Source organism: Theobroma cacao, chromosome 4, assembly GCF_053813885.1.
Source record: "Theobroma cacao isolate CCN51 chromosome 4, ASM5381388v1, whole genome shotgun sequence".
Taxonomy (NCBI): Eukaryota; Viridiplantae; Streptophyta; class Magnoliopsida; order Malvales; family Malvaceae; genus Theobroma; species Theobroma cacao.
The window spans coordinates 1,920,126-2,064,304 of record NC_142642.1 but is presented as its reverse complement, the minus strand read 5'-3'; the positions used below and the strand labels follow the sequence as shown (position 1 = coordinate 2,064,304).

The 144,179-nt window shown below is 34.5% G+C and overlaps 9 protein-coding genes, 1 non-coding gene and 2 pseudogenes across 12 annotated transcripts; 3 read left to right on the top strand and 9 right to left on the bottom strand.

The window, feature by feature from the left end:
- Positions 1 to 5,979: 5,979 nt before the first annotated feature.
- On the bottom strand, positions 5,980 to 8,328 carry LOC108661537 (disease resistance protein RGA2-like; annotated as a pseudogene).
- A 28,485-nt stretch (positions 8,329 to 36,813) lies between these two features.
- LOC108661685 (UPF0481 protein At3g47200-like) lies at positions 36,814 to 38,170 on the bottom strand. Its single transcript, XM_018119337.2, has one exon. It carries the CDS (start codon positions 38,168 to 38,170, stop codon positions 36,836 to 36,838), a length of 1,335 nt encoding a protein of 444 aa, XP_017974826.1. The 3' UTR covers positions 36,814 to 36,835.
- A 20,209-nt stretch (positions 38,171 to 58,379) lies between these two features.
- On the bottom strand, positions 58,380 to 71,585 carry LOC148763053 (MDIS1-interacting receptor like kinase 2-like; annotated as a pseudogene).
- Positions 71,586 to 85,716: 14,131 nt separating this feature from the next.
- LOC148763052 (small nucleolar RNA snoR8a) lies at positions 85,717 to 85,809 on the bottom strand. The gene has a single exon (XR_016026086.1). It is a non-coding gene; the product is annotated as a small nucleolar RNA snoR8a (small nucleolar RNA).
- Positions 85,810 to 90,281: 4,472 nt separating this feature from the next.
- Positions 90,282 to 91,941, bottom strand: LOC18600964 (UPF0481 protein At3g47200-like). Its single transcript, XM_018118811.2, has 2 exons — positions 91,773 to 91,941; positions 90,282 to 91,692 (listed from the first exon to the last, which is right to left on the bottom strand). Exon 2 carries the CDS (start codon positions 91,655 to 91,657, stop codon positions 90,353 to 90,355), a length of 1,305 nt encoding a protein of 434 aa, XP_017974300.1. The 5' UTR covers positions 91,658 to 91,692; positions 91,773 to 91,941; the 3' UTR covers positions 90,282 to 90,352.
- Positions 91,942 to 94,220: 2,279 nt separating this feature from the next.
- Positions 94,221 to 96,186, top strand: LOC18600963 (P-loop containing nucleoside triphosphate hydrolases superfamily protein). Its single transcript, XM_007031748.3, has 4 exons — positions 94,221 to 94,630; positions 94,953 to 95,093; positions 95,311 to 95,472; positions 95,767 to 96,186. The coding sequence occupies exons 1-4, from the start codon at positions 94,280 to 94,282 to the stop codon at positions 95,917 to 95,919; spliced, it is 807 nt and encodes a 268-aa protein (XP_007031810.2). The 5' UTR covers positions 94,221 to 94,279; the 3' UTR covers positions 95,920 to 96,186.
- Positions 96,187 to 96,714: 528 nt separating this feature from the next.
- LOC18600962 (EEIG1/EHBP1 protein amino-terminal domain protein) lies at positions 96,715 to 103,143 on the bottom strand. 2 transcript variants are annotated; one of them, XM_088805904.1, is made up of 9 exons: positions 102,944 to 103,143; positions 101,419 to 102,191; positions 99,882 to 101,110; positions 99,117 to 99,411; positions 98,766 to 98,969; positions 98,199 to 98,372; positions 97,686 to 97,880; positions 97,475 to 97,588; positions 96,715 to 97,244 (listed from the first exon to the last, which is right to left on the bottom strand). In XM_088805904.1, the coding sequence occupies exons 2-9, from the start codon at positions 102,121 to 102,123 to the stop codon at positions 96,909 to 96,911; spliced, it is 3,252 nt and encodes a 1,083-aa protein (XP_088662030.1). In that variant the 5' UTR covers positions 102,124 to 102,191; positions 102,944 to 103,143; the 3' UTR covers positions 96,715 to 96,908. The 2 variants fall into 2 exon arrangements, with proteins under 2 accessions (XP_088662030.1, XP_007031806.2); XM_007031744.3 differs by having other exon boundaries at positions 98,766 to 98,990; positions 102,944 to 103,142.
- A 1,956-nt stretch (positions 103,144 to 105,099) lies between these two features.
- Positions 105,100 to 110,558, bottom strand: LOC18600961 (Leucine-rich repeat protein kinase family protein). The gene is made up of 8 exons (XM_018119499.2): positions 109,937 to 110,558; positions 108,457 to 109,856; positions 108,122 to 108,255; positions 107,389 to 107,632; positions 106,625 to 106,836; positions 106,510 to 106,535; positions 105,717 to 105,828; positions 105,100 to 105,516 (listed from the first exon to the last, which is right to left on the bottom strand). Exons 2-8 carry the CDS (start codon positions 109,799 to 109,801, stop codon positions 105,295 to 105,297), a joined length of 2,295 nt encoding a protein of 764 aa, XP_017974988.1. The 5' UTR covers positions 109,802 to 109,856; positions 109,937 to 110,558; the 3' UTR covers positions 105,100 to 105,294.
- Positions 110,559 to 114,306: 3,748 nt separating this feature from the next.
- LOC148763051 (uncharacterized) lies at positions 114,307 to 117,294 on the top strand. The gene is made up of 5 exons (XM_088805373.1): positions 114,307 to 115,429; positions 115,529 to 115,725; positions 115,792 to 115,850; positions 115,977 to 116,028; positions 116,626 to 117,294. The coding sequence occupies exons 1-5, from the start codon at positions 114,307 to 114,309 to the stop codon at positions 117,292 to 117,294; spliced, it is 2,100 nt and encodes a 699-aa protein (XP_088661499.1).
- Positions 117,295 to 119,380: 2,086 nt separating this feature from the next.
- On the bottom strand, positions 119,381 to 122,510 carry LOC18600959 (3-dehydrosphinganine reductase TSC10A-like). Its single transcript, XM_007031738.3, has 4 exons — positions 121,888 to 122,510; positions 121,512 to 121,659; positions 120,598 to 120,888; positions 119,381 to 119,724 (listed from the first exon to the last, which is right to left on the bottom strand). The coding sequence occupies exons 1-4, from the start codon at positions 122,398 to 122,400 to the stop codon at positions 119,717 to 119,719; spliced, it is 960 nt and encodes a 319-aa protein (XP_007031800.2). The 5' UTR covers positions 122,401 to 122,510; the 3' UTR covers positions 119,381 to 119,716.
- A 503-nt stretch (positions 122,511 to 123,013) lies between these two features.
- On the bottom strand, positions 123,014 to 128,939 carry HEMG2 (Flavin containing amine oxidoreductase family). 2 transcript variants are annotated; one of them, XM_018120333.2, is made up of 18 exons: positions 128,888 to 128,939; positions 128,708 to 128,747; positions 128,344 to 128,479; positions 128,131 to 128,196; positions 127,914 to 127,964; positions 127,723 to 127,779; positions 127,367 to 127,443; positions 127,213 to 127,249; positions 126,944 to 127,009; positions 126,690 to 126,733; positions 125,918 to 126,047; positions 124,773 to 124,952; positions 124,538 to 124,612; positions 124,252 to 124,375; positions 124,054 to 124,162; positions 123,877 to 123,951; positions 123,625 to 123,731; positions 123,014 to 123,289 (listed from the first exon to the last, which is right to left on the bottom strand). In XM_018120333.2, the coding sequence occupies exons 1-18, from the start codon at positions 128,916 to 128,918 to the stop codon at positions 123,177 to 123,179; spliced, it is 1,518 nt and encodes a 505-aa protein (XP_017975822.1). In that variant the 5' UTR covers positions 128,919 to 128,939; the 3' UTR covers positions 123,014 to 123,176. The 2 variants fall into 2 exon arrangements, with proteins under 2 accessions (XP_017975822.1, XP_017975823.1); XM_018120334.2 differs by having other exon boundaries at positions 126,690 to 126,730.
- Positions 128,940 to 138,101: 9,162 nt separating this feature from the next.
- Positions 138,102 to 143,841, top strand: LOC18600957 (ankyrin). Its single transcript, XM_007031736.3, has 4 exons — positions 138,102 to 138,543; positions 140,862 to 141,137; positions 141,596 to 141,733; positions 142,134 to 143,841. The coding sequence occupies exons 1-4, from the start codon at positions 138,241 to 138,243 to the stop codon at positions 143,679 to 143,681; spliced, it is 2,265 nt and encodes a 754-aa protein (XP_007031798.2). The 5' UTR covers positions 138,102 to 138,240; the 3' UTR covers positions 143,682 to 143,841.
- Positions 143,842 to 144,179: the final 338 nt, after the last annotated feature.

The window sequence follows — 144,179 nt, the reverse complement described above, 5'->3', positions numbered from 1 at the left end:
GTTTTTCAGATAATTGACATCAAATTCTCTCATTTTGTTAAAAGAAAAGAAATCTAATTGTATCTTTAATAATAAGTATAGAAATAATTTAATTTTTATTATTAATACACTGTCAAATATGTGGTTTCCAAAAAAAAATTCAAATATGTGAAACCAAACATGCAAAACATATATTCAAAGTCCAAAAACTAGTCCTAATAAAATAGAAGCTTAATTCATATATTTTTTCGTTCCCATGCGCCTATCATTCTTTCCGTAAAAGCCTAATTATAGTTTGGAAATGCCTAATAAAAACTATATATATAGAATTAATTAACGTTGGGCCAATCTGCCACACTGAATTAAGTACTCATTAAGAAAACAAAATTACAGTATAATCTCTATAAATTAATACTCGGTAAATTAATAATTTTGATTAAATAATATTTTTTATTGGTCTCGACTTGAGATCAATATGGTAAATTAATAATTCACTAAATTTATAAGATAATACATTAAAAAAACAAAAATCTCACTTGATATATAAATTAATAATCTCCTTATACATCAAAATTATATATATATATGACTCAATTATGAGATCTTTTGTAAAATATGACTCAAATGTTTCCTCTTGAATATGATGTCTCCTTGAACCCCATCTCTTTCTTAATGCATTAAGAAGTTCTAGTGTAGTATTCTAATATTGCAAGAGAAAATTATGCATAATATATGTATTAAGTTCAATATTTTAGAAAAAAATACCTTGATAAATTAATTTTTTATCAATTGATATATAAATTAATAATTTATTAATTTATTAGTTAAATAATATTTTAATTAATTAATTAATTTTCACCATCCCAAGAATATTAATTTATAAAGATTTAACTGTAATTGGACCTGACTTCCTTAATGATACCAAGATATAGGATTTAATTTAAGCTATATTTAATTATTGCCTTTTGCATTCATAAGAAAAAGTAAAAATGAATACTGATTTCTAAGTGCTAACAAATTGGAATTGCAATTTTAATTTCATGCCTTGGCTAAATTGGCAACTGAGTTCTGTTGTTGTTTCTTTGAAATGATCCGTACTTAAATTTTAATTTGAATCCTTTGACCTCTTTGACTTTGTTTGAAAAAAAGTGCTTAGAGCACAATCTCGTGATAACTCTATTTTATAAAGTTATTTAATCACAATTTTGAGTGTATTGTGTTTAAATTCTTGAGATTTAATTTAAGTATTAGTTATTTTTAATCATTTATTTTATTTAAGTTAATTATATTGGCTTCAATTGCTTTGAGTTATTTTATGATATTTTACTTTAAATTTAGTTATTATTTAAGTAAGTTTGCTGCTTTTGTATGTGTGCTATAAAAAGGGTGATAAGTAGTGAAAAAGAATGCATTCAAGGCATAGACTTTCACTACTCATGTTCTAGTAGTATTTCGAGCATATCTTCCACTACAAAAGTTCAATTGACATTATTCTTGATCATTGGAAATATAAGAGGCAAAGTTACAATTTTCATGTTTACTACTTTATCCAGCTTAGCCTCCAAGAAGGAAAAAACCGCATCACAAGTCGGAAATTCAAGACAGAGCATGGAAGGCTGCGGCCATGGAAGAAAGGAGTCTCGCGGCGCCCTAACAAGGCAAGGACGCTTTGGATGAACAGAGGACTGGGTGTCACAGTGCCTGAAAGAACAATGTGAAAAAATAAACTGAGGCTTTGGTGTTGCAGCACCCAAGAAGAGATTGCCGTGACACCCGTAAGGCAGAGAGGAGTTTTGGTGCATTCAAACTTCTATTTTGACACAATCTTAAGCTCTATTAGGCCTTATTTCAGAATGTTAAAAAAATAATTAAGCAAGACATTCAAGCTATCAAGAAAGTAAAGAAAACAAGGGAGGTTGTGGATCAAAGCCGCCAATACCTCCCTCCGAGACTCAAACCCAAACCTACTGTCATCTATAAGCCTAAGCCACAAAGCACACTAAAGGTCGGAAAAAAACCTGTCCAAAAAGGACAAAAACCTTTATCCGCCCAACCTTTTTCCACCAATGAAAACTACTCACTAACCCTAGCAAATCCCCCCACTTATCTAGAGCATGTAATTTAACAAATTTTGCTGATGCAGCAACTAGAGCACCAAAGCATACCCAGTTTCTCTCTGTTGCTCCTGACCGCAGACTTACTGGCTTTGCTTTCTTTGCTGGAATCTAAGTTTGAGACTTTATTCTCTCTTACAACAGGAAACAAAAGTGTGCTTCAGTTGTGGAATGAAAATACCTGGAGAGACAGAAAGACTCTAAAATTCGTGTTAGAATCAATGAAAAACTTCTTTGACAAACTTTCATAGTATCTTTTTACAGTTCATATATTAAGTTCCAACCTTAGCCAGAATGATAGCCACCTTGAAGAAGTTTGAAAGAAAACCTTTCCTGGAAAAATGAAGAAAGCTTGAAGAACAGATGAAAATTGAAAGAGAAAATGTACATCAGAGAATCATAAGCAACCCAAGCATAACGGTTGCATTTTCATTTATATATACTCTCCAAAAAGTTGTGATTTCTTTAGATTCAGCCTTGAGAGACTAAATCAAATTGAGTCAGCTAAGCACAGAAAACAATGCATTGTTTCCTTTGCAATGCCAACGGTAACAAGCTCTGACTATCGACATGGCTGCTAAGCCTTCAGGAGAAAGAACCAAAACGGTAGCACAAACGTGCATTCAAGGAAAAAGTAAAGTAACAAGACCTAAACGACACAAGGAAGTGTCGTACAACTTTAAACAAGAGACAAGAAAACGGCACGTGTATCCACCGTTTCACTACATCATGTCCAAGTAAAGAAAACGACAAAACTGCTCAACGTTTAAACACTGAACTTTGAAACAAAAAAGAAACACACTGTACTATAAACTCCCTTCTTCAACCTTCAGCTTTCCGTTGGTTCCTGCAAGCCTTCAACTAGATTGGGAATCAGATCTTCAATGCACCTCAATTGTGCAAAATTGGTTGATGTCCATTGAAGTAAAAAGTAGATTCCAATTTTTAGTTGCAGAGTCAATTCAAGATGCTTCAATTTTGATATCTCTTATGGCATTCAGATGTGTTTTGCCAAAGTCTACTGATGCACAATCAACCTTAGTTTCAATAAACAAAAATAGTTCTGTGTCCCAAGAAAGAGGGTTTCACTTTCGAACTTTTGTTGTAATTCAAGCTGAATATTAAAAAAAAAAACCACTTACTTCCATTCCAAGGTTAGTATTGTAGAAACAATCTTTGTGTCAAGTTAAAGCATGTTGAAGTGTTGATCATTGGGTCTCATCTCCATTTCTGAGTACCCAAACCAGTTACGAGTATATTTTTCTTGCACAACATCACCATCTCATCAACAGTTAAGAACAATTTATCCAGGATTTAGGCAAAACCAGGGATTCCAGGAGCAGATTTACTTTTTGGAGCCAGAGATTTTATTATTTAAACCAAAATAATACACTAAAACAAGCACTCTTAAAAGAATGCTTCATATTAATAGTCTTTGGAGCTTGCTACATCTGACAAACAACTGGTAAATAGGACCTTTGGTAAGTAATAGATTTGATTTTTCCTGAGTATAGATGAAAATTAACTTAACAATACTTGATGGTGTAACCACGTTTCATAACATATTGAACCAGCTCTCCAATCTTGCCTTCGCCAATATATCTATTTCCATTTTCATCCACGTGGCTCAGGGCTGCAAATGTTTGCTTGTTTGGGGGAGATACACCGAGGGCTTTGAAAGCATTTGCAATGTCTTGCTTGCTGAGGAGGCCATCTCCGTCAGAATCAAAGCGCCTGAATATGCTTAGCCATTGTTCCTCAGTGGGCAGAATAGGTAGACTCTTAGTCGTCGTAGTAGTTCTGACGCAACTTTTATCAACATTAGGCTTGCAAACGGATTTGAACATTGGGAAACTGAGAAAGAAGAAACTCGGGTAAGGCTATGCTAGCTTTGTTGTTTGAAGTTTAAGCGGGGTTGAGTTTAAATAGGCTGGTATGGTGGCTTTCTGCTATATTTCTCTACAGCTTACAAGCCCAGAGAAATTTCCCAGTAAATGAGAGGCAACCACATGCTTGGAATCTTGTTCTAAGATTTCGAAAATGCGGATCTCCTAAAGAACTTTTCTTTTGTCGGTTGAAAATTTTCGAAAGTTAGTGGAAGCATATTTGCTTTACAAATTTTAGACAGCAAAACAGAGTCGTGTACGTTTCACTAGAATTAGATTCTTGATTATACTTCATGGCCAAGTTTGGTTTATGGAAATCTCGAGACAAGGGGGCTTATTGGGAAGTGGATTGTAGCATAGTCATCTTTGTCAACAACATTTTACCATCTACTGGTGGGGGTCCTAAACACTGTTCCATCTGTATATACCTTTCATTGTTGTGATACAAGTTCTTTATCTGTTTTTTTTTAGGTATGAGTTTGCATTATTACAATTTAGAAGTTGTTATATCATTAACCAATATGGTATTTGGATTTGGCTTTTCAGATAGAGTTTTTTGTCGAAAAAAACTAATTTTTAGAAAATATTCACTTTTTCTGACAAACTGTTCCATCAGAAAAAGCTATTTTTCTGATATTCCATTTGTTAATTAATAAAACTGGTAAAGTCAATAAAATTGTCCTTACCTTTCAAAAGAATTATATATATGATTCATCAACACTAAGAATAAGAATAAAAGAAAGGAGAAGAAAAATTAAAAACTTGGTACCCTGAATATTAGTTTGCAAAACCAATTATTTTGCTTGCCGTAGGTTTGTCAATTGTGAATTTGCTGTCCCTCCTTTCTCTTGCTGCCTCCAACCCCAACACAAATATATAAAATAAAATTAAAAACCTACGCGAAACAAAAGTATGATGCTTCTGCTTCAAAGCTCAATTTGCAGAGCATTCAGAGAGTCTAAAATATTATGGACAACTCCTCCCACATTGGAGGAATGCCCGAATCAGCTCCGTGAGAAGGCCTCAAAGAGCTAAAGTTTCTCTTGGGTAGCTACTCTTTAAAGAAAAAATTGGAAAGAGAGCTTGTGTTACTTCAATCAATTGATAGCAATTAGAATTAATATTCATAAAAATATCATATTAATTATGAAAAGCCAATCTTTCAAAAAATATTAGATGAATTTTTTAAGACGTCGGATATTCAATTTAAAATTAATTAATAATATAAGTGAAGAAACTTAATAATATTCATAAGCCCAAGATGGATGTGGAATTTATTCCTCATCACTTGAATAGAAAATAAATCACTCGTCCCATCTTTTCTTCTCAAAAACCATAAATTAGTCCTTCATATTACATCACAATCTAAAGATCACACAATATGAAATAAGGCGTTTTAGGAGAAATGAGGTTTCCTTCATCCAGAAGACAAACACACAACAGAATAAACCATTACAGTAATCCAAGACGTACAATAAGTTTATAAAAGAGAGATTAAACAAATTGCAAACAGACTGTATTACAACTAACAACCATACAATAGGGAGACGCCACCATCTATCTTCTGTTCTCGCCTTCAACAAGCTACTTTCATTCACCAGGAAGATAACCTCTTCTGGTATCCCCTATGAATTTAATTCAGAATCCATATGTTAGTAAAAAAAAAACATAACAAAAAAGAGCTAGAAGTATTTTTCTAACATTTCATTTGATAAGTTATATATTATGACGGCTTAATATATGATGGCTTAAAAATATCAACATTAATCAATTATGCGACATAATCCGAAGCACATCTTATTAAAATACATACAGAATTAAAAATATTTATGGGATTGCAAAAATAATATCTTTATTTCAGCATTCAATCATTGAAATGTAATGATGAAAAACTTGACCTGCTAAGTTCCAAGGACGTGCATAATACAGAAAGGGTATAAGTCACAGCTGGGGTACCTGTTTTGCTCTAGCATCATTGATTTGGCACGAGTTGATGAGTACTAGCTCATCCACAAGCTGGTGAACTCTACGCCTAAGGTTGGAGGTGGATTAGAGGCTGCAATCACATCATCTTCCTTCATCTCTTTTCCTTCCAACTTAATATACAATCGATTGAGATGCGTCTTGTTTTGAAGTTTGGCTCTCCTAATCTCATCCTTGTCGATGGCATTTCCCACCAGTTTTATCCGAAGAGATTTACGAAGGAGGTCCAAGTTTTCCAGATCACCAACACTGAATTGTTTAGCGTCATTACCGTCGGCATTCGCAATGACAGGGAACAATACCCTGAGAGAAGTTAATCTCCCAATCCCTTTTGGGTAGTACTGTAGGCTGTTACAACCCTCGGTAGAAAGATGCCTCAAGTTGATCAATCTACCTGTCCCATCTGGCAGCTTTTCAAGACCTCTGCACTTAAAAAGATCTAAGACTTGCAAATTACACAAGTCACACACAGCTTCTGGCAATCTTTTTATTTCATTGCTATGACTCAATTTAAGATATCTTAAATGAATCAAATTCCTCATTTCTTTGAGAAATTTTTCTGCAACCAAACTCGTTTCACTCTTGAACCCAAACTCCAATAGCCGCAGGCGTTTCGATTGACAGAATAAGTTACGCAGGTCTTCAGAATTTACATCATAATTGTTATTGCTTGCAGTCACAACAAGGCTCCGCAAGTGATAGGCACCAGACAAAGGGAAATCATGCCCTTTTCCAACTGTCAAACTCAAATGACGAACCTTTCTTACAGATGATGAGTCCAATCCCAAATTTTCGACAGAATTGACCTCTTTTACCACAACTTCTTTTTTGGTCAAAAATGCAACAAAATCATGTACTATATCGTGCATCTTACACTAATAAATAGTACCATGTTCATCTTTTTGAAAATCCTGGAAAAAGGAATGAGCTGCTAAGCATTTAAAGTATTCATCTCCTTTTAGTTCCTTCTCCGAATTCTCACCAGAGTTTAAATAGCCTAGTGCCATCCAATGTGGAATTAAATCGATATCTATCCACATTTCATAATTTTTAGGAAAGATTACACAGTGCAACAGACATCGTCTAATTGCTGACGGTAATCCATAATAACTCAGTAAAAGAGTGGTGAAGATATATTCATGTGCCAAATTTAAATTCCATATCTCACTATTCATGACATTTTCCCACTCTTCTCTAGTTTTATCTCGCAGGAGACCTCCTAGAGCCTTTGCAGCAAGGGGCAAACCTTGACACTTTTTCACAATTTTCCACCCGATGTCCTGAAAAGTTTTATCCCCTTCATTCTTCGTTCCTTCTAATGTAATTTGATTAAGTATAAGCCAGCAAACATCATCAGACAATCTTTCTAGACTAAACTTGTGAGAAGACTTCATCACCGTCGCAACTGACTCTTTACGAGTAGTCACTAAAATCCTACTTCCCAACATGCCAGATCGGAAAGTAGTTATTAGTGGTTCCCAATCTTCTTCACGATCGGTCCACACATCATCTAAAATGAAAAAGAACTTTTTTCCTCTGATCTTCTCACGAATTTTAACTAGAAGGATTCCTAATGAATTTTGATTGTGGAGGTCTGTTGGATCTTGATCAAGGCCTCCAAGAATTGCTCTCGCAATTTTAACATGATCAAAAAAATCGGAGACACAGACCCAACTTGTCTTGTGAAAATGTGTCCGAACTTCATCGTCATTATAGATGAGTTGAGCAAGAGATGTCTTGCCAATTCCTCCCATCCCTGTTACAGAGATGGTTTGGATATCCTCTCCCTTTTCACTAGTCCGACACAACAGTTTGTTCATTATGTCTTTCTTGACCTCCTCTCGACCATGCAACTTTGACACATCCACAAGAGAAGTGCTTTCGACTCGTCTAGGTTGTTTAACTTCCCTTTTTATTAATTGATACCTATCTTTCTCTTTAGTAAGCTCATCTAACTCTTTGTTGATATCCTTTATCGTGACAGCAAGGTGACGATACCTAGCAACTCGACTATAAAAACAAAAGTATGAAATAAAGGAACGTACCATCCTCTTGAAAAGGGGAGCATTTCCAACACCATTTATTTGCAACCTGATGAGTGCAGTGTTCCCCTCATCTAACACATCCTCCATGTTATAAGACACTTCTTTCAGCCTGTCCAACCAACATTCGACATTCTTTTCTACCGTCTGTTTCTGCTCTGCATCTTCAAGCACGTCTTGGATAGACTCAAAATTTCTTTCAAGCCTTTCTACTTCTTTCTTGACTCCTCTCAACATTTTCACCCATCTGTACCCTTTTACTACTCCCCCAGTGGCAATTTCTGCTATATGTTTCATGATAGCATCGACTAGTGCTCCAGCCATTTGGGAAGAAAGGAATTGATTGATTAGAGAAGAAACGAACGGGAGAGATGGTAGTCCAGTAGCAAAGAGATAGAGGGAAATATTTTTCAAGTGGGAAGGTAGCTAGTTTCAGGCAACTGCTATATGATAGGATATTTGCTACAAAGCGAAATATCTTCTGCTTCTTTTTTGAATACTATGTATGGATCCTATGAGGCCGAGCACCTTCACATTTATAAGCAGGGAATATTATGTATGAATTAAAAATAAGGAAAAGACCTGAGTGCAGTTGCATTATATGAAGTCGTCACAACTCATAAATCGCTGAATAGAGCTTGTTAAGTAAACCATTTATACGAAAAATGAAAATGTTTAACTTTAAAATATTATTCTCTTTGGAACTTTAATAAAAAGATTATAATAATTTTTTCCCATTTCGTTAACTATTGATTCACTAAATTAATTTATATATTTAGAATCTACTATCTGAAATGTTATCGACATATATATTAATTTTCATTTTCTATTTTAATTGGTATTTATAAAAATTTTACCAACTTCCATCTACAAATTTCCCCCCAAGTCAGTCCTCTGTGGATGGAACCTGTTCGTCACCAATATGCCTCCATTATACTGACATTTCTTTGACGATAAAATTAAATGATGTTAAAGGGAGGAAATTCCAACCGCAATCAACAGAGTTGCTTTTAATCATCTCGGTGATTGTTCAAAAGTATTATATTGGCCGAAAGGGGAAGGAATTGAGGAACGAGGGAGTGAAAAGATTACTTTTCTATGGTATCAAAGTGGAGAAAAAGTTTGCAGGCCAATCAACACGGTAAGCTTGAAATCATTGAATTAATGTTCAATTGTCCCCTCCACTTATCGTAAATTAATACTAATATGGTTGGCCCAAGAAAAAGGGAAAATCTTTTTACACAGAACAAGTTTGTGAGTGCGTAGTTAAGTCCATTTTTTATTTCAAGTTGCAATAGATATCATGTTTAATGAATTACATAAACATTTACATAATCTAAGCTTGTGTTTGGAATGAAGTTGGAGACAAACAATAAAAATACTTATATATATATATATTTATATAAACATAAATCCAAGTCCATAAAAAAATACTCAACAAGTAAAATTTGGCATTCCAACTTAAAGGTATCAAATTCGACTCTTAGAAATGAGCAAGTAGGATTATGGGATGAAGATCGCATGTACGTATACCCTAGAATTCAATAAGTCTTTTATTTGTCACCGTTAAATCCAAATATGTATTGTGTATCACAATCTTATTTTTTTAATATCGAATATCGAGTATCGTATGGTATCGTATCGCAAGATATAATAAGAAATTTTAAAATTAATTATAAATAACATTTATACTTGTAAAATAAAGAAAAAATTTGAAAAATATTATATTTTTTAACAGAAGTTTATAGGACGTAAATTGAAAAGATAATTATTTTTTTAATTTAAACTTTGGATATATTCTTTAATAATATAAATTTTTATATAAAATATACATTTTATCATATTAAGTTATTAATTAAAAATTAAAAAATATTTATCATGTTAAAATTAAAAGGGAATTCAATTTTTTAGTATTTTTTAAATTCAAAAATTGAAACTCATAAAATATAATTTTTCATGTTTCAACTCAAAAAATAATAAAAAATTAAAATTTTTAATAATTAATTGAATATAAGCTTATAAAAAGTGTATTTATTGCATCGTACAATACGTTTCGATACTCAATTAAATGCAATATAATTATAAATATGTATTGTTTTTTACTAATATCCTATCGTACAATACGTATCGAGTATCATACGTAATGATAACTATGCTTTTATTAGTAGTTATGCATGCACCCAAAATTCAACAATAAGTGGCTTTATAAGCCTGTACAATGCCCTAATTATATTTAATGAATCCTTCCCTATGTTTATGCGCATTGCTGGGAGAATCTCAGGACTAAGCTATCACATGTGAAGATATGTTCATTGCATGTACTATGCGTCGAACTTGGTTGAGCAGTATCTTTAGTTATGATTAACTCCACTGATTGATTAGATGGAGCAATCATTCAATTCAAAGGTTTTTAATTTTCTACATGTCTCTTTTCAAGGAACATATTAATGTGTGAATTTTTTTTTTTCTTATCATAGAAAAAGTGGATTCATCCACCTTCTAGGAAGGAAATTTCATGGTTCTCATTTCTTGTTCTTGTTACCAGTTACTCTATTTTCTTCTATTACCATCTGATATATATAGAATTGAGGTTGAATATGCTCTACAGATAGAGAAATCTAATAAAATTCAAAGAGCAGGATTGGTTCAAATAAGAATTTGCCATTTGACATTGAATTTCTTGACAATTTCACATTTATTAAATTGCTAATTGAATACATCAATGAATTTTGAGCAACATCATAAATTGAATCTTAGATGGATTTCCCTTCTTTTTTTTCTCAGTCAATCTGGTCCATCCAAGACTCTTACAACAAACCAATACAGAAACCAAAATGGTTCTGAGAGCAGATTGCAAACAGAACTAAAAACACCTTGCATGGAAACTCAAACTTAAACCACAATCACCATTGGACAGGACAGAAACAATAACAAAGTAGCAAAATGCCACATACCCAGTCCTTGTTCCACCTTACTAGTGAACCATCTAAAATGTATTGATCTATTAATTTTGATTTTTTATTTTAATCGATTGTTTTCAAAAGTTTTACCAATTTCCATCTAAAAACTTTCCCCCAAGTCTTGTCCCTAAAATAATATTATTGTCTTGACTAAACTTCTTGTAAGTTACCTAGAATGTAAAGAGGGGTTAAAATAATAATCAGTCCTATCTGGACGGGACCTGTTTGTCATCAATATGCACCCATTACGCGGACATTTCTATGACAATCAAAATGATGTAAAAAGGGAGGAAAAAAGGATTATATTAAGCATCTACTTTTGCTAAAGCTACTCGAACTAGTTTTCCAAGATCTATTAATTAAGAATGACTCTATGGACGGAAATTCCAATTGCAACCAATGGATTTGCTTGGAATCGCCTCGGTGATCATTTTTCAAAAGTATTATATTGGCCTAAAGGGGAAGGAATTGAGAAACGAGGCATCGAAAATGTTACTTTTCTATGGTATCAAAGTGGCAAAAAAGTTTGCAGGCCGATCAATACGGTAAGCTTGAAATGATTGAATTAATGTTCAATTGCCTCCACTTCTAGTAAATTAATGCTAATATGATTGGCCAAAGAAAAAGGGAAAATCTTTTTCCACAGAACAAGTTTTAAGTGTGTAAATTAACTTCATTTCTTATTTCAAGTTGCGGCAGATACCATGTTTAATGAATTACATAAACATTTACATACTTTAAGCTTGGATTTGGAATGAACTTGGAGATAGACAACATAAATACTTTTCTATACAGAAAAATATATATCTAAGTCACTAAAAGAATGCTCGACGGGTAAAATTTGGCATTTCAATTTAAAGATATCGAATTCGAATCTTAGAAATGAGGAAGTAGGGTTATCGGATGACGAAGTCAGCTCTCTTTGCATGTATGACTATCCCAAAGTTCAGTAAGTCTTTTATTAGTAGTTACATATACCCAAAATTCAACAATGAGTGGCTTTGTGCCTAGGTAATATGAGTTTAACACAACAATTACTTAATATATCTTAAAAGAATATGCAGGTGCCTAGGTAATATCAGCTTTACTACCATATCTCATCACTATGATTCTATAATACGCTCATTTTCATGTGAATACATAAATATGCAACTTTTAACATGTATGATTAACACTTTTCAATTGTCCCTTGTTTTTTCTTTCTTCGAAGAGTTGAAGGGGAGGGAAAGAAGGTAAGAAAACACTTTTTTGAGAAGTTATGTCCAGGCGAAAATTATATTTTGACTAAGAGCCTTTTCTAGGAAATACACAATTAACGAATTCGGAGTAAATGTTTTACCCTCTTTTTTGTTTCTTAGTCTATATCTCTCATGCTTTCTCTCTGTATATTACTTAACTAATGAAAATTCTAATTTTTGAGTTAAAAGGCTTTGCAACATTATGTCTACTTAACTAATGAAGATTCTAATTAACAATAAACATGGGCACAAGTTGGTTTACAGCCCCTATTTTGGAGACACACTTACAATGGTAGAGCTCGCTTTTTGGAATTAAAATAAAACGGGGACTTGGAAGTTACAAACTTGAACCCTAACAACCCAGGACAACTTTGATCACCTTGGACCCTGCACTATAAACCTATATTCTTCATTTACGAAAACAAACACCATAACCCTATTCAAGCCCATATACAAACATATTCTAATTTTTAAAAAAAGTGAGAAATGGGTAGAAGAATAGTACAGATGGCGAAGATAAAGGTTGGTGATCAACACAACGGTAAATGGAAAGGTAAACAAAGCAATAAGATCTATGATAAGCAATGGAAAAATAAAATGTTCTCTGTGTTTATTGCAAATCTCTGTCTTCGAGTAACTTGGGAACAACTCATTGATGCTTTTCAAGTCTATGGGGTGGTTGTCGACTCTTTCATCTGGAAGCCGTGTTCAAATGGTCAAAATAGCAAGACAGTTTTTGTCTTTGTTAGATATTGCTTGGTTGAAAAAATGCAGCAAGCTATCTTGTTGGGTACTGGGATGATTCTTGATGGACTTAAGTTGTTGGTGAATAGGGCTATCTCATTGAAGCAAATGGAATGTTCTAAAGAAACTACAACTGAGGCCAAGGTCCAAAGCAAAAAGACATTTAAAGAAATTATGACTCCGAGGAATGGTTGTGTTTCTAACAAACCACCACCTGGAAAGGTCAAACCCCCCGCTAACCCTATGAACTTAAATGTTGACATCCTGATAGTTGACACAAAATGGTTACAGAGAATCTCTATTGCCACATTAAAGGTCTTTCCCTCTCAAGAACATTCAAGCTAAACTCTACCAAGAGAGAATCCCTGTCACAATTTGACCTTAGGGAGTTCCTAAGGCTCTGATAACTTTTGGGGATGCCAAGGAAATGAAAATTGCTCTCAATGATTTTCTTAATTTGTTTTCTCACTTGTTTGTTTCTGTTACCCCATATTATCTTGTGAAGAAGAAACGTAAGAAACCGGTTTGGTTAATTATTGAATATCTCCCTCTCCATCTCTAAAGTGAATCAACATTTTAATGTATAGGGGGACTCTAGGGCTGTGTGATCAAGGTTAGTAGCATTATCTGGCATAGGTTTGATAGTGCAAGAGTTTTAATCATGATTAATAAGCAAAGAATTATCCCTGAATGGAAAGAATTCTCCATTAACAAATGTTGTATAGTGCTAAGACTCAAGGTTGACACTCAAGTGTTGGATCTAGCAGCTAATATGCTCTCGACTGCTTCTTATACATTGATCCAATTGCCAATAATCATTTTCCAGGAAAACATCGATGAAAAATCTACGAAACCGGTAATGATGGAACCATTCAAATGGGTAAATTCAAATTTTGAATTCCAGACAAAGGTAATGGGCTATACTTTGGTTGATAAGCCCATAGTACTCCTTAAGCCTTAACTCAACACCCAAGAAATTGAGCTACCAAAAGTATGTCACTTTCTAACAAACATAACAGTAATCAACATCGGCTAATTGAGTTGTTCCTAAGCTTGTGACTAAAAGCAGCCTTTTGGGTACTAAATTGAGTTGTTCCTAAGCTTGTGACTAAAAGCAGCCTTTTGGGTACTAAGGATAAGTCGGTGGAGATAACCCAAAATGGCCTATACTGCATCAGAAAAACTTGTTTTATTGAAGCCATAATGATAACAGATGCAGGATAAGGCACCTCTTATTCCAACAAACAAAGAAAGAGAGGGAAATAGCTATGGAAATTAGGAGTTACAACAATGTTGCCACGGAAATCGAGGATTATCTAATTGAAAGCTTGAACCACATAGATGACAAAATTCGACTGGCCCTTTCATGTTTTGTTAGGTTTGATGTTGTAAAAGAGAATCATGAATGCAAAAAGGTTGTTAAAGATGGAAGTAGAGATGTTGTCGAAAGTGAAGTTATTGACCTTATGAGTGAGCATGTTTTGGTCACCTTAATGCCAAATACTAACCATGCAGAGGATTGCAATGTGGATGAAAACGCTTCGGTTAGACATCCTAGGAGAAAGAACCCTTGGTATGGGACTAGCAAATGAGTGACTAGGTTTATGACTAATGATCCCTATAGGAATTTGAATGAAAATATCGAGATTAATACTAAGCCAATTTCTAATAGCGATATTGTTAGATGAAATTCTCTAATTATCAAAAAGGGAAAAGATACTTTAGCAGTTGGGAAAGATTTTGAGATGGTGTTTGCACATTATGATAGTGATTAAATTAGCATCTTCATTGGCTTAGAGAAGGAGACCCACAGTGTGGTCAACTTAAAAAATCCCTAGACAAGTATGGTGCCCTTTGGCCCTTTCCTTATTTGCTTTGTTTTTCCATCTTCTCTATGTCTATCATTACTTGTGTCACGACCCGGTACTCCCCTCGAGCCCGTGACAACCGCCGCAGTGTCCCGGTAGACACTTATTGCCCGAAATGTCAACCCGAAACCCCGCAAGGCTTTACTATCAGTTTCTCTGTTCCCTTGTGAGCAACCATTGTCAAATATCGTGTTCTAAAAGATTTTAAGCTATTTTCAACTTTAAATAAATAAAATATTAATTTTTCGTCTCACAAGGGTATTTTGGTCATTTTTCTCAAAAATTTTGAAACTGGCTAAAACGTAATATACAAGTACAAAACACATAATTCATATTCAAAATGAGTTTAAAAGTCTAAAATCTTCATTTAAAATGAAATTATGGTTATTTGAATATAATAAGAAAATAAAAGAAATATTAAGTAAAATATCATATTTTCTTATAAAACATTATTTATAGAGTTATACGTGAATAATTTTTATAGCGTAAAAGCTAAATAAATTTATACATACTTAAATACAGTAAGCCAAAATATTTAATTTAATTTACAATAACAAGAGTGCCCCCGAATAAACAAAAGTAAAGAGGACTGTGAACCTACGGTTTGGAAAATGCAGATCCCACTGTAGTCCTCGATGAGATCAGCTATCTACAGTCTATACTGAACCTGAAATGGGTGGAAATGAGAGTGGTGAGATTATAAAATCCCAATGAGTAAATAGACATCATCATAAACATCTAGAGTTGAGTACATTGAGACAATAAAGTAAATCATCATAAACTGGGTTATACAATTAGAACACATCTCGTTCAAAGTACGTAAATAGGCTTATGAATCTCATAAAAATCTAGGCTTGTGCCATAAATCCATTCTCGGGGACACCTTGGCCGAGGCATCCTATCGAGACCGCCAAGGCTATTAAAATTCACATTTCACATAAATCATATTTTTGTTTTGAAAACATAGTCGTTCCTTGGCGTTGGCTGAGTTCCCCTTCACATGGTGGTTTGGCGTGAAGTGAACCCTAAGCTTTACCCCAGGAGATACCCTACGCGCATCTCCGTTCAAGGTAAGAATATAATGGGGTTTACCGTGCCCCTCTAAAAGGCTGATCCACAGAAACCCCCTACTGCAGTGATTAATTAATATATAATCCACCATATAATAAAACTCAATAACATTATATGACAATTTTGAAATTCGCAGTTTTTCAAGGCAACCAAACAATTCGCATTTCAATACAATTGCCAACTAGCCAATCATGCTCGATTTATAATAAGCCAGTCAATTTAAACAATCAAATTGTCACAATTAACAATCTTCGTGTACTCTATTTTTCAAAATCATTATTAATTCCAAAACAATCTATAAATTAATTTCATTAAAACTCATTTATTCATAAAACATGAAAATTTACCTTTTTAAATTCCTTTTTCCATAGAATTCATGAAAGCATCTAAAAACCACCCTAGATAATTAAAATGATAGTAAGTTTACTCACAATGTCTAGAATGCAGACTTTCGAAGTACTCTGTCTACTGGTCCTCGGATGTAATTTCCTTACCTTTATCGGAGGACTCACCACCTTGACACAGTACAAAATCAAGAATTTCACCAAGTTGGTACTAAATCAAAATTAAACTAATTTAGACTACCAATGCATGATATGGAATGCAAAAATGCACTGGTAACTATCTAAACCCGATATTGGCCTAATTCGTCTTATCACCCGATTAAATTCCTAACGGGTCCGTTTAAACTCCAATTTAATTCTTTTCAGTTTCTATACCTCAATTGCACCCAAATTAACTTAATGTCCCTCAGTGTGGTGTAAATTATCAGTCCCAACAGTAAATTACGAAAATACCCCTAGTGGGTAAAATTCATATTTTTGCTTTGAAAATTCCCATATTTTTTTCTAGGCTCATAATTCATTATTCCTTAACCAATTCTCCTAGAATAAAATCAAACTCATCCTCACTCACTACATGGTAAATTCAGCCATTAATGGTTGGGGGAGAAAATAAATTCTTTTCTTGTTGTTTTGTTTCTAAATATGCTAAACTAACTAAAAACACTAACATAAATTAAAATCAAATAAATCCAACAACTTTCTCTCTCCTAACCCATTTTTTCCGAATTGAATTCATCCTGAAAACATGTAATTTAATCATGGAAAATAAAGAGAAATGCTTGGGAATAAGAAAACTCAAGCTTAATAGAAAAAATCTCACCTTTTTCACTTAATTTCCTTGAAAATTCACACTTTTTCTTTGATTTTCTCTCTCTAGGGTTTTGTTTTTGTTTTCTCTCTCTTTTTGCTGGTTTGGCCGGCCATGGGGTGGAAGATGAGCTGATTTTTGTGCCTTTTAAAAAAGAAAATAATAAATTAATAAAGGCATGACACGTGGCATCATGTCGTTGGTCCGTTTTTAAAATTTTAAAAATTTAAACATTTTATCTCCACCACATATTTAGTCAAGGGTCAAAGCTGAAGACAAAGGAAGACCATGTGCTGGAAAAAATATCCTGGTGGTGGAAAATTACAATTTTGCCCCTGAGGTGGCAAAATTACCATTTTACCCCTATACTCCAAATTACACCGAAATTAAAATTTTTCACTTCTAAACCTCAAATCATACTCCAATAAGTCAAATTATACTCCAATAAGTCAAATGGGGCCAAAAAAATTCTTTTCTAAAATTCTCATTTTGTCCCCAAGTGGCAAATGACCATTTTGCTCCTAGTTAGTGAAAATTCCGATTTGACTCCAAATTGATCCTCAAACTCCAAATTACCATTTTAAGTCATCCATGAACTGTGAAACTCTTAATCTCACCTTAAAATTCCTATTTGATCTAGTTCGAGGATTAAATAAACTTTGTTGTACCTCTAGGTACAATACCGACTTTTGTAAATTTTTTGGGACTCTCCTAGCATGCAATCATGCTATCATCACATGTATGTCATGAATAGTATTTTATAAGGTCGGGCTTTACAACTTGGAATATCCGTGGTCTTGGGAGGCTTGAAAAAAAGTGAGCCGTGAAATGCCTCTCAGTTAGTTGCAAGCTTAAAGTCTTTTCTTATAAAAAACAAAAATAAATAATGTTAGTGATAATATTGTTAGGTGTTTGTAGGGAAGAGGTAACAGTAACTGGTTGGTTGCTGACTCAGTTGGTGTATCTGGAGGCTTGATTACCATCCAGTGTCAAAATTATTTTATTGCAAAGCATTCGATTGCTAGTAAACGTTTTGTTCATGTAGTGGGCAAGACACAAGGATTTAATGGTACTTATGGTTTTGGGAATATTTATGCGCCCAATAATGAGGAAAAAGGTCAAATTTTTTTTTTTTTAGGAAAACCTCTTTAGTCACTTGAGAACCTAGGAGGCTATTTAGTGTTTAGGTGGTGATTTCAACGCTATTAGAAATATGGTAAAAAGAACTAGTTATAAAAGTATGGATATTTCAATGGCCCATTTTTGTGATTTTATTAAAGAAGCTGGCTTGATGGACATTCCTTTAACTGGTAGTAAATTTACACATTGTAGCAATCGAGAAAATGCTACATTCAGCACGTTAGATAGATTTCTAGTTGCGATTGAAATTCTAAAGAAATTCCCTAACTTGGTTCAGAAATGTCTCTCTACTTCTATCTTCGATCATAATTCAGTTATGATTAGCTTGAAAAGTTATAATTGAAGACCTAAACCTTTTTGATTTTTTAACTATTGGCTAAAAAAGAATAGCTTCGGTACTATGTTTGCAAATGCATGGAAAGGAGCTGAAGCTCTCAATGGTAAAAAGGCTACTATTTAGCATCAGCTTAAGGGTACCAAACCTTGTATTAGGCAGTGGTAGCAAGTTGTTATTGGTGACATTACTGCAAAATCAGCAAGGTTGAGTAGGACATTCAAATTCTGCTTGATGATGGCTAAGTCAATGGATTTGATGAAAGGAAAAGGAGTGATTTGAGATGCTTAAAAGGTGAACTTTGGAAATTGCTTAGAGTTGAGGAACAAAGACTTTGGAATTTGGAGAAATATCACTAAATCTATATTTGGGACATGTGACTTTAAGTCCAATGTTATGGAAGGCATAGGGATTTCCTTAAGAAATAGTTTCCGTTTTAAGTTCTGAGAGGATGAATGGGTACAGAGCATAATCCTCAAAATATCCTTCCCGAGAGTCTATGCTTTGGCAATTGATAAGGTAGGCTGCATTGCTGATTTTGGAGTGTGGGTTAATAGCAAATGGATTCGGAAAATTGAGCTTAAGAGAAATGTCTTTTGTTTTGGAGCTGAAATAATGGGATGACTTCAATAATCTGCTCAATGACCAATACCTTCACAAGGATTTCAACAACAAACTTGTCTAGAAAGAGAGTATTGGAGTTGATTACACACTTAACTCTTTTTGTCATAAAATGCTTCCTTCAAACGTTTCAAATAATAGCCACCAAAAATCCATATCATTCGTCTCGCCCCATTTAAGATCGAACACTTGTGTTGGTAGATTCTACATGGTTGATTGTCTGTCAAAATTACCATTGTGAGGAAAAGGATTATTGGTGAAAGTGCCATGTGCCTTCTTTACAAGCAAGAAGTGGAAACAGCAAGTCATCTTTTTTTTAATTGAGCTAAAACTTGGATTGTCTAGTAGCACTAGTGTGCTATGTGCAATATTAATTGGGTGATGCTCTCGTGAAATGCATGGTATAAAATTCAAATAATGTCAGACGAAGAACCTTTTATTGAGGATATTTTCCAAATCTCCCTATTATAGTAGTGGGATTTGGGGATATTCTCTCACTTAGGAAATTATTTGAAAAACTTACCTTCGCAAATTTGACGAATAAATCTCATCCTCGAGGTTATCATATGCGTTTTAGCAAAAATAGTATTTTCTTAAATGCAAACTTATTACGAGCAAAAGCCTTTTTATTAAAGATATTCTCTGAGTCCTCCCATCGTATTGGTGGGACCCGAGGACATCTTTTGACCTAGGGAACTTTTCGAACAAAACTCGCCTTCGCAAGATCTTTCAAAAAATCCCATCATCGGAACTTATACTAGTATGCATATGTATCCATATGCCATGACATTTACGACGCAATAATAATGTATGCTATGCTTATGAAATTCATTATTTTATATCCAAATCTTCCTGCATTTTCTTTGTTACTTCTTTAAGGTTCTCCTCTTTATTGTTCTCTTTATAAATATGTACATTATGAATTATATATATTTCTATGTTATTTAGGTGTATACCTATTCTACTATATAAATGTTTTATTCAAGCTCTATGGTTCTTTAAACAAGATATTTCATTTCATAATTGTATATATTTTAATTCAATGCTTCCTCATTTTATTATCTATCCTATTCCCTTTTTATAATACTTATAAATTTATTGTATATATTTTATATAACCTAATATATTCACTATTATGAATTTCCCATCATTGAATATTTTACTTATTTATTTATTTATTGTCATGAGTATTATTTTTACAATTTTATATTTATATTTTGACAACTTAAATGAGTATATGTCATCTATTATTTTATGTTTATTATATTTATATTTATATTTATATTTTGACTAATTTATTGTATGATAATTTTTGTTTATTTAAAATTAAAAATCTCGAAATCTTAAAATTGAGACCCTTCCATTGTCCTAGTGGAGTCTTAATTTGGATCCCAAGCCTAAAAAAAATTCATCCAGAATTACGACTGCTCGCATTCTGGATGAACATCCTATCATTGGTACAATTTATACATTATTCCTATAATTAATTTTATGGTGTCTTAGGATTCAATTTTCTAAGGTTGATTCAAATACATATGTTATTATAATTATTTGACTAACTTTGCTATCTTTTAATATTAAATATTAAGTATTTCTTTCTTTCTCTTTTTTTTTATGCTCATTCACTAAACCTATTTTTATAATCCAATGTATATACATATTCTACATATTCCTTTATATATTTTCACCCAAGTACACCCCACCAACAACTCAATAATTTTCAATTTTTTATTTAATTTAATATATATATATATATATATATATTTTAACCAATCACCTATTTGCTTCATTCATTTATATTTTTATATATTTTATTTATCTCTCTAAATCTATCATTATAAACATATTTCATTAAGCAATTTATTTTCTGTTTTGCATGTATGCTACATTCATCTAAGTTTAAATACCCTTAAGTAAATATTCTCCTACAGTTGAATTCTTTTCATACCTAAACATTTTTATGACTACTTCTATATATATATATATATTATATTTTTCTGTTGGTATTATTTTCCTAAACATAAAAATAATATCAAAGACTTTTTAGAACATTATGCTAAATAATCTAATCCAATCTAATCCTATATAATTAAACAATAATCCTAAAAATTGACAAAATGAACCAACCCAAATCACAACAGATTTGATAAAAATGGTAAAGGGTTTACCTCTATGGCCAAATTGACCTAAGCGGCTAACCCGCTTCAATCGACCTGCATCTCTACGGCCAGCAGATACCGCTCCCAAAGCGCACTGTTTTGGTGCGCAGACCACCGCCCTTCCAACCTCAAAAGCTATGTTGTTTGGAACAAATCTAATCTCCTCAAAACGTCGCCGTTTATTCCTTACCTAACCTTGGTATATAAACTTCTTTTCTTTCTTTGCTTCCGATTTTCTCCACTCACTTTCTCTCTCTGAATGCCGTTCCTCCCACTTTTCTCTAAACCCTCAAAGACTGCAACCCTTCTTCTCTCTTTCTCCATTGATGACCGGAGAACCGAAACCCAAGCCCTTAAACTCTTTCCCTATTTGCTACTCCCCTTTCAACCTCCGATCTAGCCCCCTCTAAACAACCAATTATGAAACCCTAAACTCTTCAAACAAAATGAAAAGAGGAAAATCGAAAGAAAAAAAACTAACCTACCCCTTTTCCTATTTTCATTTTTCTATGACTCTTCCGGCACTCTCTTTATTTTCTAATTTTTTTGTTTTTTTTTTCTTATTGTGGTTCTAGCTGCTAGATTTCCAAGGGCATTTCTTGGTTTTTTTCTTTGGTTTTGCTGTGGCTAGGGTTTTGCTCTCTAGTTGCTACGGCTTTTCTAGGATTTTTTTAAGGGATGCTGCCCCCATTTTCAGCAAAGGGAGCGATTATATATCTGCCCTGGATGTTGGGGATGCAGCCACATAGACACCCTCAGCATCGGAGGGCTATTGCCAGATGCAAAAAATTTGCATCTGGAGAGGTAACTGCCTTGGCAGGGTGCGAGCTGTTCCATTCTCTCCTGATTTGTCCTTTTTTTCTTTTATTTGTTTATTTTGTTCCTTTGTTGTTCTTCTGGTTTCCATAATACTCTGGAGCTAATTTAGTTTTAATCTCTTATTAGCTTATGTTTAGTGTAATTGATCTGTTTCAGATTACTTTGGTTACTTTGGTTACTTTGTGCTTGTTTGCCAATCCACATTTCCCTGGCCAATGCCACTTTATGACATTAGGACTTAATTTGAAACTTTAAAGCCCACTGGATCTTTTAACTAATTCTTACCATAAAGAGAGAGACATAAATAAAAATGAAAGACAAAGTAACAAAATGAATAAATAATAAAAATAGAATAAAATAAGAGGAGATAAACAAATAAATAGGAAAATTAAAAATTATATACTATAGTGTCTACAGGATGAGTTCATCATTTGAGGTAAGCAAATAATTTTGTTTTGAGCTCATGAGATCAAGAAAGCACCAGAAATTTTTTTGAAAATCAAGAATTTCATTAAGTGGGAAAGGGTTCCCAACAAAAGCAGAGGGATTTTAAGTCTATATGTTTAATATGTAGCACATATTGGCTCAAAATCAACCCCTGGCAGTACAATCAGTCAGCAAAATCATCCCTCACAGGTTCACAGAGCAACCCGTAAGCAATCAGACTCAGCATCAAAAAAACTACTTACAGAACCTGCAGATTAGACTGTACAAAACATATACAAATATATGGTTCTATATACTTTTACTCTATGTTTCAGCTATACAAGAATAGAAAGCTAATGAAAACAATTTTGAAAGTGTATGCCACCCTTTAAGGGATACTTAGAAAGATCTTTAATGACATAAAAATAGATTTATAGGAAATGATTAATCCGCAAAACAGTTGCCAAAGTGACTCAATGAGGTTTAATTTAAATGCGAAACCTTCTTGTTTAAAATTAATTCTTATTTTGACTATAGCCACATTTCATCAAACATTCCTATCACTTTAAATCAATATGTATACTACTACTATATTGGAGGTACAAAGGTGGTAATTGAATAGGTTGAATCTGCCAAGTTTTGACATTGTGCATAGTTTTAGTTTGACATTTCTAAAATTTAAAGTCAAATTTAATTTTCGTGGGTCTTTCCATGTTCAAATGATAAACTTTTGCCTCATTTATTATACTAGAGGATACTAATTGATTGAGTTGGAGTTCACAAAAATAAAATGTTAATTGATTAGAATGTATATATCCTCAATATATGACTTATGACCATATAGATAGAATAAAATGTAAATGAAAAAGTGTCATTGGATCAGTGTGATGTACATACAATCTTACTCACCCTGAATTGTTTGCAAACTTTCATAGCATTTGCCAAAGAAGATTAAAAAGGTCGTACTTAGATCACTGCCCGCTCTTGTTATCTTCAGAAACGGTGGATTAGGTTTGAACTTCTGGTAGACCTATAAAGACTTTCGCAGCAATGTTAATGAACAATTGAGGTCTTCAGACATATATTATATTGTTTTTCTTTTAAACATATTTTGAAATTATAACTACCAAAGTAACAGACAAAATTATAACTACAAAATGATCAAAGGTAAGTTTAACAACAAAGGAAAAAGGTATATGTTAGAATTATTTGAGAAGAAAGAAGAAATCTTGAGTACTACATTAAGGGTGCGAATGAACACTTTAAGGTATTTTCTCAACCTCTAGGATACAACAAAGTCCTTAACTTACTTATCAAAATTGTGAAAATGGCAGTGTAAGAACGTTATTTATATAATACGCCAACGTATACGTCTTTCAATGGAAAGTTTTGTTTCCTTTCATAATATAACTCTTCAAATAGTATACAAAGACTTATTTCCTTTCATAATATAGCTCTTCAAATAGTTGTTTCCTTTCATAATACAACTATTCAATAGTTATACCTAACAACCTTTCATAATACAACTATTAAAAAGTTATATTTTAATAAGGTAATTATTTATAATTCTTTAGTCACAATTTTTCATTAATAAGTCCAACATTAACAAACTATCTAACAATCCCCCACTAGTTTGAAATGTTGGTTTTCCTATAATATATTTTTTTATCTTTATGTATTTTTGCCTTTCACCCAAATGAATATTACGCACACAAGGATGTATCTCTTGATTTGAACCATCAATTAGTGAATGCATCTCGAAAATAACAAAGTAGATGGTGTCGGCAGATTGAACCTCGACTCTTAGTGTTAGATTTGAAGATACATCACACATAATATTCATTTTTATTTCTGCAAATGTTCGTTCACTTTTGGCACCATAATGGTCATGTGCTTATCCTATTCATAATAAACATTTACAAGAGAATCTCCTAAATTCTTCTTGGTAAAGCGACACCACTCCTTATGTTTATGTTGGTGGAGTTTTCATTAATGTCCTCATTGCTATAGACATTTTCTTTCCATAATATAATATTCAAACTCCATTAAGAGTTAAACTCAACCTCTATACACAATGGACTGCAATATTTTCAAACAAGATTTTGAGGAATAGGTTCTAATTGTGTATCACAGACACATAACTATAACTCGTTTTTACCCATTGAACTTTACAATTAGAGATTACTAGTTAAAAGTTGGATTCCCACTATTGGCATCTAATAGGGGTTTTAAACCTATTCCTTTTGTAGTATTACTTACCAAATCCCTTAGTAAACCTTTCATCAGAGGATCTACCAAATTACTTGAAGATTTAACATATTTTATGGTAATTACCCCACTAAAGATTAATTCTCTAATATAATCACATCTTAAACTAATATGTCTAGATTTTCTATTATAGACATCACTATATACTTTAAACATTGTAGCAGCACTATCACAATATAAGGAAATGGTTGGCATTGGTTACGACCACAACTCTATATCCAATAACAAATTTCTCAACCATTCAGCTTCCTTTCCTGCTGCAGCTAAAGCTATAAACTCAGACTTCATTGTTGAATATGAGATGCAAGTTTGTTTCTTAAAAGCTCAACTAATGGCACCACCTCCTAATGTAAAAATCCAACTTGAAGTGGACTTATTATCATTTGCACTTGTAATCCAACTTGCATTGGAGTATCCTTCTAATACTCTTGGATAGTTTGAATAATGTAAGCCAAAATTTTTAGTTCTTTTAAGATATCCAACAACTCTCTCAGTAGCTTTCCAATGAATTTTACTAGGCCTACTTGTATATATTAATAATTTACAAACTGCAAATACAATACCTAGCCTAGTACAATGCATAGTTGTTGTTCAATTTACTACTCACACAAGTATATGTATCGCAAAGATAATATAATGATGAGTAGAGTGTCGATCTCACAGGGAATTAAATTAATTCTTACTATTAATTACTAAAATTACACACCCTAATTTTATTCAAACACTAAAAATTGAATTAAAAAGTACAACTTAAAAGCTAAAACTACTCTAAATTTACTCAACAAAATTACTTTTCTAAACCTGATTAATTTTTAGACCTAAGATTATGATGTCCCTCAATACTTCATCTGATTATTGTCTCTTTCCTTTAACTTAGCTTAATGGATTAAGTTGCTAACCTAGAGTCCTAAATTATTTACAAATCTCTGTCGAATTTCTCATAAAATATCTTTCCCAATTAATTTACTATATGTCTATGCAAATTAGATTGAAGAAAGATTCATTAAGTTTGTGCTCTAATATTGGCTACGTATGGCTTATAGGTGTATGTCTACCATATATGCAAATCAAACTACCTAATCAACTAAGTGCATTCGATCATACGTTATTTTATTTAAGGTCTACCTAAATCTCTTTCATCAAGGTTTAACCTAGGTTTTCAATTCAATCTAATTGGTGGCCAATCAACTAGAAGCATTTAGAATAGAATAAAATAAATAACTTAAATCCATCAAATATAAGCAAAAGAGAGATAAATAAATTAGACTACGCATTGAGTTCAATCATAATCTTAGATAAATAATTTAGTTCCTCATTAAGTCACACATCATCATCAAATAAAATTTAAACATTCAGAACAAACTAAGAAAAATAAGAGAATAACAAAAAGATGATAGAACCTAAGAATTTATAATCTTGATCTTCCAATTCTTCTTGAATTCCTCAAATTCTTCTTAGCTTCAATGACTTTGCAACTTAATTCTCAATTGTTAATATGGTGTTTCGCTCTCATTTAAAAGTCCTTTGAAAGATTGTTTTTATAGTATTTTGAAGTTGGGCCAAGTTGGGTGAAGAAAGAAGTCACTTCAAATTAGGATTTACTCATCAAACTACGTGAACTGTGACCTACCTCCTCCAAAGTTACGGCCTTAACTATTTAAATAGTAGAAATCATAATTGCTCTAGAATTGCTACAGTGCTCCAATTTCGACAAGATTGTTGACCACTTTTCAAATTGAACTGGGCCAAGTGGTAAATATAAAAGTTGTATCTTTTTCTCTTATCTTTCTAATGGTTTAAGAATCTTCTTATTTATAGTTCAGTAGGGAGAGTTATGTCAAAATATCAAAATATGTGCAGTGAAAGTCTACACCTCGAAATTACTCTCCTTCTTTCATTAAAATTCTTCATTAAACCTACAAAAGCACAAATAAATTAATAACAACCTATCTTAATCACATTAACATCAAATTAAGCATAAAATTAACTAAGATTAGATTGACTCACCTAAATTAACTAACCTAAAATAATTTAACTAAAACTTACTAATTTCTATGCATTGCTACAAGAACTAAGCTAAATTAATATCAAAATTAAGCTCAAATAACTCTATATCATAGAGTTATCAATAGCATACATAATGCTTCCAATAGCACTAGCAAATTCGAGTTGTGCAATTACTTGGTCACTATTCTCATGCATTTTCATACTTGAGTCATATGGAGTACTAAATTCTTTTATATTGAGATGTTTAAATTTATTGATTAGTTTCTTAATATAGTGATTTTGATTAATAACATAACCATTATTATGTTTCTTAACTTTAATACCCAAAATGGTATCAAATTCATTCAAATCTTTCATTTTAAATAGTAATATATACCGAGCATTTGGCTCTGTCACGACCCAGAACCTCCCTCGGGCCCATGACAACCGTCGTAACATCCCGATTGATACTCATTACCCGGAATACCAATCGGAATCTTGCAAGGCTTACATATCAGTTTTAAACAATTTTCAGTCGTTTCCGGCTCAAGTAAATCAAAAGACAAAAATATAGCATTTTTATATAAAATAATATTTATAAAAACACGTGTAAGTAATCTTTTGTAACTTAGAAGTAAAATAAATTCATACATACAATAATTTACAAAGTTATAATGTACAATAATAATTACAATGACAAGTGGCCTATAAATACACCAAGTGTTGGTGATAGTAACCTATTGTTTGTGTGATAGAGGGGTCAACTGGAATCCTCGACAAATCGGGTATCTACAAGCTACCACAGGCTTGAAATATTTGGAAAGGAGGTGGGTGAGATTTTGTAATCCAATGAGTAAACAGACATTACCATAAATATCTAAAGCGAGTAAAATGAAGGCAAGTTTAAACAACAAATTACAAACCATTTCATAAGGTTTTCAATTTATTTCTTAAACCATAAAATATTTGTAACTTACCAAAACAGTTGTTAAGGCTTATAACTTTTATTAAAAACAGGGCTCAAGCCAAAACTAGTCCTTGGGGATACCTTGGTCGAGGTATCTAACCGAGTCCGCCAAGGTTGTTAAGATATTTACATGTTAAACACATGTTAGTTTTGAAAACAAGCCGTTCCTTAGCGTTGGCCGAGTTACACATTCACGTGGGGATTCGACGTGAAGTGAGCTCTAACACTACCCCGGGAGTTACCCTCCTCGCCTCTACAACCAGAGTAATTATATAACCAAGTTTACCGTGCCCCTCTAATAGGCAGTCCACAGAAACCCGTCACTGCAGTGACTAAACCTGCCAATTTTAATAAAATTTCGACAGTATAACGTGACTTTTATTTATTTATCTAGCCTACTTAGTAAAAGACAACTTACATAAATTCTCAATGCAATTATAAAATATAGCCACATATACTCATATATCATAAGTCATTCATAAGAAAATATATTTTTCAAGACAATTGACAGCCTCCAATTACTCAATTTTATAATCAATAGTTTCTTATTTCAGAAAATCAAGACAATATATTTATTTGTCACATTTATTTCTAAAACATCAAAAATCCCATTTTAATCTCATTTTCGTTTCATAAAATCCATGAAGAGCATTTAAAAATAAACTCTAGATAATTTACAATAATAATAGGTTTACTCACCGTTTGTACAAATTAAATGCTTTCGATGTGCCCCGATCACTGTTCATCGGGTATGACTTCCTTGCCTTTACCGGAAGGCTCTCCTCCTAGACACATTGCAAAAATTTCACAATTTACCACATTGATGCTAAATCACTATGTAATAGCCTAAAACGGCTTCAACGCGGTATTAACTTATTTTTGACACTTTACCCGATAAATTGCTAACGCGCTATATTTTAGCTCTAAATTGTTTCATTTCTCTCCAACATTTCTAACCATTAATCAGCCAATAATCCTCTAAAATCACCAAAATCAGCTCACTTTTCTCCTTGGAAAATTCGGCCAAAAATGGGACATTAACTAGGTAAATTTTCCACTTTGTTTTTCTATCACATTTAACCATTTTTCATCATTTTCTCTTAGAATAAAAATCAGTTCTTCATCATTGTACATTATTGAAGATTCGGCCAAGGGTGGGTATTATGAAAATTTCATGCTTTCTTGCCCAATTTGATTTCTATACACATTTAACTAACTAAAACTATCAATTTAACTAAAAATCCAAACCTAAAAAATTCAAAATCCCCCCCCCCTTGAAATTCGGCCAGCCTTGGTATCACTTTTTGATCTCTCTCCTCAAGCATGCTAAATGGAAACAAAGGCATAGGAAAGGTAGAAATCATGCTAAAGTCGAAAAATCTTACCGTTAGACGCGTAAACGGTCGAAAAACTCGATTTCCCCTTTGAATTTTCTAGTTTTCCTTTAGTTTTTCTCTTTTCTTCCTTTCCTCTCTATTTTCTCTCTTGTTCTCTCCTTATGGCTGGCCATCACCTGATGTGGGGTTTAAATGGGTTGACTTTCCTTTAAAAAAATATTAAATCATTAAAAAGTACCATGTGTCACTTTCCCATTGGCCCGTTTTTAAAATTTCATCCATTAAACTTCTATTTTTCACCACTTGAAATACCATAGTTATTCATACCAAAAATAAATAAATCCTATAATTTTGACAAGTTTTGAGTGGTGCAAATTACGGTTTTTATCTAGAGGCGATAAAATTACCGTTTTGCCCCTATGTTTCAAAAATTGCCGGAATTGAAATTTTTCACTTCCTATCATTAAATTATACTCCAAATAGTTAATCTTGATCAAAAGTTTCACTCCATGATCAAATTATTATCTTAGGTGGCAAAATGATGATTTTGCCCCTAAACATCAAAATTTTTAATTTTTCCCCAAATGAACCATCGAACTTCGAACAATCATTTTTAGTCATTCCTGGACTGTGAAATATTAAATTTCATTCTACGATTCCTATTTGAACTAGTTTGAGGTTAAATCAACTCAAGTGTATCGTTAGGTACAATACCGGGTTTCGTCTATTCTTAGGAACTTTCCTAGCGTAGTAACATGCTACTCAGTGTATGTATGTCATGACATGTGTTTTTAGGGTCGGGTTTTACAGGCTCATTGGTTGGTGCATAATCTCCCTGCCTAAAGAGCAGGGCTCGAATCCCCGCTCCCCCAATTATTAAAAAAAAAACAAAAATACTTTTGATGCTTCTAGGTCCTAATTTTGTCTTATGAGGATCCATGACTTTATAATATGCTACACACCCATATACTTTAAAATAATTCAAATTTGGTTTTTTGCCATTATTTCATAATTCATATGGTGCCATAAGTAATTTCTTTAAAGGAACTCTATTACTTATATGACATATTGTCAAAAGTGCTTCTCCCAAAGATTAAAAGGAGTCTTTGTATTTAACAATATACTATTTACCATTTTTACTAACATTCTATTTTTTTTCTTTCAGATAATCCATTGTGTTAGGGTGCATAAGGAGCTATTCTTTGATGAATTATTCCATTCTCTTTACAAAATAGAAAAAATGAGTCAGGAAAATATTCTCTTTCTCTATCACTTTGAAGAATTTTAATCCTTTTTTTCTTTTTGATTTTCAACAACAATTTTAAATTCCTTAAATTTGTCAAATGCATCATCTTTTGTTTTTCATTAAATAAACATGAGTGAAACGAGAATAATCATCTATGAACGTTTTAAAATACCTTTTCCCTCCCTTTGTTAGTAAACCATTTAGTTCATAAATATCAGAATGTACAAGTTTTAATAATTTTGATTTTCTTATATCTATTCCAAGAAAGTGGAAGTTTGGACAGAATTGCTCCCACTTGAAATAAGTCAGGAATTTTGAATTCTAGTTTGTTTAATTTAGAGGTTAGAATTCGTAACTCATGTACTTAATCCATAATTGGTTTGGTATCCGTCATGGTAAACTCGAAGTATCTCAATGCAAGAAATTTATTAGTATTTTTTTTCTTTTCTGTATGTTTCTTCAAGTGCAATTCAAATTTTCTTTGTTGAATCTTATGTATGAAAAGATCATTCAATCAATCAGTAAGAGAATTGAGAATGTATCCATGACATATAAACTAGTCATGTTTTCGTTTCTCCGTGTTAATATCAGTAGTGGTTGCGTCAGCAGTTGTTGTTGCAGTGATGTTTTCAGAAGATGTTACTTTTGCTAATGTGATCTCTTTTGGATTTGATGGTTGATCCATCTTAAGAACATAATAAATTTTCAATGTGGTGAATAGGAAAACCATCTTGTCCCTCCATCTAGTGAAATTCATTCCATCGAACCTATCAAGTTTAATCATTCCTAATTATGGAAGTGAACCTTTACACTTGAATCCAACCCAGTCTCCATTATGAAATAATTGAGAAAAAAGTTTGGAGAGAATACCTCATAATTGTTAGAAATATTTGAGAAAAAAGTTTGGAGAGAATACCTCATAATTGTTAGAAATATTTGAGAAAAAAGAAGAAATCTTGAGAAGAGGTTTTTTCGTTAAGAGGTTTTTAACGAGGCTCTTTAACCATGTAAAGGGAAGATTTCCTAAGTTATAGTGAGTATTAGTGATTGTCCCTAGTTATAGTGAGTATTAGTGATTGTCTCTTTATATATTTATATGTCAGATGTAATTCAATTTGATGAGATAATGAAATCATATTTCACTCCAAAAAAAATATATAAAATTAATAATTTAGTTACCAATGGCATTACTTATTTTATATATTTCAATGCCTTTAATCTTTACTTGTCAAATTAATAATTTTAGTTTAAATTAAAACTTATTATCTCTTTTTCTTTTATGACAATGAATATTAAATGATAAATTGATAATGATTCAGACTTTGAGATATCATTGTAGTCTAAACAAGATTTAAATGTTTTGCTTGAGGATGAGGATTGAGGAGGTTATAAATGAGTCTTGAAGTTTCTATTATTTGATTATATACTTATGTTTATGGGATGGTAGTTTGTATTAAAGATTTAAACTTTATTTATATAATTTATTTATTTATTTATATTTGGTGTAATTTATATGTTTGTAACATGTTTTCATTATTCAATTTTTAGATTAAATCATAGAACAATTTTATTGATAGAAAATTTGTTATGTGAAATTATAAAAATGATTTTTTTTTTAAAAAAAGAAATAGGCTGACCCAACCCTGCCCATAAGTTAACAAGGGGTGGACTGGGTTGGAGCTTTGATGGCTCATGTAAAAAATGGACTGACCAGGCCCAACCCATATTTTCTCAACCCATAAGGGCTTGGGCTGGACCAACCCATATTGACGTCTCTATGAATACGATTACTATTGTCTTTTTGTGATTGTGGGAATTGGCTAGGTATATTCTTTTGTTGTATAGGCAATGGTCCATTTTTGTTAGCCATTGCTTGATTTTGGTAAAGATGCAATGAAAATTCACTCGCCTTTCAAAAAAAAAATTACTCGTGGGCGTGCGTGATACTAACATTTAATATGATGAAAAAGTTCAAAGGAATAAATTTATTATTAAATATTAATATTTTAAAATTAAATATTAAATAAAAAATTATACTAATATAATAATATCTTGGATTGGACCGAAAGTTTAAATATTTTGTCCAAAACCCAACTTGGGCCAAGTCAAGCCCATGTATTTGACAAGCAACCAAGCCATGGACAAGTCTCATAAGAAAGCAAATCTATAGGACCAGTTTGTTAGAACACAAAATTAAAAAATCAAGAAATGCCTTCCAAGGCATGTAACAATGTCATTGTTTTTAAAGTTTTAATCACCCATACTTATAGTGTACAAAATAGTTATCAGTATATAAACTTCAAAAATATAATGAAACCTAGTGATTAACTACGTTTTACACTGAAGAAATTAATCCACTGAACATCTACTGGTGTATGAAAAGATTATCAAACTTTTATAAGATTTCTCTGCAGCAAAATAATATAAAAAAAATCTTGAAAATATTAAGAAAGGAAAGAGATATTGTTGTTTTCTCTATTCTGTTTTATCTTAGAAGAAAGTTTATTTGTAGACAAAGATGCCTCTTCTCAACAAAAACAATTGTTTATTTTCCAACAAATTTAATTGTTTGTTTTTCACCATAATTATTTGAATAAACTTAATTGTTTGAACAAACATAACTCTTGAACAATCAAAATTGTTCGAAGGACTTTTTTCTTTTCATTCTTCAATTATTATTGTTGAAAATGTCTAACACACGGTTTGCATCACATGAGACGCCTTCGGATCTTCAAAAATTAAAATGGTATACACATTTGTCTTTTTGGTCTAAAAGTGTATATAATTGCATTAATCTTGTTTACGATGTTCTTAATTTGCTTGCAATTCTTTTGTTCTGTAATATGTGGTAAAGTTAATTTGGTGTTTTAGTCTTTCATTTTTGGGCTGCACTCTTCATACTTTACGTTATTGTTTTGTACATTGTTTTATGCTTCCAAAACAGCCTCCAAGTCTTCAGCCAGTCACCATTTGGGTAAGAGAGCACTTATCATCGCATCGGACTCAATAGTAGCAGTTCATTGGGTCCTGAACCTTGCAAAGGGCCATCGAAACTTTGGTAGTGTTCTTTACTGGAATATTATTAGTTGTGCAGATTCTCTCGCCAAAATTGGGAAAAATAGAGATGAGCTGTTCGTCGCATGGATTTGTTAAGGGTAAGGAGATCTTATGGGGAGTACCGTCACATAGGGGGAGGACGGAGGACTGTGGACAGTAAAACAGGTACCAATTCTGTTTCACATGATTGTCTTTATGATTATACCTGGCGGATTGAGAGTAGTTTAGCTCGACACTAGAGATTATCAAAGCATTGACAACTAGCTGTGTACCTGAGTAGTGATAAGCTGGAGAATTGTACAAGGGTACCGTGGGCAAAGCAAAGGGCTCTCTGTTATAGATCTTTGTCCCTGGCTATGTTCTGTTTTCTGTCTTTATTTGGTAGCTGTTGCTTTGAACCGTATAGGAGAATTTGTCCTCTCTTTTAACTGGTTTAACGCAGCAACAAACTGATGTCTTAGCAAAAAAAAATAACTTTAATGGTGATGGTTAATTTGCAAAAAAAAAAAAATTAGAAAAAGTAAAGAATAAGAATTCCATTACTCATGAATCAGCACAAATTCATTGTTTCTCTGTATTTTTATTTTTACTTTTTCAATGAATTGATATTTTGTTAAAATAAAATAACTTTGATTTAGTTGGTAATCAAGAAATTCCATCCGCACATAAATAGAATGCCTTGTTCCTAAAACAACCATCCAATTTCCCTTTTCCCCTCTATCTTACATATATATGTCGTAACGTGCGGGTCCGGGAATCCGTCCGCCAGACGCGGGCAAAAATAAATCGGTTTAGGAGTCGCCACCAATCTTTTTTTTAGCTAGGTGTGATTGGTCACCTATTAATCTGATTCTAATCGACGAAGTCCTAAATTAATTTTAGATTCGTCGAAAGAACGAGAACTGGTCCACATTTTTAGAGATGGGTTCGGGAGTGCGGTTACGCACGGAGAAGAGTTAGCACCTCCGTGGCGCCCGTTCCACGAACGGTACCATTTAATCTTAAGTTATCTTTATATAGCCTACTTTTAATTTAATCCCTACTTTATTAATTAAATTTTTATTGAATTAACAAACTGAGTTTTTCATTTGGTTTTACGTATGCACATGATGCAAACGTAAAATGATGTTATGACTTGTTTATTTTAAATAATGGAGTCGGTAATCTTTTATTGAAAAATTATTCGAAGACCATCCCAACGCTTTGGTAAAGTCTCGAAATTCTCCTCACCTAGAGATATCCCCGGAAGAACTCGTCTCTACAAGCTCTTCGGGGAAATCCCATCATCGGAACTCCCGCACCATTTGCAAGATAAATGTGGCATGCTATGACAGGATAAAATGATGATATCTAAATGCACGCGTTTATTGACTTAGGTGGTTTATAATTCACCCAATTATGTGTTTAATAATATTTTTTTATGGATTATTTATTATTTTTTATATTTTATATTTTTTTGTTTTCTATTTAAATCCATATCCTTTAATTAATGTTGTTGGTTAATTTTTTACTTGATTATATAACTTATCAAGTAAACAATTAATTAATTTTTTCAAACGATTAAATTAACTTTATTTAGTAATATTTATTTGAGCTAATTAACTAATTTAAGTTTGGATGCAACATTATGTAAATTTTTTTTTTTAACAATGACTATTTGACTTAATGGGTATTAGAGTTTAGAGTTCGGATTTATCCCGACGCTTCGGTAAAAATTCGTCTCAAACTTCGCACCCAAAAAAAAAAATCCACTTAAAAGAGGCAACTCTTTACCTTTCTTAGATGGAATTTCTCAAACAATCATCTCATTTTTCTTACAATTTTTTATATTTGTATCATGTCGTTGTTTTTTTATTTTTATTTTTTGTTTATATATATATATATATTATATTTACAAGTATCTAAATATTAATATTGATCCCACTTATATATATATATATATATTTACTATTACAACCATTATCATCTTTTTAGTATTTTTTTTTTATATTTTTTTTCGGATATTTGTTTATATCCATTTTTTATCAAATATTTACGCATATTTTCATCTACCACTTTATATTTTGTTGTTATTTTTCTACTTTGAAATATCACATAATCTCTACATAATATATTTTTTGTCTTAATTATTATCCTTATGCTTCTAATAATATGTCTTTAACATAAATAATTGAGCCACCACAATGAATAAAAATAAAAAAATTAAAGTAAAAAGGCATGTAAGTTAGATCTTACCTTGTGTAGGTTTAGATTAACCTAAAAAGGATAAAATTATGTGGGCCAAGGCAAGCTACCAAAGATACAACAAGATACAAAAATTTCTCCAAAAAATACGTGAGAACCCCCACACCTCCTTTCTCCTTTTTCTTTTTTTCTTTTTTCTTTCTTTCTTTCCTTTCCTTTCTCTTTTTTCTTTCTTTCTCTCCTAGCCGCTCCCCCCTTCTTCTCTCTTTCTTTTTCTTTTCTCTTTCTTCTTTTTTTTCTTTCTTCTCCTTTCTTTCCCCCGCTGGCCTCTCCTTTCTTTTTTCTCTTTCTTTCTTCCTCCTTCTCTTTCTCTTCTTTCTCCCTGCCGGGGCGTCGCACTCTTCTCCTCTTCTCTCTCCCCCTTCTTCTTTTTTTTTCTTTGCTCTGTTTTTTTTGTGTTTTTTGGTGGATGGATCTTTTTCTATGTGGCTTAAGTAGCTTGTTGTTGGTAGATTTTTTGATATATAGTTCTCTCCTTTTTTTTGGTTTTGCAGGTTCCATTTTAACAGTTAAGTTATCTAAAAATTTGGACAACTCGACAATGGGATTCTGACACCACGTATGGTGGTTGGGGAAGGGATGGCTGGGCGTACGCCCAGCCATACCTCTCTTCTTTTTTTTTTTAATTTTTTATTATTTTCTTTATTTATTTTTTTATATATTTTATTTTGTTTTATTATAATTTAAATTTATTTATTTATTTTTTTAGGTGTCTACAATATAGAATTTGCTTGAATTAGCCCAGACATCCCATCCCGAATATTCCCTTTTGACAATTGAGAGAGATCCAATTCCAAGTCCTTGGGACCTGAGACTTTGCAAATATTAACTTGGGGCTTCTGTCTATTTATTGACAGGAAGTCTGGAAATGATCCATTGTATAATGTAGAGAAGAGAAAGCGGAGGAGAGATATAAGATGAAAAATTTTGGGTGCCATAAATTTAATTTAGCCACATGCATGACTAATTAATTTTTCACCAAATTTTTGTTTTATTTTGTTCATGTGTTCTATCTTTCTGTTTATAGGGTGATTTTTTCACTTAAATTTATTTAGAAAATAAGGAGATTGTGATACTGTTATAATCAACGACCTCTTCTCTTTTTGACTAATTTGCATTAAAATAGATTTGGTTTACATATCAAAACAAGCAACTAAATAATTTAGACACACTTTTAAGGCAAAGGGAAAATCATCAACCCTTTTTGATATAGGTTTGCCACAAGGTGAGAACGAACATGATGACAGCGTAAATTTGAGCAGCAATGGCCCAGGGCTTGGTAAAATAGTTCTGCACATAGTAAGCACGCCATCTAGGCCAACCCCGTTTGCAATGACGATTCAGGTCATCGCAAAGTTTAGAGTAATAGAATTCCTTGACGTAAGTGTCATTGTACAGCTTATTGAAAAACTGGGTTGCATCCTCGGGACTCAGCCAGTTATCGAAAATTTCCTTCTTGCATAGTATATCCATGTCGTTGGTGGTGTCAATAAGGTTATCCAAGAGCTTGGCGTAGCAAGTGAAAATTGGCCGACAATTCGGCAAACATTGCTCGTAGGCGATCAGGTTGCGTAAGATTGTTTCTGTTGTCTCTTGAATTAGCAGGGATGGAATTTCAAGAGAACCGTTTTTGAACTTTATATCCAAGATCCTATTTGATTCAACTTTCACGAATTTCACACCTGCTTCTTTGAGTCTAGTGACGGAATGAATAGGTTGCCATCCAGATCCTGGGTTGTTTTTTATTTCTTCCGAGGTTAAAACTAAGGATAACCTTAACAAATCAAGAATATGCTTGATATCTTGGTCCCTAAAAAGGTTTGTTTCTTTTGGAAGTGGACGAGATGAAAACACGTTAGCAAAGAAATGAAGGGCAAGTTCAACCAGGGGTTTGGTTTCAGCAGGGTGCTTGGTTTTTTCAAACAAGGTTTCAAGTACAAACCAGGGTATCTGGTTTCCTAGCAAAATCAAGTCATGATGCAGGTATTGGAGCCTAAAAGACGTAGAGAAAATTGGGTCATCCTGCTCTTTGGCGATCTCTCCAGCATACTTACGGAATAGCTCAATAATGAAGCAAGCATCGAGCACCAATAGTTTTACGAATTCACCCCCTAATTCTGCTGCATAATCATGTTCTGCATAGCAATCACTAGCCTTTTTCTCAATCGACTTTACGGTAGCAATGCAATCAGTTAAAATCTTCTGTTGCTCACTCTTGCTATCTTCTTCGGACATTGTTCCCGGACTTTTATATGTAATTACTCTGGACAGAAGACCTTTCAGGTACTTGATTTTGATTTTACCTGTGGCTGCCAAATTCTCTTTTCCATGGTACCTAGGCCCAATTGAAAAGCCATTGGGAAGAAATGCGTTTTCTCTGTGCCTTAAGAGTATGCTTGGTGTTTCGAATATGCAGCAGCTTGGTGGCATGGATAGACGAGCATTGCTCAAATCAACTTCCAGAGATGATAACAGTGGTTCGATGTTAGTTGCAACACTACTGTCGTCTGATCTTCCACTTTGTTCCATTATTTTCAACTTCTTTTTCCTATTGGGAAAAATTCTTTTTGAGAATCTGGAATTGATTTTGATAATTTGAACTTTCAGACTAAAAAAAAAGTGCAATAATTAATAAATAATTCAAATAAATTTAGCAAGCATGTGAATGAAAATCATAGGCAGAAAATCAACGTACCAAATTCAAAAGTAACTAGTTCCAGTTCCAAGCTAACAGCTATCTTGGGTTCAGTTTCTAGTTTCAATCTTGAATTGCTTGTGATCTGCTGTATCTCAGCAACCTGCAACAAATCAAGAACTTTTACAGATCCAATATAATCTGAGTTAGCAGCAGAAAATTGGCATGATAAAATTTCCAACTCTTTCAAGATAGGAAACTTTGGGAAATTACTCTGAAAATTATGGCCAAGAAGCTGAGTAAAATTAGACAGTGGCAAATATCTTCTGGAAAGAGGCTCTCATCTGACGGAGTTAATTTCTTCTATTCATCATGTTTTTGGCGAGACAACGTTGGGTATGCATTTCTATACAAGCTACAAGGTCCTGGGAGATGAAACTTTAATTTTATATTTTAATTAAGTGTTGTCATAAAGCAGTACATAAGTTATTTGCTTTGGTCCACACAAATTACGAATCCATGCATATAAAACTACATAAATCTAAGACACAACTCTCTTGGAAACGAATCTAAACTACAGATAAAGCATGTTTAACTCTTATTAATTATCACCTAAACCTGGAAGGAATTAAAGTCGACACCAAGAATAAAGGAAATAAGAAAAGTTGGAAAGAAAAATGTTGTCTTGGGAAGTTATCCCTTGCTTCAGAATCTGGAAAATTGATGGACGTCTATGTTTGCACACTCCGCGATCTCAAGCTGTGGCAGTCATTGAAAGGTAATGGTGAGGTCAATGATTTCAACTTTATAAAACATATTCCAAACATATATTTGTTTCCTAAACTTTGTGAAGTCCACTTTGTTCTGTTTCACACTCATGGCATATTTGTCTCCAATGACCTTATAAGATACTCCTGGGTGTGATATACTGATATCTGATATGATGAAAGAGTTGGTCGGCTTAAATTTATTATTAAAATATTTTAATATTTTAAAGTTAAATAAGGAAAAGACTTGAGTGCAGTTGCATTAATATTTTAAAGTTAAAGTTAAAGTGAAGTCGTCACAACTCATAAATCACGGAATAGAGCTTGTTGAGTAAACCATTTATACGAAAAATGAAAATATTTAACTTTAAATATTATCCTCTTTGGAACTTTAATATAAAGATTATAATAATTTTTTCCCATTTCGTTAACTATTGATTCACTAAATTAATTTATATATTTAGAATCTACTATCTGAAATATTATCGATATATTAATTTTCATTTTCTATTTTAATTGGTTTTTATCAAAAATTTTACAAATTTCCATCTACAAATTTCCCCCCAAGTCTTGTCCATGAAATAATATTATTGTGTTAACTAAACTTTTTGTAAGTTTCTAAGAATGTGAGGAGAGGGTTAAAATAATCAGTCCTGTGTGGATGGAATCTGTTTGTCGCCAATATGCCCTCATTATACTAACATTTCTTTGACGATAAAATTAAATGTTGTTAAAGGGAGGAAAAAGGATATATAAAGCATATACTTATGTTAAAGCTACTCAAATGAACTAGTCTTCCAGAGATGTACTAATTAAAAACGACTCAATATGGAAGGAAATTCCAACCGCAATCAATGGAGTTTCTTTTAATCATCTCGGTGATTACTGTTTTATGGTATCAAAGTGGAGAAAAAGTTTGCAGGCCAATCAACTCGGTCAGCTTGAAATCATTAAATTAATGTTCAATTGTCCCCTCCACTTATCGTAAATTAATATTAATATGGTGGGCCCAAGAAAAAGGGGAAATCTTTTTACACAGAACAAGTTTTTTGAGTGTGTAGTTAGGTCCATTTTTTATTTCAAGTTGCAATAGATATCATGTTTAATGAATTACATAAACATTTACATAATCTAAGCCTGGGTTTGGAATGAAGTTGGAGACAAACAATAAAAATACTTATATATATATATATATATATATATAAACATATATCGAAGTCCTTAAAAGAATACTCAATGAGTAAAATTTGACATTCTTACTAAAAGGTATTAAATTCGACTCTTTGAAATGAGAAAGTAGGATTATGGGATGAAGAAGTCTCCTCTCTTTGCATGTATGTATACCCTAGAATTCAATAAGTCTTTTATTTATAGTTGTTAAATCTAAATATGTATTGTTTATCAAAATTTTATTTTTTAATATCGAATATCGAGTATCGTATTGTATCGTATCGCAAGATATAATAAAAAACTTTTAAAATTAATTATAAATAACATTTATATATATAAAATAAAGAAAAAAATTGAAAAATATTATATTTTTTAACAGAAATTTATAGCACGTAAATTGAAAAGATAATTATTTTTTTAATTTAAACTTTCAATATATTCTTTAATAATATAAATTTTTAAATAAAATATACATTTCATCATATTAAGTTATTAATTAAAAATTAAAAAAGATTATCATGTTACAATTAAAAAGGAATTCAATTTTTTAGTATTTTTTTAAATCTAAAAATTGAAACTCATAAAATATAATTTTTCATATTTCAATTCAAAAAATAATAAAAAATTAAAATTTTTAATAATTAATTGAATATAAGCTTATAAAAAGTGTATTTATTGCATTGTATGATACGTTTCGATATTCGATTAAATGCAATATAATTATAGATACGTATTGTTTTTTATTAATATCGTATCGTACAATAGTATCGAATATCGTACGTAATGATAACTATGCTTTTATTAATAGTTATGTATACACCCAAAATTCAACAATGAGTGGTTTTATAAGCCTGTACAATTCCCTAATTATTTTTTATGAATCTTCCCTTATGTTTATGCGCAGTGCTGGGAGAATCTCAGGACTAAGCTATCACATGTGAAGATGTGTTCATTGGATGTACTATACGTCGAACTTGGTTGAGCAGTATCTTTAGTTATGATTAACTCCACTGATTGATTAGATGGGGCAATCATTCAATTCAAAGGTTTTTAATTTTCTACATGTCTCTTTTCAAGGAACATGTTAATTTGTGATTTTTTTTTTTCTTATCATAGAAAAAGTAGATTCATCCACCTTCCAGGAAGGAAATTTCATGGTTCTCATTTCTTGTTCTTGTTACCAGTTACTCTATTTTCTTCTATTACCATCTGATATATATAGAATTGAGGTTGAATATGCTCTGCAGATTGAGAAATCCAATAAAATTCAAAGAGCAGGATTGGTGCAAATAAGAATTTGCCATTTGACATTGAATTTCTTGACAATTTCACATTTACTAAATCGCTAATTGAATACATCAATGAATTTTGAGCAACATCATAAATTGAATCTGTTAGGATAGTCTTGAATTGTGATTTAATTAGGATTGTTTAATTCTAATTAAATTAGTATACCTTATAAAATAGTCTTTAAATCTAGTTATATTAGAATAACAATTCCTAATTATATTAGGATAAGATTCCTAATTACATTAGGATAAGGTTATTGTATTTGGCACTATAAAAGGACCCTATGGGTTAAAGAATAATGATCACCTAGATTTAGAGAAAGTGATTTAGGTGTACGTGGGATAAGGGTTATGAGTTTGAGACTGTTCTTGTAATCTCTTGATTTTTTCTCTTAGTGGATTTTTCACTGTTGCTGTGCCCGTGGACGTACGTCATCAAAAGACCGAACCACGTAAATTCTTGTGTTCTTGTGAGTGTGCTTGATTTCTTTCTTTCTTTACTCTATTGATTGGGTTAGATCTTGGGCAATTCTTTAGAGACAATTTTACAATTTCCCAACAAACTGGTATCAGAGCTTCAAGATCTTAAGTCAATTTGAATCTCATATGGCAACTTCGTCGACCAAGTATGAGATTGAAAAGTTTAATGGAAGAAACGATTTAAGCCTGTGGCGTGTTAAGATGCGCGCATTGCTAGTGCAACAAGGACTGTTGAAGGCACTGAAGGAAAAAAAGTATCTTCCTTCGAATTTATCTGATGGTGAGAAAGATGACCTTATGGAGAAAGCACATAGTGCTATTCTCCTAGCTTTGTTTGATGAGATGCTAAGAGAAGTCACAGATGAAGAATCTGCTGCTGTAGTGTGGCTTAAACTCGAAAGTATTTATATGACTAAATCCCTGACGAATCGGCTTTATATGAAGCAACGATTGTATACTCTCAAGATGAGTGAAGGTACGTCCGTTAATACCTACATTAATGAATTTAATAGAGTTATTCTTGATTTAAAGAATATCGATGTTAAAATTGAGGATGAAGACCTAGCCCTAATTCTTTTATGTTATTTGCCTCCATCGTATGAAAACTTCGTGAATACTATATTATATGGTCAAGACACTCTCACTTTCGAGGATGTAAGAGCATCTTTAAATTCCAAGGAATTAAAGAAGAAAGTTGGTGGTATTCGGAATGAAAATCAAGCAGAAGGTTTGGTTGTAAATAGAGGTAGAGGTAAAGAGAAAGGCTTAGATAGAAAAGGTAAATCTAGATTAAGAGGAAAGACTTGTTGGAACTGTGGTAAAAAAGGTCACTTTCGTCAAGACTGTACTAAATTCAAGGGTGATGAAAAGATCAATAAGTCTGAAAATACTGCAAACGTAGTTGAAGATGATTTTGATACTTTTGAGGAAGCTGATAGTGTTCTTGCAGTTACTAATGGTAACCTGAAGGATACATGGATCTTAGATTCTGCTTGTTGCTTCCACATATGTCCTAGGCGTGATTGGTTTACAACTTATCAATCTGTTGATATGGGTACTGTACAATTAGGAAATGATTTCTCTCTCTCAATTGTTGGGATTGGCACAATTCGAATCAAGATGTTTGATGGTATAGTAAGGGCACTTGAGGTGAAACATGTACCTAACATGAAAAAGAATTTGATATCCTTGAGTTTGTTAAATAAGAAGGGTTGCAAATATAATGGCCAAGATGGTGTCTTGAAGGTATCTAAAGGAGCCTTAACTATCATGAAAGGTAAGTTATCCGGTGGCCTTTATCGTCTAGTGGGAAGTACGATTATTGGAACTGCTTCTGTAGTCTCATCCCATGATCCTGATGATGATGTTACACGTTTATAGCATATGAGATTAGGTCATATGAGCGAGAGAGGGATTAGAAAACTGAGTAAGCGTAGTTTGCTATGTGGTCAAAAGAGTGAAAAGCTAGATTTCTGTGAGCAACATATAGTGAAATTTAACACTACAACTCATCGAACCAAGAGTGTAGTAAACTACATCCATTCAGATTTGTGGGGTCCTTCTTCGGTGGCATCAAAAGGTGGATCATTATACATGCGGATCTTTATTGATGATTTTTCAAGAAAGGTGTGGACGTATCTTGTGAAGGCTGAAGTGTTAACCACCTTTTTGCACTGGAAGGTATTGATCGAGAAGTAGACTAAGAAAAGGATCGAGAGCTTTCGAACAAACAAAGGTTTGGAATTTTGCAAAGGTGAGTTTAGTCTATTCTACAAGAATGAGAAAATCGTTAGACATCGCACTGTCGACAAAACACCACATCAAAACGGTATTATAGAATGGATGAAGAAAACACTTCTGGAGAGAGCAAAATACGTGTTCTCTAATGTTGGCCTAACCAAAGTATTCTGAACAAAAGCTATCAACAAGGCTTACTACTTGGTAAATCGGTCTCCATCAACTGCAATTGAATTTAAGACTCCCAAGGAAGGTTGGTTTGGTAAGCCCACTGATTACTCTATATTGAGAGTATTTAGTTGTCATGTTCATGTTCATGTGAGTGATGGTAAACTTGAGTTGAGGGCGACAGAGTGCATATTCCTAGGCTATGAATATAAGATGAAGGGTTATCGGTTGTGGTGTACTGATTATAAGTTCTCCAAGTTTATGGCGAGTCGGGATGTTACCTTTGACAAGTCTGCATTACTTTGTGGGATAAAGTCTAGAATTGCAAACACATCAGACCAAGAAGTTGGCAAGTAGGTGGAGCTTGTAATCAATGCTCTTGTGACAGTGCGGGATGATAGTGAAATCCAGAAAGAATTGCAAGAGGTACAAGAATTGGTATCTCAACGAAGCATTACTTGTATTGATGGTGATTCTGATTCTTATGTTTTATTTGTGGAAGTAGAGATTGATGAGTCTTACTTTTATCATGAGAAAATTACATATGCCGAGTCTTCTAACAAGATTGAGTCTCTACACTGGAATCAAACATGGGAGCTTGTGAAAACACCTAAAGTTACTATTGAAGTTGGCTTAGTGTGTGAAGGAGGTGCAAACATTAGTCGTAATATGGTTGGCTTCTCCAAATCAGATTTTGCTGGTGATCTAGATAGTAAAAGATCTCGAACGGGGTATGTGTTCACTCTCTCAGGATCTGCAATCAATTGGAAAGCAGTTCTTCAATCAACCGTTGCTTTGTCTAGAACTGAAGCTGAATATATGGCTGTGACCGAGGCAGTGAATGAGGCTTTGTGGCTTAAAGGCTTGGTTAGTGATCTTGGTTTTGAACAAGCACAAATAGTTGTGTTTTGTGATAGTCAAAGTGTTATACATTTGACTAAAAATCAGATGTTTCATGAGAGAACCAAACACATCCAAGTCACGTGTAACTTCGTTCGAGAGATTATTTCTAAAGGTGACATTGTAGTAAAGAAAATAGCTACAGATAAAAATCCGATAGATATGCTAACTAAGTCAGTTTCTGGGATAAAGTTCAAGCATTGCTTGGACTTGATCGGTGTTCATAGTGCTTGAGGCCCTTTGGGGCATTGGCGGTGTCGACAGAGATTGGTTCGTAAGGTGGAGCTTGGTGAATTCAAGCCTAAGGTGGAGATTTGCTAGGATAGTCTTGAATTGTGATTTAATTAGGATTGTTTAATTCTAATTAAATTAGTATACCTTATAAAATAGTCTTTAAATCTAGTTATATTAAAATAACAATTCCTAATTATATTAGGATAAGATTCCTAATTACATTAGGATAAGGTTATTTTATTTGGCACTATAAAAGGACCCTATGGGTTAAAGAATAATGATCGCCTAGATTTAGAGAGAGTGATTTAGGTGTACGTGGGATAAGGGTTATGAGTTTGAGACTGTTCTTGTAATCTCTTGATTTTTCCTCTTAGTGGATTTTTCTCTGTTGCTGTGCCCGTGGACGTAGGTCATCAAAAGACCGAACCACGTAAATTCTTGTGTTCTTGTGAGTGTGCTTGATTTCTTTCTTTCTTTACTCTATTGATTGGGTTAGATCTTGGGCAATTCTTTAGAGACAATTTCGCAATTTCCCAACAGAATCTTAGATGGATTTCCCTTCTTTTTTTTCTCAGTCAATCTGGTTCATCCAAGACTTTACAACCAACCAATACAGAAACCAGAATGGTTTCGAGAGCAGATTGCAAACAGAAGTAAAAACACCTTACATAGAAACTCAAACTCAAACCACAATCACCATAGGACAGGACAGAAACAATAACAACGGAGCAAAATGCCACATACCCAGTCCTTATTCTACCTTACTAGTAAACCATCTAAAATGTATTGATCTATTAATTTTGATTTTTTATTTTAATCGATTTTTTTCAAAAGTTTAACCAATTTCCATCTAAAAACTTTCCCCCATGTCTTGTCCCTAAAATAATATTATTGTCTTGACTAAACTTCTTGTAAGTTACCAAGAATGTAAGAAGGGGTTAAAATAATAACCAGTCCTATCTGGACGAGACCTGTTTGTCATCAATATGCCCCATTACACGGACATTTCTATGACAATCAAAATGATGTAAAAGGGAGGAAAAAAGGATTATGTTAAGCATCTACTTTTGCTAAAGCTACTCGAATTAGTTTTCCAAGATCTGTTAATTAAAAATGACTCTATGAAAGGAAATTCCAACTGTAACCAATGGATTTGCTTTGAATCGCCTCGGTGATCGTTTTTCAAAAGTATTATATTGGCCTAAAGGGCAAGGAATTGAGAAGCGAGGCATCGAAAAGGTTACTTTTCTATGGTATCAAAGTGGCGAAAAAGTTTGCAAGCCAATCAATACGGTAAGCTTGAAATGATTGAATTAATGATCAATTAAGTCCACTTCTAGTAAATTAATGCTAATATGATTGGCCCAAGAAAAAGGGAAAATCTTTTTGCACAAAACAAGTTTTAAGTGCGTAAATTAACTTCATTTCTTATTTCAAGTTGCAGCAGATACCATGTTTAATGAATTACATAAACATTTACATACTCTAAGCTTGGATTTGGAATAGACTTGGAGATAGACAACATAAATACTTTTCTATACAGAAAAATATACATCCTAGTCATTAAAAAAAGGCTCAACGGGTAAAATTTGGCATTTTAATTTAAGATATCGAATTCGAATCTTAGAAATGAGGAAGTAGGGTTATGGGATGACAAAGTCAGCTCTCTTTGCATGTATGACTATCCTAAAGTTCAGTAAGTCTTTTATTAGTATTTACATACACCCAAAATTCAACAATGAGTGGCTTTTATGCCTATGTAATATGAGTTTAACACAATAATTATTTAATATATCTTAATAGTATATGCAGGTGCCTAGGTAATATCAGCTTTACTACCATAACTCATCACCATGATTCTATAATGCGCTCATTTTCATGTGAATACATAAATATGCAACTTTTAACATGTATGATTAACACTTTTCAATTGTCCCTTGTTTTTTCTTTCTTCGAAGAGTTGAAGGGGAGGGAAAGAAGGTAAGAAAACACTTTTTTTGAGAAGTTATGTCCAAACGAAAATTATATTTTGACTAAGAGCCTTTTCTGGGAAATACACAATTAACGAATCCGGAGTAAATGTTTTACCCTTTTTTTTGTTTCTTAGTCTATATCTCTCATGCCTTCTCTCTCTATATTATTTAACTAATGAAAATTCTAATTTCTGAGTTAAAAGGCTTTGCAATGTTATGTCTACTTAACTAATGAAAATTCTAATTAACAATAAACATGGGCACAAGTTGGTTTACAGCCCCTGTTTTGGAGACACACTTACACTGGTGGAGCTCGCTTTTTGGAGTTAAAATAAAATGAGGACTTAAAAGTTACAAACTTGAACCCTAACAACCCAAGACAACTTTGATCACCTTGGACCTTGCACTATAAACCTATATTCTTCCTTTACAAAAACAAACACCATAACTCTATTCAATCCCATATACAGCCAGATTCCAATTCTTAAAAAAATTGAGAAATGGGTAGAAGAATAGTACGGATGGTGAAGGTAAAGGTTGGTGATCGACACAACGGCAAATGCAAGGGTAAACAAAGTAATAGGATCTACAATAGACAATGGAAAAATAAACTATTATCGATGTCTATTGCAAATCTTTGTCCTCAAGTAACTTGGAAACAAATCATTGATGCTTTTCAAGTCTACGGGGTGGTTGTCCACTCTTTCATCTGGAAGCCGTGTTCAAATGGTCAAAATAGCAAGACAGTTTTTGGCTTTGTTAGGTATTGCTTGGTTGAAAAAATGCAGCAAGCTATCTCATTAGGTGCTAGGATGATTCTTGATGGGCTTAAGTTGTTGGTGAATAGGGCTATCTCATTGAAGCAAATGGAATGTTCTAAAGAAACTACAATTGAGGCCAAGGTCCAAAGCAAAAAGACATTTAAAGTAATTATGACTCCGAGGAATGGTTGTGTTTCTAACAAACCACCACCTGGAAAGGTCAAACCCCTCGCTAACCCTATGAACTTAAATGTTGACATGCTGATAGCTGACACAGAATGGTTACAGAGAACCTCTATTACCACATTAAAGGTATTTCCCTCTCAGGAACATTCAAGCTAGACTTTTCCAAGAGAGAATCCCTATCACAATTTGAACTTAGGGAGTTCTTAAGGCTCTAATAACTTTTAGGGATGTGGAGGAAATGAAAATCGCTCTAAATGATTTTTTTAATTTGTTCTCTGACTGGTTTGTTTCTGTTACCCCATATCATCTTGTGGAGGAGAAAGGTGAGAAACCGGTTTGTTTAACTATTGAAAATCTCCCTCTCTACCTTTAAAGTGAATCAACATTTTAATGTATAGGGGGACTCTAGGGCTGTGTGATCAAGGTTAGTAGCACTATCTGACATAGGTTTGACAGTGCAAGAGATTTAATCATGATTGATAAGCAAAGAATTATCCCTGAATGGAAAGAATTCTCCATTAACAAATGTTGTATAGTGCTAAGACTCAAGGTTGACACACAGGTGTTGGATCCAGCAACTAATCTGCTCTCGACTGCTTCTTATACATGGATCCAATTGCCAATAATCATCTTCCAAGAAAACACCGGTGAAAAATCTATGGAACCGGTAATGATGGAACCATTCGAATGGGTAAATTCAAATTTTGAATTCCAAACAGGGGTAATGGGCTACGCTTTGGTTGATAAAGTTCATAGTACTCCTCAAGCCTCAACTCAACACCCAAGAAATTGAGCCACCAAAAGTATGTCACTTTCTAACAAACATAACAGTAATCAACCTGGGCTAATTGAGTTGTTCCCAAGCTTGTGACTAAAAGCAACCCTTTGGGTACTAAGGATAGGTTAGTGGAGATTACCCAAAATGACCTCTACCGCTTCGAAAAAACTTGTTTTATTGAAGCCCACAGTGTTGATAGATACGAGAGAAGGCACCTCTTGTTCCAACAAACCAAGAAAGAGGGGGAAATAGCCATGGAAATTAGGAGTTACAACAAGGTTGCCATGGAAATCGGGGATTATCTAATAGAAAGTTTGAACCACATAGATGACAAAATTCGATTGGCCTTTTCATGTTTTGTTGGTTTTGATGCTGTAAAAAAGAATCATGAATACAAAAAGGTTGTTAAAGATGGAAGTAGAGATGTCGCCAAAAATGAAGTTATTGACCTTATGAGTAAGCATGTTTTGGTTGCCTCAATGCCAAATACTAATCGAGCAGAGGATTGCAATGTGGATGAAAACGCTCCAATTAGACATTCTAGGAGAAAGAATCCTTGGTATGGGACTAGCAAACGAGTGACTAAGTCTATGACTAACGATCCCTATAGAATTTCAAATGAAAATATCGAGATTAATACTAAGCCAATTTCTAATAACGATATTGTTAGACGGAATTCTCTAATTATCAAAAAGGCAAAAGATACTTTAGCAGTTAAGAAAGATTTTGAGATGGCGGTTGCACATTGTGATAGTGATTAAATTAGCATCTTCTTGGGCTTAGAGGAGGAGACCCATGGTGCGGTCAACCTCAAAAATCCCTAGCCAAGTATGGTACCTTTTGGCCCTTTCCTTATTTGCTTTGTTTTTCCATCTTCTCTATGTCTATCATTACTTGGAATATCTGTGGTCTTGGGAGGCTTGAAAAAAAGTGAGCCATGAAATGCCTCTCAGTTAGTTGCAAGCCGAAAGTCTTTTCTTGCAAGAAACAAAAATAAATAATGTTAGTGATAGTATTGTTAGGTGTTTGTAGGGAAGAGGTAACAGTAATTGGTTGGTTCCTAACTCAGTTGGTGTATCTGGAGGCTTGATTACCATCCACTGTCAAAATTATTTTATTACAAAACATTCGATTGCTAATAGACGTTTTGTTCATGTAGTGGGCAAGATACAAGGATTTAGTGGTACCTATGGTCTTGGGAATATTTATGCGCCTAATGATGAGAAGAAAGGTCAATTTTTTTTTTTAGGAAAACCTTCTTAGTCACTTGAGAACTTGGGAAGCTATTTAGTGTTTAGGTGGTGATTTCAATGCTATTAGAAATATGGAAAAAGGAACTAGCTATAAAACTATGGATATATCAATGGCCCATTTCTGTGTTTTATTAAAGAGGCTGGGTTGATGTACATTCCTTTAACTGGTAGTAAATTTACATGGTGTAGCAACCGAGAAAATGCTACATTCAGCAATTTCGATGGATTTCTAGTTGCGATTGAAATTCTGGATAAATTCCCCAACTTGGTTGAGAAATGTCTCTCTAGTTCTATCTTCGATCATAATTCAGTTATGATTAGCTTGAAAAGTTATAATTGGGGACCTAAACCTTTTCGATTTTTTAACCATTGACTAAATGAGAATAGCTTTGGTACTATGTTTGCAAATGCATGGAAAAGAGCTGAAGCTCTCAATGGTAAAAAGGCTACTATTTAGCATCAGCTTATAAGTACTAAACCTTGTATAGACTCGTAGATAGAAATATACGCGATATCCCTAATTATAGGTAATTTCGTCATTTTCTCAATAAGCCCATAAAAGTAAGTTTTAAACAATATTATGGCTTAAGTAGGCATAAAGCATAAATGAATGATGAAAATATGGGTGAAATGACAAGGAAATAAAAATTTTGATGATGTTCATGTTTTAGGGGCAAAATGGTAATTTTGTCACCCGAGGACAAAATGAGAATTTTTAGAATTTTACACCACCTGACACTTGTCATACCCATGAATTTCAGCCATTAACATTTTACATTGTGGATAATTGAAACATTTTATGTGGTGGAGAGAGATTGCTTAATGGACAAGTATTACACATGGACCAATGAAAACATGTCATGTGTCAAGCTTGGATTATTCTAGAATTTCCTTGTAAAATTTATTTAAAACTTTCTTAGTCTCACCCATATGGCCGACCAAAGCATGAAGTGAAGAAGAAAGGAAAGAACACAAACCTTAGGTGGGAAAATTGAAGAAAAAGTGTGGGATTTCAAGGATTAAGCTAATTTGTGGAAGGGCATTTTAGTAATTTCTAAGGGAATGGATAAGCTTGGCCATAAATATCCTCTCTTTCCAGTAGATTCTTGGGATTTTCAGCAACTTCCTCTTCTTGTTCCCCTCCCTCTCACGTTTCTTCAATTTCTCTATGGAAGCTTGATGTGAAGCTTTCATAACTTTCTCTCTCTAACTCTAATTTTCATACCCTGGTGCCCTTTTGACTAGAACCCTTGTATTCTTCCACTCTCTCACTTTAAAACCCTTGAAAATGATGAAAATCTTGTTTCCATAATATTTCACTAGTTAGGTGTTTTAGAGAGAGAAAGAGGAAGCTTTATTAATAGCTTGAGAGCTTTTGGAAAGAAGTTCAAAGTTACAAAGCTATCAAGGTGAGTAGTAAACTAGTATTGGGTTTTAAGTGTTGAGAATGACTAGAGATTTGATTTGTGAATATTTTGTAGTTGAGATTGTTAATTCACTTTGGAGTGATAGGAAAGTGAAAATGGATGGCCATTTAAATGGCAATTGAAAGCTAGCTAAAAGATAGCTTTTAGGGTTTATAGTATGTAAATTGACATTATGGAAATGTTAATTTGATAGTAGGTGCTAACGAAGACCCATCACCCCAATTGGATCATTAGGGGAATTAAGAATCGGCTAAAGGCTCAACGAATACCGATGAGTGGACTTGCATTTCAAACTTGTTTTGGGGAATATGAAAGATTCTATCGAACTTGTCTTAGAAAATGTACCTTGGGAACAAGCTTTTAGTAAAATGATTTTATATTGTGAAAATGTACTATACAATGGTTTATGTGTTATCATAATATGATAAAATGCATGATATGCATTGGATGTTTCTTTGCATGTTGATGTGGACCCGGCTATGTGCGAGTAGGAGTGCACATAAGCCATTGCTGACCCGGCTATGTGCGAGTAGGAGTGCACATAAGCTGTTGCTGACTCGGCTATGTGCGAGTGGGAGTGCACATAATCCATTGCATATGAGATGATGATGATGGGAGGGTGTACATGATGATTGATATATATATACATATATGGTATATGGTTGTAAATGCAAATATGTGAGCATTTGATTTGTTGAAATTGGGAGTTTACATGTGTTACATGTTGCTATTGTTATTTTAGCAGGATGGCTTGTTTTAAAGAAAAATGAGACTTTTTCCTTGATGTTCTGACTCTTGCTGTAGTGAGAAACTCTTAGGTTTGAGGGCCTTTACTTGACCTGGTTCTCGCTGCAGCGAGAATGAAGTTCGCTACAGCGAGAAACTTTCTGTCTATTTTGGCTAACTTGTAGGTTTTGCGATATTTTTTAATTCTTTGGTACCATAGTTGAGTATGGATCTTTTAAGTGATTTACTCATGAGGGGTTCTACTAAGAACTAAAACAAATTGCATTATTTTGAGAAAATGAGTGCATTATGATTTCGATAAACATTCCTTATGGTATGCTTGTTCCCTTCTTGTTCACTCACTGAGTTTATGCTCACCGCTTTCAACTTCATGTTTTCAGATTAACAAACAGTCGGTAACTAGGACGAGGTGTCCTCGTGGACTTGTATCCATCTTTTGGTAGGTGTCTCGACATTCAGTAGCTGTACATTCGTCCGAGTCTCTCCGCTGGACATCGAGTCTCCTTTTGTTGTGTATAGACGAAACTAATGTGAATTATTAAGATACATGTGTAGACAATGTATATACACCTTTTTGGTATGCCAGTATGAATTGGCAATGCTTAATATTATTTTGATTCTAAGTTATGATAGATGACTTAGTAGTTTATGATGGAATGATGAACATGTCAGATTAATAGGCTTGCTTGGGCTTAGTGGACTACGTCCATTGGGCCCATGCATCGGTCATGGCCCGAAATTTGAATCGTGACACTTACGATTAAAAAAGCAATGATTTTGTTTTACTACATCCAAGTGGTGTTTTTCTTAGTCTCTCCTCCTTGAATGTGACAACTTCAATGTTATTAAATGGATTACCAATCCTTAAAATGTTCCCTAGAGATTAAGGAAATTGATTACCCAAATTTGTACAATTCTTGGCAAAATTAACAAGTGTGACATTACACATATAACTCGTTCTACCAATAAGGAGGCAGATCAACTGGCCAAAGAAAGTGTGTCTCGAGCTAGTGAACTTTTCTAGGTTAATCCTATAGCTGACTAACCTCTGTTTCTGTTGCATTTTCGGTTCATTCGTGTGTTTATTTTCAATTGATTTCTTTTGACTAAAAGATCTTAAAATAGGAAACTGATTTAGGCACTATTTTATGTATAGAAAACACTATTTTTTTATTCTCTGTAGTTTTTTTATGGCAGTGAATCTAATTTTTATACAAGGATATACTTATCCCATTCTTTTGATATTGTAAATCATTATATTGCCTTTCAAAAAAAAAAAAAACCAAGACAACTTTTATGTAGTTTTGAAGGTGTTAGTGTTAGCATATTCTATGAGCCACTTGGGAAGGTTCTTTATGCTACAAACCCCATTATAAGTTGAACTAAATTACATGTACAATTGAAGATGATGGATAGAAAATACAGAAAGTCATGTCTTGCTGTTAGTGAAGGCAATGAATGAACCATAATGGCGATGAGAATGAAGATGTTGAGTTTTAGGTTGACTAGAATTCTAGATCTTATTTGATTAGGATTTTTGTTTGTATACAATATTAAGTAATTGTATGGTTTTAAACTTGTTATTCCACATCGAATCCTAATCATATTCTACTTTGAACTTTTATACTATAAAAGTGGATTTCTAGGCTTTAGAATTGAAAGTAGTGCTTTGAGAGCTCTAGAGAGGGAACATCTTGTAACTCTATCTTTTGCTCTAGGTGGAGCTAGAGTGGTTTGAGTGAATGTTCTTGGGAGGTTATTGAGGAAGAGTGTGCAAGGGATCTTGGGTTGTTTTGGGGAACCATAAAGGTCAATTTATTGTACTTTAAATTCTCAATAATAGAAGAACAGTTTCACTCAGTGGACGTAGGTAAGAGGCCGAACCACGTAAATTCTTGTGTTTTTTTATTTGCTTATTTTCTCTGGATTTTATCTTTGTTGATTCTTGGGCAATTTTCACAACAAACTGGTATCAGAGCTTCGGGTTCGGTAAATTCAAGATTTAACAAGGATGTCGAAAGTTACTAGTTCTACGAATTTTTCAATTGAGAAGTTTGATGGGAAGACTAGTTTCACGCAGTGGCAAAGAAGGATGAAAGATCTCCTTGTACAGCAAGGTTTAATGCGCCCCTTGCTAGGAAAAGAGGAAGGGCAACCAGATAACATGAAGGATGTTGAATGGGCAGAGTTGGAGCAAAGGTGTGTGAGCACTATTCGGCTTTGCATTGGAGATAATGTGTTTAATCATGTTATTGATGAGGATTCTGCTCTAAGATTATGGGCAAAGTTAGAGAAAATTTACTTGGCAAAAAGTCTTTCTAACAAGTTGCAGCTTAGGCGAAAGTTGTATCGCTTAAAGATGGAGGAGAATGGAGACCTCATGAAGCATATGAATGAATTCAATGGAATCATTGATCAGTTGAAGAAGGTTGATGTCAAGGTGGAGGAAGAGGAAAAGGCACTATTGTTCCTAGCTTCGCTTCCAGACTCCTATGAGGTATTTGTGGAATCTCTTATATGTGGAATGGATACAATAACGTTAGAACAAGCACAAGCAACGTTAATGTCTCGTGAAGCCCGAAAGAAAAGTAAAGAAGGGGATAGAGATCCAAATGGCTTGGCATTAGTAATTGAGGCTAATAGGAGAAAGTCAACTAGTAAGGGATCTAAGGGTGGCAAGTCTAGATCCAACAATGTTCAATGCTTTAAATGCAAAGGGTATGGGCATATTAAAAGGGATTGTCCTACAAAAGGGGATGAAAGTAACGAGAACAAAGGTGAGTGTGCTTTCGTTGCTGAAGGTGATGATTGTGATGTCCTTACAATTTCAGAAAATATGGATGCAAATTTTGATTGGTATTTAGATTCTGCTTCTGCTACTCACATATGTTATCAAAAGGATTGTTTTGATTTACTTCAAGAAGGGGTGGTTGGGAATTTGACTTTGGGTAATAAGTCAATAGTGAAGGTCATGGGTATTGGAGTAGTGAAAATCAAAATGTTTGATGGGGTTGTGCGCTCTTTGGGTGGTGTGGCCTATGTCCCAAAAATGCGTAAGAATCTAATATCATTGAGCCTGTTAGACTCCAAAGGGTATGGATATTCTGCTTGTGATGGAGTAGTAAAAGTCACACAAGGCGACATGGTCCTGATGAGGGGAAATTTGCATAATGGCTTGTATCGTCTAAAATGTGAGGCCTCGAAAGGATGGGAACAGTGCACAGGGGATGGTAGCTACCAAAGTGAGATTTCATTTGCCGAGGAGGTGATGAAAGGTTCCCATGGTGTAGACGATGGTGAAAGGACGAAAAATCTTGCTAGTAGTAAATTGGAAGGGTCGTCGAGGTCCCTTTCCGAAGTCAATTAGTGCCATTAACTTGACGGCTACACAGGTGCATTGGCCGTTTTGTGGAATCAAGTGTTGGACCATGCTTGATTCGGTATGTGTAGTCGTGGTAATTATAAAGGCCAATGATTTAGAAAGTCTTGTGCTTGGAGAGTTGTTCAAGGTGTTGGAAAAGTAGGTGGAGTTAGGAAGTTGCAATTAGGTGCGACTAGTGGAAGAGGTTTAATGAGTTTGAACTCAAGTCAAAGGTGGAGATTTGTTGAGTTTTAGGTTGACTAGAATTCTAGATCTTATTTGATTAGGATTTTTGTTTGTATACAATATTAAGTAGTTGTATGGTTTTAAACTTCTTATTCCACATCGAATCCTAATCACATTCTACTTTGAACTTTTATACTATAAAAGTGGATTTCTAGGCTTTAGAATTGAAAGTAGTGCTTTGAGAGCTCTAGAGAGGGAACATCTTGTAACTCTATCTTTTGCTCTAGGTGGAGCTAGAGTGGTTTGAGTAAATGTTCTTGGGAGGTTATTGAGGAAGAGTGTGCAAGGGATCTTGGGTTGTTTTGGGGAACCATAAAGGTCAATTTATTGTACTTTAAATTCTCAATAATAGAAGAACAGTTTCACTCAGTGGACGTAGGCAAGAGGTCGAACCACGTAAATTCTTGTGTTTTTCTATTTGCTTATTTTCTCTGGATTTCATCTTTGTTGATTCTTAGGCAATTTTCACAACAGAAGACCATAAATATTTCACGTTATTTGGCTCCTCCTCCTCTTGATTATTATCATAATTGTAGATACCTATATCGGAGCCACCGCTTCAGTCATAACCTTCAGAATTATCATCAGTGAAGTAAATACAGTTAAACCTACAACAATGGTAATCAGCAGCAATGATAGAAAAAATGTAGTAATTTCTCAGAAATAAAGATCGATCACCCAGTGACAAAATTTTCTCCCAATTCCTTGTGTGCACATCCAACTTAAAAATATCAAATTCTATTACTAAATAGCTCTCTACTATCTCTTCTTTGCTGTCAAAAGTAAACCCCTATGGATAAATAATGCAGGATACCATACAAAGGTTTCCACCCATATCAACGAGATATTTAGTATAAGCAGCATCTGTTGAAAACACCGTTTGAGGCACGAGGCAAACTCTACAACTTTAGGTTTAGATACATCTAAGTCTTGACATAAACAAGTTGACCATTGTCTCGAACAGTAAAGAAACTGCTATCGAAACAAATGACGTCACAAAATTGAATTCTACGAGTAGCTTCAATAGAGGTAGGGGTGGCATTAATAAGAGTCCATGCTTTATTATCGTCGAGCTTTGCAAAAGCTAATAAATTAAATTCAAAATAAATTGTGAAAACAATACAATCGAGAAAAGCAAGATTTGAGGATAATAAGAGTTTGTATATATAATCATTATGCAAGTTTTCAGAAAGTTGATTTTGCCAATTTTCTTGATGGGTGAAGATATGCAGTGGAGGAAGGACAAGGTTGGCTCTTGATAAAGGACTAAACAATTGAATTTTGAAATCAAGCCCATAAGTTATTAACCAACCAAAAGGAAACCCTTAACACTTCTTTCCTTGGATCTCTGACAATTCCAACTCACTGAAGATTTCTTCTGATTTATTATAAAAACAACATTTGTCACTCTCCTCTTTCTCTGCAAGAATCAAACAAACAAGAAAGATGATTTCTTTATCTTTAAGTGAAGCTTGCCAAGACCGACAAACTGCGCCCATCCGAACACGATCTTGAACTGAATGAGTCTTGTCTACAATGCATCGTAAAATATCACCTACAATGTTAGCCCAATGTGGAAAACTCTCCCCCTCTGCTAATTCTTCTTTCATCGGCATCAACATGGAGTAAAAAATTAAGAACAAGATCCAACAAGAAGCAAGTTTGATTTTTTTGTTTTGAATAAGACTCTTTATATAAGCAGAAAATCCACTTAACTTTCCTAATCCTTGTACAACATAATATCTAAACTATTAAGACTTTGAATAAATTACTAATCCTTATACAACACAATATCTAAACTATTAAGACTTTGAATAAATTACTAGTGCTTCTGTAAGACACGTAAATAAAAAGAGTTTAAGTTCCTCATTCAATTATTTGGACCACTATATATTATGACCTGCTATAATTAATAATTAATCTAGCAAGAAAGAGAAAATAGAGTATGTATAAAAAGCAAGCAATAACTGAAGGGGTTTTTCTTTATGAGTTGATTAGAGTAACGTTCCTTCAATTAGCTATTGTCCTATGCATAACCTTCAGAGTCTAGACCAAAAGAGGGCTCGTTCTATTTCTCTTCAAAGAGGTAGTAAGTTTTTTCTTCTAATATGTTAGGGTATATAGCATCGATAACCTTTTTTCTACTTCTCCAACATTTTCACTCTCTCACGTAACAAACAAGAAAAAAAAGATAAGCATGAAGGGTTATCCCTCTATTCTTCTCCTCTTTGTAATAATAAAGGTGATACTAACTCTTACCCCACCATCTATTCTTTAATATGTACTCTTTCCACACTAGAAAAAGAAAAGGGCTTACGTACCAGAATGTTGAATATTGCTCTTGCAATTTCGTTATTGGTAGATGAAACATGGAGAAAATGTATAGCTAGCGAATATTGGTCCCCGTCATGGAATGCTCTGCAGCCAATTACCTTTCGATCCTCTCAAATCTGACCTTCTTATCGATTATCGATTACAGATTGTTCTCTGTATGACAAAAAACATATAACACAAGGCGTAAGCACATCTACTTTATATGTAACAAAAATGGAATAAAAACTAACTGCTACATGAACAAAGTCTTTGCCTTCCCAGATTAAAACCTACCTATTATTTAAGTCTTGTTCTATTTCTGAAAGCTAGTTAGCTTGCTAATGGTTATTGTTCCCAATGGCTCAACAAAGCAAGCCTGCGTTCTTGCTGCTAATTCTTGTGCCACAAAATGCATGGTGGGTTGTGCCTCCTATTCAGAACGTGTGCAAGCTAAGCCCATGGTAACTACAAATACAACTTCCTGTACTATTTGGTCATTAGAAGGAGGAAGTCGTTCGTCTAATAGATCTTTCAAAAGCAATTCTTTATTGTTTGATAATAATGTTGCCGATGACAAGGAATTCAAGAGCTCTCTTAGGTGCTTTCCCATCATAATCTCCAATGCCACTACTCCAAAGCTGTAAACATCACATTTAGCTGTGACTCGCATTGTGAGCGCAAGCTCTGAAGACCAAGAAATTAAACAAAGTCAACAATCACATTGCAATGGAAAATTAAGGAACAAAGAAAAAAAAAAGAAAAACCACTGTGACAGCACTTCTAATGAAGCATAATTAAGAGAATTCCATAAAAGTAAATTATTTGCTAACCTGGTGCCATCTACCCATAAGACCCTACAACTGTGGTCCAGTTGGATGAATTCAAATTCAACAACCTTGCAATGCCAAAATTTGAGAACCTAGGCTCAAATTCTTCCTCAAGAAGAGCGTTATTCAAAGATATGTCTCGATGAATAATAGGTGGAGAGCAATCATGACATAAGTAAGAAATTGCATGAGCCAATCTTTGCACAATTTTCACCCTTGTAGCCCATCCTAGCTCCACTCCTCTTTGCTTTCCGTAAAATACACTTCCCAAACTACCTCTCTCCACCTATTCATAGACCAAGTACATGCGCCCCCTCTAGAACAATACCCATACAACTTTATGATATTTCGATGCCTAACTTCTGTCAACATTTGAATCTCATTCTCAAAACTCCTACAATTTGTTACTTGAATATAACTAGAATCTGACAAATTGAGTTTTTTAACTGCAGCTACTTAACCTGAGGGCGATACAGCTTTGTAAAAGCTCCCAAATCCTCTTTTTTTGATGAAGTACTTGTCATTAAAGCATTCTGTGGCATTTGCAATGTCACCAAATGTAAGTTTTTTGAAAATTGCTATTAAGTCAAAAATTGCTACTAAGTCGCTGCCTGATGGAGGAAGAAAGAAGGCCGCCAATCTAAAATCTTACTTCTTCATGTCCTTAATATCATATTCGTGTACCATCACAGTTAAAAAATCTCATAAGATTTATCTTATCTTACTAGTATCACGAGTAAAATTTATAAAGCAGATTTTTTTTTTTTTTGCTCAGCCAAGATATAGATTGCATTAATAAATTGCATAAAAAAACACTATTTACAAGCACTACATGGTGCCTATAAAAGCCACCAACATATACAATTGTAGGCAGTACGCTCTTGCTAGTGGACATGAACCACACAAGCTAAACAAGGTGTATGACAAAACCAAAAAGCTTGTAATTAAAAGAGATGCATAATAACATGAGAGCCACCAAAACTTGAGAATTACAACCATACTGAAACATGGAATCCTTGTCAACACCATGCTTAAGGGTTTTCGAAGAACATTGAATATTTCAACACCATGGCCATTTTTGTTTCCGAAGCTCAAATATTATTGTTTAGAGTCTTATTTCTCCAATATCAAATGTCTGCACAAACATTTTATATTTATATATATTTTATCAAGATAAACTCTGTATTTACGCCTTGGGGAGCACAAGACCATTGTAATAAGGTATTGCCATGGTCACAACATATTATTGCATGATAACTTAGACCACCCTTCAGATTAGTTGCAAAATTGACATAACTGTTCTAGACTTATCAGTAGAAATAACCAATTTTGATGCATTTTTGTCTTTCCCTTTTCTCCTTTCGATTGCAAATCTATTACCTGAATCTCCCAACAAATTTTTTTTTTTTTGTTTTAGATAGAAAGAAAACTATTTAACATGATGATAGGAATATGTTTTTTTTCACCAAAGTTTTATGGGAGAGGCAATGAATATAACTAAAGATGTCGAAAATGCAAGGGTATGTAGTTATTAAATATAATCAATTTTTTTTTATATAATTGGGAGATGGGGGGATTCAAACCCAGCTCTTTAGGCAAGGGGATCATGCCCCAACTAATAAACCAAATGCTCGGGTGCTCAAATATAATCAAATAAATCTGTTAAAATGATTAAATTAATTTGAAAGTGAATGCTATTAAATTGATTAATTTGATTAGTTTCGATTTTGAAAATATTTTTTTGGTTAATTTTATTAACTAATTTATAATGCATATGAGTATATATATTTTAATGTACTTTCATTTATGTTTATTAGAACATTTTAACAATTTTAACTATTTTTGTTGAAATATTTTAATGTTATTAAGCCTATGATGTTATTAATATTTTATAATTTAATTTTATTTACTTTGTAAGTGGTATAGAAAAAAAGCAACTAAAAATATTAAGCTTGAGTCCAAAAATTTTGATTTTGGATTCTTGCTTATCTTTCCGAAAAAAAAAAAAACCAGGTATGGATCCTTGCTTTTGTGTCGTGAATTTTTTTGTAAATGTAATCTTTCCCACATCAGGATTTCTATATTGGATGCTTTATCTAATTGGGTAGGTGGCTCATATGGACTTATGGGTAAATTAAGGATGATTAAAAATAGGTTACGGGCTCAAAAACCAAACCACTTGAATAATCTGCAAGCGGAGATTAAGAAGAAAAAAGAAGAAATTTAAGCTATGCATTTTTCTGGTGTTAATTTGCAAAAACTAAAACATACTGAAGCAGAGTTAAATAGCTTTACTCGATATGAAAAGGTGATGTGGCGACAACTTTTTCAAATTGATTGGCTACGAGATGGTGATAAGAATACAAAATTCTTTCATTAGAGAGCTAAAGAGAGAATGAGAAAAAACATGATATGGGCTCTAAATAAGGAAGATGATACATGGACAGAGTCACAAGAAGAGCTTTATCAAGAGGTTAGTAGCTTTTTCTCTCAATTATTTACTAACTTGAATCCAATGAGAATTGCAGAAATTTTGACATAAATTCAAGCTAAGGTAATGCTAGAGATGAATGAGCAATTGAATGGCAAAATTTTGAAGGAAGACGTAAGGTTAGCATTGTTCCAAATGCACCCCACAAAAGACCCAGGTCTCGACCGTCTCCCCGCATTATTCTTCCAAAAATTTTGGGAGAACCTTGAAGATTGATGTGTATAACTATGTTGTTGAATTTTTGGAAGGGAGGATCCAAGATCCAGATATTAATCATACACGTATAGTCCTCATTCCAAAAGTCAATCAACCAGATAAGTGAGCCAATTTCATCCAATTAGTCTGTGTAACACCTTTTAGAAAATTGCATCCAAAGTTCTCACTGACAGACTAAAACATATCTTGCCAAGTGTCATTTCAAAAAATAAAAGTGCCTTTATACAAGGCAAGCTGATACTCAAATAACATCATTGTCACCCTAGAGATCCTCCATGCTTTACATAACAAAAGATTGGGGAAGGCAAGTAATTTTGCTCTTAAACTTGATATGAGCAAAGCCTATGACAGGGTGGAGTGGACTTATGTTAAGGATATTATGTGAAAAGTGGGCTTTAAAGGAATCTTTATTGATATGATTTGGAGAAGCATAACCACAATGTCATATTCGGATTTGATCAACAATGTACCACAATAGAGATTTGTACTCTCGAGAGGTTTGCATCAATGTGACCCATTTTCTCTTTTTCTTTTTGTAAGTGTGTCAAAAGGCCTTTCTGGCCTACTAAATAAGGCTAATGAGGCAAAAAGTATCTTGGGTATAAAGTTATGTCATAGATGGACAAATATTACTTATCTTCTATTTGCAGAGGCTAATGAAGCAAAGAGTATCTTGGGTATAAAGTTATGTCATAGATGGACAAATATTACTTATCTTCTATTTGCAGAGGCTAATGAAGCAAAGAGTATCTTGGGTATAAAGTTATGTCATAGATGGACAAATATTACTTATCTTCTATTTGCAAATAATGGTATGATTTTCGGCAAGGTCAATGGATAAGAAATACTAGTATTGAAAGAGATTTTTGACAAATATGAAGTTGTTTTAGATTAGAAAATCAACTTAGATAAATCTAGTTTATTATTTAGTAAAAACACTTCAATAGAGGATAAAGCACTAGTAAGGCAAATGCTCGGTATTAATGAAACACAATGGAGTGGTATGTATTTGGGAATGCCTTTAGTTGCAGAAGGTTCCAAAAAACAAATATTCAGTTACGTCAAAGAGCCGGTTATTAAACACATCTCAAACTAAAAAAATAAATCGTTATTTATGGCTGGAAGAGAAATACTTATTAAATCTGTGGCACGGGCAATTCCAACTTACATTTTGAGCTATTTCAAGATGCTAGATTCCATCTTTCATGAAATTGACTCTATGATCGCACAATTCTAATGGGGTGGAAATAGTAAGGATCAAAAAATTCATTGGAAGAATTGGAAATTGATGTGTTCATCCAACGTTTTAGGAGGAATGGGGTTCAAAGATATGAAGTGCTTCAATTTAGCCATGCTTGTGAAGCAGGGTTGGAGTCTCCAAATGAAAGATCCTACCCTTGCTTACAGAGTTCTTAAAGTAAGATATTTTCCTATTACAGATTTTTTAAATGCTCCAATTGGTGCAAACCCAAGCTATTTATGGAGAATCATGAGGGGGAGTCAACAAATTGTTAGAAAGGGCTTAATTTGGAGAGTGGATGTCACAGCCCAATTCTGGGGCTATGACCGGCGCAAGGACCCAATAGGCACAGCCCACTAGGCTTAAGCAAGCCTTTTTATATGAACTTGTATATTCGTCCATCTATTATGCATATCTCTTTAAGATCTATACTTAATAGGGTTCAAATACCAATTTCTTCGAAGGCAATTCATAGAACCCAAGTAAATACTCACATTGGCACCATAAATCAAAATATACATAGATAGTTTGTCAAATGTATCTTAACAATTCACATTAAGCATATATGTGCATATACAAAGACCTCAACCGTCAGCGGAGTGACTCTAGGCGTGGGTGCTTACATTTAGTGTTAGGGCAACCTACTGAAAAATAGATAAAATGAAGTACCTTGGCCTAGGAATCCAACTACCTTCGAACTTGAAAACTAAAATATGAAGTTGAAAATAATGAATATAAACTCAGTGAGTGAACATAGGAAGGGAACAAGCAAACGATACGGAAAGATTTTGAAAACATGATGCACTTATGTTGAAAACAATGCAATTTAGCTTAATTTCTTGTCACAACGAAAATCCATTTTTGCTGTAGTGAAAATCAATTGGAAAGCATTTCTCAAATTTTAACATTCAATAATCAATGCAAGCATAATATAATTTCCATAACCTCTCCATATATAACATATATAAACATACATACGACCACCGGTATCACCCCAACTCTCCCTCAGCTCATGTGCACTCCCACACCGCACATAACTAGGTCATCATCAGCTCATGTGCACTCCCACACCGCACATAGCTGAGTCATCATCAGTTCATGTGTACTCCCACACCGCACATAGTTAAGTCATCATCAGCTCATGTGCACTACCACACCGCACATAGCTGGGTCATCATCAGCTCATGTGCACTCATACACCGCACATAGCTGGGTCATAATTATCACACAATAGTATCATTCAATGCATAACATACACATCAACATAATGTGGAAACACATGAATTCATCACATTCATATTTCACTACATAAAAACGTTTCATTGAGGGCTTGTTCCCGTGCATGTTTTAAAGAAAAGTCCGATAAAACATTTCAGGTGATTCAATTAAACACATATGCATTTATCCTAAAACATTTTAATGCAAGTTTACTCACCTTACGATAGCGAGATGTTACATCACTATTAGTTCGAAGGCGTATCTAGCTATTTCTACTTGCTGGTCGCTCATTATTTCCTCCGGCACGCTGTCACAGTACATTACCTTTACTTTTGTACTTCCTAGCAACAATCCAAATTCAATATCTTTAGTGTACCTCATTTTCACTTCTTTTTTTCCTTCAATCATGAATCCTTATTCAACTAACTTATATCTTGACACATTCTTTACCAAAGTAGCCTTTATCCTTTACTTGCGTAATTCTTTAGATTATGGATACCAGCAACTTATTTATGGCTCTAGCACATATATAAATCTTGTCTAAGGATATTTATCAAGTTTATCCATCATTTCCACAATAATTACCTAGCATATGGCAACAACTATAAATTTACTTCCATCAAATATTTTCTAAGTCTACATGTACCACCATCCTCATTTACATGTTGCCACCAAGCATAACATTAATATTCATTCATGCACACCAACATCCATAACCTTTTAAACCTTTCCTAAAAACACATATCTACACATCAAACTTCCAATTAATATAATTGCCTTCCAACCATATCCATGACATCACAATAACACTACATATGCATACAATCAGTCTCACAATATTAAACCAATCATAAGCTTCAAATTGTAGCATTAAGCTTACCACTTGGTTTTAGCTTGAATTTCACCCAACAAAATCCATAATTTCCTCACACCTATGGTCACTATAGCTACCACAAAATGATTCACACATTATTTTTCCAAAGATTTAACCAACCATGAACTGTAAACACAAAAATCCTTACCTTATGTTTATTGAATCTTGAGACCCACTTTATATTTCTTCAATTTCTCTTGACTCACTTACTACCCAAGCCTTCCACCTTTCTTTTCTTTCTTTCCTTAGTCGATTCTCTCTATTTTTCTCTTCAATTACATGGGGTAAAGTGAAAATGAGGTGGGAGTATGGAAATGGCGTGGGAGGAAGAAGATGGAGAAGAAAAAACATAATCTTGAAGAGATAAGGATCAGCCAAGGATAAGGATGAAGGGTCAAAGCTTGATAAAAAAATTATCGTTTTGCCCTCCTAGGTTCCCATCCTTTCAATTTAGTTCTCCCAACCCTCTTTTAAATCCCAATTTCCTTCTATTATCTTCTTTTACACATGTACAAAAGAAATATAAAATTTGTACTCCAACGCAGTATCCTCATAATATTTAAAATATTTATTTACCCGTGCTATCTTTTTTTAATAAAGACCCGCGGGCCCTATTAACGTCATTTTTTTTCAAAATTTTCTCGTTCATCTTCTCCCCCACTTAGATTAACCATATATTCCTCTTTCATGAAAAATTTCGACACAGAATAAAATATTAATATTTTAATAATTATTTTATTAATAAAATATTATTTTAATTCAAAATTTTTCACTTGTCTCCTTGGCACCCAAAACACCTTGTTATGCCCCAATTCACTTCTGAATCACTTTTTTTCTCACTAATTCATCCTAATTAATAAAAAAATATTATTATTTAATTATTATTTTTTCGCGTGCGGCATATTTTTCTCTAAACTATTCCTTTCACTTTTCATAACTTTTAAACATTCTAATTAACCTCAATTGGCATTCAATAAGCTTTATTAGCCACCATATCAAAGTACAGGGTATTACAGTAGATGATGGTCAGAGTATTAGTGTCTTAAAGGATAATTGGTTGTCGTATGAGTCACCTAGGCTTTTCACATTTTATGCTAACTCAATTGATGATGGTATGCAGGTATCAAAGTTGATTAATCCTAATACCATGACTTGGAACAAAGAGAAAATCACCACATTATTCCCTCCTTATGAGGGTGGCCTGATTTTGCCGATTCCATTGAGTTATAAATGACCTACTAATAAACAGGTTCGGTTCTATAATAGGCATGGCCATTACTTTATGCAATCAAGGTATAAAATTATTCACTCCTTTATGTCATTGTAGACACCATATTTTTTCGAGACTAACTTATTTTTTATTTTTATTTATTTATTTATTTACTTTTCTTTTCTTTCAATTTTTATTTTGATTAATCTTATGATGGGTTTATAATAATCCAAATGGGTTCATAAATCAAATGGATCAAAATTCAATAAGGTAATGGTGTTGGGTTGGTAAGCCCACAAACAATAAAAATAAGACAAGAACACATAAACAAAGAGCAAACAAAACAAAAAAGGAAAGCAAATCAAAATCATAAAAATTGAAAAAAAAAAAAACAACAAAAAAGGAAAGGAAGATTAAAAAAAAAAAGATCAATTAAAAAAAGGAAAAAGATAGATGAAATCCCTAAAATCCTTCCACAAATCGAAAGGTTTTATACCAAAAAATCCTCCCACATAATAAAATAAAATCAAAGATTTGCAATTAAATCAAGATTCTAAAAAACACCTATCAAAAAACCCCAAAAAAACACAACAATTGACAGGATAAAAAAGAAAAAAAATACACAAGAAAACTAATCAAAAAAAGTGTTCTTGGTTTTTTTTGGATTTTGAAATTTTTAAATTTAGATCTAGAAATTTCAAGAAAGTTTTAGAGAAAATGAGTCTGATTAAAAGAAAGATCGACTTGAAAGGGTTTTAAGGGTGAATTTTGGTGAGATTCCAACATCGATGAACTATGGCTAGCGGTGGAGTGTGCGATGATCGGTGAGATTCCAACGATCAGAATTTAGAAAAGAAGGCAAAGGAGAGGCTTTTTTTTTTTTTTAGAGAGAGAAGGAGAGCATCAACATTAAAGAGAGAAAAAAAATTAAAAAAAGTGGCTTAGGTTTTTTTTTAGAGAGGATTTAGTGAATCAACATAATTTTGGTCATGGAGCATTTGGGCTTTGGGTTAGTTGCCACGAGCCAATTTTGATTAAGCCCACTCATCAAGCCTGCTTCTTGGGTTGGTGTTAGATTAGTAGGTTATCCAAGCCCATCTTATTTGGATTCTGGGATACTTGATTGCAGCCCACTTGACCAAAACCGCTCCTATTTAATTGTTGGTCCACCATCCACCTACCAAATATGGGCTTGAGCCTTCATGTTACTCATTTTATTTAATTATGTTTATTTATTTTTTTATTTTATCTTTGGTATTAATGAAAAATAAAATATAATAAAATAAGGTTTTGTTTTAAATCATAATTAGGTTAGGATGAAATTCTTACAACCATAATTAGTAGAATAAAATTATAAATAAAAAATAATGAAGATTTGTAATTATTTAAAAATAAATCTTTTTAAATGAAATTTTTAAGGGAAGTTGCAACGGGCAATTTTTCTTAAAATTTGTTGAATGAAAATAATTATGAGACCTTACCATAATGGTTGGGGGGGATCCCATAAATATATTTTGCCAAACAGATTTATTTATAAATAATTAATAAGAACATAGATAAATAAATTATTTGAATTTTGTAAATATAATTTCATAATGAATGCTTAATATAAAATAAATGGAAGTCTTCCAATGATGGAATTTCAAGAATATTTTAAGGAACAATTTTCTTGAAATTTTCTAGATGAGAAAATCTTTTTAAATTTTACCAAAAGGGTTGAGGAATTTAGATAGAATTCTTAATATTTAATGACATTTTTTTATTTCAAAATAATAATAAATTGAAGAAATAATTAAGAAATATAAATTAAGATATCGAAGTAAATTAATTTATTAAGGTCAAAAAGAAAACACATAATTAATTAGGTACCATTTTTAATGGGAGTTGTCAGGGGCGGAGTTAGCTAATTTTTATTGGGGGGGGCAAAGGCTAAGAAAAATAAAAGTTAAAAATTTTTAAAATTAATATATTGAACTTAACCATTAATAATCAAAAGATTTAATATAGGCAATAATTTTATATAACATGTAAATAAAAAAATAAAAAAAACTTATAATAGTACTTTAGGAAAGTTTTGTTCGACGACGGTAATATCTTTTTAAATATAAACAACTAAATTATTTGTAAAAAATTTATCATCCATTTTTTTTTTGAAATCTTGTCTTTATCGATATAAACAATTAAAAAATTAATATAATCAACATCTAATATTCTTATTTTATTATATTTAAGTTTATAATACTAAAAATTAAACTAAAATGCATAAAATATAAATAGTTAAATATGATATATAGAATTAATAATTTCTTCTTATACTCAAGATAATTTCCTTTCAACTAAATATAAAATGTAAAGCACATTAAAAACATATACTTAAGATAATTTTTTCTTGTATAATTAGGATTAATAAAAAATAATATATTAGTGAAATTTTAAACCACAACTAATAATGCAACACTTGAACTTATATTTAAGAATTACATATACAATAATTAATTTTTTAATTTTTAAAATTAAAATCATTAAAAATAAAATCCATATAACAGAAAAAAACCATGACAAGTAGGAGATATAACATATATAATAAAAAAAAGAATATGATTGATGATTCGTAGAAATTTAAAATAAAAAATCTATAGAAACTTAAAATATATGAGTAATTAATTGAAAAAACTAAATAAATATAAATAATAATAGTAATATAAATAGAAAAAATTAAATAAAAACTTTACCTCTTTATAATTTCACAATATAAGGATAAAAAAGGAAAAAGAAAAAGATAGGTGAAGAAATTTAAAAAATTAAAAAAATTTAATAATTTTGAGTAAAATTGAATAGAGATTGTAAGATCATTTTATTATTTTTTAATTATATTAATTATTTAATAATAAATTATTTTAAAAAATCATTAAAAAATATATAATATACAAAAAATTTCAAAAATTTTGGAGGGGCCATGGCCCCCCCATTCCAAAGGGACGCTCCACCCCTAGGCGTTGTGAGGGTACTAATCCCCGTAATTGTACTTCTGAACTTAATCAATTTCGTAGACCAAAACTTATCTTTTTAATAAACTTAAGTCAAGCCTAAGACCTTATTAGGAAAATTGATTCAATTACGTGATCAATCGTACCTAAATAAAAAACATTGATGGTGACTCCTTTTATGTCAAACAGCTGAATTTTAGGACTCATACGTTATAATAGTCGTTATACGATAATGATAGCTTGAGTAGAAATATGATGGGTTTTTGGAAACAAATTTGGCATCTAAACATACCAAGGAAAGTCATCTTGTTTTTGTAGAAGGCAATTAACAGTATTCTCCCAACCCAGCAAATTATTACTGAAGTTAATTGCCCTTCTTGTGATATTGAGATGGAGGCGGTTTGGTTAATCTCAAAATGGGGTTTTAGGCAAATGGATGTGATTTTCTCTTCTTTGCGAGATTGGATATTTCATTTATTCAACATCACGGAGAAAAGAAAATTGAGGAAATCGTGAGTGTCCCAAGGGCCTTATGGAAAGCACAAAACATGAAGATATTCAAGAACCAGAGTCTTGAGCCAATGCTACTGAATTGGCTGGCAATTTGACAGAGCAATACAGGTCTGTTAATGGGATAAGGATAAAGAGGATGAACTCTCACCAACAAAGTACATCTAAGTGGGGAACGTCAAGGGAAAGAAAACTGAATGTGGATGCAGCTAAATTTGAGATAGCAGTTGAAAGGTGGATGGGAGCTGACTTCGTTGTTCGTAACATGTCAGGGGAGGTAGAATTAGCTGGCACAAGAAGAATGCTTACGAGTCAAACGGTGGAAGCAGCTGAATTATCTGCCTTGGTTTGGTCTTGACGTTATTGCCAAAGGGAGAATACTGTGGTAAGAGAGATTGAATTGGATTGTGAGGCGGTGGTTGATTGGATTAAAGGAAGACATTTGTCGGGTGTCTTGGGCCATGTTGTAGAAGATTGTCTCAATCTAATGGTGAGCATTTATTGTGATACTGTTCTCCATTGTCCGAGGAAGTGTAATGAAGTGATGCATTTGTTGGCTAAAAGGGCAAAAGACATAAGCGAGGAAGCGGTGGCTTAGCTCGATATATCTCATATGCCTAATGACATTCAACTTCTTATCATGAGAGAGTCTAGAAGTTCATTTGAAGGTTGTTAGGTTGGGAGTGGTTTTTGTGTTCCCGAAGGTTGTTAGCTTGGGGGTGGTTTTTGTATTCCAGATGATTATACGGTTGAAAGGGTACTTATTTTCCTTTATTCATGGTTTTTATCCCTTAAAATTTTTTCATAGAAAGGTTTTTATGTGACTCTTTAACCATGCATAGAGAAGGTTTTTTTGAAGTTACTCTAAGTAGCTGTAATTGTCTCCTTCTATACGTCTTAGATGTAATTCATTTTGATGAAGTAATGAAATCATCTTTTACTTCCAAAAAAAAATGTGTCAGTTTTATTCATTGTGAACTCGCTAGCAGCATCATAAATAAAAGACCATTGAATCTTAAATGGATTTCCCTAATTAAGGTTAATGAGAGCAAACAAGTCAAGTTTGGATTGAGTTATTTATTGTTTTATGCCAATGGGATTATTCAGGTTATTGATTTTTTTTAGATGATTCAAATTATAATCCCCCACTTTGTATAATTTATCAAAGTGGATTAATTTTTATATGCAGAGTGGAAACAGGAAAAAGGGAACCCGAAACTGAGGGTGCCAAATTTCCAATTTCTGAGGCACACTCCAAAGTGCCCCATTATTCATGATTTTTGTTTTATCCAATGAGTTGTCACTGGCAAGAAAGAGTGAAAAAAGACATTTTGGTAAGTATATCCATAGGATTGCTTGAACTTGAAGGAGGCAAGGGTACAAACAAACCAACAAAATGCTGATGACAAAACAGAATGAGATGAGAGTACACACCGAGCACACTGTGCCTGGCTTGATCCATCTTGGTAATTCATCATATATATGTAAGGACTTGTTTGTTTTACTCCAAAGTAAACATAAACAAACCATCAAGCTGGTATATAACAAGAAAAGAGATCATTCCATCCTGGGATTTACTCCCAATCGATTATTTATTGCCACCAAAGTGTATACCAAACTTAGCTTACCCCATTTTACTTTGCATAACGAAGTCCTACAGCATATTGAACCAGAGCGTCCAACTCATCCTCACTTACGTACCCATCTCCGTTTTCATCAGCATGATGAAGTGCTGCAAGAGTTCGGAAGACTGGGACTCGTGAACCAAGGTCGTTGAAGGCTTTCTTAAGCTCTTCCTTGCTGAGGCGGCCATCTTTATTGCTGTCAGAGCGCCTGAATGCTTCTTTCAATTGTTCCTTAGATAAGGGCACGGGTGCCTGCTTAGGCTTCGAGGTGCCATTACCCCCAACACTTCCGTACGTTCGATCCACATCACTCAGAGCCATAGGAAATATGGAGCCTGGAGGTGCTGGATAGGAGAAACCTGTGCAGGAGAATATATGCTTGCTTTGCCTTATGACGTCTAGGCAGGGCGGGGGTTTTTATAGAGGTTATTTCTCCAAAATATCCTCTTTTTGCAAGTTCAAAAGCATATGCCTTGTTTAGTCTGAGTTTTCTTGAAGGTTGTTTTGCAATTTGTGACTGATCAATTCAAAGTATGACCTGAATTTGCATCCAAATTTGACATTATTGATCAAGACTTCCACGAATCAGATTTTTATTCAGAATTCTCACACTGCAAATTGCAACATCAATCACGTCCGCTCGCAATTAGCTAGAATTAGGTTCTTGGTAAGTGGAATCAATACCTTAAATAAAATCAAAAAGTATAAAAAATACAGCTTGCCCGTCAGTAACCCATTTGCTGCATTTGGGAGATTGAAATGTCTTTGTATTAATACTATGAATCGTTTCTACTAAACAGGACCTTAGGGAATTCTTAACTCTTAACACTTACCGCTAATTTTCTTATTGCTTGTTTCCTTGTATTCTTTCAAGTTGATGGAGCTATTCATCCACCCAAATGCAGGTGATCAATGTGAGTTTCTAGTGATCTAGTGCATTTCGTTTTAGAAATGTTAGCATGGTTTTTAAGTCTCATCATGGAAAGGATATTCTCTAATAGATGGATATGCTTACTGACATCAGATCAAGGATTGCTCAGAATCAGAATATATGTATATCACTTTCTCCCTGTTTATGGGTTGACAAAGCAACCGTGATTGTTCTTTCTTTTACCATCAGTTAAAGAGAATCCGGACTATATATATTTGCTTGCGGAGTGAGAATTCCTAATAATGGTGCAAATCAGAATTTAACATTTTCTTCCCTTCACTTACAATGGTTCAGGGTTTCAAGTTTCTTTCAGTTCACAATGATTCCTTGCTCAATTAGTGAATAAGTTATCACCTCAGAAGAAAGCAAGTACTTTTTTTTTTCAACCTGAGGGTAAATAAAATTAGCTAAGAGGGGAATTAACAGCATAACTTATAACTTATGAGAAAGCCCATTTTAGGTATGGATTGTGTCATGAAAGCTACCATGCATACAAATACATTGGGACCAAAAATGAGCTTATAGTAAACTTCAAGTGACTAGCAATTATCTACTCGGCAATTGACAGAAGAAACTTTATTAAAGTGGTTATAACAGAAACTCCACATCAATTAAATTAGGGATATTCTGATAATATAAATATAATAAGACTCTCTCCGTTTATTGTCAATTAGTTTTAAGTTGGATGCTTGCCCTTTACATGAGAAAAAGTATTGAAGTGATGATAAAAGAAATCTCATATAAGTTAAATTAATTCTATCTGAAAACATAAATATAACAAGCATCTCTCTGCATAATATCAATTGATTTTAAATTAAATGTTCATCTTAAAAATTCAACAAAATTTGTGTATTTCAACAAAGGTTGCTAGGAAATAAGAGTAAGCAGGAAAACTCGACACAGCAAAACCTTTTCATTAGCATTGTATATATATATATATATATAAATGGGAAATAAAATCTAGTCTTTAAATATAAAGTGTTTTTGAAAAATAACCCTTCAGATAATTTTAACTGTTTTAAGTCAATATAAGAGATTTTGGGACAAAAATGCCCTTAATAAGACATCTTCATTAACACGCACTCTCATACACACGCAAAATGGGGAAAATAAATCTGCAAAGAATTTGTTCCCTCTAATTTTGTGCAAAACATCCTTTTTTTTTTCGAGAAGCTTGTGCAAAACAAAATAATGCCGCAGGAGATGGTTTTTCAAATATTTCTGACATGGCATTCAGATAATACGATAAGGGTGATATTAAACCGAATAAGAAATTGATCGTGATGAATCCAAAGCTTCGAGAATGATGTAAAACTAGAAATCCCTGATTCGATGGTGAATCGAAAGGAAAAAGATGTGAATCCAAAGCACAAAATGGTCGTGCTACAACAGGCCATATGTGACACAGTTGTATCACGGGAGGGTTTGGAGTTTGTGAAACGGCATGGTGAGAATGTGTGACACGACATGGTGGGAATGTGTAACACGTCATGGTGAGAATAAGTGACACGGTAGGGTTTAGAGTTTATGGCACACCATGAAGAGAATATATAACACGTCAGGGTGAGAATATATGACATGACTTGGAAAGAATATGTGAGATGACATGGTGAGAATATGTGACATGCTAGCGTGAAAATGTGGCACGCCATGTTGTGAATATGTGACACGCCATGATGAGAATATGTGAGACGACATGGTGAGCATATGTGACACAGCTATGACACCACAGGGTTCAAAAATTGTGACACGCCAAGGAGGAATCTGTGATACGACAAGGTGATAATGTGTGAGATGGCACGGTGAAAATATGTGACATGGCAGGGTTTAGAGTTTGTGACATGCCATGGTGAGAATATGTGAGACGGCATGGTAAGCATATGTGACACAACTGTGACAAGACAAGGATCAGAGTTTGTGACACGCCATAGAAGGAATATGTGACACAACTGTGACACAGTAAGGTTTAGAGTTTGTTACACGCCATGGCTTGAATATGTGACACGCCATGGCTTGAAATAGAAAAACAATGAAGACAAATAACAAGGAAACCATTTAAACTTTCACTTAATGAATGAATATTATAAGGCCAATTCATTTTAATTATATATTTTTCAGAATTCGCAAATGTTTGTGTGAAGGAACTAAAAGAGTTTGATTCATTCATCATTTCTAAATGGACCAAAGTATTCGACTTCGTTCTTTACAAGCTTAACGACATCACAGCAATAATGTCGGTTATCAGTGAAAAGGTCAGTCAATCTCAAATTAAAACTGTCTTCTGTTCGTTCATTTTTTTGCTAGGTTGCTATGATATGTTCGTGTTTTTGTCTTTGTTATGTTTTAATTATTTTCTTCCTAGTCTAATGGTTTTTGAGTAATTTGTGGAGATAGAGAACTAATATATTTTTTTTGCTGACATAGTTTACCAAAGTTTTGAAGTGGGTCTGCGTCTGCATATCGTGTAACACGAGCTACAACATTTGATCTGGCGTGTAGTGGGTTAACTAGTTTTTGGAGTTTTTAGCTTATTTTCTAGGGTTTTTAACATGTCACCACATTGGGTATTTTAGGACAGTTCGTGAAACGAGTCAGTAATTACAGTTATTGACGTGTCATGACATGCCATGGTTGGTTTGTCACCACATTGGGTATTTTAGGACAGTTCATGTAACAAGACAGTAATTATAGTAATTGGCATGTCACCACAACGCTCAGGGGTGGCGTGTAACAACATTTGACTTGATATGCATGGCGTGTAACAATATTTTACTTGATATACATGTCGTGTAACAACATCTTACTTGATATGCATGGCATGTAACAACATTTTACTTGGTATGCATAGTGTGTAACAACATTTATTTCTTTCTTCAGTATACCGTGTTACACGTTATGAGTTAACTCATTCGTGCATGTGTGCCATGTTTTGCAGATACAATCGAGATAGTATGATGATCTTGATAGTTTGCTTGTTGTGCCGAGGGAGAAGTAGGCATTCAAGGTCTCTATTAACACCCACTGTAAGTGGTCGTAACTGCATTACATGAACAAGACTCTCCAAGAGAAAAGGGAGTACGATGCAATCAAGCGTACGTGTTTCGAAATGTTGCTGGATGTATATCCACAAGGCTACTTTTGCGCTGGTCTCCTGCATAACATCATGATTTGTCGAATCACTGAGACAAAGTCAATAGACCATGAACTATGGTTTGTCACTAGCAAGAGCAAGGCGCGTATATCAAATTAAGAGTTCTACCTTATCATTGAACTCAAGTTTGGTCGAATGCTCGATGTATTCACATGACAATAAGAGGTTGTTCTTGATGGAATTCATGTGAGATACTGGAACGGCAGCAGAGTGTTAAGTTGTAGGCATTGCTTGATATGTTCCGAGGAGGCAACTTTCAACGACTAGGAGATGCGACCAAGATGGCACTCGTCTGGATCACAAATAACATTTTATTTAGTCAAGATTACCGTAGTCGGGTGACACCTTTGCTCTTTTCATTGGTGGAGGACATCGATGCTTGGAATGTCTTTCCCTAGGGTCACTATATTTGGAGGTTGGCCAAGGACTACTTATTGAAAGGGTTCGAAGTGCTTGCCTCAAACTTGCAGAAGGATACTCGTTTACGCTACAACGTTTACAAATTCGCGTGGGTGATATAGGTACTGTCATGTAACATTTTTCAGTTTTCTTTTGACATAATAATTTATGGTTGCACTCGTTTGTCATTTACGGTCTGATAATGGTTACATTTAACTTGCAGTTCTGAGCAATGGAGGCAATTCTTGCCTTCCAAAATACAGTTACCCCTTCTACTCCGAAGGACAATGTCCACTCACGTATGTGCAAATGGCAATGCAATTAAAAACCGAAAGACTTCTACAAGGCGGTTGAGAAATTGGAGTCATCTCATCATGTGAGTAAATATCTACTAATTTGTGTTGTGAATTTGTATAATAATTTTCTCTAAAATTTAATGACAATACCTATTTTGCAGTTGTGGTCACTCGAAACCTTGGAGCCTACCCTGGATGAGCCCACACGAGAGTATTTTGTGGACATCGATGTCCCCTTATCTGAGGGTCACCAATACGTGCCAATAGGGCACATCGAGGATCGAGCAAACTGGGGTTTAGGTGCTAGGGAAAATAAAAGAAACTTGAAGGAAAAAAGAGCCACTAGTGCCATGAAGCAGAAGCACACCACCACTACTGGAGACGATGAGCTGTCGGGCCTTGAGTTAATGAAGGAAAGGGATGACCATTGCAATGTCAGTGAACAGTCGGTGAGGACGGTTCTAATGGTTTGTGTTCAACAATTCCATATGTGATTATTGAATAACATATCTGTGTTTACAATTGGACCATGCGACGACAGCTCCTCAACCACCAAGAGGTCCTCCTCAGACGCATAATGCTAACGAGCCGTCGGTAAAATCAGTTCTAATAGTTTGTGTTCAACATTTTCACATATGTTTATTAAGTAATACAGTAATTTCTGTTATTGCAGTTGACAGGGACAACAATATATCCTTAACCATCGATCGATCCTGTTCAATCGCACAGTGCTAACAAGCTGCTGGTAAGGATATTAAAATTCTAATGGTTTATGTTCAACAATTTCATATATGATTATGAATAACATAGTAATATATGTTATTGCAGTTGACTCAATCGATAAAAGTCAATGACAGAGTAGTCACCAAACGTCAGCTGCGACGGATCATGCGGAGGCATAAAAAAAGACATGTTGGAGCTGAAGGCTTCAATCTAGTCATTGACTCTCGTAATGCAAACGTTTGAGGACCGTATTGTTGGTCAGATTCTAGACGTTCTGAAATCACAAGTACGTTATTCTATCTTCTCTCATATATTGATGGTTTACATTTAGCAGGTGTAGTCTTATTTTTTATTCTCAATTTATGGTTTGTGGTTTTTTGTGAGTTAATGGATTTTTCTATTTATCTCGTTCTGTAGGCCGGTGCTTCATCTCACCATGATGGTGAGCACCACGATGATGTTGATGATGGGCAGCATTATGAACCTGGTGTTCACATTCACCATGATGTTGTTGGTGCTGACAGAGAGAATGTAAATCATGTCAATGACGTTCTCAATGATGCTGTGGCAGAGGATGTCACCCTTCAATCAGTTGATGCTGAAGGAGACCATGTTCTTGAGGTTAATGCGGTTGTTAATGCATCTACAAAAAGGGAGGGGGACCTTCACTCAGTTGAGGCTGAAGGAGACCATCTTCCTTAGGCTGATACAGTAATGGAGGCAGTAGTATGAGGGGATTGGAACCTTGCATCAATTCAGGCGGAAGGGGACCATGTTCCTCAAAACACTCCTGAAAGCAACGCGTCACGAGTGTCGTCACTAGAGTTGTATAATGTCCATCATCATGAAGCACTTAATTCAGACTCAACTGAATAGGCATGGGTCAAAATGGCCAGCAAATACATGGCAAGCCCGTACGTCGATCCGTCAATAAGCCGTCGAGATCTGAAGAACTCAATGGTGGAAACGTACGAAGCTTTCAAGAAAGACGAGTTTGAGAGGTAAGCTCATAAATAACATTGCGAATATTGTTTTGAATGAAACATTAATCCACCAACCCTTTTGAAATTCATTCTGTTACATGTGCATGCATAACGTCTAGATCTTAGGGGATCAAGAGGTTGACTTTTTTACAACATTAGAAGATCCCAAAGAGAAAATGACAAGTGAACAAATAAACGCATGCCTCAGCGTACTGTGTAAACGAATGACAAGGCAAAAGTCCAAGCTGTACAACACCTGTGCATGCGTGATTGATACGATATTCTTCGTAAGTTTATTAGCACATTTTTCAATTTTAAAAATACTAAAGTTTTAGATTGCATGAAATGTAAGCTAATGTATACATGTTTCACGGGACAGCATCCATATGCTTGACACTGCATATCCAACAGAAGATGGACTGTTCACTATGAAAATTCCAGATGAGTTACAAGGGTACGTGGAGGGTGAGGGCCGACATGAAGTAAAAAATGGGAAGATGTCGATTTCATCTTCGCACCTTGCAATGTGGGTGGGCATTGGGTGGTTGCGAAGATCAACTTGATCAGGTGGATGATCAAGCTGGTGGACTTCACAAGAACTTTGGCTACTAAGGATAACGGAGTGTATGTGGCTCAGATGACATCCCTTACGACAATGATACCAATCATCTACCACCAATCCGGTTATTTCCAAAAAATGGGTCGAAAGACACGAGATTCGACTCCGATGCCATTAGAAATTCATTTGCCAAAAGCATTAGTGCATTGTCAAAATAATAGTGTCAGCTGCAGTATGTTCACCATAGGGTACATTGATGATATTTGCAATCGCAACTAATCAAAGTTAAGCAGAATATGATTGCTAATATCCGTCGCCAATACGCTCTGAAAATTTATAGCAATAGTTGTGAGAGCGAACCCTAAACTCTTGCGCCATGAACATATCTAATGTTGTATGTAGATTTTTTTGTAGACATAATTAATGTTATTAATTTTAATAATATTCATACATTTTATACATTAATTTTTCAATTTAGACACAGTGCCTATAATCTTCAGAAGCTTATGTAAATTAAATTAATAGGGGCATGGCGTGTCACCCCATAATTATGCTACCACTCAACTTGTCACCCCATAAATCTACTATCATTCAGCGTGACACGACAAGATGTCATCGACATCTAACAATTGGGGCGTGGCATGTCACCCCACAATACTGCAACAACTCAACGTGTGACCACATAATTCTGCTACCACTCAGCGTGTCACCTCATAAATTTGCGACCATTCAGAGTGTCACCACAAGATGTCATCGACATCTAAGAATTGGGGCGTGGCGTGTCACCCCACAACACTACAACAACTCAGCGTGTCACCCAAAATTCTGCCACCACTCAGCGTGTCACCCCATAAATCTGCTATCACTCGGCATGTCACCACAAGATGTCATCGACATCTAACAATTGGGGCATGACGTCTCACCCCACAATACTGCAACAACTCAGCGTGCCACCTCATAATTCTGCTACCACTCAGTGTGTCACCCCATAAATCCGCTACCACTCAACATGTCACCACAAGATGTCATCAACATCTAAGAATTAAGGTGTGGCGTGTCACCCCACAAATACTGCAATAACTCAACGTGTCACCCCATAAATCCGCTACCACTTAACGCGTCACCCCAAGATGTCATCAACATCTAGGAATTTAGCCGTGGCGTGTCACCCCATAATTCTACTACCACTCAATGTGTCACCCGACGAGATGGCATGGTAGTGCCACATCATCGTATCAGACTGGGCATGATAGTGCCACGTGGCACTGTGATGCTGACATGGCACTTTGAAGTGGCAGTGCCTCATGGCACACAAGAAGGAAAAATTTTCCCGCCCAAAAAAAAGAAGGACTAAAGTTGAGAAAAATTTACGGTTCAGGGACTAATTTGAATAAAATTTCAAGGTATGAGGACGAAAATGAACGAAAATAAAGAGATTAAATTGAGCCAAAAAAATATAATTAACAAACTTTTCATATTATTAAGCATCTTTTCTTATTGCTATCATTTCAATAATAAATATATTAGACTAAAAACAAAAGTAAATGAAGCCATATATTAGCTTTATGATCATTTCTTTCAAAGGGAGTTTGAGAAATATTTTTTTAAAGGTAAAAATCTAAATTCCATTAAGCAAAGCAACCCTAAAATGAAGGAAATCACTCCCATAAATAGCTCCTTCTTGAGGAAACTATATAATTATAATTATTATTATAATATGAAAGACAGCAAGAACATCTACCTTTTTAGGAAAGAAAGGCAGCTATATATATATATACAAAACAATGTACAAAAACCTTTACAAGAGGTTTGTAAGCTAACAATAGTTTGACCAACATCTAATAGATTGGTTTCTTTTAATACCCCTCATTTTTTCCACTTTTTGACAACCATTGAAGCAGTAGACCTAGTAGCACCTTCACTTGCATTAGAAAGAAGTTCACTTGCACCAACAACAGCTTCACTTGGTGCACCAACAGCAGCTTCACTTGGTGCACTAGTAACAGTTTCACTCGCTCTACTAGCAAAAGATTTTCTTTTTTGACTTTGACTTTTTTGTGTGCTTGTTTGACCTTAGACATAAAAATTTAAAAAAATAAGTAACTAGTAATATAAATAATAACTAAATCAAGCAACAAGATACAAAATAGATAACACTTACATGTTGTGTTGGACAATTTGACCTATTGTGTCTTTCTTGACGGTAAATCAAGGATTTCATTATCCTTCAAACCCTTGACATCTTTTTCTTTGGCCCTTCACCTTCTTCTCTTCTCTTATCCTTCTTCGGTCGTCCAGCAAATCTCTTTACGTATGAAGGTAAGACAACCTCCATATTTCGTTGAGGCCAGAACTTTGGGCCTCTAACAGGATGAAGCAATTGTTTATAAGCCTTAAGGTATTCAGTCTTTTTAAAATAATCTGTTAAATAATTTGTAGGGTCCTCTCCCTCATAATTGATAGCATTGATGGCATGCTGGCATGGCACTCCACTGATGTCCCAAGCTCGACAACTACATGTCCCATGCTGCAAAGATACTGTGTAAGTCTCCCTTACCAACTTGTCAAGATTTTCCCAAAAGACTTCATACAAATGGGCCCTATTCCAATCCATTTCCCATTTTGTTGTCAGCCCCCTAGACTTCTCAATTTGGTGAGTATACAAAGGCCATACTCAATATTCCACTTCATGCCATATTCCCAGTTCTTAACCAATCGTCTCATGACATAAAGTCTAATATCCTCAAGCATGCTGATGACTACTTTGCATCTTGCTTATATAATTACTCCATTAAATGTCTCACACATATTGTTCTCAAGAACATCGCACTTGGAGAAATTGGAAAAGAATGCTTGACACCAATGCATGACATCCCAGTTCTCAATCAAGTGATTGTATAAAGCCTCATTCATGGAGCATAGAAAGTCCATTTGCTTCTTGAACTCTAGTTGGTTTAGGGATCTAGCATAGTGCCAAAATTAGAACTTTAAGTCTTCATCTCTGAACTTTTTCCCCCACCTCGCGTACATGTGTCATGCACACATTCGTTATTCAACGAAGGAAAGAAGCTCAAACATAGCACTTAAAAGACCCTACAACAACAAAATAAATATGGTTGTATGCCTTATTTACAACTTTTTCAATCTTAATTAAATATCATACTATAGAATAATAGTGCAAATAGCATACTATATTAGATGAGAATAATAAAAAGTTGTAAAGACTTTTACTATTAATAGCATACTTTATCATGAGAATAACACTAAATTCATATCATAATTTCCAACATGTGATTATTAAAAGATTCATACAAAAGATACAAAACATACATACAGTACATAACATCAAATTATATTTAAAATATTTTAATAGTCTTATTTACTATTTTATTAAAAAAATACCTTTTGCATGTCGCTCATGATGGTCCATCCCATTCCATCTTCAATACCCAAATCAGCATATAAGAGCTCCCAAAACCATTTCCAATGGTCTTGTTCTCAACACCACTAACCACTACTCATGCAAAAGGGAACATTCGGTTGTTCCCATCTCGACCCATAGTAACCAAAAGTTGTCCTTTCACTAAACCTTTCAAGAAACAACCATCCAATCCAAATATAGGTCTACAACCTTTTAAAAAATTATTCTTTAATGGCCCAAAGTAGATATACATTCGATGACAAACTACTGCCTCATTTAGTGCAGACCTATCCACCTCTATTTTAATTGTTGACTCCTCATTTGTCTCTAAAAGCTCATCAATAGACTGTTTTAATCTTCTGAACTCATCGACATAATTATCTCGCACTTCCTTCATCACTCTCAACTTGACTCTTCTAGCTTTTGTCAGACCAATTGCCATACCTAGCTGTTGTCTCACCAACACTTTGATTTGTCTTACCCTTAGGAATGGCATCTTGATAATATCATCTTTCAACTTATTAGTCAAAACACTTGCTGTCACTCTCTTGTTCTTAATTATAGGCAGACAATTGTGTGATCCAAGATAAGTTTTCACTCTGAAGGAATTATCATTCCTGTGCTTTGAAGCTAGTATCTCCCACCGTAACCAATTCCAGCATATTTAGCTCTAACTCTGACCTTGTCATTTTTAAAAAAAAAATGAAAGAAAACCACTTAGTCATACTATACTTACACAAAACAGCTTTGGAATGTACAGGATCCTTGAAAGATTGACCCACAAAGAAGTTCAATATCGACTGATCCAAAGTACAAAACCTCCCACTTGACCTGACCCTTTGTGCCACATCAGCTTCAAACCCAGAGCTTATAGAAATGTAACTCCCTAGGTCACTAAAGTCAATATAATCACTATGATGTTTTGCCCTTGATGGTCCAACAACCGGGCCTCCATCATTTCCAATAGCTTCAAATGGGCCTCCAATAGCTTCAAAAAGGCCACCAGCAACTTTAAATTGACCTCCAGCAACTCTAGATGGGCCTCCAGTAGATTTAAATGGGCCTTCAACAACTTCACATGAGCTACCAGCATCTTTAAATTGACTTCAGTAGCTTTAGATGGACCTGCAGCTGTTTATTCAGATGGCCCTTCCTCATCTAATTCTTCTGATGTAACAACCAGTAACCTATCTCTGCTTGCCTTAAATTCTCTTATTTTCTCCCTAGCGATTGCCAACTTATCCTCCCCTTCATCACTTAACCATGTTTTATCAAAATAATCTTCATTTAAACCTTCTTCATCTTCATTTAAACGTTCCTCATCTCCAAGTTCATTATCTGATGAAAGAAACTCCATATCCTCATTGAGTGTTTCAAGCATTGGAGTACCATGTTGAGTTTTTTCCCCATGCTCAACATAAACAGAAAGAACACCCTTCTCTTTAAGTAATCTGCACAAACCATTCACACTTTTATCATCTAAAATTGCTCTTAAACCATTCCCATCTTTATAATATAAGCCTTTAATCAATCCTATATCATATTTTAAAGCCTTTACCATCTGTAATAGAGTCCAATAACAGATGGTATCGATATCCAGTATATCAACCATCTTTCTCTTCCCCCTCTTATATGCAAACTTGGGTTCATGAACTAAGATCCCCCCATGATGAAAGCATAATTGATAGCAATTTTTATCTACGTGATAAAATTTAAAGACTCAATCAGCATACATTAAAACAATTACAAATCTAGTATCTGACTATGAATTGAACATTAAAATTGCATGTGCCATTAATTGTGTGGAGAATATAATGCTGAGTAATAATGTAGAAAAAAAGTAATCAAAATAATAGACACAGGAATATACTACAGCTCAACAATATATAGACTTAGGCATGACCAATTAAAAGTTATAGGTAAACAAATCCAAACAAATGCTACACATGTAAATGCCATGAAGTCTAGAAAAAAAAAAACTCATGTGTTATAAACATCACACTAACTAAAAGTCCTCTTAATTCATCATACGAGTAACACTAACTAAATGATTGAGGCTTCATATTATATTGTTTTTGTACTCTTCTCGATTGAACAGAACTTAGTTTAATTGAATTCTAAATTATTTGATTTACTGAATTTAATCAATTTTGTTCCAATCACATCCTCACATGTCAATTTCATTTACCAGTATGTTTGGAGGGTCATATCATAATGTTCTATACACACTTTGAGATATTGCTATCAATCATGCGTTCAAAATGGATAATTTATTACCAACAACATCATACTCCTCTTTATGTGCCCTAACCACCATAAAGTACCCACATAAAGTCATTTAAACAGCCAAAGTTGGAAACCCAATCAAGGAGAATCTTAATGCATTACTTTTTCCTATATTTTGTTTGTCTTATCTAATACATCAGCAACAATAGCAAATTAAAAAACCAAAGCCAAATCAGCATACATTAAAAACACAACCTAATACTATAAACAAATACATCAGCAACAATAAAAAATGAAACACCAAAACCCAATCTCAGTCAACATTAAAAACAAAACCTAATACTATTTATAAGCAACAAAATGAATCTGTACTACTCTTTTCCAGACAAACAATCTTTTTCTTTTTCTTTCCCTTTCCTTTTCTCGATTTGCTTCCTTCTTCCAAGCTCCCACCCATCAGCTTTCTCGATTTCAACTTTCAAGTGACCCTGAATTCAAGCGTTCAAGCTTCAAGGTTTGTTAGTTTCAAGCTTGGAATCTTTCAAGGTTTGTTTGTTTTAGGCTAGGTTTCAAGCTTTTATGTGGGTTTTTGGTTTCAAAGTTTCTCAATTTTTCACTCTTAATTTAGTGTATAGGTTGGGTTTAGGGTTTAGCTTTAGTTTTTTGGCTAAGTTTCAATCTCGGTTTAGTGTTTAGGCTAGGTTTCAGTCTGGGTTTTTTGTTCTCTCTTGATTTCAAGTGGTCAAAATTTCAAAGGTTAACGGCTTTATCGAGGATAACTGTAGGTTTAGGTTTTAGCCATTATTTAAAGATAATTATCGAGGTTAAGGAGAAATGGAACCCAAAAGCCAAATATCACCCCCCACACCATCTGATCAAAACTGCCACGTGGCATTTCTTTTATTAGCATAATATATTTTTTCATTCATTTTCATCCTCATACATGGAAATTTTTTTCAAATCAGTCCCATAACACAAATTTTTCTCCATTTCAATCCCTTCTTTTTTTGGGTGGGAACATTTTTTCTTGCTGTCTACCACATGGCACTGTTGACGTGGCAGTGTCACTTTAGTATCACAGTGTCGTGTGGCATTACCATGCCCAGTTTGATACAATGAGGTCGCACTGCCACATCATCACATCAGGTGATGTGGCACTACCACATCATCATATATGACGACATGGCACTACCACATCATTTAGCCAGTTACACATACATTGCCACGTCAACCAAGTTTGCCACATCAGTGTGACATCAGCACTGAAGTTATAACCCTTAATGGAAAAAATGGATGTCATTAGAGGGAGGGACTAACTTGGAGAAATTCTCAAAATCAAGGGACCAAATTGCTTTGATTTTAAGTAGGATGAGTAAATTAAACAAAATGGGAGAGTACAGGGACTGCCCAGATATTTTGACCATTTAGTTACAACTTTCACAATTTACAAATACAATTCATTTGAAATTATTCAACTCTTACCCAATTTACATTTTATTTAAATTTACTCAAAATTTCTCATAAAACAATTTTATTTAAATTCAAATATCACAATCAAATTCTACTAAATTTAAATATAAATTTTTAATTTGGATCTATAAAAAATTTATTAATAAAATAAGATGGAACAAATATTTACAGTTATATTTAACTTTATCAACCATAAATACAGTTTTTAATCTAGGAAATTTCAACATAAAAAATATAACTTAAAATATTAAACAAAATAAAAACATAAAAAATAAATAAATAATTGAAAGGGTGGAACTCAGATTATATGGTTGTAACAAAAGGTTTGTTATGGCCAAATTAAGCAAGTCAGAACGAGGAATTACTTTTATAATCATCGCTAACTCCATATTTGGTTTTCATTTTTTTAAAAGAAAAAACTAAATCAATATATTTTGCTTATTTGAATTTAGCTCAAGTTGAAAACTAAGTTAAATAAATTTCAAATTTTTATACTATTATAAATAGAAGAAAAAAAATTCATTTAGTCATTTTATATTATTTTATTTTAACGTAATACAAGTTATTCATCAAAATTTGACTTCAGATATGAAATTTTTTAAAAAATTTTTTATAGAAGAAGAATTTAAACTTAATTTTTGTAAAAAAGATAAATTAATTTACATATTCTAGAATCAAATAATCAAATAAAAAATATTTATATATATATATATATATATTTTTAACACCATAAATCTTTTACACTTAAATATTTGGCTTATTAATAAGTATATCAATAATAATCTACTTGAAGAGTATAGGGACTTGGTAAATCTATTCACTGGTCAAAACCAGGGACAAAATGAAATGAATAATCAAATAACATATCTACGAAATAAATAAAAAAATAAAGACTCATCTACAAGAGAAAACAAACAAAAACAAAATATGAATGAATGTAAGAAATTGCAAGAGAAATTGTGAGAAAGGTATTGCACATGCCTCACACATTTAGTTATGCCGACAAGCTATCTTCATCTACAAGACACCCTACGTTTTCAGACATTGTCCTTCGTATTGGACAAGTGTTGCGTGTGTGACCGATTTGTCTACAAGTTGAACATACTTTCGATCGTCGCACTCGTGGAGGCACCGATTGACTTAGAGATGGTGCCAGATTTATGGATGGAATTGCAAATGGGATGGGCAATTCTGTCTATTATGCTTATACCTCTTGCATTGGGAGCATCTCCATGCTCGACTGCCTTTACGAGCCGATGGAATCTTTCTCCTCTTGGGTCTTCCCGTTTGGCCTTGCTAAGGTGGTGACAAGACGACAATTTGTTTCACATGAAGGGGGATGTCGCACTCACTAAGATGCCCTACTGAGCGAATGGACCCCGTATAACCCTCCACCAAAACGATTGTCTTGTAGTAGTTAGCGCAGAATTCAACGGCTTCACGTTTACATTTACTGAAAAATATAATGAACTCATTGTTCAAGCATAATGTAAATGTTATGTCAATTAAGGTTCAAATAAGAAACAAAGATATCTTGACCTTATTGCTGCAATGGCATGGTTGCATGGCAATAAATCTGTTTGGAACTCACAACATGAACATGTCTTCCTGGATAGGTTTGCAAGTTCGTCCATATTCCCATCTTTAACTTCGAACTCCACTCGATTGATAGGTTTAACTACAAAGCGATGTGCATCATTGAACCGTTTGCTCAATTGTTTGGCAACCCAAGGGCCAAAAGGCATGGTCACCTTGACGGTCTCCTCACACCAATTATGGAACCAACGTTGGAACATGTCTCTGATGAACTCAATCAAAACAGTGATTGGCATTTGTCTTGCATGCTTCAAGCATGAGTTAACACATTTTACAATGTTGGATGTCATGAGTTGGTATCGCCTTGTTGGTGAACGTGCACGTGCCCATCTCTCAAGGCCTATTCTCACAAGGTCAAAGTAAGCTCCCGCGTGAATCTGCTTGAGCTGGTTCATATTTCTATTGAAATCGAAAACTTATAGCAATCTCGAGCAAGGGTGAAAATATAGAAACATTGTCACGCTTGAACTTGTTTTTAAAGTTTTTCTTCAAGTGGTAACCGCATAAACCATGGTGTGCTTCTAGGTATGCATTTTGGATTGTTTTCTTAATGCCGAGATGCTGATTAGAAATGAACATAGTGTTTTCAAGACAACCAACCGCATCACACAGCTTGCTAAGAAACCATATCCACGAGTCTTCGTCCTTAACATGGCCTATGCCAAATGCAACTGGATATACGCACTCATTCGCATCTTTGCATACAGTGACAAACAGAACACCCTTGAACCTACCTTTTAGATTTATCACATCAATTACAATCTTAAGACGCATTACATCCCTAAACCTCGGGATACAAGCCTCATATGAGCAGAAATAATATTTGAATCTTTATGCCACATCAATAGCCACTACAGTGACTGTGCCGGGATTTTCTTGTTCCAACATATAAAAATACAAGGGTAATAGTCGAAATGACTCTTCCGGGGGACCGAAAACAAGCTTCTCTGCATACTCTTTTGCTTTCCAGCCCTTACCATACAAGCATTCCAATTCCCACTGAACCCTCATCTCACCAATTATGTCCTTAAGTCTCAATGCTACTCCATTAGCCTAAAGCTTGTGTGACATAAGTTCACCAATTATCTTCGCACTCGTGATTCGAAATCACCCTTGCAAACCATCGACAATACACATGTGTACCTTGTGGAACGTCCGAACTTACTAATATTCTCCTTCAGGTAATTTTGTTGCACACACACCGAACTTGCATGCCTTGTCCTTGCAACCAACTTCAAAAAGACCTTTACATGACCTTTTTACTCTTATCCTAAACTACTCTTTTAGAGCCAACATGTTCAAAGATCGTTTCAACTCGGCTTTCAAGGAAAACATTCTTCCTTTGTATAAGCGAACATCGGCACATGTCAACTTCTCAATGGTAATTGTTTGGAAAGAGAACCTTTCTGCACTTGGAATTAGCCACGTATGAGACATCCCTACATTTCCCATTTCTTGATAACTATCATCGAGCAATGTCTCAAGGGAATGAATCCCGTTTTCACTAGTGATGGGGTTATTGTATGAGGGGTCATCACATTGAACATCTCTTACATCAACACCTCTAACATGTTCCGTTTCACCTTCAACATTATTGCAAATTAGAATGTCATTGTCATAAAGCCAGTCATTGTCTAAACTCTCATCATGCCATTCATCAGGCCCATCATCTGAATTGTCATCAAATCTATCTTCATCGGCAAGGAACAAATCCTCATTTCCCTCATCAGATGTAGTATTATCCTCGAGAGTCGTAGTGTCACCCTCTAACATCACAGTGTTGTCTTCAAGTGTCGTTTTCTCATTTGAAAATGACATTACACCCTCTACAGTTTCACCCGATCGTTGCATTTGTTGGACAGAAGCAAGTAATTGATCCGATGCACATCTTGATCGGAATTGTGCAGCCAACTGTTCTATGAATGTCGTGTGTCTACCGAGCTACACAAACTCTTGTGCATACATCAATTGCCATTGTTGTGGGTTACAGACCGAACGTTGTGGTATATGTGAAGCATTGTAAATCTCATTTTGATTGAGCTAATCACCATGTTGTTCAACTTCTTCATGTGACATAACATTTATTTGGCGTTCCTTAATGGTGACATACACAACCAGAACATTCCTCTGTTCTAGCAGAATTAATGCAACATCCTCATTGTCCTTGATAATTGGGCGTGATAGCTCTCCGGGTGTACTGATCAATGCATGTAACTCAATCTTGTCAATTTCTGAGTTTACCCCAACAACATCTTCAACCAGCTTCATCAAGCCCATAAATGACAAATCACTTCTAATCTTCACATTTTTGACTCACCACCCTTGTAAATGCCAGCCACGCACTGACCACCGTATCTTATCTCAAGTCGCATAATTGGAACCCCATTGAAATTTTGAAAACAAAAAATTTGTCAATCATTTTACACATTACATGCATTGTTCTAAAATTTGTTAGTTATGTTGTTACACGCCATTTTCAAAAAAATGTTACACATCATGTTTAAAAAATGTTACATGCTATGTTCAAATATGTTACATGCAAGTTCAAAAAATGTTACACGCCATATTCAAAAATGTTACACGCAAGTTCAAAAATTGTTGCATGCCATGTTTACAACATGTTACACGCCATGTTCAATAAAAATCTTACACGCCATGTGCTAACACATGTTATTTCAATATATTTTTTAAACGCCGTGTGCATTATAGATGCATGGTGTGTAACAACTTTGGGCAATGTTTCTAATCCATGTTCTAATTTACATAAAAAGTTTCAAAAATTAATGTGTTGCAGCAATAAACCCAATAACATACCTTGATATCATCTCTGCTATAGGGCATGTTTATCGACAACAATATCACCAGATGCCGAGAGATAAACCTCAACACGATGATGATAGTGCTCAACAGAGAGTTGACAGAGCTGATATAGTTGAGAGAATTACAAGAGCTTATGATAATGGTGCTCAACAAAGAGTTGACAGAGTTGATACAGCTCAGAGAGATGAGCGAGCTGAAATAGCTGAGCATTTATTTCTATTTTCTCTATAGCGGGAGGGAGATATCGGGAGCTTAATTTGCCAGGATGTTTTTAAAGGCATTTTGGTTTACTCATGCTTATTTTTAGATAAAAACAAATAACTTTATATGGGTGGTTATTTCTGAAATCACCATATGAGGAGGGTTATTTCTCACAATTTTCTCTATATAAAAATATATATATAGCATGGTATATATGAAAGTTTAACATCTAACAAGCATGTACTAAAAACATTACATGACACGGCAATTTTCACTTTCTCTTCTACAATACAAGTCCATGGAGGAGGGCTTCTATTTGAAGACGATATAGTAGGTTTGTATGAAGGTGAGAATCAAAAGGGTAGCTGCAGCAAATAGAGAAACAATAGCCCACGGCTTACCAAAATAGTTATGCCTGTAAGAAGCGTGCCACCTAGACCACCAATGATGGCAATATCCATTCACTTGCTCACAAAGTCTCAAATAGTGGAACTCTTTCACGTAAGAATCATGATATAGAGTCTTAAAGAACTTGGCTGAGTCCTCTGGAATCAGCCAATTATCTATAATTTCATTATCACATAGTATGTCCATGTCCTTGGGTGTGCTGATGAGGTGGCTTAGAATTATGGCGTAAGATGTGACTCTAGGAGTACAATTTGGATAACACTGCTCAAAACTGATAAGATTCCTGAAGATGGTTTCTGTGGTCTCTTGGATCAGCAAAGATGGCATTTCAAGGATGCCATTGCTAAATCTTATATCCAATATGCTACTGGATGCAACTTTCCTGAATTTGATTCCAGCTTCTTTGATACTTGTGGCAGAGGGAAAGGGTTGCCATCCAAAGCAGTGATGGTTATCTTCACCTCTGGATGGCAAAAGCAATGACTTCCTCAACAAGTCCAGAATATGTTTGATCTCCTGGTTGGCAAAAAGGTGAGGTTCAATGGAATGTTTATCGGATGAGAAAATGTTACCAAAGAATTCAAGGGTAAGCTCAACCAGGGACTTGCTTTCACTAGGACTAGCAGTCAAGCGAAATACACGCTCAAGCACTAGCCAAGGTATTTGGTTTTCTAGCAAAATCAAGTCATGATATAAAAATTGGAGCATACAGGACATGGTGAATACAGGGTCATCCTCGTCTTTGGCCGCCAACCCAGCATCCTTACGGAACAGCTCAATAATAAAGCAAGCATCAAGCACCAAAATTTTCACAAATTCATCTGGGCTGAAGCCAATTGTACCTGCATAGCACTCACGAGCCTCTTCCTCGACCTCCAGGATGACATCAAAGCACTGCCTCAAACTTGCCTGTGAATGCGATCGAGAGATAAGGCCTTGCAAATACTTTAATTTGATCTTTTCCGTGTGTGTCAGGTTTGGTTTGCCATGGTGAAAAGGCCCAATTGAAAATGCATTGGGGATGTATGCTTGTTCTTTGTGCCTGTAAAGTATGCTTGGTGTCTTGAAGATGCAACACCTAGATGGCATGAAAGTACTATCCTCTCCCATCAATTTTTCCAGGGAAGATGCCAGTGATTCAGTGGTAGAATTGATAGAAATAGCATGATCTCTTCCATCCAATGCCTTTATAGTGCTGTTCTTGTTCATTTTTTTCCCTTTCTTTCCTCAGGCAGAATTCCTTTCTGATAAAAACAGAAGAAAGAAGAAAAAAAAAATAGTAACGGATACCAAAATACAATGTTAAGATGTTTAAGGTGCTCACCCAAAAGAAAATTCAGCTTCTCGATTCAATCTTCAAATCTGCAGACAAAAGTCTGTTGGATAATGGAGCTAGTACTGAAAATTTATGGTCAAGAAAAGGTAAAAATTAGATATAATAACAAGCATTATTGCATCTTCAGGAGCAAAGCTTTGTGAGAACTGTTGGGGTTAGTCCCTTATATATTTGAAGTATAGCCGAAGAACAATAGTTCAGCATCATACTTCAATGGGAAAAAAGCAGATTAAAGGAATAAAATATTATAAAGGTAAAGCAAAAGATATAAAGTAGCCTTTTGTAAATCTTTTGATTCTAAATTAACATGAATATAAAGTAAAATAACACAATCTCCATCAATAATCTGACAATTTTAAATATCATGTGTTAAAATGACACAAGAACGATAAGGAGTTAAGTAAGTTTGGATTTAAAATTATCGCATTTCGTATTTTAAACGTGTCGACACGTTTAAAACATGATATTAGAATTAAACTCGCTTAACTTACATATAACACATTTAACTTGTTTAATTAATCATATTATTATATCAATTCATATAACATGACATGTTTAACTTGTTTGGAATACCCATTTAAACAAACAGATTAATGTAAATAGTGTTCAAATGAATTTTTCGTGTCATAATCATATCATGTCATATAAAATTTAATTCACTTGTTTAATAATTGTTAATTAATTATGTCTTATCTTATAACACATCTAATAAATGTATTTTGTACGTGTTTAGAATCTTAACATTATTAATTAATCATGTTTTTAAATGCATACAAAAATGCTAAAAGAATTTTTGATAAAGTAAATGGTACCCTTGTATTGACATAAAGTAATGTGTATACTTCCTCATAGAATTCTTGATTCTCATGTTATCCATTGAAGAATAAGAATACTAGCCAAAGTTTAGCATTATGGATTGAACTTAGAGAGAAATGGGTTTGTTCATGTGACATTAGAATAAAGGAAAAAGATCACTTTTGTAATTGGTAGGGTCAGATTGGGTTAAACAATCTTTGGCTATAACCCATTTAGAATCAGGAACATCTTTAACTATATTTTAAGGAAGAATCCATTGTTCCTTTTTCCATGAGTTGTAACAAGATAATTAATTAATAAAAGTAATTATTATTATAAATCTTTCTAACTTTTACTCTATCCTTTATAGTCCAAAAGGCATCAATGCCAGCTTATCCAAGAGATGCTTCGAAAACTAGTTTGTGGATTCTTGTTGCTATATGCTTCAAAAGGTTCCATGGTTAAAGTTTGGAAAAAAGGAGATTCTAAATTCTAAAATAATTCCTACTTTTAAGTGTTTTCCACTACCAAATTTAACCCATTAAAATTCACTAATTAATTAAATTATAGTAATTTTAGAATTAACATTAAATTGCTTTTCATCGGGATACCACAAGGAGCCATATTAGTATTGTTGGCCAACTTTTCTTAGATATTTTTGACAGGGGTGAGAATATATTCGGTAAGTTAGGTCGATTAGGTTTTAAAATTTCAAAAACCGAATTAATCAAAATATTACTAAAAATAACTAAATTTATTGAATTATATATTAAAATTGAAAATAACCATAATTGATTTATTTTGATCGATTAGATTAGTTCAGTCAATTCTAATTATTAATAATATTAATAATATATATGAAATATATTTCAAAAACTTTGCTTAATGTTTCAATATTATTATAATGATAAAACTTAAATGTTTTCAATTTAATCGTATATATGCGTGCATGTCTATATATAATATTTAAAATATACATTATTAATAATTTATTTTTTAATTAATTTAATTTTAAATTTTAAATACTAAAAATCGACTGAAAGAATTGAACAAATTATCTCTCTTAATCAGATAATATTAAAACTGAAAAAATTAAATCAAACTAATTAAATTTAATTAATTTCAATCAATTATTTCAATTTACATGAACTAGTACTCACTTCTAATTTCTGATATCAAAAGTGCTAAAGTGGCCCAGTTCCTGGAACATATTGAGCAAGCCCACTGTGTTTGGGCACTCGACTTCCTTTGGGCTTACTTAGTTCATAATGGGCTGCCGAATTTGGGCCATTCTGACTGTCTACGTGGCGGAATTAAAAGCAAGCATCATAATCCCCGCCAAAAAGCACCGAGCTTTGACTCCTGCGTCGGGATCCACGTGTCATGCTCTAAACCTTCAACTACTCCATGTCTCACGGGCTCCCAAAGTCCAGACAATTCACACGTGAAATTTCCTCTTCCGAACCACAAATCAGACGGTGACAACACAACATTTCTATGTTTCAGAACCACCTGATTTTTGCCTGTACCCAACAAACAAATTAAACCTGACATCTGTCGATGGTACCATCGGTAATTTTCTAATTCAACAGTGGCATTTTCCAAATCTCTCTTCTCTCTCTAAAAAATAAGTGAAAAAGGACTCTCTTTCTTTAACTTTCTCTAACATCTCCTTCTCTCCTTAAAACCCTACCGCCACCATGGCATGGCTTCCGAAACTCCGAGTTGCCACCGCCGCCGTTTCCGCTCTCGTGAACCCACTTCGACGTGGAGTCCGAGCCTTTGGATCAGCGGCCGCCTTGGAGCTTGATTACGATTATGAATATTACGAGTACGAGCAAGCTCACCGGGATCGCCATCCGGCACAGCTGAAGGTTGATGTGGGTGGCTCGGCTCCGGAGAGGGGAGTCCAGTGGGTGCTTATAGGGGAGCCAGGAGTGAAACGCCATGCTTATGCGGAGAGGCTTTCGAAGCTTCTAGAAGTTCCTCATATTTCAATGGGTACCCTTGTCAGACAAGAGCTCAATCCTCACTCTTCTCTTTACAAACAGGTCCTTTTTTCTTATCTCTTCTTATTGAGGAATTTCTTTTTGTGAAAAAATCTGGGTCGTTTTTAAAGTTGGGTTCTTTTTAATTTAGAAAAACTTTATATATTTTCAGTGATTTTTATTTGAATTGTGGGTATTTTCTTTTAAAGGATTCTTCCCTATGGTATGGGAAAAGATTGGTTTTTATATGTGAAATTTGACTTAGAAATTTGAAGATTTACTGTTTGATTAATAGGGACTCTTATTCTTCTATAAATGACAGAAACTTTTCAATATATAATAGTGTGAAGAATTCTGATTGGTTGCTGTCATTTGGGTTTATTAGATTGCAAATGCGGTGAACGAAGGGAAGCTTGTCCCAGAGGATGTAATTTTTGCTCTGTTGTCAAAGAGACTTGAAGAAGGTTACTATGGAGGTGAAAATGGTTTTATTCTTGAAGGGATTCCTCGTACCAGGATGCAGGCTGTAAGTCATCTATGACTGGCATTTATATTTTTCATTTCTACTTTTTATTCCGTGATTATATACTCTGATTACAAATGCGATTTGGTTAGAGGAAAGTCAATCTCTTTTTGGTTCTAAGATTCTTAAGCTGAATGAAACAGTCTGCTACAGATTTTTTTTTTCCGTTTTTTATGTGTCATTGAAATGCTTGTTCTCTTGTGTTTTATTAACTTTTCAGGAGATTCTTGACCAAATTGCTGATATTGATCTTGTTGTGAACTTTAAATGTACTGAAGAGTACAGTTTGAAGAAGAATTCAGAAAGTGAGTTTCTTCCCATAGGCAACTCCAAGGATGTAGGAAGTTCCTGGAAGGAAAATGCCCATGTATACTCAGAGCAGGTAATATTCCTGTCTGATATTATTGTCTAATGTTTACAAGGTAGTTTTAGGTAATCCATTGAACATCTTCTAAACTGGCTGTTAAGAATTTCCACATTTTCTCAACATATAATACTTTTGGGAACTTACCCTAGATCATCCATCAGTCCGATGCCTGTTATTTATTAGTCTTCTTAGTATTCTTTGACTTTTTAAATGTGTAACATAAAACTTCATGATAAAACTATTCAATTCTATAAAATGAGCACCGAAGGTGCAAAATTTTTCCTAACTAAATAATTTTCATCTTCATAGGCCAAGTCATTGGAAGATTACTACAGTAAGCAAAAGAAGCTTCTCAACTATCAGGTGGCTGGTGCACCAGGAGATTCATGGCAAGGTCTTTTAGCAGCATTACATCTCCAGCATGTGAATGCTCTCAGTTCATCACATAAGCTGACGGCATAAACTTTGTTATTCTTTAAATCCAGTGCCTACTTTGCTTAAATTGATATTCCGGCATGGTAGTAAATATTTACGATGAGAGATAGATAAGTTTTGAGTGCGGCAAACACCCCAAGTTGGATTTGCCTCAGAATTTTTGTTTCCCTTTTTGTGAGTTACTAGGCATTTTGAAAGTGTGTAACGTAATTTTGGCTAGAGAAGCCGAGCAGAGATGATATCATTGGCCTGTATGACTACTTATAATATAACGGATGCATTATTTTCTTTTCATTTCCATCTTCATTTCCATTGACTTTTACATCTTTTGTTTTCTTCTTTTGGATGCTCACATCATGCATCATGCTTTCCATCTAGTAAACCAAAACACGTCATGTGGATCATGGCATGGTCTAACTGTTGATTATTCATTTTGAAGAAGAAATTTCAAGTTTATATCCTCTTTGTCTCCTACTGTACCAAAAATTGTAAAGATAATGGTCCTGGAAGGTTGTTATTAAGAGTTTTAACCATCTGGTGACTGCTCTTTTTTTCCCATTTTTTATATCTGTGATTTGCTTGTGCAATGTTGTCTGACGGTATCAGCCTCAAGTTTGGTAATCGGTACAAGCAAAATCATGGTATTTTTTAACAACTCTGATGTTGTCATATTCTCTCTTGGACTTCATATTATGCAGTAGCATTTCTCTTTATTCACCCTTTAGGGCTACCTCTGCAATCATTCTCTGCCTGCAGCGAATGTTGACGCCACTGCTATGCAGACAAATCATCTAAATTAAGCAGGAGAAAGGTCAATCTTCGTTTCTTCAAAGGTTATTTTCGAGAAGACCCTCCATTAATTATACTTAGGTGAAAAGTACAACAATGGTCAACCTTTTCTTTATACAGATACACCAATATAGAACAACGAACCAAAATTTACCTACAGATTTACAGCTCAAGGAAGCAGAAGGCAGTGTCAATCATTTATACACTCATTAACACATAATCTACATTCATTCAGAGTTCATCCATACATCCCGTAGGAGTTCATATCTGATAGCATTTTGATAGCCATTTCCCTTCGATATCCAGTTAGGCTTTGATTGAATTGGCGATGATCGGAAGCCATCAATGAAGATTGAAGCCAAGGGTGAATTCAATTCATCAAGCTCATCATCACTTGTGTATGATTTTCTGAGGACTGAGGATCCACTTCTTCTCAGCTGAGATTGGCTTCCAATTTCTCCAATGATGCTAGCAACAGAAGTTGCTGAAGGTGCTGAATAAACTGGAGGAGATGCAACACATGGAAAGTTTGTAACAGACCCTTCCCTGGCTTCAACAGGATCCTGAAGCAAAATAGAGGCACAGAGGTTTTTTTTCATATCTTTGAAGGGCTGTAGGTTATCAAACCAACTAGTACTATTGGAGGAAATCATTTCATAGCCTACAACTCTACCAAAGTTCTTCCCTGAGTAGATACATTAAACACACATCATAATTTATGACTTAACCTTCGAGGTTGAGTCAGGTGAACATGGTAAAAGTCTAATTTAGGAGTCCAGATTATATGACTAACCTCTGACTCCAGGGCTTCAAGAACAACATCTGGAACTCGATCAGGGCAAAACTCGTCAGGGACATAGTTGTCAAGAACTCTCTTGATCAATGATGCACCAAATGTCGGACATACCTTAGTAAATAAACATCAAGCTCTGTGAATAAACAGCAAAGTAATGACCATGAAGCCTGGAGATTAAACAAAAGGTCTTTAAGTTAAGGTGTCAAACCTCTTCCCTGATAGGTCTACTTAGGAGCATGTCCTTGGGAAGCATCATGAGATCACTCAATGCATTAAGGAGATGGAAAGACTTTAAGGATGTGTCTTGTCTCTCGTCCCTGTCATCCTGGTCATTCTCATCTCCAACTGAGTCATCATCGTCTATACCAAAGAGGTCAGTCAACCATCTAGACCAGTTTCCAATCTGACATCCACAAAAATATAATTCAACAAGAATTGCTTTACTTCGAAGGAGAAAAACCAAGGTTTACACAACTGTCACCACCTTAACCTCAGTGGACAAAAAATCTAATTTAATATGATCAACTATGTAAAATTTCAAATGGCCTGAGAAGAGTCAGGAGGAAAGCCATGCATGTCAAGTCAAACACCCCCCACACAGGCACCCCACACCAACAAGGAAAAGTAATATTAGAAGTTCGCAAACTTAGATTTAACCACCAGAGGGAAATGATCTTACTCAAACATTAACCTCAGAGACTACCACATTTGCATTGCTTACCGCATTTTTCAGTTGTGCGCCAGCACCAAAACTTGTTTTCCCAGATGGAATAGGAAGCACCAGAGGATTGCTAATGGGGTCAGACACAGGATCAGTAGGGATCTCATCACCAGAATCACGAAGAATGGCATTGAACATAGCCACATCTAATCTAGCCACGCATTGCTCCATTATCTAGATGCATGATAAGGATGAATTATAACATATTTAATTGAAAAGAAGAAAAATATCATCAGGTAGGGGAACAAGACCAGTGACAGTTACCAATAAAGAAGTCGAAGCAACCATCAAAACCATTACCCAAAAAGTTAAATTAATTAGCAGTTACCAGGGTGAGAAGCAAAGCAACAGTCACTTTAGCTCTTTTAGAAATTCATAATTATTTTTACTTTTAATGCTTCTATAAAGTCTCTTATCCTATACAAACAACTTCATACTCATTTAAATGCTAATATACTAACAAGAAAGCTGATAGTTTCAAATGCCATCGTCCTCCCACTACAAAATAAATTGTTAGTATGTCATACTTGTGTGCCATTTAATCAATCCTTCAAAAACGAATATTACCAATCTAGACAGCAAACGCAAGCAGCCACATTCATGCCCCGCAGCTCGAACTGGGCAAAGTCTTTCACAGGCATCCTTGAAAGCCTTCTTCCAATGGTCTAATGAAAAGTTCATTTGGTCTTCATCACTTGAACTAGATACCCTCCCATAGCTTTTACTTGAGCCAGAGCCCATACCTCTATCAATTTCCTTTCTATCTGCCGACTGCATATGTGGAGTGAGAGTCTGAGATGGAAATAAGGAACATAATTTGGTCAGACGACCATCCAAGTTTGTGACATTCAGTGTGCCATCATGTATTTTAATAAAAAAATTTGATGAAAAAGGGAAGAAAAAGAGTGAATGTATTACCTGCCACCAAACAGACTCAACGATTCTGGAAAAGATCCATGCTTCAACCCTTTCCAGGGCTGAAGTAAAGGCATGTGGGTTGTCCCAGTCACTAGAACTTCCATATAAGATAAGTTTATTTTCCTTTCTTCTAGACGAGGATTCTTTCCATTTCAACGGAGATGATACCTGTTTCTTCCCCATTCCACCTCCTATTCTTTCCATGGGTCCAGCAGAAATTGGTAACTCTGAATCTCCAATACTTTCACTTATAATTGCTCGCAACACCACAGAGTTTGACAACCAAAATGTCAACCTGTAATCATCATACATGATATGAGTTCATTAGAGAGTCAAAATAGTTTCCTTGAACTTATCATAGCTTCATATTTTAAGCTTCAAGTCACAAGACACAGCAACATAGACCAGCCTCTAACCAACTATATTATTCACCAAGTTTGGCCTTGGCAAGGGATATCACCACAAGTTTCACCAATTCAAACATCTAAAGAAGAATGGCTCTGAAATTTTCAAATATCACTTCTCAATTCATGGAATTTCTGGGAAAAATGCAGATATAGCTCCCTCCCCTGCCATTCCCACTCCCCTCACCCCTTTCTTTTCCCAACAAAACAATGATTCCCAGCCCCACCCATGAAAATCAAAAAGCCTAGTTATTAAAACCAAAAGTTTTGGGAAGAATTGAGAAATAAGATTAAAAGTACTTTAAAATGTTGATGCAAACTGATGGTTAAGAATGTTCAAGATAATATGACTCGAATGTACCTCGGCACATCATTTCCACATGCTTTTGCAACCAGAGCAAGTCCAGAAACAGCACTTCTAGCTGCACTTGCTCCCCTTGATTGGATGCCTTCCTTAAAAGCATGAAGATACAGCCTAGAAAGGCGCCGAGCTGGAGCATGCACCTTACTCATGGAGCTTCCATGCTCAGCCACTACTGAGTACAGGGCAGCCTCGACAGCAGCTGCTTCTCTCAACTCCCCTTCAAGCATCTTTATCTTAAGTTCCAACTGCTGCACTTTGTTATCCAAAATGGCACTTCTAGTGTCCTTGGGGTAAACCTTAGCATCTTTCCTTTCATTGCCTGATTTGCTTCTGAAGGTTCCACCCCCATGCGGTGCATCCCCCAGAACACCAACTTCCTTCAATTCTGCATGCTGGTTATTGGTAGACAATCCATTGCTCCTAACTGAGTCCGATGAAGATCGAACAGACTTGACATGCTTTAGTCTGTCAATTTTCAGGACATTGCCTATTGTTCCAAGATTCCCCTGGCTTAAAGAATTATCTGGTGAATGGATATTCAATGGTTCATCTTCAGTAGAATACCTTTTATCTTCCCCGTATTGTCCTTCATGTCCATTTTCTAGGCAATCATATCCTGAGTTTCCTTCCAAAGAATTATCATATGCATCAGCAGCAGCTGGAGCCTCCTCAGAGGAAGTTTTGCCATTTCTTCGGGCTTTATTATCATCTTCTCCATCAACTAGAGAATCACAAAATCTTTTAGAGTCCTGCCTATCAACCATCTGAGGACCATTAGCTGAGGATGCCAATTTAGCCTTCGAACTACCAGATGTATCTTCCTTATTTTGACCATCACTCCTAACTGTGGTTCCTCCATTGACAACCTTTTCCTGAACCTTTTGAGATAAATCTTCACGTTCATTGCTTCTCATGCTGGTGTTGCTTTCATTCTGTGTATTTTCATTAGCCAAGGATGAGGAAGACAAATAAACCTTGTGGGTGAGAGCATTATCTCGTACAGGTGAACTGGAACTATAAGAGTTAGATGTGGAAGCATGAGCATCTACTGAGCTCTCAAAGTCAGATGATAAGTCTGCTGATGACGAGCACGATGAATTCCCCTTAGAGTTTTCACATTGTGTGATCTGTGTCACCACATTTGTTCTTTCAAGGTGCAACTTTGAAGCCAAGGCATGTTCCCCTTTAACTTCTCCCTTGCCACCAATTACAGTGACTGATCCATTCTGCAATTTAGTACCAATTACTATATTAGCTAGTGCAATTTAACATACCAATGAAAATTCAAGGCATCCCATTAGGCTGACCATAAGGCCACGCCCCAGAACAACAGCATCATGATCTAAGGGCAGAATGGGAGATGTTGTATCCACCCGCAAAGAGATGTGTGAAAAGGGTACATTACACCTAAAAAATTCTATCTCTCATATAGAATTGTTTCAGCATTTCCTCAAGAAATGCCCCAGCACATAAAAGGGAAAGAAGAAGGAATTAACCCCATCTGAAGATCCCTTAGGAAATAACTAAAAGTTACCTCTTCATTTCGAGGAAGTGAACTTCCATTAGATTCCAAAGTCGAAGAAGAAACAGTCAGAGATGAGTGTGAGGAAACATCATCATCAGTGAATGAAGCAACCTCAGCTTCCTCAGCATATTCTTCATCCATCAGAGCAGAAACTGACTCACTTCCTTTCCTGTCCAGTGAGTGCTCTTCTGACAGGCCACTTCTTGATGAAGAGCTGTTCCGACCCTTATAAATTCGATCAATTTTAATAAACAAAATTGGCTGAGCAGTGTTACTAAAGCTCCTCTTGCTGTTCATTGGAACAGTAATGTCTAACGTCTCTTTGATAGCACCATATTCAGCCAAATCCACAATGGCAGTAGCCAACAATTGGATCTTATCTCTCCGAGGCTCATACAAGTTAAATTCTAAGGAATTCTTCTGGAACACATCAGCATCCCTGCCTTTAACAGACAGGTCCCTCACTAGATTCACAGGTAACTTAAATGACTCATTAAACTCAATCTTTCCCTCACCAACGATGGAACCAAGTGTGGGTGAAACAGTGTTGGTAGACCCTGAACTACGTTCACCATTTTCCCACTGAATCAGGACAGAACGAAGTGACCTCAGCGACTGTGATGGTGGCCAAGGTTTAATCTCCTGAATGTGGATTAGATAATCAACATGAACCGTAGGCCCTCTCCTGTTCTTTGCGCTCAAACCAAGAACCATTGTTGCACAAACACTAGTATTTTACCAGGATGCGTTTAAACTATTCAATCCGCAAGACAGTTAAATTCCTACAATTCAGAAAGCAATTTAATTTCAGTACGGAAACTTTGTATCAGGTACTAAATGCAGAACTAGTAAAGACCAAGCTTGTAATCCTAAATCCTAATACATTTTACCACGAAGGATCGAGCAAAAACGAAACTACGACAACTCAGCTTAACAAGACTAATTTTTCCTGCTCCTTCTCAACAACCAAAGACAAACGTTTTTCCTGCATTTGCTCAACAACCAAACATAAGGGGATGTAGCTTTCAAAAGAACAAAGATTAAATGAAACAGAGTGTAAAAAATGTCCTGGCAAGATATCATCAAAGGCTAAGCCACTAAGGCAGACAGAAATAATGCAAAACAGAAAAATAGCTCCAGATGGAATAGAAAAAAGAATTAAAGGAATGAAATTGACCAAGGAACTTGGAGCTCATTCATGCAATAACCATTTAAGCTCAAAAAATTTATATAAAATATAAATAATTGAAACTAAATGTAGAAACTTTGAAGCTCATTAAAAGTTAGTCAATGAAAAAAAAAAAAACAAAAATGCCACTAAACTGACATGTTATTGTTCTTGAGCATCAGATCCAGCTCATTTAAACACAATATGCAGAAAAAATGTTAAATTTTCAGCTCAAATATGCTGAGAAAAACTAGATTCTTTGCAATGCAGAGATAAAAATTAGCCCAAAAGAGGAGGAAAATAGGAAACTGAGAAAAGCAACCAATATTTCACTTTGGGTACATTGAATGTGGCAGGAAAAATTACCAGGAAAATTAGCAGAAGAAGAAGAAATGAAGGAATGGTAAAGCTAAAACGCTGCGCTTTGGAGTGGTTGCTTCCATGGAAGATGAATAAAAGAAGCTGAGATATATAAGGCCTATTTTTTTGAGGCTGGCTGGCTCTGAGTGATTACTGATCCTGGAACAAAATGGCAAAAAATTAAATAAATGATAAAAATAGAAAGAAATGGTTAATTAATTATTTTTCTTATATCAAAGAAAAAAGGAAGAGAGTTTCTATAAATAAATTATTGATTCTGTCAAGGCTAAACGCTGCTGTTTTCGCAAGGTTTCGTCGCGTCGTTTTCCGTTTTGATTGTGATGCGCTGGCGGAAATGGGTTCCACTTAGTTAAATACGCAAAGACGTCATTTTTCGTAAGGAGAGATTTCAGCACGCTATTAGAGGGAATGTGGACAAAACGCTCGGAAGGGCTCTTCGTCGTCAGCGTCAATCTCTGAAATTGCGGGTGGGATCGAAGTGGAACATGTGTTGAACAGTGCGTCGTTTTTCGTCTCGGGTTGTCTCGTTTCGCCGACATTGTACCGTTGTTTTTCACTCTTCAGTCAATAACACACGCACCCCAGGAAAGTGGACCCACGCTCTTTGGGCTTTTAATCAATGGGCTAATCAAGCCCATTATCCATTTTCACCCATTGAATTTTATTTTTTTTTTACAGAGAAAAATTGTTAAATAATAAATACCCATCAAAAATAATTTTTGATTTTAACCAACAAAGGCAACAACCCAATAGTGTAATGGAATTGTAAAGTTTTGTAGTTAGTTACTTATTTGCTTCACAAGAAAAATGAACTTGAACTCAAAGCAAACAAACACTTTCACCAAAGGGAAAGAGAAAGAGAGAAGAAAGGTTGGGTTGAGATGTCTCAGTCCAGAGGAAGCTTGATCAAAAGCAAATATGGCCAATGTAGTAGGTGAAGACAGGAGTGATATGATATTTAGTCATCCTTTGTTGGGCGTTTTCAAATGTCCAGCTAGATAGATCATTCTTGTATAATAATATTACTAGTATTTATTTATTAGTATAATTAGGAGGATTAAGTTCCTTCTGCCAGTAGAATATATTTGTGGTTATGTTTATGATATTCTACTATCAATGTTTCAGGTAGGATTTGACTCTTCTCATTCCTTCTCTTATTTTGTAAGATTCAGGGACTAACTAACAGCTATCAACCATAGGCAATGATGGGTTGTATCCAATAGAATTAGGCCAGGGATGTGCCAACTACATTCAACAGAAAAGAAACCTGTCTGGTTTCAAAGTCTAACCAGTGTATCACTACTTCCGGTGGGCTTTGCCTCTAGAAATTATTGGGGCATAACACTTGGGGAGGCTATGAATAAGTGAAGAAAAATCAATTAACATTTTGATGACCAAACTAGCTTTCAACAGCACCCGAGCATTTGACTCATTAATTGATGCATTATCCCCTGCTTAAAGAGTAGGATTCGAATCCCTCCTCCTCCAATTATAAAAGAAAAGACTAGCTTTCAACAGCTTTGCTTTTGGTGATGATTGTTTGGGTACCCTGAGCAACTTTAAGCTAGTAAAGCATGTGTAATTTTCAACTAGGAATGGCAAGCCATTGCGTTGCAGACAATGATAGGCATACCAGAAACCAAAGCTAGGGAACTTTGCCTGAATTTGAAAGCAATGAAAGCATAATAATTGTCATGAAAAGGTTTCTGCTTCTGCTAGGGTATATTTTGAAGGTCCTTCCAAGGCAAGATGGAATCACAGAAGCATTTGGACGTTGCAGGGCATGTCAGACTGTTAGTTATAACTAATGCAGATACTTGGAGTTGGAAAGTAATCAAGAAGCTCTGGACTTGCTTATAATGATTGAAAGTACTTCAATCGCCTTTAAAGAAATGATGTTAGATTCTTTCAAAGGCAATTGTCAATCAGTTATGATTATCTAGGATAGCAAAAATCAGCATAATCCAAAATCTCATCATATAGCAAGCCTGTCTTTGAAAGGGAGAGTAAGGGATAAGAAACAGAACAGACCTCTCAACTAAGCTGTTAGTAGTGATTATAAATTCAGTATTTGGTGTCATTTCCTTGTTGCCAATGGCCGCAGCAACTTTCTTATAACAAAACTGTACGCAAGAAATATCTGTTTTACCAAAAAGTTCCATTTCAAGATCTAAAAAAATGTCATTTACAACTCTCATTTCTCAGGAAAAGCAGCTCAATATAGACCTAACTCAATTTTTATGTGAGAACACCTTCCAAGAGCTTTATCTGAGAAGTGTCTGCAGGGTCCTACAAACTAAAGATCAGGTGTGGCACTAAACATATACAAATGACTATTATGTAGAATCAGATTTCTGATCAACATCGGCTGCAGCCTGGACTTGAGCTGCATACTGCAAGTTCCAAAGAACATCCTCAAAAGAAGGCCGAGATGATGGCTCAGGACATATACATTTGCCAGTAATAGATACCACTATTGATAATGACTCCTGTGAGCAAGTGGTCAACACAGATGGATCCACAATTTGCTTTCGACCATCCTGGCTGCCAAAGGATGCCTGTGATTGTAATTCATGATCATCGGGTTATACCTGTTTCCAACTCTTATGGAAAGCAAGATTTTTCTTAACATTTCAATTCAAAATCTAAGCCTTCTAGAACCTAACACATTTTGACTGTATTTGTTTAGCTGGTAATCATTATCATAAGATTATATTGTATTAAATGGAATTCATCAAAGAAAAAATCAGTGGCTTACCATTTCATTCAGAAGAAATGTTTCTCCTTTGCCACTCACTATAGGCCCAACAAGAGACTCAAGTAATATAAATCCAAAGTTGTAAACATCATCCTCTAAATTTTTCCTTTGGCTGCAATAAAGAATGCAAGGGATTTAGTTATATAAACTACAATTTGTACGTACAATGTGATCCAATAAAAAAATCAAAATTTTTGATACGTTGTTGGTTCAGACAGCAAATTTGTTATTTGGCCCCATTTTCCATAAGCATGTTTCACTCAAATTAGTATTAAGTGATTAAAGCTAGATGATTCTGCTAGTTGTGGAACTGTCTGCTAGAAATGGAAAAGAGAACCAATCAGAGGCGCAACAAAAGAAAAGGTGATACATGGTTGAAATCAATCATTGAAAAAAATGACTGCAACCAACTGGTGTTGACAGCAAATCACAAAATATGTTTAAAGGTAGATGGTAATTGGATAAGAGAATGGTTGAGATGGTAGCAGTAACGGCGGAGTTGTTGGTGAGGGGTACAAGTCCTAATGCTGGTAGTGCAGCAATTGCGACAGTGGGAAAGGAAGTGGGAGCTGCAGAAGCAATGGCTCATCCAGTGAGAATACAGAATAGTATTAACTGTCAAGTATAAATTCTTATCAAATGATGATTTTCTATCCGCTACAATTCTTGTTAGTAATGGATGTCCATAATTTTATGTAAAGAGGCATTAAGATGATATTCCAATTCTAATCTCATGAATATAGTTGTAAGCTAAAATTTCAGATAGTCTGCTGAGAATTGGTCCAGACAATACCTAGACTTTAAGCCATCTCCCTTTGCCTGCAAAACAAAAAATATTTCAGATAACCACTCAGGACCATGATATCTTTCTAAGTAACAAGTTAAATTTAAATAACTAGAAAACATACCTCTAGTTTTTCATTTTCTTCCATGATGATGGACATCCCATAGTCACTCAGTTTTGCTATTCGATGCTCATCCAGCAATATATTATTTGTCTTCAACCGGTTATTAAAAACACCAGGAATAACCCCAGTATGTAGAAAATGTACAGCCTTGGCAACATCAATTAGAATCGCTAACCTATCTGACCACTTAAGAACCTTCTCCGGACAATTTTCTGCATCATGTTTCCAGATTTAAGGTTGTCAGAATCCAGCTGACATTAAGGATTAGAAGATGGTTAGAACTGAGGGTGTTCAGGTTAGTCCCTAGGTAAGTGGGTTACCTAAACCCATGCCCTTGCAAGTCCCTGGGTTCAGATTGAACAAGGCCACTCCATATTGTCTATAACGCAAACCTCTATCAAGTTTTCCTTTTTCCACTATTCTTTTTAGAAATGTATGAGCATCTGTTTTTTTTTTTTTTTTTTTTGCTCAATATGTACCAGCATCTTACAGCATCACAATCTAAATCTTTAATATTATTGTCAACTCTCTCTGTCCAAATTTTTGCGTGCACCATGAACCCAACAAAGCAATTTAACCAGTTTCAACTAGATGCATATCCTCTCCATTTAGCATTTGTGCTTATATGTTTTAGACATAAACTTAAAGACATTCATAGCCATGGCTTCCACTACAGACATATCTAAGCAAGCACACTTAAATATATTTATAGCTGTGCACTTATCATGTACCAATATAGTTTTAAGTTTAAATGCAGCGCTGACCTGATAGATGCATATGATAATTCCCATTAGGCACATAGTCATATACAAGGAAGACTTTGTTTGCACTGGGATCATCTTGTACACCACCATCAATACAGTGACCCAAAAGGCCTACTAAATGTGGATGGTGAAGCTTTGAGAAGAACTCAAGCCTAACTTTAAGATTTTGGATTGAATATTTCTTCAGTAAAGTCAAAGATCGAATGGCAACATAGGTCCCATTCTCCAATCTTCCTTTGTAAAGCTGAAAAAGAGTAACAAATGAAGTCAGAAAGGTCTTTGGTGATAGCATACACAAATATACAAACAAGTATTTGCCACATCTAGCCTGCTCGCTGATGAGGGCAAAACCGAATGGATATACTTAATAGGTATAGTTGTTTTTGATAGCTTATCTCCCACAAGCTATTTTCATAGTTGACAAGCTTCCAGAAAAGAAAATCAAAGAACAAATTTTCTAAAAAGGATAATAATCATTTAAAGCTATAATAATATGGTGTTAATAAAAATTTCCAAGATCATCAACTATTCCCATTCAAAATTCTTAGTTCTGCGGAATACTTGTGAACTTGAGTTCTGCAAAATACTTTATTGATAAAGATTAGCAGGGTGATTATTACAACTGAAAGTCATAAAAACACCATTGTGTAATAATAGTTCTAATATCTGATTTCATGTTTACTGCCAATACAAAACCATCTAAAGGTAATAAATACATCAGTTTTGAGAATACCTTCCCAGTGGAGCTTTCCCCCATAAACATTGATGAATCAAAGTTATTTGTGGCTTCCTTCAACTCTTCCAAAGGAAACAGTCGACATACTGGAGCACCTTGTGTCCCTAACTTAACAACTTCTGAAATAAATCCTAAGAATGAAATTAAATAATGATAAGTAACAATCATAATAACTCAAATTTCCCTTTGAAGCACTATAAAACAGGGTTAAGAAATCAAGATGAACTCCCTTTTAATAAGTTCCTAAATACAGACTTGACCTTTATTAAGTACAGACATATCTCAGGTCAATTTGAGATGATGGAAACAACAAAAGAAATGTATTTGCTTACTGGCATTTGCAAGAACTTCAGGTGAAACCCCGTTTGTTGGATTGTCTTGAACAACCTTTTGCCTTATGTGAGTTTCAAAAGTCCGTCTTCGGCAGCATCTTCTAGACAGAATATAAACCCCAAATGCCAAAAGAACCAAAAGGAGAACAGATCCGACAATAATAGCAATTAGTACAGCTATCTCTCTTCTACTTTTCCTTGTGTTTGCTTCTTTACAATGTGAAGCTTGATGCTGCTGTTGGCGATCAATTGACAAGCAATTCCCACCAAATTTAACTACTCTCTTATCTGAGATATTGTCCAAGCAAGAAGGAAGTTCACCAGACAACTTGTTACTAGAAATATCCACAAACCCAAGTTTGCTACCGCAAGTTAGATGCTCTGGAAGTGAACCACTCAGCATATTTGATGCCAAATTCAAGTAAGTCGTGCTTGGCAAATCAAACAAGGCAGAGGGGGGTGTTCCACTCAGATGATTGAATGATAAGTCAAGGTGCTGAAGATGACTCAGTTTGCCAAATTGCCCAGGAATTTCACCAGAGAATAAGTTCTTAGCAAGAAGAGCTGTAACCAATCCTTGGGGCATGCCAGGCAGTTTGGAATCCAACTGATTTTCTCTTAAATCCAACACACGCAGGCGAGTTAAGGAACTCAAATCAGGCAATTCTCCTGAAAGCTTATTGTGGCACAAGGCAATATCCGTTAGACTTGAAATTCTGCATATTGAAGAAGGAAACTGACCCTCCAACCGGTTGCCCCTCAAACTTAGAACAGTAAGATTTGATATGGAATCCAGTGTATCAGGAATAGTATCATTAAAATAATTGCCATCCAATGTTAGAGTTTGAAGCTTAACCATTCTAGATATCTGTGGTGGGATAGAGCCAAACATGAAATTGGAGCTTAAGTCTAAAAGTTCAAGAGAATATAGCCTATGAATCTTATCAGGAAGTGGCCCCCAAATCCCAAGAGACACTAAACTAAGCACCCTTAAACTGGTTAACCTTGTCAATGTGGTAACCAAAGAATCAATGGAGAAAGTCTCTGACAAAGTTTTATTAGGAATTGCATATCCATTGAATCCACTAATATTGGCAAGCTTATCTCCCCTAATCTTAAGCTCGGTGACAAAATTGTCCTGGCAAGATATCATCACATCTCCTGTTGCAGACAAGTTACAGAGGTCCCCATTGTAATTATCCAGAATTTGCAACTGTGAAGGGTACTCTAAATGCATCCTTATTTGCAGCAGAAGTTGAGTGTGATAAGTTTGCAATCCATGAGTAGGTCGGATAAAATAACTCCAAGAAAACAATGTTAGAACGAACAAGTAAAAGTATCCCATTGAACAAGCTTGCGAAGCAACAAACTCCAGATGTCTCAAGAGGTGAATATAAGCCCTAGAATTAAAGCAGAAATGTTAAATTCAAAAGAAACTGAAACATACCTAACAAAAGGAAGCTTCATAGCAATGCTTTACCTGAAGGTTGAACCTTTTACAAGCGCAAGAAGAGAAATTTCACTGGAGTAAAGAGCTCCAAATCCTGCTCATATGCTAAGACTAGTCTCTCGACAGTAATTCAGCCTTACCCCAATTCAAGAGCACACTTAAAAGCATAAAAAGCTGAAACTCAAGCAAATGCTGGAAGAAAAACAGAAAAAAAAAATATTCTTACTTGGGAAGATTAAAGATGGTATTTTTCCCAAGGAAAAGTTCAACACTTTAACTAACTTCGGTCAAAGAAGAGAGAAACCCAATGGAGAGAAACACAAGAGAACAATAACAAACAAGCAACTTTCATGATCCAATGAACATGTCTCTATCTCTCTCTCTCTCTCTCTATCTACTTTCTAGGAAATTAAACAACAACCCAGAAACAAAAACAAGGTAAAAAAAATGAACTAAAAGCTAAAAGTAATGCTAGTTTTAATTTGAATATACTTTGGCTAGACTTCTTTAAGGTGTAAGTATTATTTAGCTGCAATATAATGGAAGGTGGTAGTTGAAAAGGGCGTACAAAAGAGAGAAACAATCAAAGATAATCGATAATGCAATTAAGAGGGAGGTGCATTAATGGGATGATCTTTGTTTTTCTTGGAGGACAAAGGTAAGTGGGGACTGTTTTATACGTGACCAGAGAAGGAGTCCTTAAGAAATGCAGAGACAAAGAGAGAATAGTGTTAAAAAAAAAAAAAAGCTCTTTCTTTTTTGGTGCTGTATCCGCAGTTGTTACTGTTGGGAACGATTGTAAGAGACCTTGGAGTTCTGGGATATTTATAACAATGCCATCACATTGGTTTTTCTTTTTTCTTTTGGGTTGTATCCTCTTTATTTGCATTATGTGGTTTCTTTTACTGATGTGAGCGTGACTGACTTGGCTCTGATTCTGGTTTTCTTTCCTTTTTTCTTACTTAAATTGACCCCTTGTTTTAGCTGTTTAGCCTGAATTAGGATTTTCAGATAATTAGAGAAGAATCTTGAAAAAAGATAATAATTTGTTCAAGTCCCAAAGACCTATGTCATACAATAATTCAGTATATAATTTTCGAGTCTAAATATGGTGAAATTGATAGATAAACCTTTTGCTCTGAGCACAATGAGAAATATCAGCAAGGCAGCATCAAATATGGCAAAAAGATGAAAGCAATTTCAATGTTCTTTCACCAACTAAAATTAGTAAGAATAAGTCTAAAACGAAAGGGCTTAAAGGGAAAATAAATCAGGCATCATCATTGGAACTTGGGTTACTGCCTAACTGCTAGAAGCTTTCGCACCCCTTTAATCTTGGGACCCCTTTGGACAGCCGGTTTTGAAGGCAAGACCATGCTGCTAACTTCAAAATTAACCTTGGAATCCCAAGCATGATCACTAACACCTTACTTTAACCACGCGCAACTGCCCATGCTTTGAAATATGAATCACCAAACGTCAAAATCCCACTTCAGAATCATGGATTTTAGTCTTAAACGTTATATGTTTATATTAGTATGCTGAGAATCTTTGCATGTTTGTGGACACTGATTCCATTCACGCGCCCTTAAAAGTGGTTTGAGGTGGTGGGAGTTGCCCAGACGAAGAGATATGTTGGCTGGGGGGGCCAAAGCAGCCTGGCATGGAATTTGCAGATTCGGATAGTGGCAAATCTGACTCAATCAAGGCATCCTAGTTCACAAAAATCAGTGCAAAAATATCTTCCCAGTTCAAAGATGAGCCAGCTTTCTGTTCATGTACAGATTTTCATGGGACCTTTTGGGCTGAGATGATGCAAAATGCAGCTCTGCTTCCACTTATTAGGTTTTGCAAGTTCAGATATCAGAATGACCTTTTCTGATGAGATGAAAGTATTTAGGACTTTGGGATTTTTCTTGTCAGACAAGAGGCAGACATTTTTACCTAGCAAATAAACTGCTTCTAGAAAAGCAATTTGAGATGCTTAGCTTGTTAATTAGCCTACCTAGCAAATGATTAATGGAAAACAAACAGTTAATCACTCAGCACTCAAGGAGATAAGATTCCACCCCCATGACAGACAGACAAAGACAGTCAGCAAGAAAAGTGAACTCTTATTTTTAGGCAACATAATGCTACTATTATTAGTGGAAAATTGGCATCTTTTGCATATAAGACCGTTCAGTTTCCTAGGGTAAGGCAAAGAAGATTAAATAACATGAAAGCGATGAAGAGAAAAAGGTTTTGTTTAAAAAAATGGGACAAGGATTTCGAAGGGACCACCACTGACAGTGAGAGCTGCTGCACAGACACAAATATGTTTTGCCTAAATCCATCCCGCACCTACATCCCACCAGCACAAGTTTTGAAATGTTTACACCCATGCATTTACTGCACAGCCTTACTGACTTTCAACAGTCATAAATTTATGAAAATGAAAGGGTTAGGGCTGCTGCCAATGTTAGCTCATCCATTGAATAAAAGAATGTTTCTTGTTTATTAACATAATTTACTTCTCATGTACTCATTTTCATGTCTATTCTTCGAGAATTGCAGTAGCTCTTGATTCGTAAACTTTGAATGGAGGCAGAAATCACCGTTAACTTCAATTAGTTCAACTGCAGAAGGTGCCAACCTACCCTATGCACAGCTTAAAGGGCCTAAGGCTCCCAAAATGACAGAAAAGGAACCTTGTTGTAGCCCCCAAATCTTCCACATGGTCTGGACTGTTTGCAGTTTTGTGTCCTACTCTGCTATTCTGATTCACCTTTATCTCTCTAGTGGCATCCTTTTTGTTTTTTGGTGGACCGCCTGCAGAGTCAGGGTGCATATGTCCTAAAGGAAATGGGACTGACATTCAAATTTCAAAGTATGCTTTTGTTTTATTTAGGGCACATAACCCACCAACTAGAGGCCAGCGATTCTAAGTTTCCACCCAAAAGGCCAGCACAAGGTCTCCACTACCCACTCCAAGGTTCAATAATTAAAACAGAATGGAAGAAAGTTTACCTATAGAATCAGACGTTTTGAAACAAAAAGAGGAATTTGGTTGGCTCACTATCTTTTTCTAGTGCCTCATTCCCCACGCCAAATTCTCTACCTCTATTCGACCTTCTCAACAAATAAGTCCCAAAACAACTAAATTTGCCATCAATTCCATACCAAGGCTGTCGCAACTTGCAAACCAACCCCAAAGACAGATGAAGGCACCTCTTTGAATCTCCTTCAGTGCTGACAAATTCTGGTAGTTTCCTCATAAAAACAGGAAGGAGAAGCATCTCAAACAAAATGATAGAGAAAACCTTGGATCGCTGACACAAAAAACAATAACAGGCATACACTTTTGTGACTGCCAATTACACTTACCAAGTTACAATCTTCTATTTCTACGATGTAAGACTGCAAAGATTAGACATAATAGTGGCAATTGACGTACACCCCTAAGTTCTGAACAAAAAGAGGCTAAAAGAATGGTCACTGACATAGTAAACCAATCTGATTTCATCTGTGTTATTGTGAATCATGGCATTTTGATACTTCAGTCCTTTGTTCAACGCAATTTATATTTCACCAAATGGTTATTGAATGCTTCAAATCTCATCCCATCCTGGTATGCCCCTAAGTAACATTAGCAGAACATCATCCTCATTTGCAATCACAAACTTCTTCTTCAAATTCTTTTTGATCCTATCTAAAGGCCCTGGATGTACCGATTTCCTTCCTTCACTAAAACTTTTGACATTGGAAAACTCAAATTTTTACTTTCAGAGATTTTTCTGGATTACAGAACATAAGAGGTGGGTGCTTAGAGATCAAATTTGCAAGAGTTTTTGAACCAATGACTTCTTAAGAGCAAAGGAACTGAATCTGTTTTATGTGGCTTGTCAATTTGACCCAACTTTGACGCTGAGACACCTTTTTCTGGGCACAACACACATGAGTTGTGAGGTGACAAACTGTTAAAAAAACTTGCAAATATTACATGGTTCTTTACTGAATTTATGGCGGCAGCCTCTCTGTTAAGCAAAGTGAGGTTAGAAACTCCAGTAAATCTGTTAAAGGAGAAGATAGGCACGTGAGCAGAATAAGTTTTCAAGTTAAAGACACGTGCTTTAGTTTTAACTTTATACAGTAATTTATTAGTTGTTACTGTAGTTATTAGGAGTTGCTAATTTTTACTCTGTTCGTTAAGGAATTAGTTTTCTCTGTAATACTTGTAACCAACTATAAATATGGGTTGTTGGTCATTTGTACAGAGCATGGGAGTGAATAAATTTTTTTCATATTCTTATTTCTGCAGCTGAGCACTTCAACTCCTTCGACTTCTCCAGATTCTTTAACATGGTATCAAAGCAGTTTTAGTTCTTGATAGTTGGATCTTGAATCTTGAAGAAGAACATATGGAGGACTCTGAGAATTCTTCCAATCCGAGATCTGTAACAATACAGACAGAGGATACTAATTCACCTTTTTACCTTCATCATACTGGTCATTATGGATTAGTTGTCATTAATCCAAAATTGACCTCAAACAATTATGTTTCATGGAGTTGTTCTTTTATGTTAGCATTATCCATAAGGAATAAAGGAGGTTTTCTGGATGGATCGATTGAAAAACCAGGAATTACAGATAAGATGTATGTACCTTGGAAACGTTGTAATAATTTGATAGTAGCTTGGCTCCTAGAGTCCATTACACCATCTATTGCCTCAACGGTTTTTTACATGGACTCTGCTGCTGAGATTTGGAGTACTTTGCAGCAAAGGTTTGAACAACTAGATGATACTCACATTTGTAATTTGCAATTTTCTCTTTGTAATCTTACACAAGGGACTAAATCAGTTGACATGTATTTTTTTGAGTTGAATAGTCTTTGGGAGGAACTTAGAAACTATCGTCCTATGCCACATTGTGCTTGTGGAGGCTGTACTAAGAATTGTTGCAAGAAATATGTTGATCAATGCCAAAAAAACATGGTTTTCCGATTTCTCAATGGACTCAATGAGTCTTATGCAGCCTTGAGATCTCAGATAATCATTATGGAGCCTTTTCCAACTCTGAATAAGGCATATAACTTGATTTTAAGGGAGGAAGCACAAAGGAAGCTACTAATTCAATCACAGCCTTTGTCAGAGTCATCTGCTATGGTGGCAACAGTTGATGGAAAGAAGAAAGGAAAATCTGATATGTTGTGTAGTCATTGTGGGAAAAAAGGTCATCTTAAGGAAAAATGTTATAAGTTGATCAGATTTCCAGAGGATTTTAAGTTCAATAAGAATAAAGCCGGTTTTAAGAAAGGAAATTCTGGGAGTTCATCAGTCAACAGTGTCTCAGCTGCTAATGATACTCAAAATGATCAAGAAGAAAGTTTAGGATCTAACACTATGTCCCAGATGTCTTTTACAAGGAATCAGTTTCAAAAACTACTTGCACTCATCAAAGAGAACGATTCTGACAGTGTTGGTGGTAATTTCTCAAACACTCAGCAGACTAGGCATTCTTTGGTTAATTCAGCTCTTACAGGTATTATTTCTGATCATCATTGTTTCAATACCTTGTATCAACATTCAAATAGTCAATGCTTTGTAAACAATGTCATGATTAAACACAATTCTTGGGTAGTGGACACAGGTGCATCAGATCATATTTCATGTTCCCTTGATAATTTTGTGTCATATAAGTTAGTGAGTAATGTGTTTGTTCATTTACCAAATAATGCTAAAGCTGTTGTCACACATATAGGAGCAGTTAAGCTAAATCCTTTGTTAACTCTTCATAATGTTCTTCATGTTCCTGATTTCAAGTTCAACCTTATTTCGGTCAATCAACTTACAAAGTCTAAAAATCATTTCATATTTTTTACTGATTCATGTTGTGTGATTCAGGACCTCAACACATGGACTGTGATTGGGGTTGCTGAAGTTTCATCAGGGCTTTACTTCATGTAGAATAATCAAGATGCACAATACCTTAAGCAGTTTAGTTTTGATAAGACTGTAAAGATTCCATTTACTTCTTCCATTAATACTTGTAAAACAGATTCTAAGATTTTTGATCTGTGGCATTACAGACTTGGTCATGTGCTTGTTGACAAAATAAAATTGCTTCATAATCAATTTCCTGTAATTTCTTGTGAGCAGGATTTTTTGTGTGAAGTTTGTCATTTGGCTAAACAAAAAAGGCTACATTTCCCGAAACATGTTCCAAATGCTAAATTTCCTTTTGAAATAGTACATGTAGATATATGGGGGCTATATACTACATGTACAACAGGAGGACATCATTATTTCTTAACTGTGGTTGATGATTTCAGCAAATTTACATGGATTTTTTTAATGGGAGTCAAATCAGATACTTTGTCAATCATTCCTTCTTTTTATAATTTGATTCAAAATCAATTCAACACTTCAATCAAGCAAATAAGATCTGACAATGGCCCTGAATTCAATTTACTTGAATTTTATGCTTCAAAAGGTATTGTGCACCAGTTATCTTGTGTTAAAACACCACAACAGAATGGTGTTGTGGAAAGGAAACATCAAACTTTACTTGTAGTATCCCGGTCATTGCTGTTTCAATCAGGTTTACCTACAAAGTTCTAAGGAGATGCAATTCTTATTGCAGCTCATATCATTAACAGAATTTCTTCTAGTGTGATTCATAACAGAACACCTTATGAAGTTCTTTTCCATAAACCGTTTTCATATGATTATTTTAAGGTGTTCGGGTGTTTATGTTTTGCTTCCACATTGACACATGCAAGGAAAAAGTTTGATAAAAGAGAATCTAAGTGTGTATTTCTTGGTTATCCAGTAGGTATTAAGGGTTATAAAGTTTATGATCTTGATGCACATAAGATCCTCATATCAAGAAATGTGATTTTTAATGAGAATGTTTTTCCCTTTAAGTCCAAATCTGATTCTGTTCAATCATTTGAATTTCCTCGAACACCTGATCTGCATGAATCTAATTTTCAATTCCTTGATCTTTTTGATAAAAATTTTGCCTCTCATAGTCCTTCATCATTTGAATCAGGATCATTTGAACCTTCTTCATCATCTTTTTCAGTTTATAATGTTGAAACTAATTCCCATTTTCCTTTATTATCTTCAGACAATGTGTCTTCTGGTAATGTACCTATTGTTTCCCCTAATGTTGATTCTATTATTCCTGTACAAACTGATTCAAATATTCCTCTTGAATCATTACTTAGGAGAAGCAGTAGAATTAGACATCCACCAAAGTATCTAGAGGTTTATGATCATAATCTTTCTTCACAGAGTAATATTGTTACAGCACACCCTATTTCTAGATATTTGTCCAGTAGTAGGCTTTCCAATGAACACAGAATTTTTACTGCTTCATTATCTCAAATACCTGAACCTTAATTCTATCACCAAGTTGTACATTATTCTCAATGGAGAGATGCAATGCAAAGTGAATTGAAAGCCTTGGAAGATAATGGTACATGGAATGTGGTACCTTTGCCTAAAGATTGTCATGCAATAGGGTGTAAATGGGTTTATAAAATCAAAATCAATGCAGATGGTATTGTGGAGAGATATAAGGCATGCTTGGTAGCCAAAGGTTATAGTCAAGTGGAAGGGTTTGACTATCAAGAAACCTTCAGTCTAGTTTCAAAACATACCACTGTAAGGGTATTTTTGGCACTTGCAACAGCTAAGATCTGGTTTTTGTCTCAGTTGGACATCAACAATGCTTTTCTAAATGGAGATCTGGAAGAAACAGTTTATATGGATTTTCCTCAAGGTTATCATTTTCAGGGGGAGTGTGCACCAGGAACTAAGATGGTGTGTCATTTGCATAAGTCACTATATGGACTTAAACAAGCTTCTAGGCAGTGGAATTCTAAATTTGCAGCTTCATTGATTCAATATGGTTTCAGTCAATCGAAGTCTGATTATTCCTTGTTTACCATGACAACTACTAATGGAGATTTTGTGGCACTACTGGTTTATGTGGATGACATTATCATTGGTAGCTCATCTTTACAAGCTGTTGATGAAGTGAAGAAGTATTTGAGTTTGAAATTTAAATTGAAGGATCTTGGTAAGTTGAAATATTTTCTTGGGCTGGAAATTGCAAGATCATCATAAGGTATTTCTTTATGTCAAAGAAAATATACATTGGATTTGCTTGAAGAACATGGTATGTTGGGGACTAAACCAACTTCAACTCCTATAGATTACAATCATAAGTTGAGAAAAGTAGAAGCTGAGGAAAAGCTAGTTAATCCTACTCTATATCGACAGCTGATTGGGAAACTGTTATATCTTACTTTTACCAAGCTAGATATAACTTATGCAGTTCAAGTTTTATCCCAATTTATGGATAAACCTGGACATGTGCATATGATGGCAGCATACAGAGTATTGAAATACTTGAAGTTAGCACCTGGACAAGGGATCTTGACGAGAGCAGATTCAGAATTATGCATCACAGCTTATTCTGACAGTGATTGGGCTGGATGCCCTGACACTAGACGATCTGTAACAGGTTTTAGTGTATTCATTGGCAACTCATTGGTGAGTTGGAAGTCTAAAAAGCAATCTGTGATAGCACGAAGTTCAACAGAAGCATAATGTCGTTCAATGGCATCTGTTTGCTGTGAGGTGATATGGATACATTCCTTGTTGGCAGATTTTGGTTTTGAACATAAAGGTGCAGTCAAGTTATATTGTGATAACCAATTTGCCATTCACATTTGTAGAAATCCCATATTTCATGAACGAACGAAGCACATTGAACTTGACTGTCATTTTATCTGAGAAAAGATAGTAGCAGGAATGATAAAGCCTATGTATGTATCAAGTAATGAACAAGTAGCAGATTTGTTTACAAAAGCTTTGCAACCAAAGCAGTTCCACAGTCTACTTAACAAGATGTGTGTTCATAACATTCACACACCTCTTGAGGGGGAGTGTTAAAGGAGAAGATAGGCACGTGAGCAGAATAAGTTTTCAAGTTAAAGACACGTGCTTTAGTTTTAACTTTATACAGTAATTTATTAGTTGTTACTGCAGTTATTAGGAGTTGCTAATTTTTACTCTGTTCGTTAAGGAATTAGTTTTCTCTGTAATACTTGTAACCAACTATAAATAGGGGTTGTTGGTCATTTGTACAAAGCATGTGAGTGAATAAAATTTTTCCAGATTCTTATTTCTGCAGCTGGGCACTTCAACTCCTTTGACTTCTCCAGATTCTTTAACAAAATCTAAGATAGATAGATCTGTGAGGGACAATAAACCCAAGTTTATGTCAAAACTTCATATCTTACTTTCCCATTTTAACTTTCAGCTCTGCCAAGGAACATACTTGTACAACAAGAATAACCATAGTTGCTGTGATTCAAATGACATGGATTAAATAAAGAGCAAATATCCAAATTTTGGTTATTGAGAAAGAAGGCAGTTTTCTCTATTAAAACTTGTAATTCTTGGAAACATCTCAAGATTCTGGTAAAAAGTTCGAATTCACATTATAACTTTCCAATGCAAACATATAATTGTTGCAGCTCTTCATTGTATTAAAATTTGGCTACATTTCATTTCTAGCAATAGCTAATTTGAACGTTGGAATGTAAAAATTTTGAGGTATCTGATCTTTAGATCAACATGGCATTAGTTGAAATGTGCTGAAACTTAGATGCAGAGTACGGGAGAGCTTCAGTTTCTGAATGCTGAATGCTGAAACTTGTTATTAGCCGAAGATCCACATCCAATTGATCCTAGGAGTAAGTAATAGATGACAGAAGAAGCAATGCTGACTCATATCAAGCAACAAGGAATTCTATTTCTCTGAAATCAAGAAACCCAACAGAAAACATTTTATAATGACATTATTGCTCCTTACAGTTTTGACACAATAAAAGGAGTAATACTCATGCACAAAAAACTGTGTCCAATAAAACAATCAAGCACTTACACCTTTTCCAAAGAAAGGCTCATACTGTCATATAATGTCTGAAAAAAAGCGATTCTACGATACTTTTGACATAGCTTCAACACTTAGTACCTAATTGCCATTTTCCTTATTGAAACAAACATGGTATGCTTAGAGGAAATATGAGTCATATTCTAATTTGTAATAGTCTTCACCTTCTACCAATGAGCAGATACCCCTGCTGATATTATAAAACTAACAATCTTAGTTTTTTGGTTATCAGGATTTAGAAGGGGAAAACTATCATTTTAAGTTTTAGCAAAGAATCTAACTTGAAAACAAAACCATGGACCTTTCTTTTTTTTTGAAAGTTAAAACTATCAACCTTATTGAACTTGTCCAAACACAATGCTGTAGTTTAAATTGCCATCAACCATAAGTTTTTAATAAAGAAACAGAGGAAAAACCTCTTTGGGGCTTTGTTCATGCAAACTCCTAATTCTTGAAAGAACTGGAAACGCCAAAAGTTTAACTTCGTCAATATTTGATTGATTCAGTCTGACACAATATTCTCATAGCCTCAATTCCTAAGAGGAAAAATCTAAACACCTTAATTAAAACTAAATGCTATGCCTTGATATTAAATAAAACTCAAGTTCTTGACCATTCAACTATACATGAGAGAAACAAATTAAAAATAAATAAATAGACAAAAATAAGTTCAATAAGGTGGGCAATGTATCTTTTCATCTGGTTATAAATAGGCAAATCTTTTATTGCATGCTTACCTTTCTTCTTTGCATGCCACTGTTCTATGCTCCCATACCAGTTCCATTGGAAAAATAAAGCTACAAGACGACATATACCAATAAAAGCCACCTCAAAGAATGCCATCAAGAATGATCTTTGAGGGGACAAACCGGCAGTAGCTATGGCAAGCATCTGCCCCTCAAAGTTGCAAGGGACAATGAAACTTCCGGATTTGATGCCATCTAAAGCTTTCTTGGCAACTTTATCAGCTTTCATTGAACCAGAGGAGCCTGCTAGAATCGTTGTGAGCTCTGGTCTAACTTTACTTTCTGCAAAAGGTCAGCTTTTAGTAAATAAATGCAAATGCCTGATACGCAACACAACGAGCTATAGGTTTTTTCTTTTGGACTTTGGGGGAAGGGAGATTCAAGTCCTACTCTTTAAGCAGAAAGATCATGCACCAACCAATGAGCCAAATGCTCAGGTGCAACACAAAGAGCTATAGTTATCTCATACTCCAATTTACTATTGAGAAACACAATTGGAGTTAGGAAAGAAGAAGCCAACATACTTTAATTTGTCAACAATTCCCATTTCAAATATACTTCCAACTTATGCTTCTCAAAGGGGAAAAAAAAAACCTTTTGATTGGACTGGAATCAATGAAGAAATACTAACAATACGATGATAAAAATAACTACCGTCTCAGTAAACTTCTCTATGCCTGTTTAGATTGATAGCTACAATCGTATTCAATAAACCATCAAAGTCAACCAATCTAATTTATTCTTCACATCCAAAATAACTCAAAATGATTAATTCTAACGCAGAATGATAACATCTCACACCTTTACAAAACCCAGCAAGCCAATAACCAGTAAATATAGGTTACAAAAAAGCAATCCAGCTAAAACTTTAATATGATAAGATATTCAAGAAAAGGGTCTGAAACCTTGCTCAAAACCAGGAGTGTCAGTATCTGGTGGAAATATGAGAGTGACATGAATATTATCCGCAATAACCTCCTGCTGCAATGCTTCTGCTAATCCCCTTAGCCCAAATTTACTCGCGGAGTAAGCTGTGTAACCATAAACCCCCACCTATATTCCAAATTACAAAATGCGAGTAATTATAGCAGCAAAAGAAATCCTTCATAACTAAAGAACAATTTTATTAAAAAAAATTCAAACAAATATTGTTAATATTACTACTTACTACTACTTTTTAGCATTCATATCTTTTCCAAAACATTTTTTTCTTTAATAAAAATAACTCAAATGCAATGCCCTTTTTATAAATCTAACTAACTCAATGATTTGGTTACTGACCTGACCAGCTTGGGAAGACATAAGAGCAATGGAGGTCGGCCCACGGTCCTTCCTCTCCTTCATCAACGGCAAAACAGCTTTGATGACATTAAAACTTCCCATCAAATTCACATCGATCATAAACTTGACCTCCTCCAATCCCTGCTTCTCCAGCTCCTGAGGCACAAAAACACCCTGGTTAACCACCAGCACATCGATGGGCCCGGCATCGTTGATCGCCTTCTGAACGGCGTCGTAGTCACGAACATCAGCAGCAAAGATCGAAACGTCAACTCCGGAGGAAAGTCGAATTGATTGTTTCGCTTCTTCGAGCTTGCTAAGAGAGCGGGCTAGGAGGGAGACACGGGCTCCCTGGGAAGCGGCCTGGTGGGCTAAGGCTAGCCCGATGCCGCTTGACCCGCCTGTAATGAACACGTGGCGGTTTTTGATAGGGATGTTGACGGGGCGGGGACGGACGATGAAGTAAAGGAGGAGGAGAAGGAAGGGAAACAGAACAAGAGGAAAGAGCAGCATCGACGACGGTGATGTGGGTGACAATGGAAGCTATCCCTGATCCCAGAGTAACTGTGGGAAGTGGATTTCGATTTTCGTTTTTTCCTCTTTGGTGGTAACGTTTGACTTTTCGATTGGATTAAGAAGTTCGTTGGTCTTCGGTTAGCACCCGAAACAGAATTGGTTGTCGGATGGCTGGTTTGGGCCCTGAGGAAAGCAAATAGTTTGATTGGGCCTTGAGAAAATAGGTACAATGGTTGTTGTCTATTTCCATGGACTTAAACATTATTAATTCGTGACTTATAAACCCAGGCCCACTTTTCCTTTTTTGTTTATACTAAAACATTCTAATTTTTCTCTTATATAACAAAAAATGTTTAATTTTTTTATTATATCCACACGAATCCTTAGTCCGTAACAAAAAATACGACCATCAGACTCGATCTCAATTGACATTTTTTATCCACGTAACATGACACGCGACCATGTAATAGGTGAAGTGAATTTTTTCCTCCTTCACTTTCATGCTCTGTCACATGACTTGATGATATAACCATCTGAACTATTATATAATCATGTCATTAAATCATATGAACAACAAATACCAACTAACATTAAGTAACCAGAAGGCAGATTAATCAAAATAGATTGACTTGCTATTTTGTTACTATATAATAGCTGAATGTTTGTTCTAGAAAATAGTTTGAGCATTCTGTGAATAGATGCCCATTTCAAGCAGAAACCAGAAAGATTACATTCATGCTTAACAGACAGTATCATTCCTGCTTCGATGGCGTTCAATCTTTGAGCAGCTTCTGATGTGAAGATTCCAAATATGAGATTACAAGGTCAGCTGCTTTGCACCCAGAGGCAATCGCTTTCCCAACTGATAATCCGCCTTTGTGGTTACCTAGCAACACAGTTCACACAAGTAAAGATTATAAAAACTGATTATGGTGCCTGTTTGGCGTTTTATATTCAGACAAAAGCACTTCTGTGGAACAATCAGTACATCAGATCTAAACTTCTACATCACTCAGTAGAATACAATATTTATTCATTTGTTAGGAAAGTTGAAAATGCGCTGAATTCAGTTGACAGCAACGAAAATCTCTAGTCAACGTCTTCCAGGTTTTTGTTGGGATTTCATAACGTGTTTGCATAGTCAAACTCTTTATGTGGGAAAGGATTGAGGTGAATGAGTTATTACATTAGAAACTTCCAAGTAAAAGCGCAGTTAGTTACCCGCATAGAAGAATCCAGGAAGATCTGTCTCCATCTTTTCAATTGCTTTCAAGACTGAAGCATAGTTACGGCCATATAACGGGAATGCCTTGCTCCAGTAGAAATGACTGTCATTAGGAAATTTCAAGTTGTCAGATCATGTATGCAGCTACACATTTTAATTCAAAACACCTCATACATAACTATCAAAATTTTTACAATTAGACAGTAGCAGTAACAAAAAATAAAATGCTAAGGTTATGGTTCATGTACTTCAAGAATGTGGGTTCTCCCTCCACTCCCAGCAACTGCCGAAGGTCAGAAGTAACAATATGCTTCAACTCATCTCTAAAACAATGATTAACAATGAAAATTATTAGCAAAACAAATTTACATACAATGAAGTAAGAAAAGTATGGTAAAGAAATAAACCAACGAAGTTTTCAATACGTTGAGGCTTTTGCCAGCTCCTTATTTCGACTTCCCCCAACAAACGTAGTATAGAGATACAAATTATTAGGTGCACGATCTGGAAACATTATAGATGAAAAAAGTGTACCTGCAGAGAGTGAATACATACAATGAACACACTAAGGAAAAAAAAAATTAAAGTTCATTTTAATGCACTGTACCATAGCCAAGCATTACCCAGAGTTTTTAAGCCATTTTGTTGCTCCTTTGAAGGTACAAGAACTCCAAATCCTTCTAGGGGCTTCTTGACATTCTCCTTCTTAAAGGTGGTAATTATAACGGATAGTGGCATATAACTCACCTACATTTTAGATGGCAAGAGAAAATGACTATAAACTTAAACTGATATTAAAAGTACCTTTGCTCATTCATAAATCAACAATATTTGTGTTATCCGATGGAAATTGACAAGTAAACTGGCACAATCTAAATGTAAGGATTTTCCTATTGAAGAAGCAAATACCTGTGGGATAAAGTTCAATGGAAAAAGCTTTCCTCCTTTCATAATTTTCATTTCTTTAACGTTGCACAGGGGAGCCTGCAATAAACAAGAACCTTTTTGTTAACAATGATATCTTTGGACAAATAAGCATAAAGCATAACATAAATGCATGTCAACGCACAACATGTTCTTTCTGCAGCAGCAAATAAGAAAAATTACTACAGTTTAATTGACTACTAAACGGAGTCCAACTAACCGTCATTACTACAGCATCAAAAGATGAACCTTGTGAGCGCTTGTCACGATCAGAAGCATAAGAGAGAGACCAATTCTCTAATGTAGACTTCCCATCATGACTGTAAGATAACGATAAAACCTTTGATTTCAGTTTAAGCTCATCTTTGGAAAGATCTTTGCACAACATATCAGTAAGTGTCTGCAAAAGCCATCCAGAAATAAAGGACCATATTTAATTGATAAAAGTCTGCAGCATTATCATGAGAGTATCAGTTAAAAAGACCAGATCAGGTTCAAGTTATTGATGCTAAAAGAAAAGGAAATAACACATTTAAGTAAAGCTTAGAGAACAGACACTGTAACCTTTCTTTTGATAAAAATTGTAACTCTAATAAAATCTGAAGGATAAGGAATGGGCAAGCAAACAAGTGGCCGGAATTAAGTACTAAATTGCTGTCATTTTCACATAGCAAATACAAATGATATGGAGATTTTTGTTAAATATTTCCACAACTGCCAATAGCAATGTTCAAATTCCATGATATGTGTAACAGCTGTCATAGAAAAGTTCTAGAATACATTTCACAGAAAATTTTTCCAGGCATTATCCATAGTACAACTTGAAGAAGTAAACTTGCCTAATGTCTCAAACCGTCAAACTATGTCAAGTATGTCAAAAAAGGTTCTACATGATAATTCAGATAAAGCTCTCTCTAAAGTAAAAGAACAAAAAAACAGTACCAAAATAATACATGTCCATGGGGGGAAACATGCAAGATTAATAATCTTTATTAAAGAACATTGAATTGAACTGTAAGATGTAAAAACAGTGCCATATGTAAATTCTATAATGAATAGGAAATCTAAATCTGCTAAATAGATCAAGTAAAACAGCATCCTTGCAAGTGACATAAAGATAATAAGCTTTACTCAGAGCAACATCCAAGGTAAAGAAATTAAGCTCAAATGTGTCAAACAGTGTCTCAGAAGTTGATCCAATCCAACACGAAGAAATATATATGAAAAAGGAAACAAATTTTATGGCAGCAGAAAGATTCAATTACTCAGATATATCCCTACATTTATAGATGAAGGGAGCAATCTTCACACAAGGAACTTCGAATACAATTCTTGAGCAGAAAAAGTTATCCATCAGTCATTTACCTGCATTCCGCCCTGAAAGGAAAATGGGCCGGGCAGAGGCTTCCTTTTCTCTGAAGTTTTTCTTTCTCCACGATTTTCCCTTTTGGCAGATAATTTAGATTTAACTGCTCCAACTATGATAGAGCCAAACCTGACAAGAAAGAATGCCATTGACATTATTTAGTTTTCAAGGGACTGTAATAGCTCATTCACTACTAAAATTGCAGTAAACCTTAACTATTTTTAAGAATATAATGCATCCTAATAATGGCAATTCATAATAATTGACAGCCAGATATAGTTCTTTAACACACATTAGTGGCAATCTTGGGTAGAAGTACCAATACACCTAGTCCAAATTTTAATGTGCTCATTCTAACTTCTAACAAATATCATATAGGCAAAAATTATGAATTGAGTATCACAACCAAGTGTTTGTACATGTAAAGAATGCTCTAAAATTGCGAAAGAAGTACCACAAAACTGAAAAAATAGGCCCCCCATCATGATTTCATCAGCAGTGATCTAGGAATACAGAAATTTAGAGAGAATGAAAAAGCAAAGTGTATCAAGGTCGTATTTGTAATAATGTCTGATCAGTCTTCCAATGCCTTGGGAAAGTAATAATAATTTCCTATAATTCCTCCTAAGTTTAGGGTTAGCAGTTTAATGGCTCTAGGACAAAGCAAACAAATTGACATCAAAGCCAAATTCAATGATTGAAAGGAAAATTTTTCAATTTATTCAGCAAAATTCATGTAAAGGAATAGAAGAGAAGTTACAAAAGAAATACCTTTTCTCAAGATCCCATAGCTCTGGAAAGGAATGGCGCATCTGTTTTAACCATGACAAGGTGATCAACAACATTTACGAAAAAACGATAATGAACCATCAACAACAAGATCCAGTTCACAACTCATTAAATGCCATAGCTCATGAAAGTAGCCGGACACACTAATTATTAATATATATAGAAGGAAAGTCGGGTTGATACTTCCTTCCATAAGACTTGAACAGATTAGTCCAAAGATATGAGGCATTACTCACAGAAAGAGACTCAGGATCTCCAGCACTGGTCCCAGCAACAAATGGGTCGATGAGGTAATCCACAACCTTATAACATAGAACCAATAAGTAAATGGACATCAAAGGCATCAATCTTTTGCAATTCTTTTCCCAAGACCATTAAATATCAGTGTTTCCAGAAGTCAATGCAGAACCCAAGTTAAAAAAATAAATAAATAAAGGGTTATATTTGGCATTATGATTGGGAAGATAGAGCATGGGCTAAAAATGAATTAGAAAGTAAAGCATACCTCTTGCCCAAAATGTCGCTGAAAGAATCCACCCACACTGCGTAAAAATTGAAAATATACAGTAAAGAAACAAGACATCAAGCAGCAACAAGCAAGAGAAACAGATGAACAAAAGCATGTTAATAACTATGAAAACCTGGATTGAGTTTATCACCTTTCCAGATTATAAGCATCAGATACTTTTGAAGCGTCACTTTTCTTCCACAAAAAAGGCTCCAAAATAATTTGAAACTGCAAAAGCAAATCCCCAACTATATAGGCCTATCATAACTATTTCAAAAACAAATGCATGTGAACAAAAGCAAAATGAGGAAAGGAAGCCACGTAAGCTCCGCTTTACAATATCACTTTTAGTTGATTCAAGTTATGAGAAAGTTTCACACGACCAATACTTAAAATAATATCACAAAAGCCTGCATGCTTAACTAATATGGTATGCTAATTGATTAAAATAAGACACCCAAAATTTTTATCCATTGGATGCACCCAAAATAGTTCTGATAAACAAACCTTTGATTTTGCTGAAAGAATGTTGCTTGTGATTAGTGCAATGGGATTTGAGGGAATCTAGCACGAAAAAATCAAGTAGAGTTTGTGAACAAAGTCAGATCCAGACACCAACCTATCTTAGGGTGTGAAGAGTCTCACTGGGATAAGATGTAAACTCAAATAGCAGTAAAGATGGAACAAGCAAAACATACTAATACAGGCACCCCATTTCTCACAATATACCGCTTCTTTTGTGCGATCGGCTGCAAAAGGCCACCAATAATCAAGTTATTTAAAAAAGTAGCTTCCAGGCTTTCAACTGTAACCAGAAAACTTGCAAAGAATGTGGTATTGAAGCATGAACTCACAACTAATAACTCCTAAATTAGCATTTAAAAATGCATAAGATATAGCTATAGTTATACTTACAACTTGCTGCTTATCCCGAATACCAAGATCATCAAACAAACTTCTCACTTCAATCTCACTTTCAGTCTGCACTAATCAGTTAAAAGTTGGTGTCAACACCAACACCATCATTACATTTTAAAACTTCAACCCACATTCGCCATCTATTTAACTAAACAAGCAATTATAGCCAAATTTAAAAAAAAAATAAAAAAATAAATAAAAGAGTATTACCATTGTATTTGCTCCTTCATCCCATATCAAACCCTCCTGCGAAACACTTCTTAACTTCCCTCCAGCCCTTCCTTCAGCTTCAAACATCGTAACATTCAAACCATGTGATTTCAACTTGTAAGCCGCCGCGAGTCCACTTGATTATAGTCCATTTGTCCCAAAGAAAATATAAAATGCGTTTAAAATTAGTTGAAAGAAAAGCTCACTTCCAAATTTCAAAACAAAAATCAGCTCGTAACATTAAAATTTTTCAACTTTATGCTCATCGATGCAGCAATTTTCCTTCCAATCAAATTGTCAAAAACAATCAAACAAAAAATTAGAACCGGAAGAAATGAAGGGAATGTAAAATTCGAAGTAGTACCTTACACCAGCGCCAACGACAGCCACTCTTTTGGCAGAAGCTGAGAAAGAAACACATAAAAAATAATCAAAAACAAAATAAAAGAAAATGAGCTCAATTATTGTGAAATTCGAATTTGGAATTCAATTTTAATGAATTTTTTATCGTTTAGATTTGAGAGAGAGAGAGAGAGAAGGGTACTCTGCTTGTCTTTGATTTTCGCAGCCGCCATTTTCTTTTTCGGGATTCCAGGCCTTGCTAGCACGTAAGCGATATTTAACGGTCTTGGTCGGATCTCGGAGTATATTGGGCCCATTTTGGGCCTGGTTAGTACTGGGCTAATATCCTCTCTTTTTTATTGTGAATCTGGGCCGTCCATGGACAAGGATGAGACCATTTGTTACTTAATTAGGCTCGTAAACACAAGTCCAAAGAAGATCTTAAAGTCTTAAAGCCCGTTTCGCATCATAGTACCAGCTATGTGTTCGGACAGCATTAGCATGACAATGCTTTTCAAAAAAAAAGAAAAAAGGATTATTTTCTCATATTTGACATGAAAGAAATACAATAATGGATGTAAAAAATTTTCGTATCAACAAAAATTAAATTCCTTGATTTAAGAAAATTGTCATAAACCTTCTAAAACGATAAGACAATTTCTCAAAAACAGACTTTTCACCCTCTTTAACCTATCCCTCAACCCTTCTCTCTCCCAAAAAATTTTAAAGATGATTCATGAAAATTTTTTTTATACATTGATTCAAATAATCAAAAATATTTCTCTCAATTTATTTAAATAATTAAAATTTATTAAATTTATTATTAAAGGGTTTTTCGCAAAAAAGATTTTCTTTTAACGAGTTAACTTTTATAGCTATAGATTTGAGCTATATGTATCATTTGCACGAACACATTGTAGCAGGCAGATCTGCTTAATCTCGAAACTCTTGCACCATGGCTTGGTTAGGCAGCTTCTATATGAAGCTTGAGGGGACAAGAGGAGCCTGCTCAAAATAAAAAATAATTAAAAAAAAGAATTATATTAAGTAAAAGAAATGAGAAGAAAACCATGAGCTTTAGCTTTTGGAAACAATGTGTGCTTTAAGTTTCCCCTAATGATTTGCAATGATCAAACAACATCTTTATTATGCATATGCAAATACAATGGACAACCCCCACCCAAAAGCTTACTCCCAAGAATTGCGTTTCTCACCTTTTTCCTTACATGGGTTTCCCACCAAATTCTTCTTCCATGATTTTTCTTCCCTCAATTAAAGATTTTGGTATCTCAATTTTGAATAACAATAAATACCATCGATTTCAACTTTTTTCATATAATATTTTGTAATTGTTTCAATTCGCGTTGCGTGGTTTTTTTATTTTCAATTAGTATTTCGTGAATAACTTTTGTTTCCATAGAAACCAAGTTTTTAATTTTGATACAAAAATTATCAAAAATACTTTTAATTCAAAATTGACTTATTTATTTATATTTGAAAATATTTTTTATAATTTTACTGGATAAAATAAACAACTTAATCCTTAATCGGAATAGAAATCATTCATAGGGTATTAATTAAGAAAAAAGAAATCATTCAGTATTATATGGAAAAAGTTAAAACCAAATACGTGTAAGTGGGGTTGCTCTTTAATTAATCAAAACTTTGAAATTAACATACACCCCTTTTTAAAGTAAAACTTATAAGAAAGTTGTTGGGTTGATATATAATAATTCAATCTAAACTAAAACAGTAATCAAAATCTTCAAGCACTTTATTGATTGCTTCTAATTATATTTTGGGCGCAGTTGAGCTGCCAAATGGAAAAGATAAATAAACAAACTGCCACATGAATGAAAGCAAATTCCTTTTGTTTTCTTTTGCTAAGTGAAAGAAATAATCAAAGCATAATTTAAAGGATAGGCCACCAAAAAGGAGAAAAACATGGTCCCAAAAGATATCAATGTTGAATGAGACAAATATCATATTTGCTTAAGGTTTGGAAGATTAACACACAAGTTTTAAGTTTTTTTAGAAACTTTGAGTTGCAAGCAACATGAAATTAATTCAACAGGGTTAGTTAGGAGTCTTGAAATACTTCTAAGTCATGCAAAATTTCAGTTGGAAAAGATGGGTTCTGAGGATTAATCTCATGAGAGGGATAGAAAACCTTGGGTGCCAAGCCAATTTAAACTCAAAACAATGATTGTGAGCTATGACTTGGAAAGGTTTTCAAATTTTGAAATGAAAGAATTCTTTTCTTTGGGTGACCACTTAGGTTGAACCTGATCTGCCAATGGCCCCTCCCTCCTAGTATTCAACTTTGGGTTTTGTTTTAATTTGAAAGGAAATGAATTGTTCCCAAAGGAAAAATGGAATGAGTTTGATTTTTTTCAGATTGTTGGAAAAGGTCGAAGGTGGGTGGTAAAACTGGTAAGAAGTTTCTCCATTGTCTCATCTGTGGTAGACAATTGGAATGATCTCCACCAAAGTACACTGGCCCAAGATTGTTGGGGGATTTAAGGTCAGTGGGTTAATGGATAAAGATGACCCATTCAACAATTAAGAACATAAAAAATACTCTTAGAATTTAATACTACACTCCTTTTGAACAAAATGGAGGAAAAAGAAAAGGTAAACAAGTTGTATGACAAAAGCGCCCTCTTCATGATCTAACCACAGGAAAAATCTTTGGTGGCTGATGAACAAAACTTTGAAGTTCGAATTAAGGAAAATCACAACATAGTTAATATGCAAAATTGCTAGCTACTTTCATTGGGTTATGATCAAATAAACTTTTTTTTATTTGATCACATATTTTTTAATTGAACATAAATTTTTTAGTCTAATTTAAAACAATTCAAAACTCGAATGACACAATAAACAAAACAATCCAATCTCAAAAGTAAACTAATCCAAATATCACAATACATGATAAAATTCATGATTCGAAATTGACAAATTATTATTTATGTATTTATATAAACATAATAATAATATTTTAATTAATTTTAAAATATGTCGTAGAAAAAGTCTTCAGCAAAAACTGCAGTATTAATATAGCATCACTGGAGCCGACCACCCATTGAGGCATATTAAGTAAAAGGACATAAGCTGAATAGAGAGCAAATGGAAACCCATGCACCATTGAATTCTCGAGTAAGTAGTGGTGTGTGTCCGTACCCTTCGTCCAAACTGATACGGGAAAAGATCGTCTCTTGGAACTTCGAAACGGCCATTAATTACCTGCACATGAATCGCTGCTGGCCTCGAGCACTGTAAATTTAACTAATCTTTTTCTTTTCTTTCCTTTGTATTTTTTTTTTTTATTTTTTTAAAAGGGGGCTGCTTCAGGAGATAAAAAAGGACGGCGAGGAGTGAGGAAGATGGAATTCGAGAAACACGTGTAAGGCCTTCCCCATGCCGCCCCGCCATTTTCGTTATTGTTTTGGTTTTTCCACGTCCAGGAGGCAGCACGAGTGCTCCACTTAGGGTTGTTTCATGCATGAATCCTCGTTACAGTCAAATCTTTATAAATTTTAGTTTTTATATAATATTTTAAAAATTTTAATTAAACTTTTTTTATTTTAATCAAACTCTAATAAAATTTATTATTAAAATCAAATACGTTTTTATAACTTAATTAATTATTATTAATCAAAATATCATTTATTATATTATATCACATAACATGACGATAACATGTTACATTTTCACTCTTCACATCAATATAATATAAATATAAAATAATAAATAATATTTTAACTGATCACAATTAATCAATTATTGATCATCAAAAATTATTTAATTTAAAATAAAAATATAATTTTTAATTAAATATAATAAAAATATATAAATTAAATTAAATTTTTATTAAATAATTTAAATTTTTTTTCACATATTATGTCAAATTTAAGTGACATTGCATTTTAAAATTTTATTGCATAAAAAATATGTTACACTTAATAAATTTAGTTAAAATCCAAATTTATTGTAGTGCCGGTACGCATGTTTTAGTAACTTGGAATTTAATGCCCTTCAAAGCTGGATCAAGTTGAAGTCAAAATGTTGAATGATTCGACAACATCAACGGATCATGGGTTTTGGCCGGCTCAAGAAAATATAAATAAAACTAGGTAATGCTTTTTTCCTTGTTTTACAACTATGAATTAATAACATAAATAACATGATATAAGATTAATGATACTTTTATCTGATTATATTTACTACCTTGTTTTAATTCATTGTCAGCAATCTCTATATTATATTCACTTTCTTCGATCAATGGAAGGACGTCTTTTGTCTTGTAAGCAAATTTTAAAAATTAAAATTTTGTCTACTTCATATTTATTTTTTGTAAAAAAATAACACTTAAAAGATAAGAAAAATTAATAACGAAAATATCAATCAAACAAAACTTTAAGTCAATATAAATTACACCAATCATGGTTGAACAAAAATTATCTATTTGCATTTGGTGCTATATCTTTTTCATAATTTTATATCACATATCTAATAAATTGTTTTTATTAATTCACTCTTATCATTAAAATTTTTTAATTTAAAAATTAATTTTTTTATAATATAAAATTAAACACATTGCACAAAATTATAAAATAGACTTTTATTTGTCATGACTTCAACTTCGCCTACTCGATTGGTACTTTTTAGTTAATTTCTTAAGTTAATTCCCATTGATGGCTTGCATGTTAAAGCTCCAACATGACCTCATTATTAGTTTATCTTTATTCAGTCATGGAAGCATATCAAATTTGACTTATAGACTTGGCTAAATGGCAAGGGTGATTAAGAGTTAAGCAACAATTTTTGTGCGAGTAGTAATGATTAAATTGTGTTGAATCGATTTTAAATATGATAATAAAAATTTTATAAAATTAAATTTCTTATATTAAAAGGAATTTAAAGTTATAATTCTATATAAAATATCTTAAACTAATTTTTGTTTGTTGAAGAAATATAATAGAATTTTCTTTATTGCTTTTCCAATGCATATTAAAATTTTATTTTTAATTTGGTTTTTGGATGGATTTTTTAATTATATTACTAGAATAAAAGAAGAAGTTGAAAGGGTACGGCAGTTGTAAGATGATTGATGTCTTACAAAGTCAAGCTACCAAACAAGTAGTAAGTCCGGGTACTGACTTACCATTGTGACATAACACGTGGCAAGGGATGCTGAGACAACCTCATTGCTGACCATGCAGTTGCGGCGGAGCTAAGCTGCCCAAGGCTTCGCTCGTACAGATCACAATATCTTCTGCGATTTAGCGGGACCAAAAAGATCCCCCGGGATGCTGTTCGGTAGTAAGGATTCAGTACATCCAGCTATACGCTGATATCAGCACTATCCAAGGACCCCTCACTAAATCTCAGTCGTCAGGACCCGCAGCTACCTCAGGTCACACACGGTGATGTAGATGTATCGGGACGTACTCCAGATTTACCACCATTACAACCGACACGTGTCAAGATCACAGGTGATGTGACGCAGTCAAAGGACAGGGTTTTTAGATATTTGGGCATCGTGATTCTTGGCCACTTGATCGGATGACTGAAGTGAAAAAAGAAAAGAAAAAAATATTTGATGGTCAAAAGAGATATGACTAAGGCTGCGAGTCAAACAAGGTTGCTTGTTGATTACTTGTGTTGACTACGGAGTATTTTGGAATTTGGCAGTAAACTTTATTCTTCTTTTTTCACTGTTTGTAAAATATGCGAAGTATCGTATGGCAGCACACGTCTTTGACCTTGTGTCAACAACTAGTACTACTATCTTTTGTCAGAGTATTTATTCTTTGCTACAAGTATGTAATTTTTGTAATGTTAAATTTTATAAGCTTATAATTTTTTTAATGTTAAATTTTACCATAGATATAGCATATATCTTAGTGGTTTTAACCTTTTTTTTAATATTATACTTTTTAACTAGAGTTTTATGTTACGAGATCATTACTCTTCCAACAAGCTAATCTTATGGGGTGTGCAATGCCATCACAAATCACTCAAGGCTCCTTTACTTGTTTAATATGAAATTTTTGAAAGTACCTTACCTACTTTTTTCTTGAAATGTTAAGTATAATGGTTCTCTTGTGGATGTAAATCTTACATCATCGAGATAATGAGCTTTCAGTGAGTAGAGCCACAAAATTTTACATTAAAAAGAACTTTCAGCGCGGAGTAAAGATGGATGTCATATTCTTAGAAAAGAAAATCATGAGTCCCACATTAGCTATGTACTAGAATGATACTGAAAATATAAGGGTTCACACCATTTTCAACTTGTGAGGCGTATTTTATGGGACAAAACTGTGAGGCCATCAGGTTAAAGCGGACAATACCTCACAAGGATTAATGTGGACCGTGACAATTGGTATCAGAATGGACTCTAAATACTAAATAATGTATCACTGAGGATAATAGACCCTTGTTGAAGTGGGGGAGGATGTCGCGGTCCTAACGTGGACATAAATCCCACATCGTAAAGACAAAATCGTGAAGCCAAAAAGCCAAAGCGGATAATACCTAACAAAGGTTGGTGTGTATTGTGACAATTAGTATCGGACTCTAAGTACTAGCAATGTGCCACCGAGGACAATAGATCCTTGTTGAAGTGAGAGAAGATATCACGGTTCTCACGTGGACATGAATCCAACATTGTCGAGATAATATGCATCCAGCGAAAAGAAACGCTGCAGGTAGAGCCATAAATCTCAAAAGGTTAACTTAATGAGTGTGTAGCACCATCGCTTATAAGTCACTTAAGAAAAAAATAAGCAAGGTGCTTTCAAAAATTCCACATAGGTAGATATAGGAGTCCTGGGTGACTTATTAGTGGTGACGTTACACACCTTATCAATTTAACTTTTTGGGTAGAAAAAAATTAAAAATATAATCTCTTTTGATAATAGAACTTATCTACATAAGATTAGATTAATTTTTGAAAAAAGATTGCAAGGCAAAGATGTAGATGGAATTTATTATACTTTTTTTTTATAATTGGAGTAAAGGAGATTTGAACTCTAATCTTTAGACAGGGAATTCAGACACTAATTAATGAATTAAATGCTCGAGTACATGAAATTTACTATACTTCATAATGCAAGTGTTTTTTTTCCTTCTTTTGGCCAATGATGCAAAGCATTTAGAAAAATGGATAATTTTTTCTATCTCAATTGTTTTTTTTTTTCTCGTACATGAAATCATTATTGTGTTTAGTTGTTAAACTTTGATCATAACTTCAATTTTTTCAAGATTTCTTATTGAATTATTGATTGAGGTAGGAGTTAAATCAACTTTTGTCCAATCTGTTTTTCAATCATAACTTTCTTTGTGTTTCACCTAATGGTAACTACCCCTAATCATTATTTGATTTCTTCAAACTTTTTTTAATTTTAAAGTTTTTGACTACTTTTAATGTTATATACCACTCCTCAATCTCATACCAAAAGCTTTTAAAAATAGTTGTTACACATTAGTTGGACAATAAAGAGATAAATAGCTTAAAAAAGTATTAATTTATAATATTATACTATTAAAAAGGAAAAAATAACTAAATGTACATTACAAGTTCAGGATATAATGCCATGATCATAAAACCAAAGTTGTCATTTAATACTAATATCTCTATTTCTAGTTGTTCATTTTGATTTTTGAAAACCTTCTGTTACTTTGAACTGATTTAACCTATAATCCATACGCTAACCATAATAATACTAACAATAATAAAATGAAAAAGACAGTTAACTAATTTGGATCGAAGAAGCAGATGGAAAAATAATGGTGATAGCAATGAATCTCAGTGAATTATTAAAATAGGAAAACAGTGATGCTACAAAAACCCGACAGCCATGTGTTGAATGCATGCAGCATGGCATGTCTTTGGCATGTTGCAGGTCACTGCTTGTTCTTTCTTTTCGAAATTTTTTGTTGGCTGTCTCCATGTTGTTGTTCGCGGCTGTTCTGGTCTCGTCAATGATCCAAAGAAAAGACAAGAACCGGTATAATTTCAGTAGAAAGAATCCGATGACCAATACAATTCTTTAAGTCTTTCAGCACCATCCATGATCACTCCTAAGAATGCCCTCGTCCCTGCAAAATTGTCTGGCATTGCTTCTGTTTGTCACCCAATTAGCAAAATTGTCAATTACTACCCTTTTCCCACTCATGATACTATGTGATTTTTGTCTTTTTTGGGGTTAAGACTTGAAATTTGTTGAACTTACTATTACTAGTTTATTTTTGTTATGAAATTATAATTATTAATTGCAAGTGTAAATTACAAGCATGACGAAGTATTACAATCTTATATAAAAAATTAATTAAATTAATCAAATATATAAATCAATCAACAAATCAACATATAATTAGACCAAACTCAACGTATAATAAGACTTAAGTTGAGATCTTAATTAACATTTTAAGATATTTTCTGTACACCGAAACAAATGCTAATATTAAATGTTAGCATTTTGTTTAAATGCCTACTTAACCAATTGCCCTTCGTTTCAGTGACAAATGACAATTAGGAGATATATCTTAACAAAGAGGTCCATGATTGGTACCACTTTAAGTACAAAATTCTTTTCATGAGAGTAAATTTTTAATCTTGTTTGCATCTTAAACCTTGTATTAGTTACTAGTGAAATTTTGTATTTTGAAATATAGGTAAAAGTTAAATAAAAATTCATTTTAAACTGAAGTTCAAGTGTTCAATTAAGACCCTGATTTGATACCGGCTATTACAATTAAAAATAATTACAATAGTAATCAGAGATATTTATATACTTTTATGATTAAAAACAAATTCATTGCAGTTGAAATTTTTAATCGAAATTATATCTCTTGTTTATATTACGTTTGCAATCAAATTTGACAATTGCATGGAAAGAAGTTCAAAAAGAAAGTAATAAGGCAAAACAGCATCAAAGAGGAAATCAAATTAAAATATTACCATTTTAAATCCCCTGCCTTATCTCAACATCAATTAGTTAGAGATTCTTAATTTAACCATAATTGTTGGTCTCAATAGGTCCGTTTGGTACCAACCCCTTTTTGTGAACAATTAAAGTTAAAAAATTTTGTTAAGCTTTTTTTTTTAATTTTTACCAAATAAAACTTAAATGTTTAAAAGATTCGTTTATCGGTAATAAACTTAAATGGTCCAGATATCAATATTAATGCCCATCAAACGGTCCTGATTTGAGATCTCAAACGGACGATTATTACCGATATTCAAGCGAAGTGGTCTTCTGTCTGACGCCAACAATTTACAAAGCCCGGGCCCACCTCACATCCTCCGCCTAAATCTTTATCCGCAGTAAAAAATAAAAGTAAAAAACAAACCGTTCCAATAAATAAGCCACCATCCTCTCTTCAGTCTCTGGCGCTCACTTATTTCAAGTTTTGTCTTTTTAATTTTTGTTGTCCTTTTTCTTGAGAGCTTCTCCCTTGAGCCTCGGTATCCTCGTATGCCATCTCTCACCTGAAGTTACATTGGCTTTTGGTGCTACCTTAAACAAACCGCCAAGTGTAACAATGATGGTGTTTTCCGGCAGCAGACAGGTGGTTCCCGTCGACTACGAGGCTGAAGTTTCCCAGCGTCTGCTCGAAGCTTCGTTATCCAGCGATCTGATGTCCGCTCTCGAGTGCATAGCCGATCCGTTCGTCGACGTCAACTTCGTCGGCGCCGTCTGCTTGAAAACGAGGAAGACTGAAGTCGTTTTACGAGAAGAATTGGCGAGTGAGGTGCGCGTCGAGTATGAAGAGTTTAAAACTGACGTCACAGCTCTTTTCCTCGCTGTTCATGTTGGAAGTGTCGCTCTCGTAAAGAAACTACTGGTAATGCAACACAAAAGTTTCGTTTTTTTACTCTTTTTGCTTTTTCGTTTTGATCGGGTTTGTGATTCAAACTGTTTCATTAACGTCGCGTTTTACAGTTATTTTTTTCCTCGTTTTGATGATCAAAGTTGAAATCTTTTTGTTCTCTCTTTTTTCTTGAAATTTACGATTTTTTCTCATTTCCATTGTCGTTTTGCTTGTGATTCTCACGCGTTTTACGCTACTCTGGATTTCAGTGATCAGAGTTAAACTTTTGAGTTGCGTGCACTGATTTTTAACTATTTTTTAAGAAGTATTTCCATAATTTATTCTTTTTTTTTCGAATAAGTGAAAATTTCCGAAATCATAAGCTTGGAACTGAAAATCAATGTTTTAGGCCAAGAGGATCAGATCGTTGCTCTTGAAGTCTCCATTTTTAACGACATTGTCCAAAATTTAGTAAAAACCAAAGGCTTTACCTGTTGATTTGTCGATTTTGGAGCGTTTCACATGCACTCTCTGTGATACTCTGTTTGGCTACTGAGAAAAAGTAAGAGGATAAGATATTCTCACTTCGAAACGAGTTTTTTTCAAATTCAAATTTCAATCTCAACTGAGAAGTTTGCTGATCTTCTACTTTTTCGAAGTGCTCAAATTATTTGAATTTTAAGCTAATTTATTATTTCTCGTAATTTTCTGTTCTTTAATCAATAATTACTTCCTTACGCTTTTTTCAACTTTTTGGTTTTCTCAAAAATTGAGGAAGCTAAGGTTACATCTAACATGTTCCTCGGACATAATCTTCGAAAATCAATGTTCTTTTTCTACCTAAAACTTTTTCGTATCTTGAAAGATTCACTGTGTCTTTGCTCGCTTTATTGCTTTCCCCTGCTCTGGTCCCCATAATTTAATTACGGAATTACCTACGGTAAGAATTACCATATAATAATAATGGAAAATGAAAATTTGTACAGAGTTAAGTAAGCTTCTTTAATTCAGTATGGTAAATTTTATTATCTTTCATTCGTATGTATTTAATATTTGCCTTTAATCTCTACCAACACTACTGCTCTGGTTACTTCATACTTTCCTTGGTATGAATATTTGGTTTGTGCCCCCCTGTGAAGCACAAAATTTACTGCCTTTTCTTACTGTAAAAACTAAATACATGAGTAAATGTATGCGCTACCGATGTCTTTCATATATATTTAGAAATAATAAATGCAATGGTCTATTTGAGAAATATTCGTAATGAATATGTCTACCTGATTGTTTATGGCGAGGGTCTATGTAATATTTTCATTTTCTGGGGAGCTGTTAATCTTTTAGTTGAGACAGCTTTTAGTAGGCTATTAAATCATTTTAGTTTGCTTTAACAAAAACTTAATCATTTTCAGCTTTTGTTTTGGTCAAATTAGATGATCCTGTCTCTGGACTTTGATCAAGAGTTGGATTGGCAGTGTTAATCTTGGCTGCTGTAGACCAAATTTTTCGATTTGGTCCTCATTCATTTATATGTTACTTGTTTGGTTTGCCAATTATACTTCTCTTATATTGATTAAAGTGAAAATATAAGAGTATAATATAGTCCAAGATATTTAGTGTTCAATAATATGTGTGCGATTTAATTTGTCCTTTTTCCTGTTTTTAATTCATAAACATAGTTTTTCTTTCCTGAAGTAAATCCATTAGAGATTTTCTTGTTCCGTTAGGCCATTATAGTTTCTGGTTTTTTTTTGCATCAAGTTATTCGAAATTTTGTCTTCCATTATATAACTAGGAAGATAGATGTTATAGCATTCAAAAATAAGTAAGAGCGGGAAGTTTTATTGACTTGCATATTTATTCTATGGAAATATGCTCTGCAAGCGCCCATACTGGGTTGTCACTGAGCATTGGCTTGAGTTTGAAGTAAAAAACGGTACACTTACATGATGCATCCCCCATATCCTTTTTTGATTGAAATCTTCATGCATTTCTTGAAGAAAGTTCTACGCTTCTCTGTCTACCAATCAGTGTTGTTCCCCATTTTTGTCTGTTTGTAGCTGTGAGATTTTGTTACCTGATGAAGAATCCAAAATAGTCACTATGCTAGTGGTAATATTTTCTTCTTATCGACCTCTGTAAGATTTTAAGAAAAGGGGAGAAAGAAAAGAAAACTTACAGAGTATGATATCATGTTGTGTTTTATACTGTGGCCAAAGTATTAGGCTTATGGTAAAATTAGCTCAAAAAATGAGTGCCAAGTTTAAATTCTTTTTACCCCAACTTAAACTGTCAAAAAGAAAACAAAAAACCCTTTATATTATGCACTAAAGTTGGTACACTTCAAATGACAGAGCATAGGAGCTGATGTGAATCAGAAACTCTTCAAAGGCTTTGCAACAACAGTAGCAGTGAGGGAGGGCCACTTTGAGATTCTCGAAATCTTGCTTAAAGCTGGGGCTTCTCAGCCAGCTTGTGAGGAAGCTCTTCTAGAGGCAAGCGGCCATGGGCAAGCAAGGCTTGCAGAACTGCTCATGGGCTCTGATTTAATTCGGCCACATGTTGCTGTTCATGCTCTCGTCACAGCATGCTGCAGGGGGTTTGTGGAAGTGGTGGACACCCTCATAAAGGTAAAACCATCATACTTTATCACATGCACCACTTAGCCTCAAATTTTACATGAGTAAGGCTCGAAAACCCACTATAATAAAACACAACAATGGAGCAGGTCAACAGTTTTAACCATTAGAATGGCATGTAATTCTGGCTTTTACCTGCTGTTGGCCTGCATGCTCTGTTAGGCCTCATGGTAAGTTGGGTTATTGGTATTGATGCCCTTATTGCTGATTTAGCCAACTTTGGCTTTTTGACAATTAGATAAGTTCTTGATGATTTTAATCTGTTACTAGTTTGGCAGCAGTATAATAACTTCCACATTATTCAAGAACTCATAAAGATGATAAATTAATTTCTACTGGTGTTTTTCAGTTGATCCACCATTCTATTAAGCTTGTGATGTAATTTTGATTACGTGTTATTTATATTAGATTTTGCATGATAATCTAATGGCTCTCCTGCTCAATTACAGTGTGGTGTTGATGCAAGTGCAAGTCATAGGCAGCTGCTCCGGTCGTCTAAACCTTCTTTGCACACAAATGTTGACTGCACAGCACTTGTGGCTGCTGTTGTTAGTAGGCAGGTCTCTGTTGTTTGCTTGCTTCTACAGGTGACCTTCTAATCTTTTAGTGTACTGTATGTTTTACACAATTTTCCAAAACTCTGAAATAAATGCTTCATGCCACGAAATACCTGTGTGATGTACAATTTTGGAATCTGAATGCTCATTATGACTAGCATCTAAATCTCTAGCATATTCAAATAATAGTTGCATCACATCTGGATCTGGTCAACCTTTGTGGTACTTTATTTCCCTTAAGAACAGTTGATTTTAGCAAGATGGCGTTTTATATTCCCCCGATAAGTCAACAAAGAGAGTTTAAAGAGTTGCATTAAAAAATAAGTAACATGCTTTGAGCAATCCTTCTCTGTTATTGTTTTTATTATTTGTTTCTTACCTTCTAAACCAGTTTAGCTCATTATCTTGCACATCCAAAAACATAAAGCAGGCTGGGACCCCAACCGATATTAAAGTAAGTCTGGGAGCATGGTCGTGGGACACGACTACAGGTGAAGAGTTTCGAGTGGGTGCAGGACTGGCTGAACCCTATGCTATCAGTTGGTGTGCTGTAGAATATTTTGAAGGTAGTGGTGCCATCTTGCGCATGCTCCTTCAGCACCTCACCCTTGAGACACCTCACTATGGAAGAACCGTCCTCCACCATGCTATCCTTTGTGGCAATGCTGCAGCTGTCAAAGTGCTCTTGAATTGTGGCGCAAATGTAGAATCCCCAGTTAAAACCATGAAAACTGAGTTCCGTCCGATACACATGGCTGCCCGTCTTGGCTTGTCAGCAACCCTTCAATCCCTCATTGATTCTGGTTGTGATCTAAATTCCAAGACAGATATTGGTGACACAGCTTTGATGGTTTGTGCAAAGTACAGGCATGAAGAATGTCTTAAAGTGTTGACCAGGGCTGGTGCTGACTTTGGCTTAGTTAATGTCTCTGGTCAGTCTGCTATTTCAATTGCTGAATCAAACCGGTGGTCCCTTGGTTTTCAGCAAGCAGTGCTAGACGTAATCAAGGTTGGAAAGATACCCAAGTCAAGCAACGTTTCAGTTTTCTCTCCCTTAATGTTTGTTGCTCAAGCTGGTGATGCTGATGCCCTAAAAGCTCTGATAGAAAGGAGAGAAGTTGATCTTGATTATCAGGATGATAATGGTTTCTCAGCAGTCATGGTTGCTGCCTTAAAGGGTCATGTTGAAGCATTCAGGTTGCTGGTTTATGCCGGGGCTGATGTTAAGCTGTGCAACAAATCTGGTGAGACTGCAATTACCTTGTCTGAACTGAACCAGAATCGTGACCTGTTTGAGAAGGTGATGCTTGATTTTGCACTTGAAAAGGGCAACCGCAATGCTGGAGGCTTCTATGCTTTGCATTGTGCAGCACGTCATGGAGATTTGGATGCTGTCAAATTGTTAAAAAGCAGGGGCTATGATGTAAATGTCCCTGATGGAGATGGCTACACTCCGCTTATGTTAGCAGCTAGGGAAGGCCACGGTTCCATGTGTGAGCTCTTAATCTCACACGGAGCGAATTGTGATTTTAGGAATGCTAAAGGGGAAACCGCACTCTCTCTTGCTAGAAAAACTGCTGGCTTGAAAAATGATGCAGAACGTGTGATTCTAGATGAGCTTGCTCGCAAGCTTGTTCTTGGTGGTGCCCCTGTAATGAAGCATACCAGGGGAGGCAAGGGAAAGCCACACGGGAAAAACGTGAAAATGGTGGGGTCCGCCGGAGTGCTGCAGTGGGGAAAGTCAAGTCGACGAAATGTGACATGTCGAGAGGCAGAATTAGGACCAAGTCCAGCCTTTAAGAGGAACAGGCGCAGCAAGGGCGATGCCAACGAACCTGGAGTATTTCGGGTTGTGACTACCAAGAACAAAGAGTTCCATTTTGTGTGTCAAGGTGGGTTTGAAATGGCTGAGCTATGGGTGAGAGGAATAAAGCTTGTTACCAGGGAGGCTATTTTTGGTAGCCAAAAGGATAGATAGAGATTGAGTCCGGAAGTCGATTGTTAGATGATTGTATAGATGTATGGAGGAGTACTTCGTCTTGAAGTAATATAAACTCACTGTTTCTCTGTATAGATTTTGATCTCGAGTAGTTTGTAAATGCTTTCTCATATAAAGATATCTCCAAGTCTCGATTTCCCATTCCAGTTTTTAATCTGGAATTGACAGTGAGCTAAGAATTTTGGTGAAAAAGCCATTGATGAATTGCCCTCAAAACATCTTTCGCTACAAGAGTCAGCTCCGGAGAAAGATTGAACAGCGTCAGTAAACAGTCAAATATGTAAGGCAATTAGATTGACCCAAGGTGGAACCTGCCACCCTTTATTGTATTCAGTTCCTGACAGACATGGTAACACTCGTCGATGAACTAAAACATGAAAAATTTACTGTCCCCAAGGTAGACAAGGTTGAATTTATTGCCAAACGAAAAGAGAAAAAAAAAGAGGAAAAATGTCAGGACTTTATTGCAGCTTATGG

What these genes read in the sequence shown, in the direction of transcription:
- LOC108661685 (XM_018119337.2), bottom strand. Translation starts at nt 38,170, where the DNA reads ATGGAACAAAGTGGAAGATCAGACGACAGTAGTGTTGCAACTAACATC.
- LOC18600964 (XM_018118811.2), bottom strand. Translation starts at nt 91,657, where the DNA reads ATGAACAAGAACAGCACTATAAAGGCATTGGATGGAAGAGATCATGCT.
- LOC18600963 (XM_007031748.3), top strand. Translation starts at nt 94,280, where the DNA reads ATGGCATGGCTTCCGAAACTCCGAGTTGCCACCGCCGCCGTTTCCGCT. An exon ending in CTCGTACCAGGATGCAGGCT is followed by an intron (nt 95,094 to 95,310) that starts GTAAGTCATCTA and finishes TTAACTTTTCAG; the next exon opens with GAGATTCTTGACCAAATTGC. An exon ending in CCCATGTATACTCAGAGCAG is followed by an intron (nt 95,473 to 95,766) that starts GTAATATTCCTG and finishes TCATCTTCATAG; the next exon opens with GCCAAGTCATTGGAAGATTA.
- LOC18600962 (XM_007031744.3), bottom strand. Translation starts at nt 102,123, where the DNA reads ATGGTTCTTGGTTTGAGCGCAAAGAACAGGAGAGGGCCTACGGTTCAT. An exon ending in TGTGGAAATGATGTGCCGAG is followed by an intron (nt 99,412 to 99,881) that starts GTACATTCGAGT and finishes TGATGATTACAG; the next exon opens with GTTGACATTTTGGTTGTCAA. An exon ending in GTAGACCTATCAGGGAAGAG is followed by an intron (nt 97,589 to 97,685) that starts GTTTGACACCTT and finishes TTATTTACTAAG; the next exon opens with GTATGTCCGACATTTGGTGC.
- LOC18600961 (XM_018119499.2), bottom strand. Translation starts at nt 109,801, where the DNA reads ATGGGATACTTTTACTTGTTCGTTCTAACATTGTTTTCTTGGAGTTAT. An exon ending in GGGAAAGCTCCACTGGGAAG is followed by an intron (nt 107,633 to 108,121) that starts GTATTCTCAAAA and finishes ACTCTTTTTCAG; the next exon opens with CTTTACAAAGGAAGATTGGA. An exon ending in TTATCATATGCATCTATCAG is followed by an intron (nt 106,837 to 107,388) that starts GTCAGCGCTGCA and finishes AACATGATGCAG; the next exon opens with AAAATTGTCCGGAGAAGGTT.
- LOC148763051 (XM_088805373.1), top strand. Translation starts at nt 114,307, where the DNA reads ATGGAGGACTCTGAGAATTCTTCCAATCCGAGATCTGTAACAATACAG. An exon ending in GGTTAATTCAGCTCTTACAG is followed by an intron (nt 115,430 to 115,528) that starts GTATTATTTCTG and finishes ATTCTTGGGTAG; the next exon opens with TGGACACAGGTGCATCAGAT. An exon ending in TCAAGTTCAACCTTATTTCG is followed by an intron (nt 115,726 to 115,791) that starts GTCAATCAACTT and finishes TGTGTGATTCAG; the next exon opens with GACCTCAACACATGGACTGT.
- LOC18600959 (XM_007031738.3), bottom strand. Translation starts at nt 122,400, where the DNA reads ATGCTGCTCTTTCCTCTTGTTCTGTTTCCCTTCCTTCTCCTCCTCCTT. An exon ending in TGTCTTCCCAAGCTGGTCAG is followed by an intron (nt 121,660 to 121,887) that starts GTCAGTAACCAA and finishes TTTGGAATATAG; the next exon opens with GTGGGGGTTTATGGTTACAC. An exon ending in CACTCCTGGTTTTGAGCAAG is followed by an intron (nt 120,889 to 121,511) that starts GTTTCAGACCCT and finishes GACCTTTTGCAG; the next exon opens with AAAGTAAAGTTAGACCAGAG.
- HEMG2 (XM_018120333.2), bottom strand. Translation starts at nt 128,918, where the DNA reads ATGGCGGCTGCGAAAATCAAAGACAAGCAGA. An exon ending in GAAAATCAAAGACAAGCAGA is followed by an intron (nt 128,748 to 128,887) that starts GTACCCTTCTCT and finishes TTTCTTTCTCAG; the next exon opens with CTTCTGCCAAAAGAGTGGCT. An exon ending in CTATGGGATCTTGAGAAAAG is followed by an intron (nt 126,048 to 126,689) that starts GTATTTCTTTTG and finishes CTTTCTTGTCAG; the next exon opens with GTTTGGCTCTATCATAGTTG.
- LOC18600957 (XM_007031736.3), top strand. Translation starts at nt 138,241, where the DNA reads ATGATGGTGTTTTCCGGCAGCAGACAGGTGGTTCCCGTCGACTACGAG. An exon ending in CTCTCGTAAAGAAACTACTG is followed by an intron (nt 138,544 to 140,861) that starts GTAATGCAACAC and finishes TTCAAATGACAG; the next exon opens with AGCATAGGAGCTGATGTGAA. An exon ending in TGGTGGACACCCTCATAAAG is followed by an intron (nt 141,138 to 141,595) that starts GTAAAACCATCA and finishes GCTCAATTACAG; the next exon opens with TGTGGTGTTGATGCAAGTGC.